Genomic DNA, 118,134 nt, shown 5'->3' with positions numbered 1-118,134 from the left:
ACCTGAATGGGACCCCGGAATATGTGGTAGGTTTCCCCCACCTCCTGGACCAGAAAAGTGTACTTTCCGCAACTTGAAATGATACAATTTAATACAATAATATAATAATGAGAATATAATTTGGACAAATTCCGACGTGAAAACTGACACTTGAATGCAATCATTCCAAAGTACGCTATTGTAGTTTTACTGGTACGCATGTATGTCACACCATGTTTTCTGTATAAAAACAGGACAGACGTTCGGCTTGTATAATTCACTTAGGTGCATTTAGCTAATATAGGCTACAAGCGGCTCAGTAGAAGTAGGCTGACGTCATTGTGGTCACCATTATCAGGAAGAGGATGCTGGGCCAGCCGTGCAGAGACCCTGCAGCTCCATGCAGGTCATGCCCACAGAATGCATGCTCCAAAAGTAGATGAGTCTCTGCACTGACACCTACCAGAAAGGGAGAAACAACTCTTCAGTGTCACATCAGGTACAGGTCTTGCCAAAAATGTCCTACAATGTCGCTTTAGGCCTCCTGGCAGGCAATTTTCTTCTCTTCTTCTTCTTCTCTCAGTTTTGGAGTGACGTCCAATTAATGTCACAGTTGTGCCATATCTTCTCCACTTGATGATGCATACTCCAGCTTTGCCGGGGAAACTACTATATTCCCTTCTTTGACTGCTATTTTTGAATGAAATGTTGAGATGCCATACACACCTTGTTGGGACCACTCGTCCCAAAGATGCTGCACGTCCTCGTTCTGATGTTCATGGTGCTCGTGATGTGTTGGATCTTTGAGCACCGAGAAAATGGATGCAAAATAAAAATCTAATAATAAACAGGGAACTTGAAGATTAAATTCAATTCAAGGCTATCATAAATGCATGATAACAGTAGAGGAGGATTAAAAACAGAGGACATAAACGGGAAATGAAAACTATGACAATATAAAATGTAGTGCTCTTGACCTTGTAGCTAGATAACAAACATTGAAAACAAGAGACTTTGATTACAAAATATTTTCAATTGAGCCCAAATCATACAAAAAAAACTGTGTACCATTTGAATGATGCCAGATCATGCGCCGAAGCTTCCTGAGAGCTTGAGTGAGGTTCTCCAGCTGGTCGTGAAGGTGGATATTCTCCTCTATAAGAGCGTGGATGGTGTCCTGCAGTTCGAAGCACAGACCCGGCACCGTGAGCACAAGCAGCAGGGTCAGCGGAAGCATGATCCCAGGCCTAAAAAGTGGCCTCATGGTGACCAGCACATCATCCTCACTGCGGCCCAAACACAGCCCGATTGATTTCTGCTGTGTTTTTATCAGCCTGAACACAAAGGGGGAGGAGACTTGTTTTTTTCCTCTTCGGCCCAATGGATGGAAAGCTGCCTGTGGGCTCTTCAAAAATCAATCAAATGTTTCTACATCAGCGAGTAGGGCGATGACTACACTTAAGCCGAACCCCCCCACAAATAATTTGGTGTTTATTAAAAAATATAATTGCGCCAACAAATTCAATACAAAGTAGCAAAAAATGACTTTATATTATAAAAAATTATGATATTTCACATGAACCTTGATTGTTCTGTACTTTTCCCAAAGAACAAGTATTAATTGGCAACACATTGTTGAAAATGGGTATGGGATTTTTCCATTCACTGGTCTAACTTGGGAATTAAGTCAGCAATCAATCCTAAGATTTGTTTTAAACTGTTTTTGTGTAATTTATTCCAGGAACTCTGATGAATTAAAATTATCAAGAATCCTGTGGAAAACTTGGGAGATTTAATGAGGGATCGGAATCATATTTTCCCAAACAAAAAGCCTTTATTTTTAATTATGCATATAAATTTATGCAGTCTTGGTAGCCCTGGTGCGCTTCTTTTTGACCACGACAGGCTTCTGGCTCTTCAGAATGGCACTGGCACGACGCAGGGCAGCCTGGGGAGTAAATGGGGAAACAAAAACAAATGCCCGTCAGCTAATGTTGGGCCAAAATGGAGTCTGACGCACATGAAAAGCCAAACTGACCATGCGCAGGTCCTTCCTGTACTTGTTCTTGCTAATGATGTGCCTCAGGCTGTTGAGAGTGGCACGGGAGTTCTTGTTGATGGTGATCTTCTCGTAGGAATTAGCAGGCTTGTGCTGACCTGTCAAAGGACAAACAGTCTTTTCAGCACATTTTCAGCTGGTGTCCATCTCAATAACGTTCACTATAGCCGATTCCAGAACTTATTTGCAACAGCGGCCAACGCCATAATTTACCTTTACGCTTCTTGAGGACGACAACCACGCCTTTGCCATCAGCGGCTGGCTGCACACCAACAGTCTTCTTGTGCACCAGCCCGTTGAAGCGGAAGGAATTCCTTGCCTTCAGGTTGTTGGGCTCCTGTCGTCAAAGATCTTTACTTTAACTTGCGTAAGTCCCCCCATATTTGATCTTGATATTTAAAATATATAGCGCACTATTCCTCATGTGATTTAATAAAAAATAATTTTACTACACACTAGTGAAAGAAACATTGGGAACATCCACTCTCCAATAAAAGGTGAATTAAACCTCCGCTACAAAAATCATGCTCAGTTTTGTGAAATTAGTATTACAGTTGTAGTAAACAGTGTCTGTTCACATGTTTATACAGTTTATACGCTGTATCGGATACTTCCAGACCACTTACAGTACTGTACGTCTGTCCATTCCTCTTGAGGAGGAAGCTGGAGCAGTTCCGGATAACCATCCACTGCAAATGGGACGACATGATGGACCTAAACAAAATTATATGTGTCAACGGACAATGCGATGACACATTAAATCATAAGAGGGAGAAACATTCAGCGTGGTAGCTCATCTGTGCTATTGTGCTAATGTTAGCTCGGGAAGACGAGGCCTAACCAACACGACGTATTGCTTCTACTATTCCTACTTAATATTTTATCTACATCGGGATATTTATTAGCACATGGGGTGGGAAACATTATACCGAACAATGGTATCCTACTCTACTCCCCCAATTTAACGCCAAACATAAAATATTTGAGTGGTTTAATAGCCGAGTGCTAGCAGCCGGAGCGACCACGTTACCTTTGAGCAGAGGAAAAGGACCAGAGAAGACGGAAACCGCTTTACCCTACTTCACATACAGATCACTCCGCGGCCGTTTCTTCATTTATTTCAACAGCATAGCAATATGTTCAATCCAAATGATGTATTAAAACATTACTTAAATAAAATTTGCATTTAAAAAATACTCGGTGTGTTTTAAATTAAAATTTCAGGTAAGCACTATTTTTTGTAAAAGAGGCGAATGAACACATCACACAACTGCACGCGTCATTTGACGATGCGTCATCATTATGCGACTCCTGTTTACGAATAGTCGCTTAATAGGCAAGTGTCAACATATTTCAGGCTACAGGAAGACTATTGAGAAACGAAATAAATGACTGAGTGTCAATTGAAAACAAAAAAACAATTGCCTTGTTTAAATATTAGTATTTTAGATCCAACTCAAAAGTTAAGGAAATGGGAAAAATCGTTATGAAGGTAGGCTCCTTTCGAAGACACACTCCAGTGAAATAACAGTTGCTTAAATGTGAGCTAACATGGACGAGGAGGAAGCACTTGGTGAGCAGCTGTACAGTCGCATTTACCCCAAACACAACGAGAATGCTGGGAAACTGACAGGTGGGTAAAATACCTTCCAAAACACTGTAATCTATATCAACAAATTCAGCCGACATTTGAAATTTAACATGCACCTGCGTGCATCTCCTTCAGGTATGTTGCTAGAACTTCCTGGTCACGTTTTGGGTCAGATCCTGCAGGATGAGGTCATGCTCACTGCAGCTGTAGACAAAGCAGTGAGAGCACTGCAGGTGGACCAGGAGGAGCCCAGGTACACGCAGTAGTGGATTTCAATTAAATGATGGCTTTACTTGACTCATAAACATGTTTTGTTGCAGCAAGATAACAAGTAAGGATGAAGATGACGCCTCTGTGTCTTCTGACTCTTTGGGCGAGCAGCTTTTTGACCTAGTAAATGTTTACAACACCGGCTACTCACAGAAGATCACAGGTTAGATTCATTTCCTATTGTTTTGCATCACGTGAATCACTGAACAACAGCACAGATCAAAAGTAGCTGTGATTGTGGCTTATGTGATTGCGCTTGACTCCACAAGGCATGTTACTGGAGCAGCACAAGGAGGCCGTCTTAAACCTCCTCTCAGATCCCAAGCAGCTGGAAGAGCAGGTGAACAAAGCTCTCAAGACTTTAAAAGAGTATGTGACTTCTATTTGTGCTTTATTCATCATTTCAACGTTTGCAGTGGAACTCCAGCACAGTGAAACCTCTCATGTTTGCAGGCAGCATGTGGAAGAGACCGACGTCAGTGACTCATCAGACACCGAAGATTCAGAGGGGTTGGGAGAGAAGCTCTTCTCACTGGTGGAGAAACTGGACCACTGTCATGCACATGAAATCACAGGTGAGCTGAGACTACAGTGGAACGTGTGCACTACAGCTGGTTTCCTCAGGGAGACAATAACCTGTGACACAGCTGCACCAAAAATTTGAATGATCACACATGAGCGTAGGGGTACGCATGATATGACAAAAAGGCTTAGTGTCTACACAAGACAAAAACGATTGGGAGATACTGTTGTAGGGTATGGAAAAAAGCCAACTATGTACGCCTGTTCATTCAATCTCAGCCATTTTTCAAAATGAATTAGTGGGGAGCTGCGTCATGGTCCCTTTTTGCTCCCCCCCCAAAACTGTAAAAGACATTTTTGTTGTTGGGATCGGGCGTATACGTCTTTGATATTGAATGAGTTGATGTCCAGTTCCCTCTTTGTGTAGGCATGCTGCTGGAGGTGGATGCAAGTGTTGTGCGTCAGCTGCTAAGCGAGCGAACCATGCTGGTCGCTGCTGTGCAGAAAGCACAAGCAGCACTGGACACTGGACACGTGTAAAAATACATCTTTGGTGATGTAGGGTTGGGGGTGGGGGGAAAGGACCTTGGAATGAAGACTACATGGGTGATTAAAAGTTTACACATTTTGACTAATAAGATGTGCAATGATTTATGAAATTCTTCAGGTATATTGTATCAAATCTGCACAAATGGTACACGTTGTTTGTTTGTTTGGTCTTTTTCAATGACTCCACATGGACACATTTCAAAGCACTACAGAATGCAAATATACCTTTATTCAGTATTTGCCTGTTGTGTTTTACATAAGTTGAAAACAACTTGCTTTCCTGAAACGGAAGGGGACCATTTCAAATATTACAAGTCTACAAAATAAAGTGAATGAAATACAAGGTGAGACGAGGGAGTTGTAATTCAATTAAAAATGTTAGTAAATTATTGTACTGAAAAGTACGTTTTTATTTCACAATGTAGATAGATTTATTTGGAGCATAGGCGGCCTATACAAACATGTATTTATGACATTTGCGGCAAATCAGATGCTTCAAAGCTAATCACACAAAAAAATGAGTTGTCCACACATGCACTCTCTCACACATACACACGTATATCTTTATGCCTCAAGCTCATAAATACAATCCATCTGATATACAAATATTTTGATTTATTTTATCGGGTTTTTTTGTTTTTTTTTTGCACTGTTCATGATTCCTGCTGGTTTGAAGACATCACTTGTTGGTCGGGAGATACTTGGGCCAAAGTGAGACCAAAGACTCTTCAAAGTTGAGTCACAAATTGACAGGAGAGCATTTCAATAAATATGTGGAAACATGCGGCATCTTCACATGGCAGAATGAATCCACCTCCAGTCTGTTTTCTTGTAGTCATTGACAAGAGGAGGGAAAGCACACAACACAGCAGACGACGCACTACAGACACTAGTCATTCTTCTTGCTCAAAGCATGCTGTCTCCAGTGAAACAGCATACGAGACCACAATATGAAATATAAAAAGGTGCTTCTTTCTTTCTATACATCTCACACTAAATCACTCAAACATTTACACTTTTAAGACAAGACTGAGAAGATATGGGATGCTGCTTGTGCTAACAGTTAAGTTGGACAGCAGATGGCGCTTTTTATTTGTGCACTGATGCCTTCTGCTCAAGAACAAACACCATGTTTGTTTAAAAATATATTTGTGGCCATTGTGGAATTAAAGAGGAACGGAGTGGTTAAGCTGTTTGACTGGCACGATGGTGAACACTCATCCATCGAGAAAGGTTCCTTCAGACAGACAGCGGCACGTCCTCATGCTTCATTGACTTCCAGGCAGTAGAACACCATCCCATCCGACAAGTGTTTACCGTTGAGATGTTCACTTCGTCAGCTCCTCCTGATATTACCTTTATGAGAAAAGTCAACAGTTGAATGGAAAGTTTGGGGGGGACAAAAGAGGAGGTAGTGATCTGTCAGTCTTCACCTATGCAGGGTTACAAAAAGGCGCCGCCTCCAACAGGTGCATTCCTCGGGCCGCGATGACTCTGTAGAGAGACGCAAGGTTTATGACAGTCTCCATGCTGCCTCTGTTGAGGTGTGAAGGCGTAACACAAAAAAGATGCAGTCCCAGTGCCGCCCTCATATTACAACACAAGCTAAGGAAATGATATTAATAGTAAAAAACCAGTGGGAGCAATATTTCACATTGTTTAGTAACCATGCAAATACTATGGAGGGTTAATGGAGCTGCATCACAACAAAAAAGGAGGACGTGTCTCCAGCATGCTTGAATTGTTGACCAATGACGTCACTCTTTGACCTACGACTCAACATATTTGACCCGCTGATCAATGACTACATAACATGTTTCACACTCTGACCATTGCTTATGCTTAGTTCACTGACCAATCATTCCCCAGGAAGTTTCACTCTCTGATCAATAACTACCCAGGATGCTTCACTCTCTGACCAATGACTATTTAACACGTTTCCCTCTTTGGCCAATGACAACCAAGCATGACTTTACTCTGACCCATGACGACCCAGCATGCTGTGCTCTTTATCTGATGACAGTGTGGCGTGCTTCACTTTCTCGCCTCACCGTTTTACCTGCGACTATGCAGCATTCTTCAACTTCCCCACCAATTATTGCTTGCAATGACAGCTAGGAATATGTATGGTTAAATAACCAGTACATAAAATAATGCATTATTTTAATCATTTCTATATTTGGGCCTCATGCTGCACTATAAATGTACTGCACGAGATGAGCACATATTGCAACTTTTCTATTTGGTAGCTGTCGGGTGAAGTCCTCTCTCAGAAGTTATAAATAAAGTTATAATAAATGCTGGAGACGGCAGGCAGGTAGTAAGCAGGCACACATCCCACATTAGATGGACGGCAAACAGGTGAAGCGTGCTACTACTGATGCAATGGACAAGGCGAGAGCAAGCAGCTCAGACGGCGGCGTATAGGGCATGTAGAGAGGGGGAAGACAGGTTGTGAACCACTTGCAAACCTCATTTTAAAAAAAGTACCTGGTTTAAATGCTGACTCACTTCGCGTGATAAAGAACTCATTGAGCTAGAACGTGAGAGCTGAGGACAGCAAGGGAAATAAACAAATGGACAAGAAAACAAACCACAAAGCCTTATTAATCATCTCCCATGCATCAGATTATGTCAGCTCGCGAGCTCAAATGTGGAAACGATGGTTCTTCTCAAGGGTGGGGAGGAAACAGACATGAAGACAATTACGATTTCAGCAGAGAATGACTTTTAACAAGGCTGAACACAAAGATTTCCAATGGACATGCTACCTTACATGGTGCCATGTGCTCACAGTGAAAACAATTAGAAAACAGCACACGCGTGGCCGTTAGGTGTCGAGCATCAAGGAGGTTTTAAACTGGCTAAAAGACAAAGCAGCAATTTATCTCACCTCTCCAGATTGCGAGCCATCAAGCACAGGAGGACCTTGTGGGACAGGCGGTAACAGCGTTGGATTGAACATCTGGTATAAAGACAAAGTCATTATTAGAATATCAAAAGTTTAGGGTTTGCACCTGGTTCAAAGCTCCCCAAAAAATAAAGGTCTCCCAATGATTTCAAACCAGATACCTGTGGAACAGAGCTGTTTGGTGTGGACTGTTCCTGATTCCCCCCTTCACTGCCCTCTCGAGGTTGTTGATCAGTGGGGGCTAGTACAGTAAAGACAAATGTAGTCGTCACTTCAACCCATAAAACATGACTGTCTGTGTCACACACCTGAACTAGGCACAAATAGGTTTGTGGGCATGGGCATTGGTGCGAGAGGGGCAAAGAGTTCCATAGGGGGAGCGGGGGCCAACCCAGCTGGTTTAGCAGCTCCACCTGGGTTCAGCACGTCCACATATCGGCTCTTGATGCCTGAGGAGGAAACCCCCAAACCTAGTTACTTACATCGTCTGGAGACATCTTTGACTAATCCTCGTCTTACCAGCTCTCCTGGAGAACATATTGACTGGAGGGCCGCTGCTTGGGGGTGCGGGAGGCCCAGCAGGAGCAGGCATGGGAGCCATTTTGGGGAACCCGGAAGGTGGTGGTGGAAGGGGTTTACTCTAATATAGGAAAAGACACTGAGTATTCTGTTCTTAGTAAAACTCCCTTAAATAACAATACAAACCTCCTCCTCAGGCTCGTTCAAGTCCACCCATTTCTGCTTCTTTTCGTCCCACACAATCTGACAAAGTGATTTCTTATCATGACTGGTCGCAGGTACAAAATGAAGTGTTTTGCAAAGATCGGTGGCTTACAGATTTGTTTTTGTCATCTGGTAAGTGAGCCTCATTTTTGCCCTTCCTGTAGAGCCACGTCAGCCAACCCACGCCACCGCCACCGCCACCCTGTGTTAGTAAGACAAATCCGTCGTCAACACCATTATGGTAAAACAATGGAGATCTGAATAAGTGAGTGCAAAAATGAACCTTTTTAGGGGAGTCCTTTTTGGCTTTCTTGGTCTCCTCTTTGCGGGGTTGTTCAGGAATAGAGGGCGGCGGAGGAGAAGCCTGCTTAACAGCCGAATTGCTCCTCTCACGTCCACCAGAGTGAGTTGAAGACTCAGAAGTAGTACGAGAGCGAAGCCCCGAGGCCTGTAAACAAGACAATCCTCAAGACTAAGCAAGACTCACTGGTCACATCTTTAGATAAAACTTGATGCTCCAGCAGATGCTTTTGCCACAAAGCACTTGCGACCAGGCTGTATGCATATCAAGGAAGAAACACTAACGCACCCGGTGCACAGAAGACTGTGATGTAGTCCTTGATCTCCTCCCAGGACCCTGCACAAAACACGGAGAGTTAAGTTTAGTCCACACAACGGCATCAATCAATCATTTCAATGTTTTGAAGAGTGTCTTGCTGTTATGTCACTAACCAGCTGTGCCATGTGGTCATAAAAATCCATCTGAGGTGTGAGGGAGCTTCTGTGTGGGGAGTTGGACATCGGTTGATCTGGTGGGCTGTGAGACGGGGGCTCGAGGGAGGGAATACCACCGGGTGAAGGTGGCATGTGTGCAGGTAGCTGAGGAGACATCTGATGGCTTATTTGCGCCGGGGGCATGAGTGGTGGCATCTGGCCTACTTGAGAAGGCGGGGGGCATGGCTGCTGATAAGATCCAGCATACATTTCCGACTGCTCAGGTGGGGGTTGGAAGTGGGGAGTAGCATATGCGGCATCCTGCGGAGGGTAGCCTGACATAGTAAGCTGTCCGGGAACTCCGCTGGGTGGAACTGGGTAGAATTGGGGCACGTCGCAATGGGGCTGAGGCGCAGCCATTCCATCTTGGAGGATGGAGGTGGGAGCTAGAAAAGTAACATGGCTCTCATTCAGGACGGATTGAACACAACACAAATAAATCATCACAAGAATCCACAAACCTGGAGGCATTAGCTGTACACCCTGGGGTGGAGGCCCGGGCACCAATGAGCTCATCAATGGGTTGTCAGGGGTGGGGCCATCCAGCTCCATCGAAGTGCTGTAAGGTTCAGGTATACTCGGCTGATCTAGATCTGAGCTGGGACTGCTGCTGGAAAACTGTGTTGGAGTCATTCTGTCAGGGTTGTAAGTGATTACCCCCGTCTAAGGAAGAATATCGGTCATGAGTTATTCCCCCCAAATTGGGTTTTCATTTCAGAATGCCTAAAATTGTCCTCCTGCTTACCCTGATCTGCCCATCCAGCTGTTTGAGCTGGATCAGCCAATCTGGCTCATTGAACAATTCCTGCTCCGGCTTCTCCTTCAGTTGGGGGTCGAAGAATCGCAACTTTTCAGACATCTGTCAACATTTAACATAAGATTGACATTTGTCTGTCTCCAGAAGTGAAAGGAAGTCAAAAGACAAGGGAGGCACTTACCTGGATAACTTGGCTAATGAAAACAGGGGAGTAGTAGGACGGCTGCATGAGGACAGTCCGAGAGATGACTTCACAGTAGTGGAAGGCCTGAGCACTTAGACCAGCTTCAGCCAAACGGCATGCATAGATCAACTTGAAGACCTTCGACGGCGCACAAGGTCAAAAAGGTTAGTTCCTCTTTTGATGACCATTTGTAAATATAAATATATTTAGAAAATACCTGGAAATTTGGCAGTGAGCAAGGCTGGGAGCCCAACGATTGAGCGTACTCGTAGGCTTCCGTCCTCTGGATTGCCTCGTTAGTTGCAAAATGGTAAAAGGACAAACTGAAAGTGGAGATATAAACATTCAACATGACATATGTGGGCTACTATGTCTGATTAAATATGCCCCCATCGGTGCACTACCTGTGGTTGGAGCCAATCAGAACCATCTTGGTGCTCTTTTTTGTGTACACACCAAGGCCAACCTGAGCCATCAAGTAGCAGAAGTGAGCTGCATCAATGAGCCCCTTGGACGCTGGCAAACACAAAAATGAAAAACAACACTATTGCGGTGCTTGAGACAACAAATGGTTAGGATTCGGGTGTCACCCTACCAAGAGTGTCTCCCATGGTGGTGATGGTGCGTGTATCAAGGTCCAAAGTGTGTGTCAGGTTAGACAGCACCATGGCCAGGTGAGGGCGCCAATCGCCCCACTTTTCCTCACCGCAGCACTATGAACGAGGGGAAATGTTGATAATACTTGCATAGGTGAAACGCTATTTGAATCAATCCAACAGACTTACAGTAGCTGACGCAGGCATCCTCCCCGACATGAGCTGGTACACTGTCTGGAGAGGGTCATTGATGGGCAAGCTGTTGGCAAACCTGGCATGGACAAAAATAGATGACAACTGTGCGCCATTTCAAAAGGCTGATCAAATTAAAAAGCAGAGGCAAGTTCATAGCTCACCTCGTCATAACACGTGCATGTGTCCTGTTGTCCATCTTGCTGGCCAGAAGGAGGGCGTGGCCCCAGAGACCTCCTTTCATGGCAGCTTCAAGTGCATCCTAGCGTGTAGAAAAATTAATAGCATGTTTTAATATTTTGCATCAAAGAAATACAGTCTATATTAGAGTACTTCCTACCTTCTTGCGGCCAAACAATAGCAACTCTCTGAAGCGTTCTGTTTCTTTACCAACATTTTCTGGGACCGTCATGAAAGTGTCAGACAGAAGGGACAGTGGCCCAGCGCCTGGCTCCTCCTCCGCTCTGGCCAGCGGTTCATTGTTGAAATCAATTAAGTTAGCTTCATTAGGACTCTTGCCTGGTAGCCACACGGAGCGATGCTCCTTCAACAATAGGTCAGCAATGTCGGTGCCAACCACGGTCTTGAATGAACACAGCGTAACGGTAAGAAATTTGTGTCCGCCATTAGAAAAGTGATTGATAGGAGTCTTTTGTGTCAAATTCAGTCAATCCTTACCCCATTCTGTCTACACAACAACACAATGAAGTCCCAAAGTAGGCGGGCAGAGTCTCTGTCTAAGAGGTTGTCGTCATGGGAACATTTGAGTGCTTTATTCTGGGAGAATTTTATGACGTCCACCTTGTGGGTCTCCTCCCTGATGGGTATGATATAACAATATGCACAAATTAATACAAATCTGAAAATGTTGTGAAGGACTTTTCAAAACACGTACTTAACAAGCGGTCCAGGAAATGCTCGTAGTTCTTCCTGATCCAAAGTGTTCTGCAACATAGTCTGAAATAGCAACATAAACCCAGCTAAATGTCTAAAATATACTACACGTGAAATAATTGTCTCACGACGCAACAATGTAACAATTAAAAATGTACCTCAAGGTTGTGAATATCAACAAGAGCCGGCTGTCCAGCTGAGGGAAGATTGGGCAGAACCTGAACCAGATGACCGCCGGGTCCAAAGCGAGCACAACGGTGAGGCATGGTGAACTTCTCTGGAGTTGCAGGACGCGGGGGTTCTACCGGGAGAACATTTGCAAAGTGAGTGATAGAAGGAATCGTTCTTTAACAAATGCCTTAAACGGGAATGAAACCCTACGCTGTTCAGTGGCAGCCCAGGTGCTGTCTGCTGTGTACTCAGAGGGATACAGGTACTGCCCATAATTCTGGGAGGCATCGGTCTGGTTTGGGTACTGTCCATAGGAATAATCCACAGCTAAAGTGGATGCTGTTGCATCATAGACTGCTGACACCAAGTCTGGCTGGCTCCTGTATGCCTGACTCTGTATGGGGCAAGGACACCAATTACTCTTGGGAGAGGTTAGTCGCTGGCATTTAAACCAGTGTCAGGAAGAACATACATGTTTTATACATTAGAATGCTTTAGAAAAGAGGTTATAAATACATAATTCAAGGGCTAAACATATGCATGTACCTGATGAGACCTTGAGCTGAAGCTGCTGCGCCTGCTGTGGTGGCTATGAGAGCTGTGCACACTGTGCGCAGACTGTTCGCTGTGTACGCTGCGTCGGTCAAAGTCATCATTGTACGCCTCTCCACGCCGGCGGTAATCATCATCGAAACTGCTATCGTAACCAGGGTAGTACCGCCACTGGTCCTCATAGCCATCTTTCCTGTAAGAAGAATGATAGCGTTTATCTTACCAAAAAAAAAAGGATGTGGACAAAACTATAACTGTCATAAAACTTTTGCAACTGCATACCTAGTAGGATACATTTGTTGATTGTAGTAGTTGTCTCTGCCTCTGTAGCTTTCATCATAAGTAGACCAGTAGGACTGATCATAGTATCCTCTGTATCGGGGGTCAAACTGTCCATAGTTGTATCCTTTAGGTAAATAGGCAAAAGTTCAAAACCAGTACCAATACAGAAGATTTTATACATGTTTGTGCACACATTTTGTAAAACTAGGAATATCTCATACCTGCATAATCATAGTGCTTGGCGTAATTTGCATAATATTCATCATAGGCACTTCGGTTCGCTCTGTTGTAGTCGTCAGGATAGCCTTGCCTTAAAAGGAGAAGGAAGCCAAGAGGAAGTGAAGGTCGAAGCTCAAATACAGGAAAAACAAAAGAAAACATAAATGAACCTACCTGGATGGGGGCCTGTCAGAGTACTGACTAGCCCTGGAGCTGGGTCGCTCCAACTGAGGCTCTCTATATTGATAGTTTGGGTCACGGTAGGCTGAGTTCTGGCCCTCGTACCTACCATACCATGGATCTCCTCTGCCTCTATAGGATCCATCCTGAGAGAAAAGAAATATTGACAGAATGAAAAAAAAGGTTTATTGAGGGTACTTTTAAGTACATATAACAAATATGCCATACGTGATAATACTGCAGAGCTCTAGGATCCCCAGGTGGGTAGGGCCCAGGAGGATACGGTGCTCGGCCATCTGGGTATTCACCATAGCTTCCATAATAGGCTCCGTACATCTGCCCCGGCCCAGGAGGAGGGGGACCATAACCCTGCTGACTGCCAGCAACAGAAGGCGGTCGAAGTGGCTCACCTGGAGCTTGTTGGGAAGACCCAGGAGGGAGTGGCCCGGAAGGTACAGGAGGACCAGGTGGACCTGTAGCAGGAGGAGCACCTGCGGGAACAGGACCGGGTGCCTGGTTTGGATACTGGCCAGGCAGTGGCTGCGGTGCCCTCACTGGAACAACAGCGTCACCTTGTCTCTGTACTGTGGCATTTGAATCTGCGGTCCTGGGAGGTTCGGATTGTGGCTGCTGAGTGCCAGCAGTTGTGGTTGGTGGGACCCCTGGGATTGTTGAAGAGGCCAGTGGCACCTGTGTGGTGGCTAATGAAGAAGCTGGGGGTGCCTGTACATTCTCTTCCACTCTTACCCCATGCTGTGCATCTTTGGTGACCTGCATGTAAAATCCATTACTCGACTGTGCAGACTCGTGTAAAGCTGAAGGATGGCCAGATGCTTGATTTTTGCTTTGTGATTGGTGCATAGAAAAATCAAGAAGTTCATAATTTGACGGCTGATTGTGATTGGGCACAGAAGCAGCTGTGAAAGAAGTCGGAGGATTAACTTGGTGATCAAACCGGGTGTCTCCACTCAATGATTGGCCCTGAGAAAAGGGCGGGCGGACTGGTTGAGGCTGTGATGAAGCGACTCCTGAAGTTGCCACTTCACCGTCTCGGGTCAGATTGAGAGGGGCGGGGTTTGAGGTAGAAGCAGGTGGGTAAAGTGGATTCTGATTGGAGGGCTGTACTGTTGTGTGGGATGTGTTTGCACCCTGTCCAATGGTTCTCATAGCTGAGGAACTCTGACTTGTCACTTGTGCAAGGGCACTGGGGGTAATTACATTGCAATTGGACACGGGCGGTGCAATCAGAACAGGCTGCTGGAGCGAATCAGACACCAGGAGAGACGCATAGCCCAGGTTTCCTTGGGAGTCTGTTGTGTCTAACTCACTCACCTTTGGTGGGTTCTCAAGATTCTCTAAATGTTGCTGTGATGTTGGTTGGATTCTCTGAGGAGGATGTAGGTCCAGTGGGCCATCCTCTGGAGGCTGAATGACATCAACACTAGGCTCCCTTAAAGGTGCAAGAACAGTCGGAGCAGCAGGGGCTAAAAGAATGTTAGCACCCAAGCTGGTAGGGTCGCCTTGGGCCCATAAAGTAGTGGCAGGGCTCTCACAGGGCCGACTGGCGCCATAAGCACGAGATGAGGGTCGGGAGTGAGACTGAACTGTCGGGTTTCCCAGATGAGGTACACCGACAGGGAGAGGGTGTCCTGGCCCATAAATATTTTCCATATTATCCGGTGGCTGCTCCAAGTTGCCAGGTGTAGTATCCGTGCCACCCTCTGCTACCATTTTTGCTCTGTCAACCTCAATTGGACGCACCCCAACCCCATGTGAGCGAACAGGCTCAAAAGAGCTGTTTGCACTGGCCTGAAAGTTTCCTGTTGGTTTTGGTGGGCTCGGTGTGGCAGACCACATCTGCTCTGAAGACTTTGGCTGCACGGCCACATCGCCAACTGGAGAAGAGTCGATCTGTTCAAAGTAGCCTCCGACAGCAGCAGGAGGCGGCGGGGTTACATCATCAGCGGGCCGTGGGCTTTCCTGCTGAATAAAGGTACCGACTACGCCCTGATGTCGACGGCTGGCAGTCCCACTTCCATGACTCATACAACTGTAGTTTGAGGATGCACTTGCAGACCTCATTGGTCTGGGAACAGAATCTGGAGTCTCTTGGTTAGGCCCAGGTTCAAATGTGTCAACTCCATGTGTAGTAGGCACCGAAGTACCACCTGGAGTTTCACTAGGCAGTACTTCTTGATTTGGGACGCACTCAAAATTCTCCACATGGTCATACTGTGAATCAGGGGGGGTTGCCTGTGGTGTGGCATTTCCATCACTCATATATGGTATGTGAGAATTGTCCTGCAAACAAGGTCCTTGGTTATCAAAGGGAACATCTGCACTAACATTGTGTGCAGGTGGAGCAGCTACTTGTGGATTACTCTGAGGCTGCGAAGACTCAGGGACACCGTTCATGACCTTATTTCTCTCTCCCGCCAAGGTTTCCTCATTTTCTACATCATTGTTATTGAAAAACATAGAGAGTGTGCCAGACTCCTGAGAGTATGGGACTGTTGCAGAGGTAGTGCCATGCTGGGGAGCTGTGTTTGGCGCTTGATAGGCTCCGTCATCAGACTGAGGTTGAAGATGAACAGGGGCAGTCCCCATTTGGTGGTAGGATGGGTCCTGTGGCGCCTGATTGAACCATGCGTCATGGGGGGCAGAACTCTGCATTAAGTAGCTCTGGTTTTGCAAATGTGAATTATTCTGTTGGGTTGCATTTGGTCCAGCCCATTGAGAGCTGGGGGGGTTTACAGGGTTCTGATGAGGAAGAGAAGCCTGCATTTGGTGGTGCCCAAATTGTGTTGGAGGGGTGGGCGTGCTTGAAGGATACATTTGGGGTTGCATATTAAAAGGCTGTTGTGGAGGGTCATTGGTAGGTTGAAAATAGTTCTGAACCGATGGAGGGCGACTTCCATGATCAGATGCCCTTTGAGAAGTGGTAGTAGCAGGAGGCACAGGTTGGAAGGGGACGAGCTGAGGGGGGGGCTGCCCGTGGAATTCCTGATTAAATGTTTGACTCTGTACTGGGATTGACGGCACAGACGGCGGTTCTGCGGCAATGGCTGACGGTTGTTCTCTCGAGTTAAAATAACCCTGTTCAGAATGTGAAGGTGCATATGCAGTACGACTTGGTGCTTGATAAGCTGCAGGTGTGGCTGCACTATGAGGGCTGAACATGGGCAGCCCTGGCAGAGAGGACGGCGGGGGGGCAGATGGAGCAGCTGGGACATTCTCCAACGTCTGCGGTTGAGGAGGCAGACCTGAGCCTGCTTCAGCATAGGTGTTGTTGGGTGGGGCTTGCGTTAGAAGAGGGTTGCTGTTGGGTACGGGGAGGCCCCCCGTACCCATAGGAAGAGGGGGAGCTTGGACAAAAGCAAAGGGATTTGTCATGGGTTGGGTAGAGGGTGGCATTAAGGGAGAAGCTGCTCCTGCTGTAGCCTTTACAGGCCTGGTCCTGCGGAACATATTGGGTCCAGAAGGAGGAGGGCCGGAGGCTCCCGGAAGTCCAGTCCGAGGAGGGGGCTGCATGGCAGCTGAGTTGCGACAGGCAAGTCAATCCAGAAGATCTCACTCGAGGGCTTGAAATCAGTCGTAGCTGGATGGACAAAACGCAGATGGTGAGTGCAAAACTGCACATGAACCTTACCACACCTATATTTGTATTACAGAAAGCCATTGAAACTTGACAACATCTATCCAACACTACATCTGATACACATCCAACTATGAAATATTTTAACCAACTAACTGTAATAATGTTTAAGATGTTTATCACATCACTCATTGCTGTTTTATTAATTATGCACAATCAAGTTATGTGATGTGACACATTGCAACCATCTATTGTCCTAAGTAAGGTAGAGGCATAGTAAATGTGCCATAAAAAAAACAACAACAAAATACCCAGCAAACTGAGCGCTGTGCTACCTTGAGATTACAGTCGTCGAGGCGACTGTGTAATAATGTTTGATTGGGGTACTATGAAGGCAAAACGTAGAAAATGCAGCTGTTATCTGAATAATTACTCCGGTTTGTGACAGTTGCAGCATCTACCAACAAGCACTGTAACACCCCAGAGAAAGCTGGATGGATGGATCTACTTTCACCAGTCATTCCAGGCGCACAACTGTCATTTCGTTGGTTACATCATCAAGTAGCAAACCTTAAAACTTCCTGTAAGTTCTTGTTGTTGGCTTGGCAGCTAACAGTGCAGCTCCACAGATTAAATCCATGTCCTTAACGCCACAACTAGCAAAACACTGCCGTCCAAAATCGACGGAATATGGCCATATTTGGGTGTCCCAAGTGTCCTCTGCGCAAACCTTCTTTTCTTGTGGATTCGGAGCCGATAAGACCTTCCAAGGAGCAGTTTCAGGTCGCTTGTCACTCGTCGAATACATTTAAACAAGTCCACTGCCTGATTGAGCTAATGTTAGCATTCGAGGTTGTTAGCCTAGCCGTTAACTAGCTAACAGAAGGGAAACAGTTCTAATTTCTGCGGCAAACGTCAGATTAAAACAAACATTAAAACGGTGTTTCTATTTGTATGTGTGTGCGCGCTCCTCGTTTAGTTCAAAATGTGCACAGAGTAGAAGGAATTCTTACAAATGCGCAGGATCGTGAGTATGACACACCGCTACCATCTCCATTAGCCACATCCTACTAGGCTACGTGTACAAGCGGCGTCAACCGTTGCGTCATCAATATGGGCGTGGCTTAACTACTTATTTGGAAAGTCCTTCTCAATTTACCCGAGTGCATTCAACTTATGCATGCTGTAAATGAAATTACCTAAATGACTGACTCGAAGTGCAGTATGTAGTCGCTAAAATGAAATTAGCTATGAAGGTAGCTAAATGTTGCACTCATAGAAGCACATATAAAACAAATCACCCCAATATTGACTTTATTTTGTTAATTATATTTCTTATGTGTACATTCAACACATTTTGAACAATACAATGCAACTGTTATTACAGGAAAAAGATGAATGTAGGTAGGGGTGTCATTGCAGTGCGGGTCATGAACCACTAGGGGGCCGAATGGTGTTGTCAATTAGTCAGGAGTGAGGGGTGCCCGTGAAGTAATTCTCGGCCCGCCATACACTTTTGATTATTATCTACCTAATAACTGACCTCACTTTTGTTTTTAGTTTTTATTTATTGTAGTTTTGCACAACTCCAACTTGAAATGTTATGGCTGATCGCTCAAATGCTGGAAAGCGCTCTGTCTCAATGACCTCATTTGTCTTCTTCTTCTTCTGCTTAGACTTGCCCACTGAAATCTACCCAACTCTCCTACATTAGACACTTAAGTCTGGGCAGGTTGGGACAAACCTTCAAGTGTAAACCCTCCGACTGGTGTTTACTTTTGGCACAGGGAGAGTTGAGTAATGTTTGTATCCTTGTTAGGACATCCTTGCAATAAAGCCTCCAATTGGTCTCCCTGACAAGGATCTCTCAATGAAAGCCAAGACATTGTTTACAGAACAGCTACACAAGTGTTTAATATTGCGCTATACGACAGTCATAACTCCTGAGAGGCCCCTGTGCTGTGTGACAATGGTGCAGACTCTCTGAACAATGATGGTTGAGTGAGTTCATCCTTGCTGAGGCACGCAGGGCAGGTGTGTGATGGCCGGGATAGAAGGCAGGAAGATGCGTCCTTTCAATGGTACATATCTCTTATGTTGAAGGGGTGATAAGACTCTCTACAGGTGTATTGGTGTGGGCTCTGAGTTTGCCATGCTAAGATAAAATACACTGTGTTGTCAGGGCCCAATGGTATGTGAGAATCACAAACAACGCTTCCCTACTAGTGTTGGGAACCGCCATCACACGTGTTGTTGAATGGAGGCGTTTGGCAGTGTTTTAGAATGTGCCACATTTTTAAATCTTGGAAGAATTTTGGTGGACTCTGACGCAACAGCAGGTCATGCAATATTTGAATGTAATTTGAAATCATGTAAAAATGTAGACATAATAATTGCCCACATTGTACTTGCTGTGGGATAGGCTCCAGCACCCCGCACGACCCCTGTGAGGAAAAGCGGTAGAAAATGAATGAATGTACTTGCTGTGCCCTAAAATGTGCTTATTGTCTAATTTATTTGGTTTGTCACTGAATTTGCATTTCTCATGAGGCAAACTTTCAAAATTCATTTTTCACTGGTTTGAAACCAATCTTGTAATATTCTAATTTGATTTCTCATACTGTCTTGGAATAATGCTCTGATGTGTACAGTACAGCACATACAGCATAATATGAAAATACGACCAGATGGGGGCGTTGTTGTGCAGGTAACTACTCAGGTGAACTTACAATACATAATAGAAGCAATTATTATTGTACTGTAATAATGTACTTGTATCACCTCTTTTTAGTCTATTCTGGTGGGTAATCTCTGTGTATCAGCAACATTGCTAAGTGGTACACGGTGGTGCAAATACTGTAGATTCTGGAGGTAGAAAGTCGTGTTTTTCCAAGTGGAAGATGGATTGTTTTACAAGCTACAGGAGGAGAGAAATGATGGTAGGAGATGGGCAGAGTCAAGGGGTGGGGCGGTGGAGTCTGGTGGGTGTAGACGTCACATCTGTTGCTGCCACTCCCTAGGGTCTTGGGAGCATGGGAACCTTCAACAGACCTACTGGTTGCAGGAGGCTCTCCAAAGTGCAGTTCATTTATCAGTTTAGGTAAATGGAGCTAAAATGTTAGTTTAATGTATTGCAGTTTGGCAGCCAAGGATGGTTTGGCTGGGGGAGTCACGCACAAGCCCATTAATTCTGCCTGCATAGTGCTGGGAAAGTAGAGGCATGATGCAATCAATATATAGCAAATATATCTTTCATGGAGGCCCTACATGGTGTATACACTCTACAGTATTATACGTGTATGTTTCTGCAGTGTTCTTGCCTCAGTGACATAATGAAAACGTTGACTTTAATGACTTTAATGCATACAGTACGTATGTCAGACCAGTAGGTAGCCATGCATCTCTGAAGCGTTATAAAAACAAACTCAGGCTTTGTCTGTGTGTCTCATAGTGCCGCCTCTGCGATTCTTCCTGAGGTGTGATATTAGATTAGAAGTATTGAATGAAGACGCCATATTCCCCCGTTGCACAGTCAGTGCTTAACATATTTCCATCCCCAGTCACTGGAAATTTACAATCCTAAGGCAAAACCTGGAGATAATTCCAGACCATGGATATACTGAGCTAGCAAGCTTTGTTTCTCTGTGGAGCACGGCACAGTTTGATGAGGTCTCACCTGCACGCCGATATCAATACCTCCAGGATAACTGATATCGGTTTTGGTGCGTTGTAGATAATTTTATGTTGTTTAAACACTGCAGTAGCTTGAACCGCGTGATCCAGGTAGGTTAGCTCGACGATAAGAAATTCAGTTAGGGACACTTGAGTCATCCTAAAGTGTTTACGTTTATCGTAAAAGTGGTACCACTCCAATACTGCAATCCCATTTTTCAAATGCCATGTAATGTAAACATTCTGACTGCAGCTGGAGGCCTGCAAGGCGCTGTTTACCGAGGAGGGTTTTGAGTTTCCTTCACTGTCTTGACCAGCATTGGCCCCCCTGGTATGGCGACCACCACACTTTAATAAGCCATTTCACAGGGGTCAATTCTCCTTTCTCCACGGCGTCAGCTGGGTCGCCCCATTCGCCCTTCTAACCCCTTCCTCACCCCGGCTCCCCCGTCGGCATGTGTCGGACCCGGTGTTGTTTACCGGGCAGAGCATTTAGAAGGGTTAGCGTTTCACCGAGGCAGCTGTTGGCACCATGTGCCTCGCTCATGGGCGGCGGGCCGACGGCACGCTAGGCTGCTGCTTCACACACTCTCCAGCATCCCCTTGAGGATGTTCCTCTCGTCTCCCTTGCTTGAAACCAGCAGTAGCCCTGCTCGGGTATCACTTTAATGGGAAGTCATAGTTCTGACTTTAATTGATGGCTCCCGCCCGGTGGTCAGTGGAGTAGCTCGAGCCTTGCTGTCAACAACGAGGTCCCACGTTCAAGCACAGATTTCATTCACTGGACAGCAGCGGTTTGTGTCATGTCAGTCATTGAACAGACTTTGGGCTTCCGTCCAAGTGTTTGCCACGTCGTCCCTTTCAGTCCATGGCTTGACAACTTCATCAAACACAGAAAAGTTCATAATACTACAACTGCCTTCGATGGTTCTTTGTTTGTGCCAAGGCATGTGCGAAATAATTATATCTGTCTTTATTTCCATAATAATACATTTTGACTTTATTCTCATAACATTATAACTTTTTCTGCAACCTCATTACAGATGAATTGTTTGCATTTAAATTTTGTGAGCGCTGCACGGCGGTCGAGTGGTTAGTGCGCAGACCTCACAGCTTGGAGACCTGGGTTCGATCCCACCCTTTGCCATCTCTGTGTGGAGTTTGCATGTTCTCCCCGTGGGTTTTCTCCGGGTACTCCGGTTTCCTCCCACATTCCAAAAACATGCTAGGTTAATTGGCCACTCCAAATTGTCCATAGGTATGAATGTGAGTGTGAATGGTTGTTTGTCTATATGTGCCCTGTGATTGGCTGGCCACCAGTCCAGGGTGTACCCCGCCTCTCGCCTGAAGATAGCTGGGATAGGCTCCAGCACCTCCGCAACCCTTGTGAGGATAAGCGGTAGAAAATAAATGAATGAATAAATTTTGTGAACAGATTTTGTTTTCATTACTGTGTGAAAAATAGCAAAGAATACAGTAACATTTTCTTCCTTCACAGTGCTATTTGTTAGCTCCGGGCTCACAAAAAATTAAGCAATTCTGTCCAAAGTTGTGATTCAACATTGGAAAATGATGGAGCGATGTGAGATACGTATATAAGGCTAAGCCTCACTTTTCTCCGTAGCGACTATTTTTGTCTAACAGAAGAGTTGAATGGAGGTAATGCTGCCCCCCCCCCCTCCTCCCGTAGTCCAGGGAGAGTTGGGAGAGTGGTTTAAGAGAGGCAAGGTCAGGGTGGCAGTTGTCAGGCCCTCATCCATACCATTTGGACGGAAAGTGATACGGCAGACAGCTGAGACTGCTTGGGTCTCTCAGGGTTAATTTGGAGCGTCTTAACATTCACTTTGCTCTGGCCGGATTTGTAATGAACGTGGAACTAGAGGGTGAGTGGAAATCTCAGCATCTGTGCCAGTTTACCACACACACACACACACACACACACACACACCTCCTTCTGCTATCTCACCCTCACATATGCACGCCAAATTACAGTCGTCACATCAGGAGGCCGCAGAACAGATTCCTGAGGTCGTTCTCCAGCCACAAAGTCATGCCCGGCCTGGAACTCTTCTAGTAATCATATTGGCCGGGGTAGCACCATTCCACACCGCCTGCACACACATTTCTGAGAGCCTCCTTCACCCCAGCCAGCCTGCATATTAGGTGGGCCCTAAAATAAACAGCAGTGAAACAAGATGAGGACATAAGATATTCTCCCAATGGAATCCACAGAGTTCCACGCACGCCGAGAGCACCTGCGTGCAGATAGAATGTGATACGCCTGGGGTGTGCACTTATGCGGAGGACGCCCCACACAGGATGATGTTTATCTTGGTCATGTGTCTTTATTATCACAGCTTTGATCTGTCCAACGTGATTTGTTATCATCCAACACCATCATTTCAGCTTGCTACCTTAAAACCTTGCCAAACTTTGTGACTTAGCGTGCAAATATATTGAGATATTTCACTGCGGAGTGAATGATACGCTGCAGCCCACCCTTGACATATTGTATGCCACCCAAAAACACCCCCAACGACACTGAATGTGATCAATAAAGCAAAAGGTGCATTAGCATGATGCATAAACAACATAGGAAATCTTACCGAGCATACACTGATGGCACTAAACTTCGTGGAGATATGATTTGCAAATCAAAACAATGCCTGTTCTAATTTTACAGAACATTCATTCATTCATTCATTTTCTACCGCTTTTCCTCACGAGGGTCCTGGGGGTGCTGGAGCTGTCCGAAGACCCAGCTGTCTTCGGGCGAGAGGCGGGGTACACCCTGGACTGGTGGCCAGCCAATCACAGGGCACATATAGACAAACAACCATTCACACTCACATTCATACCTATGGACAATTTGGAGTGGCTAATTAACCTAGCATGTTTTTGGAATGTGGGAGGAAACCGGAGTACCCGGAGAAAACCCACGCATGCACGGGGAGAACATGCAAACTCCACACAGAGATGGCCGAGGGTGGAATTGAACCCTGGTCTCCTAGCTGTGAGGTCTGCGCTTTACAGAATATATTTGGTGATAATGGTAGCTCAATATTAGTTTAATACTTTGTCCTCTCCATTGTGATCCTGTATAAGCATCATTTACATTTGCTGATGTAGTCCTGTTTGTTTCTGTTGTCCTGTTATTGTCATTGCAATTGTTGTTGCTGCTGGTGTTTTTGTCTCTCTTTGTATGTCCCCCCTCTGTTTTCTTTTTTCTTATTTTCCATCCCCTCCTGCTCCGGTCCGGTAGCTCAAAATCTGCATCACAAAAACCTCAAATAAGCCAAATAACACTCTATATAACATGTAAGGTGTAGCTTACACTTTTGTGTAATCAGTGCTGATGTTTTCGGACGATATTGGTGAATGAATCTTCTTCCACCAAACCTTTTCTTTCTTCATGTCTCTTGTTTAAATTCCACACCCCCCAAATCCCCGAAGCTGCTAACTAATCTCTTTGCAAAAATTCCCGTGCTGAACAAATATCTAATCTCACAGTGAATTTTCTCACACAAACACTCACATTTTTGTTTACACTACACAGGAGTTGTGTTTGTATTCATGGACATGGCTGGTTTCTCTTGGCTTAAATCAGTTAACTCAAGGTTTTTAATTGACAAATCCCAAAAGAGAGGAGACTCTTGCGTTTAAGTGAATTTCTACAGTTTCTTTCAGTGCAGGTTGTCACATGGTTGTGAATTAGAGCCTGTTTCCTGCACTTTCTCACCCTGAGCTTTAAAAGTGTGTGAGGGTGTGTGTGTGCACGGGGACAGACGGGGACAGCGTGGGGCCAGGCCTTCCTGTGCTTCATTGTCTTTCAGCACTCATACGGTAAACAAACACACAGGCACGTCTATTTTGCAGCCAAAATACTGCAAGGTGACGGAATGTAGTTAAAGGTCTATTGAATGCACACTCAATAGAATATTTTAGCATAATCTGTGACTGCAGTTTACAGACATCCTGATTAAAATGTGCATAAAATCACGCGTTGAAGTCACTCTTCTCTAAAGCTATTCATGCTTTGAGCAGCTTCAGAGGGAAGGTGATCTCCCCCACTATCTCACCTGCTTTCAGTAGCTAGACTTTCTAAATACAATCTTTACCAGTATTAGAGCCCTGTAGGCATGAAATAACACCCCTATAGTCACTTTTACATTCCTATTATTTAATTTGTTTACAACACATTGCTCAAGTGTACTGTGCAGGTTACGGGATCATGCAGGCACACAATAGACGACCATGGCATTAATCATGAACAAGCTAGCAAGCTAACTAGTTACCCTCCAATTTATTTACTGTATTGGAAACCTGAGAAAAGGTTTAAAACGGAGTGTGAAAGAAGGACAAAGAAACCAAAAAATACCACTTCCACACCGAATGGGAGGAGGACTTATTTTCACACTATCATGTCAGACATACCATGGCTGACTCTATCTAATGTGATGTCTCAGTAATGGATCATCACTGACACATAGTGGCCAGAACAGTTTGTCTTTCAATATTGTTTGACTAATAATACGCCATAAATAACCACAAAACAGCGATCATTAATTAATTCGTGATTTTTTGAAAAACAGCGATGGAGCCAGGGAGTGATAACCGAACCACAGTATTGCAAAGGATTTCTGTATATGCATTTCTAATTCTTTTCGACACTGTTCCATTGTATTTCCTGTTGGAAAAATTGCCTCAGTTTTAGCACTAGCCCATTTTGGTTTTCATCTGAATGGAACAAATGAATAATGAAAGCCGAGGTACCACTGTACTTGTCACACCCTGGTTATCTCATGTCCTGACCTGAATGAGTCACCATTTAACTGAGTGTGACTCCATCACGGTGTTCGGGCATGTTTCACATTAAAAAGGATTCTAACGTGAGAAGCTTTACATTTGAAGGACAATGGAGGAAGGTGATAATTGGCACACCTGAGGACCTCTGTCTCCTGGTTCAGAGGCGTTTGTGCTCCAGAGACAAAACAAACAGAGGTGGGGGGCTCAACTGTTCCTTTTGATAAAAGTAAAAAAGTGCTTTCCCACTCGCTTATCTGCATGTGAGCAAGCAACAGGCTGTTTTTCTACAAACAACTCCGGATTCGACCCTACTCTTCAGTAAATAACCAAATGATCAAACTGCCAGGGTGTGAAAAACTTTCAGATTAGGCACAAAAGACTTTATCAGTGAGGTGGTGGGGGCGTTCATTGTGTTTCCATTAACTATCAAATCTTTGTAGATGTGCATATTTTAAGAAGGTTACATTTACAAAAATGCACTGACATTTTTTTCTGCACCTCCAAAACAATAGTCAAGGTCCACACATGCGCATTGTCGCCGTGCTATTTTGGGACTTTGTTGTAAGCCCTTTACAAATGTCAGACATTGAGGTCAAATGACATCACACACGTCTCTGTCAAGGAGAGACACTTTCTATGTGAACCTCACACCGTGCTTCAATCCTACTTCATCCTTATCTGGGTTTGGACTCTTTAATAAGCTGGCCACAGTTTCATTTCTAAGCTTTGGGTCCTTCCTTCTGTGCACTCATGACAGGATGCATGCCCGTACACATTTCATATTTACATCTGCAGCACCTTCGCTCCACACTTTGTATTTGTGTTTGTCTTACGCAATAAGCAGACTGTTCCAACACGCTCCCTCTGACGTTCACTGAGTGTTTCCCACGCAGCGTGAACCTCAAGAGACCTCACCATTTCTTACGGTGTCGCTCCATTTGTATGTTGCACCATCAAGGATCAACTTGTGAGAAAGCCTAATGAAATAACTTTTGCCCCGGGGTGATGAAAGCGCACAGCAAATCCCTCGGGTTTAATGAGAAGGAAGATTAAAAAAAAAACAAAAAAAACAATCTGTGTCTTCTACTCAGCAGACATTGCACTGACGACAATCATGGAGTTCAAGTCATCAAGACCTTTTCATGGCCAAGTCTTACAGTCCAGTTCCTTCATGTGTTTTTAGCATTAGTGTTTCATTAGAAGTTTATAGTATTATTGTATATAGGTTTGGTCTTGTTTTTTATTGGACCTCTGCATATTCCTTATGAATGAAGTGTATTATTAATTATTACACCATTTTGCTTTGTACAAACACAAATTTTTACACAAATTTTCCCTCAGTTCTAGTACTACACTGGTTATCGTACAATAGTGTGCTGAACAAACTTGCATATTGAAATTTGAATACTTAGGTATCTTGGATCACACACCCTACATCAAAGTGGCAATATCTACTTTTATTTAGTTTAGTTTTATTTTATTACACAATACTACAGCATCAGTTGGCAAACTCCAATGAGAATGTTTTGCACCATTCGGTTGCAGACAGACTCTTCGGAATTAAATAATCATTTATTATTATTGAGGTTGTACTGTATTGACCGTACAGTCGTCCCTTGCTTGGTTCACCTTTGGCAGCTTTGCTATTTTGGTGACTTTGCTAATTATTTATTGATTTTTTGAACACACATTGTTCTCTAATTCCTGATTGGCTAAGGGACTGTAAACCATTACCAATCAAACTTGTCCGTGCAGTCCGTGCAGTGTATTCGCTCGCTATCAAACAGCTAGCTCTGAAGTGCTATATTTTTTTGTTTGCTTATTGTTTGCAAGTTTGCTCCCTGACAAAACCCATAATGTCGACGCAACGTTCTGCACCCAAAAGACAGAGGAAGATGCTAACCATTGCATAAAAAAATTGAACGTCTTGACATGCTGGAGGAAGGTATAAGTTACAAAACAAATGGTGCTTTGGCTCGTTACACAGAGGAGGCAGCAGTAAGTTTTAACAAGGATGCAAAAACGCTACAGTGGAACGGGATCAGAATGAAGAGGCAAGGTCAAGGAGCAGGCAAGGAGCTGTGATAAACGAGGGAACACTGCGTATTTATTTTGAATACAGAAAATGTATCAAAGTGGCCATCTGCTTCCTTCTATTTTTCTGTAAGCTGCATTTCCTGTATGGAAAAAGTCCAAACACCTCTTGTTTACATAGGATTATGGGAATAGACTAGACTTATAGTTATCCATATATAATATTTATTTCATGTAAGAAATGTTTACAAATTGTCTGTGGATGAACAGTGTAGCGTCCCCCCTCCCTCTTCACCAGCTGCATGAAAAGAAAAGGGGTAAGGTGGGGATGGGGGTGGGGGGTGCAGAGTGGGAGGACCTGAGAGCATCGAGCAGCTTCAACACTTCATTGAGAAGTCAGCAAGCACCAAGTGAACATCTACGATCTGACTCTTCCTGGTTTCTCTGTGGGGATTTACGCTTATTTTTTGAGGGAAAAAAAGAAATATCACCTGATTTATTTTCCTGTTCTTTTATTTATTTCATTTGTATTTTTCCCACCAACACCTGGAGTAAACCCAACTGTGGATCTATGCCAACCCTACGCGGGAGTCAACGACAAATTGTCAAGTAGAAGAGGAGGAATGTATCGTTTCTTTGTGAGACTAACATTGCTGACTTCTGCCATCGTCGCCTCACAAGGTAAAACTTCATTTTTGATGCTTGATATGACATTTGCATGCGGGGTGGAGATGCTAATTGAATTGCTACGATAACAGGATGTTTAATTGCCGTGTGAGTTCGAACCCAGCTGGGCCACCTGGAAGGAAAGACGTGGAAATGTGCAAGTAGAAAGAAGACTTGAATTGAGCTGCAAATCTGCACCTAAAAGCGCCTTTTAAAAAAGATTCCTTTACCTGCGCCAACGCAAATCAGAAGTTTAGGATTTTGTGTCAGTTTTCTCAACTTGAATAATAAGTGAATGTGTGTAACTAGAGATTGTTTTCATTTTAATCTTTCTGCGTGGAATTGTTCTACAAGTCGGTTTTAAATAACATGATGCATAATAGAAGTGAGTGCGTGTGTTAGGGCCGGGAGACGCACCAGGGGAGGGGCGGGGTGTGTGCACCCTTTGTGTGTGTGTGTGTGTGTGAGGAGGTAAACCCGCCAAACAATGCCCTAGGAGGGTTTTATGGCTCGTGCTGGACTCTGATTTCTTTTGTTCACTATTCGAGTCCAGCAGCTGCCGCGCTTTTTCGCCCCACCCCCTGCAAAGTGTGTGCCCCCCCCTATCAAAAAAAAAGAAAAAAAAGCCACGCACCATCAAGACGCGGGGCCCACCTGTGCCCAATGCACACACTTTTTTGTGTCAATCAATCAACAAATGAATGAAATCCACAACAACAAGTCTTATGTTGTTATTGTGTTTGTATTGAACAGGTCTAAAATGCTCCCTGCCCACTGAATCCTGCCTAAATGGGGGAAGATGTGAAGCCGCCCCAAATGGAAATGGAGAATGCAAGTAAGTAGCAAGCATCAAAACTTCTACTTTGGCTTGGAATTTTGCGCAGGCATTACTTCTAAAGGCTAAAGGCGCTTTTATGATTAAAGAAAGAATCCAGGAGAGGCATATTCCCCCCTTTTTCATTCCAGCCTTTGAGCAGTCCCCTGTGCCCGGCAACCAGAGGCCCGAGGGGACCCTCCTCTGGTCCGGTGTGTGTTTTAGTGTACCCCTGCTGCAGCCATTCCCTTCTAAAAAAGAAAAGAAAGGGCTCAACAGGCCTTGAGATGTGCGGAAGGGCTACTTGGACAAAAGCCCCCCCCCCGCACCATCACCACCCCTCCCCTGTCCACAGGCCCGTTAATGAATGCAAGTGAGAGGACGCGTCCAGCCCTAAATCTTGTTTTTCTGCTCTTTCACGGGGGCGACAGCTGGGGATCGCCCGCCGCCCGTCACCCATTGTTGTGTAGTGGGAATAATGCTGTGTGACTAATCGGAGTGGGCCTTCCCATCATGCCACAGCCACCCCAAACACCACACCGCTCCCTCAGCAAACCTCTGGCATTACCCCCCCCCCCCCCCCACCCCTCCAGATCCAAAAGGCTTGTCTCCTGCTTACTGAATGGTTAGCCCACCCTTCCTGACCCCCCCATTTGCATCACCCGTGTGTGATCTCCATTAGGAAGCCAGATGGCTGTGAAATCTAATTGGTTGGATGTCAGAAGAGTGAGATTGATTGGACCAAAGTGCTGAAATTTGAAGGCAAACAAGTGGGAGCTGAGGGAAAAAGAGACCACTTGTTTCGTTCTTGAGGGCAAAAGACCGAGCTGGACAGATGATTTCACTCATCTCTGTTGCTTGTAGTTGAGGAGTCAGTCGCAGCCTCTCCGGGGTGGCCCACGTCCCCCCTCGGGGCGGCCCACGTCCCCCCTCGGGGCATGTGGTTGTGGCGAGCGCTTCTTCTGGTCTGTGGGGACAAAAGGGGCGCATTGAGGAGGCTATGCAACTAGCTGGAGGCCATCATTTCACAGTATCTAATCTGCACACACTCCACCCCCCCCCCCCGACATACACTCAAACTCACACACACACACACACACACACACACACGCCATCCGCACGCGTACATATGCTTGCATCCACGTACCCTTCCTACCTTCCTATACAAAGAACTTACTGTGCTGCATCGCTGTCCAATTAAAAACAGACAGGATAGAAGTGACGCCACACCCGGCAACGCTCTTCCTCTTCCTCTTCCTGCCATCAATCATCTCAAACCCAAGCCAAACAATCAGCATTTTCTATTTTTATGTTGTGGGGCAACCGATTTGTCCAAAAAATGCAGATTTATGAGTTTTAGTTTTACATTGGATGTCTTTATATGTCCTACGGCAGCGTAACATATGGTGACACCGTTGCGAGAGGGGTAAGATGCAAATCCTCTTTTGGTTCCCACAATGCGTGAGAACAGGGAATAAAAGCCACACGCTTAGGCTGGGTGTAAACTGGGAATCACATGTCTTTTTTTAATGGGTTGACTGGGATTATCGCCGCGTGTTGAGACAATACCTCTGCATTAAAAGTCATGCGATGAACTAGCCTCATTTCTGATTTTGTGTGTGTGTGGAGGGGGGGGGGTGACTCGTGCTGCTTTGTGGAAATTGACTGTTTTGGTCTGAGGTGACCGCTAGTAATAAACATCCACGACTGACGCATGACCAAAATAGACTCCTTGGGAAGCCAAAACGTTGACAGTTGTCAACAGGTTGGTGTGTTTGGACGCCACTGACCTTCTTGCACTGAGATGTCCGGTTTTGCATATTGATGATAAAACGTCTCCCTCGTCAAAGACTGTCTGCAGTGGGCTCCCAAACAACACTAAAGAGATGTTCCACTCCCTCAAGGAATGCCGCTCTTCATTTGTCCTCTTAGAGGATTACTAGCTCAGCTCCATGCGGGCCTAAGCCCATCAGAAGCATACAAGAGAGCATCAGGGAGTCAACTTTATTTAAGATGTAAAGTCACTGCTCCCCACTGATCTGGCCCACCAATGGGACCTACCAACCTACCAGTGTGGATGCACAAAGTAGTCCAGATGGGCTCAACAACATTTTCATATTCTGTTTGGAAACACATTATGAGCAGGATCTTCTACATCTTTGCCAGCAGGGCCCAGAGATAAGGAGCTAATTTGGCTCTAGTGGGTGCTGAAACCTCTTATGCCCCACTTGAGGCTGTTAAATGTGGAAACTCCTCTACTGGGTCGGTGTAGCAGTGCAGGGCCAGAGGGCAAATGGTTCAGCGGGTACGTGTGCGTCCCCATCTGTGCTTTAATTATACGCACAGAAGAGGAATCCACCCAACAGGGGGACAATGTGGTGTTGGATTTCCACTGAAAACACACAAATAGACAAGAGTATTGCACCATAACGGGGGGGGGGGGTGTTCTTTTATGAACCTGAGTAAACAGAGATTACCAGTAGTGAGGCAGATGACAATCAGCAAAATTGGAGTGGGTGTTTATCTCTGAAGAAAAGACAACACCGTGGGTGAACCAAGTGTGTTGTGGACCAAATGAGGTGACGATAGCCATAAATCTTCCCACTTGGCTCCTTTCTAGAAGGTGAGACAGGAAATAGCCAATTGTGTACACTTTTTTTGATTTAAATGGGGTCAAATGGTATTTTTTTTGGCAAAAAAGACCCGAAAAATTGTATTGATTTAGTTATCGGCAACACACATCATTTATTCAACTATTTGTTAACTCAGTTGAGGAGGTAAATTCTTCATCGTAGCCACAGAGTCCAGCTGCCAGTCTTACTAACAGATGTGAACCACAGGGGTCAGGTCTTGGCAAGTGATGATCCAAGAGGACAACAAGCACAAAATGAACAGAATTAAAAAAGCAAACATCCCTTTGAGGGGGCAGCAAGAGACTGAAATACTCAAGGATTTATGAGTGAGCGGGACAAAAAGATGGCCATAATAGTTTCATAAAAACTATGAAAAGAAAAAGCAAGGGCGTCTAACTCTACTGTACACGGCTGACTTTTTCAGAGATTTTTCACAGCAGTGGCATTTCCACCCCACAGTCAGTCTGGTTTTGTGTTGTCAGGGGGGGATAAAGTCACCCCGAGTGTGGCAGATGGTAGGCTGGGCCCGGTGGGGTGGGGGGAAAGGGGAGAAGGCAAAGAGGCTGTCTCATACAAAAGTGTTTAGGGTCAGAGGTCGGGGGAGCATCTGCTCCAGGCCTGAGGGGGACATTGCATTGCCGGGAGAGACCTGTTGCCGTGGTGGGTCTGCATCAGCGGACTGGTTTCGGGACAAAGACCATCTTTGAATTGGACTTTACATGCAGTGGTTACTTTGTGGCTTTTTATGGTGAAGTTAAATGTGAACCTGGAATACTTGAAAGTCTCCACAAATGCCTTAACAGTCTCCTGCCAAGTGGAACTGTCTGGACTCCCCGCGGTGCTCACAACCCGTTAAGAGGTCTCACCTACCTAAAGTCAACAAGAGAGTTTTTGGCAGCCCGGTGTGACACAAGGGGAATGTTGTGAAAGGGAGTAGGCAGAAATGAGCAAAGTGGAATGTGAAAACAGGAGAGGAGTTAAGACCCAAAGTGTGTTGGCTGGAGTGCGATGAAAAGCCAGAAGTTGCAACAGCTGACTTCACATGAGTTCTTAATGTCCCTGGAGGAGAGGTTGGCTTGTCGGGAACCCCCCCATGGGGACAGGGAAGGTGGAGTGGAGGAAGAGAGAAAGGAGAAAGAGGAGGAGGAGGAGGAGGAGTCTTGTCCAACAGCTGCCCTCATTAACATGCACACCTGCTCCCTGTGGAGATCCAAACAGATGCCCCCCCTGACACATCAACTCTCACATAAACCCAAATTCAAACCATGCACATTTTTTTTGCTGAGCTAAAAGTCAGCACTGTCATTTATAAGAGCAAAAAACAATATTATTATTCGATTTTTTTGTTCTGCCACTGCAAGTTTGTGCAATGTATCATCATCTTCACTTTTGTGTCTGAATGGGAGCAAAGAATTTGGGGAGGCTTTAGGTCCTAAATGCAGTGCTTCATGGTGGCCGTGAACAGGGCGGCACGGCCCCCCTTGATCTCTGCGCTCATTCCGGATGAGTGTGGACAACGCGGGCGCAAAAGGTAGCTGGAATGGCGCGACACTCCGCGACAGGGTCCCTCGCTGGAGCACAATGTGTTTTCAAGGTTCAGAGAGAGTCTAATCCAGATTGACACACAAGAACAACACCCCTACCGGAGCGGGTGGGAAAGTATCGGGTCCCCCTTTTCCTCCTGAACTGCCATTATCACTTTGGCAAAGTGTAAACTGTGGAGACTATGATTTCATCTAGTTTGTTGGTAGTTAGCTGGATTAGCCCAAAACGACACAACTGGACAAAGCCAAGAGCGTGATCAACTAGATGGAGCAAAATATGACACTACAGTTCAAACACCATTAAGCCTTTCCCAGACGATTAATAGTATGAATTTTTGGTCCCTATCCCAGGTGCCCCAGTGACTATGTAGGCAACCGATGTCAGTTTCCCAGCCCGTGCAGCCCATCGCCGTGCCGCAACGGTGGAGAGTGTCGCGCCGTCTCCCACGGCAACACATTTGACTTCCGCTGCGTGTGCCGGCTGGGTTTCACCGACCGCCTCTGTCTGACACCGACCAACCATGCCTGCATGAGTTCCCCCTGTCGCAACGGAGGAACCTGTGACCTCATCAGCCTCACGGCCTACCGCTGCCGTTGCTCACCTGGGTGGTCAGGTAGGCCATTCAACCTTCAGTCAGTTTGTGTCTTTGTACCTGCTGACGTGACTCATCGGTTTTGTTGTCTCCTCAAGGCAAAACCTGCCAACACCCCAATCCGTGCGCGTCAAATCCATGCGCAAATGGCGGCCAGTGCTCGGCCTTCGATTCCAACTTCATGTGCGCCTGCCCGCCCACCTTCCACGGTCAAACCTGCAAGCAAGATGTCAACGAGTGCGCCCAGACCCCGGACCCCTGCCTCAATGGTGGCATATGTGTGAACGAGGTGGGCTCCTACCACTGCCGCTGCCTTCAGGACTACACCGGGATGCACTGCGAGACCCGCTACGTGCCGTGCAGCCCCTCACCGTGCCAGAATGGGGGCACGTGTGTCCAGAAGGGGGACACCACTTATGACTGTAGCTGCCTTGCAGGTAACAAACACATCTAATGGCATTTAAAGCACCTGGGAGATTTAGAGTGCACACCAAAGTGTTTTTTTTGTGCTAAAAGGCATCAACGTTATTCAGGCTTTAAAAAGCCGTCCTATTTCAGAAGAATACACGCCAATTGTGTGTTAAAGTTTAAGCCATGCTGTGAGACTCTCGTGGGTGTCCGTGCTGGAATGTGGGGGGGATCGTGAAGCTGTGCCGGCACCTACTGAGCCGCGGGGTCGATAGTTAATCATACTATTGTAGCTATAAAACGCCCACACATGCCTTCGGAGGAGACACGCTTCTTCGAGCCTAAAAGCAGTCCAGCCACGCTGATGGAGAAGGACTTCATCTTCACCTTAAGTGTACAGAGATTAGATGGGAAAACAAGGCAGGGCTCAAAGACTGATGTCTTTTTTTAACCTTGCTTAATCACATCCGTACTGTTTTATCAGGGTTCACGGGTCAGAACTGTGAGCACAACATTGATGATTGCCCAGGCCACAGCTGTCAGAATGGCGCCGTATGCGTTGATGGCGTCAACACCTACAACTGCCAGTGTCCACCTCACTATACGGGTAATCAACCGGGTCATAGAATGAACAAGTGCTGTTAGTTTGACTGATATTTGACTATATATTTTTTTGTTTTTTCTCTTAGGACAATACTGCACCGAAAATGTGGATGAGTGCGAGTTAATGCCCAACGCGTGTCAGAACGGAGGCACCTGCCACGACACACATGGCAGCTACCACTGTGTGTGCGTCAACGGGTGGACGGGCGACGACTGCAGCGAGAACATTGACGACTGTGCCAGCGCCGCTTGCTACCACGGCGCCACCTGCCACGACCGCGTGGCTTCCTTCTTTTGCGAGTGTCCGCACGGGCGCACAGGTACTTCGAGGTCTTCGTCAAGGGCTTGAGTGCGATGGCGCCAATGTCAATGATGTCAACTGATCTTTCTGGTGCTGTTCAGGTTTGCTCTGCCACCTGGATGACGCGTGCATCAGCAACCCGTGTCAGAAGGGCTCCAACTGTGACACCAACCCAGTCAATGGCAAGGCCATCTGCACGTGCCCGCCAGGTTACACCGGGTCGGCCTGCAATCTAGACATTGATGAGTGTTCCCTCGGTATGTCCCCGAATTTCATTCTTCAGGGTGCATAAATTTCCACAAATGCGTGACATAGTTTGTGTTTTTAGGCGCCAACCCCTGTGAACACGGCGGTCGCTGCCTGAACACCAAAGGCTCCTTCCAGTGTAAGTGTCTTCAAGGGTATGAGGGCCCTCGTTGCGAGATGGACGTCAACGAGTGCATGTCGAATCCATGCCATAATGACGCCACCTGCCTGGACCAAATTGGGGGATTCCACTGCATCTGCATGCCAGGTAAGAACATTCACGCATATTAAAATGACTAAATAAAGAAAGCGAAATCACAGTTCAACTAACTCTGGTTTTATGTCATCTCTTTAGGGTATGAGGGTGTATTCTGTCACATCAACACAGATGAGTGCGTTAGCCAACCTTGTCTCAACAACGGCAAATGCATCGACAAGATCAATTCCTTCCACTGCGACTGTCCTCAAGGTGAGCTTTCAGACCAGTAAGATGAGACCAGTAACCTTTATGTCACATGACATGGCTCACAGAATAAAGGGAAATGTTTTACTACCACACTGACGGAAAGCATTAGCATATTTGGCGGGCATGGAAAGTTGTGCTACGGCTTAGCGCCAAAACCCGGGGCAGGGATTGGTTTATGGCTCGCCAGTCAGAGCCCATTGTGATGTCTGAAAGAAACGTTTTGTGCACAGTAAGGCCCGGGGAAAGGGAGGGGCTTTGAAAAGCTTTCTTTTTCATTGGTACCTTCAATGTCCTGAGGATCTATTTGGAGAAAATAATGTCTACCAGTCTCTACGCACAGCCATGCTAGAATGAAAGTTCAACTAAAGAGCATAGATTTTATTTTGTTTGCTTGCAGGATTTTCAGGGCATCTGTGCCAGGTGGATATTGATGAGTGTGCCAGCACCCCTTGTAAAAACGGAGCAAAGTGTACGGATGGTCCCAACAAATACACCTGTGAATGTGCTGAAGGTACAAAATCTGTTTTTTTTTTTTTTCTGAATCATTTTGTCTCCGAGTTGGTCTAAGAGCGTATTTATCTGTGGCTGTACAGGTTACACGGGGCAGCACTGTGAGACTGACATCAACGAGTGCTACTCCGACCCCTGTCACTATGGCACTTGTAAGGACGGCCTGGCCTCCTTCACTTGCTACTGCCGCCCCGGCTACACGGGCCGCTTGTGCGAGACCAACATCAATGAGTGTCTCAGCCAGCCCTGCAAAAACGGCGGCACTTGTCAGGATAGAGAAAACACGTACATGTGTTCCTGCCCCAAAGGCACCACAGGTGAGACTTCATCCAGCTTCTTCTCGTGCGGCCGCATTTGTAGATTTGAGTCTGAGATGCTTCATGTGCTTCCAACGGTGCAGGTTTCAACTGCGAGATCAACCTGGATGACTGCAAGAGCCACCCCTGCGACTACGGGAGGTGTATTGACAAGATCAACGGCTACGAGTGTGCGTGTGAGCCGGGCTACACAGGTGAGCGCTGGGTGGAGTTTCCAGGTGCAAGGGGGGTGGTCTCCTGAGCATAAGGAAGGGTGAATGGGACAGGTGGCTGGCGGGTCCACTCTGACGGAACAATGGTGTCAGGTTGCCTGTGTGGAGTTTGTGTGAGGGCTATCCTGAAAAGAACTCTGTCCCCAACCTGATACACCTAAAACACCTAAAAGACGTGACGTATCAATGGCTTTGAAAGTTGACAATACAAACAGAAACTGGAGTTGAATGACATGAATTTGTTGCGTGATTGCACAAAAAAACAGCATAAACTTATCCGACCAATTTGGCCACACTTGTCTGCCCCTTCTTGGCCCAAACAGAACCGGTTCTGACCGGTAGTGGCTGTGCTAAACGAGGGCAGCCAGGAGCAAGTGAGTGTGTGTGTGCAGGCTGCTGTGCGTCCCTCCTCCTCTTCCTCCCCTCCGTCTTTTTGTGGCGACATGGGGAGTGTGGAGGGCACGGCGGGACGGAGACGCAAAGGGACAGAGGACTATTGTAACTGATGATGAGGCGGTTGGGCCCCTCCCCTGCTGATTGATGAAGAGCAAGAGAGGAGGGTAGGAGATAGGGGGGTGGGGGGGGTTTAATTGTTACTCGGCCGTGTGTGAAATGGGTCTGGCCTTCTGTCCCTGTAAACAACCCTTGTGAGGTTAGGTGTCCCTCCATGGGGGGGGGGGGGGGGGGTGGTACAATTTTGAATAGGGAGAGTATGTACACCCCCACCCCAGCTCCCCATCCTTCCTGGCAGCACCTCCCCCCCTCTCAGAGACGAAACGCTCCTTCTGCCTATTCAACAGGCTGCCATTCAATCAATGCCGGCAAGGCAAAAAAGGGCCCCCAGGGGCCACCAGGCTAGGCACACACTGGAGCTGCTCCCGCTTCTTTCAATTGAATGCTCAGGGAGGCTTTAGTGTTGGCTCTCCATTGTCCAAAAGCCACGCAGTTCACCTCAATGGGGGGGCGGGGGCCTGGGGGGCGAGTGTCCAGCTGTGCTTTGTCAATGTGCAGAAATGTACAATGCTCAGGCATTTACTCCAAAATAATTTTCCATCATCTTCTTAGGGACAATGTGCAACATCAACATCGACGACTGCGCCATCAACCCGTGTCACAACGGCGGCAAGTGCGTCGACGGCATCAACAGCTTCACCTGCCTCTGCCCAGAAGGCTACAATGACGCCACCTGCTTGTCTCAGGTGGACGAATGCAGCAGCAACCCTTGTATTCACGGGCGATGCCAGGACCTCATCAATGGGTGAGGAGCAGCAGATCTAAGCTGATCTCACAGGCTGAACAACAAATCACTGACATTGAATTTCTATATGAAGCTATAAATGCACGTGCGACTCCGGATGGAGTGGCCCAAATTGTGACATCAACAACAATGAGTGCGAGTCCAACCCTTGTATGAATGGAGGAACCTGCAAGGACATGACCAGCGGGTACCACTGCACATGCAGAGCGGGCTTCACAGGTCAGCTATGGGAACTTATCAGTCCTGTGTTAATGTTTGTTGTGTTATCCTTTCTGGCATTTAACCATCACATCGAATCCTGTCATCGTAGGACCTAACTGCCAAACTAATATCAACGAGTGTGCCTCCAACCCCTGCCTCAACCAGGGAACCTGCATGGATGATGTGGCAGGATACAAGTGCAACTGCCAGCTCCCTTACACTGGTACAACTCTTATCTTATTGTAGATGACTCGGTTGTTTGTATAGGTCACAGAAAGCTTATTGTGTCATCCAGTAGCTACTAGCAGGGTGCATGTTTTTGTCTTCTCCTTGTAGAAATATCTGCCTGTCTGCATTGGAGGCATAACAGTGTGTGTTTTGGGGACCAGAATAAATGTGCCTTAGTTGCTAATATAACCTGGAGAACTTGGGCTGCACCGACCTCCCCATTCCCATTTCCGCTACGTCCTGTTTCCTGTCTGTGATCACACAATAACAGGAAACAGGAAAGACCTTCCTATTTGGCTAAGTCGTCATGGAAATTGATAAGGAAGAGGGGTGGAAAACTGGGTAGCGCTTTTTGTACCATTCCCACTTACCCGTGTCAATGCTTTTTTTGTTCTCAGGTGAAAACTGTGAGACCTTGCTGGCGCCCTGCAACACAAGACCCTGCAAAAATGGTGGACTATGTAAAGAGTCTGAAGACTACCAGAGCTTTTCCTGCAGTTGTCCTGGTGGATGGCAAGGTGTCTATTTCTGTCTAGTGTCTGCAGGGTATTTCATATAATACGATTAACCAGACATATCTTATATCAAGGTCAAACGTGTGAGATTGACATCAACGAATGCGTGAAAAGTCCATGCCGCAATGGTGCCCTTTGTCACAACACCATGGGAAACTACCAGTGCAAGTGCCTGCCAGGCTACACGGGGCAGAAGTGTGAAACCGACATAGATGACTGCAAACCAAGTAAGGGTCACTCACGTCGGCATCATCAAATCAACATTGTGTCTTCAAAAAAAAAAAAAAAAACGCATCTCAAACATTCTCATTTTTGTGTTTCAGATCCGTGCAGCAACGGTGGTCTGTGCCGCGACGGCATCAACACTTTTACGTGTACGTGCCTGCCAGGGTTTCGCGGCGGCAGGTGTGAGCAGGACATCAACGAGTGCGAGAGCAACCCCTGCAGGAATGGCGCCAACTGCACTGACTGTGTCAACAGTTACACGTGCACCTGCCCGCCGGGCTTCAGCGGCATCAATTGCGAGATCAACACGAATGACTGCACAGACAGGTAGCTCGCCCGCCCATATTGGCAGTACCCTCAAAATGTCTGCAAAATATTGACTCTGTTGTATTTGTAGCTCTTGTTTCAACGGCGGCACCTGTGCTGATGGCATCAACACCTTCACCTGCTTGTGTCTACCTGGATTTACTGGAAGCTACTGTCAATATGACATCAACGAGTGTGACTCCAGGCCGTGTCTCAACGGAGGGACATGTCTAGACGGTTTCGGAACATACAAGTGCACCTGCCCTCCTGGCTACACAGGAGTCAACTGTCAGGTATAGAAATGTTTATCTGTGGAGCCCTCAACGTCACTTTGATTTATGTTTCACTTACCATTCCCTACTTTGTTGTTAGAACCTTGTACGGTGGTGCGATTCATCCCCCTGTAAAAATGGGGGCACATGCTGGCAGAAGGGCGCCTCCTACACCTGCCAGTGTCAGACCGGCTGGACCGGCCTCTACTGTGACATCCCAAGCGTGTCTTGTGAAGTAGCAGCCAAACAGCAAGGTACTACACCAAACCATCCACAAATTGTTCATTTGAGTTCAAACTATGCCTAATTAACCATCGTTTTGTTGCTCTTAGGTGTAGAAGTGGCTCACCTGTGCAGAAACTCAGGGCAGTGTCTCGATGCTGGAAGCACACATTACTGTCGCTGCCAGGCAGGCTACACTGGTAGTTACTGCCAGGACCAAGTAGATGAATGCTCTCCTAATCCTTGCCAGAATGGTGCCAGCTGCACAGATTATCTAGGAGGCTACAGCTGTGAGGTACGCAATTCATGTAAAGATCAAACATGAAGGTCAACATACTTTTTACAGGACAAATACACATAATCGTGTCTGTATCTCTAGTGTCTCCCTGGTTACCACGGTGTGAACTGCTCAAAAGAGATCAATGAATGTCAATCTCAGCCGTGCCAGAATGGAGGAACCTGCATTGATCTCATCAACACATACAAGTGCTCCTGTCCCAGAGGAACACAAGGTACATAATTGCTAATTGCTCCAAAACTAACAAAGATGTAACACTATTCCCCTCACCAAACACTTCTATCTCCTTCAGGTGTCCACTGTGAAATCAACTTGGATGACTGCAACCCATTCAACGACCCCCTGACCAATGAACCCAAATGCTTCAACAACGGAAAATGCGTGGACCGCATTGGAGGCTACCAGTGTGTGTGCCCAGCAGGCTATGTGGGCGAGCGCTGCGAGGGTGATGTCAACGAGTGCCTGTCAGACCCATGCGACCCGAGGGGATCATACAACTGCATCCAGCTCACCAACAGTTATCGCTGCGAATGCCGCACTGGATATACAGGTGCGGATGTGCTTCCGTTTACATGTGACACGACCACAACGGGGATCTGCGTGTAAAATGTCATCATGAATTTTGTCTCTTTTAACCAGGCCAGCGTTGCGATAAAGTGTTCGATGGCTGCAAAGGTAGGCCGTGTAGAAATGGAGGCACATGTGCGGTTGCCAGCAACACTCCTCACGGCTTCATCTGCAAGTGCCCACCGGTGAGTGCAACTTTCATTCAACCTTCATTATCTCCAAAGATTGAAATAATGTGTGACTTTTGTGTATTTCTGTCTAATCAGGGCTTCACTGGCTCCTCGTGTGAGTACGATTCTCGCTCCTGCGGGAATCTAAATTGCCGGAACGGAGGGACATGTGTGTCAGGCCACCTCGGCCCACGCTGCCTGTGTCCTCCAGCTTTCACTGGACTCGAGTGCTTGACCCCGACTGACAGCCTGTGTGTCTCCAACCCGTGCTACAATGGCGGCACGTGCCAAATCACCCCTGACGCGCCGTACTTCCAGTGCAGCTGTCCCAGTAATTTCAACGGCCTGCTGTGCCACATCCTGGACTATTCCTTCGTCGGGGGCTTCGGCCGAGACATCACCCCACCTCCAGAAGTGGAAGTGAGCTGTGAGAATCCACAGTGCGACGAGTGGGCTGGCAACCACATCTGTGACTCATTGTGCAACAACCACGCGTGCGGCTGGGACGGAGGAGACTGCTCCCTGAACTTTGATGATCCCTGGCAAAACTGCTCGGCAGCTCTGCAGTGTTGGCGCTACTTCAATGATGGGAAGTGTGACGGCCAGTGTAACAGCCCTGGGTGTCTCTACGACGGCTTCGACTGTCAAGGACAGGAAGGACAATGCAAGTAAGTGTGGACATTGTGACCTCGAGATCATTTTGCAAAATCTCCAAATAATGAACTCGGTTTCTTTCTATCCTGTAGCCCACTTTATGACCAGTACTGCAAAGACCACTACGCTGATGGTCACTGTGATCAGGGTTGCAACAATGCCGAGTGTGAATGGGATGGCCTGGACTGTGCCAACAACATGCCGGAAAAACTAGCAGATGGCCATTTAGTTCTCGTGGTTCACATCCCTCCTGAGCAACTTAAAAATCATTCTTCGGCCTTCCTCAGAGACCTTAGCAGTGTTCTTCACACTAACGTGGTGTTCCGCCGCGACGCTAAAGGAGAGCCCATGATCTTCCCGTATTATGGCAACGAACAGGACCTGGTGAAGCACAACGTTCTCAAACGTTCTGCAGATGGTTGGCCCGAGTGGGCCGCAATGCCTGCAAATGTTTTGGGTCAAATGAAAGACAGTGTGTCTGCTATGGTCAGTCCACGCAAACGCAGGGAGCTGGATTCTGTGCAAGTGAAAGGGTAAGTACCACGAAATGGATCAGGATTTTTCACAATGCATTTTTTTTCCAAGTAGCACCTTAACAACCTTCTTCCTACCACATGTAGGTCTGTGGTCTACCTGGAGATTGACAACCGCCAGTGCTACCAGCAGTCCAGTGAATGCTTCCAAAGCGCTACAGATGTCGCTGCCTTCCTCGGAGCTTTGGCCTCCAGCGGGAATCTCAACGTTCCCTACATTGAAGCTGTGACCAGTAAGTAACCTAATCTTTTGTCTACACTATAAAGTCACAAAAAACTGCAACAGTCCCTGATTTTCCTAGGTGTGAGACCAACTCATGCCGGTTCAGAGCTCTATCCCATGTATGTCGTCTTTCTGGGATTGGCGGCTTTGGGTTTCGTCTGCCTTGGCGTTTTAGTGTCACGAAAGCGAAGGCGAGAGCATGGTCAGCTTTGGTTCCCAGAGGGGTTCAAGGTGTCCGAGCCCAGTAAAAAGAAACGCAGAGAGCCAGTTGGGGAAGATTCTGTTGGACTGAGGTAGGGACTTGTAAGAATGCACTCTGGAATATCGAGGAAACTGAAATCTAAGCCTCTCATCTTGTTCTAAAAGGCCTATGAAAATATCAGACATAAATCTCATGGATGACAACCAAAATGATTGGGGCGATGAGGATCCGGACTGCAGGCGCTTCAGGGTAAGTTTAAGAATTCCAATTGTATTTTGTACTGAGCTAGCACTTTTATATGAATTAATCATGGCTGGTGTCTGATAGTTTGAGGAGCAGGCCATGCTGGATTTGAGTGACCATCCCGACCAGAGAAAATGGACTCAGCAGCATTTGGATGCAGCTGACCTGCGTATTCAGTCCATAGCCCCTACACCTCCTCAAGGCGAGATAGAGAACGACTGCATGGATGTCAACGTCAGAGGACCAGGTTTGTTTGGTTTTGTTGCTAATCAGGTTGTCAAGTGACTGGGAAATCATCGTCTCATTATTATTATCTCCGACCTTCTCTTTCCAGATGGCTTCACTCCTCTGATGATTGCCTCCTGCAGTGGTGGAGGACTTGAGACCGGCAACAGCGAGGAGGAAGAGGATCCTTCCGCAGAGATCATCACAGACTTTATTTACCAGGGGGCTAACCTTCACAACCAGACGGACCGCACTGGCGAGACTGCCCTTCACCTGGCCGCCCGCTATGCCCGCTCCGATGCTGCCAAACGCCTCCTGGAGTCTAGCGCCGATGCTAATGTGCAGGACAACATGGGTCGCACTCCTCTTCACGCTGCTGTGGCTGCAGATGCACAGGGGGTGTTTCAGGTAAATGCGCCATTGGATGAGGAGTATCATCTTACAAGGTCTTGCTTTCCGTGTCCAAACAGCCGACAATATGACGACAAAACTCAATTAAATGCGTGTGCTTGCAGATTTTAATCCGAAACCGTGCAACCGATCTTGATGCACGCATGCATGATGGAACAACGCCGCTGATTCTGGCTGCCAGGTTGGCAGTTGAGGGCATGGTGGAAGAGCTTATCAACTGCCACGCCGATGCTAACGCCACTGATGATTCAGGTAGCGAATGCTTTATTCACCTATCATCTCCACAGCTTATAAAGTACACGAGCATCTTAGGATAACACACCTTCTATTTTTTCCACTCTTTGCAGGAAAATCTGCGCTTCACTGGGCTTCAGCTGTAAACAATGTGCAGGCTGCCGTTGTGCTGCTGAAAAATGGTGCCAACAAAGACATGCAAGATAACAAGGTGTGTGAAATAATGGCTCTGATAAGCATCGATGGCCTACAGCCCAATAGTGCACACCATGTATTAAACGCTACGTTTTTTTTTTTCTTTAGGAAGAGACGCCTCTCTTCCTTGCAGCACGCGAGGGAAGCTACGAGACAGCCAAGGTTCTACTGGAGCACTTTGCCAACCGAGAGATCACCGATCATCTGGACCAGCTTCCCAGAGATATCGCCCAGGAGCGCATGCACCACGACATCGTGCGTCTACTGGACGAGTACAACGTCGTCCGAAGCCCTGGCCTTCACGTGGCCCCGTTGAACACCTCCAGCCTTTCCCCGCCTCTCTGCTCTCCCAACGACTACCTTAGCAACCTCAAACCAAGTCTCTCTGTTAAGAAGGTGCGTAAGGGAGGAAAAGATGGCGGCAAAGATAATAGAGTGAAGAAGAAGAAGTCACCTGAGGGGAAGGGCAACTTGCTGGACACGTTAGCCGTGCTCTCCCCCGTGGATTCCCTGGAGTCCCCCCATGGCTACCTGTCTGATGCAGCCTCTCCTCCCATGACGTCACCATTCCAGCAGTCGCCACCCACATCTCTCAGTCACCTTCAAGGGAAGGGAGATTCCCACATGGGTCAGATGAGCATGGGTAAGGACATGGCCCGCATGTCTTTTGATCACAACCCACCCCGGCTCTCCCATTTACCCGTGTCCAGCCCAAGTAGTCAGGGTACAACCTCTATAGGCAGCGGCAGGGTAAGCCAGTGTGACTGGGTGTCGAGGATGCACCAAGCCCAGCAAGGGAGCTTCCCACAAGCTTCACCCATATCCCACAACATGATGGGAGGCCTTAACGGTGTTAGCACCGCCACCCTTTCACAGATAATGGGCTACCAGAATATGCAGACCAGCCATTTGGCCTCACCCGCACACATGATGCAGCAGGCTCACTCACGGCAGCTCCAGCACCAGAACTCCGGCTCCACCACAGCAGGGCAGCCAATGACGCAGAGCTTCCCCAGCATTGAGCTGAACGGCACCGACATGCAGCAAAACAACGCTTCAGGCCGCTCCATGTCCATCCATACCGTGATGCCTCAGGAGACGCAGATCCTCGGCACCCAGTTTCCCACCCCTCCCTCCCAGCACAGCTATTCTGGACCCATGGACAACACACCTAATCACCAGCTGCAGGTGCCCGACCACCCATTTTTAACCCCCTCCCCGGGCTCGCCTGACCAGTGGTCCAGTTCGTCTCCACATTCCATGTCCGACTGGTCGGAAGGTATCTCAAGTCCGCCAACAAGCATCCATTCACAGATGAATCTGATCCCAGAGCAGTTTAAGTAGACTCTTACACACTTTAGCTGGAAAATTTGGATTAAAGGTGGTCCTTTTTGTTATCGGTTTTTAACCTTAAGAACCATTTTTTTAAAGTAAGTTTTTATTTATTTATGTACTTTTTTGACCTGAAGATATACAGAAGATGCTTTTATATTTATGCTTTTTTTAAAGTTATTTTTTGTTCTGTAATTATGAGAAGGAATAGACAACTTTAAAAGGAGTTTTTATCAGAAAAAAAGACTCCTAAATGTGTACACTGGCTATTTATTTGTCTTTTGTTGCAACATTCACTGGATTTAATTTTTATATTTTTGTTTTTTTTCAAAGTTTAATTGGGTTTTGTTGCATTATGTAAATATGGACATTTTTTTGTTTAAATATTTTCAGTATTAACTTTATGTTTCACGTTACTGAATTGTATGTTAAGTCTTATCTCTAAGTCCATGTTAGATGATGATGATGATGAAACATTTATCCAATGGCACCTGTCACAATGTGGATTGGAGATTTGGGACCTTTAAGCACAGCACAAATATATGTTACCAGTTGACAGATACACTGGAAGAATTGGGAAAAACAATGCATCAAAATCAACCTGAGCCTACTTTTTATATTGACTATTGATCTAGAATGCTACTGAGCAACTGATTTGTGGTATTTATGAAAGTGGAATGGATTCTTTATTTCATACTGTCGCAAATCAATGTTTATGGTTACCGTGTTTAACCTGTGAAATGTGAACTTGCAGCCCCTTTGTAGAAAATGTTTCCTTCACTACAGTCTAAATTAGTGCCAGTGCGACATTTGTTTTTCTGTAGAAAAGCAATGTATTTGTGGGATTTCTTGCACAATGTCTTCAAGGTGGAAAACATTGTTTGTGAAAGAAATAGGGACCTTAACGACATTGCTTGGGCTTTGTGTAGCAGAAGGTGTCGGAATGTCATGTTTTATAAACTTATTCAGAGGTAAAGATGTTTTAAATGAAGGTGTAATTTGGAAAGAAAAAAAATCAACCTTGATGCAATGTTGTAATTTGCAAATTACTTCCTGATGAAAATGTTTTGTAAAAATGGACTTGATTCAATAAAAGTTGTTAAAACTATTGCGGTAGGATACAATTTTTTCAAATGACTGTATGTTCTCAATGAAGAGACATTTTGTATTTTGTATATAAAAAATATTTTTTTTATGTAAAAAAATTGCAGATGCATCCAATTAATCATAATAGTACTAATTATAAATTAAAAAATGACATTAGTGCAGCACTTTATGTACTATACTTCATGCAGAACCGATGGTGCAATGTCAATAGTTAATAATCAGTTGTACAATTATTACATAATGAATTATTACAGCAGAAGGTGCTGTTATTTATACGTTTACACGTGCCTACATTGCCGCCTGCTGGCGAAAACGTATAGTGCAGCCGTGCTCGCCCATTGATTCCCGTCCCCATAGAGACAAGCTCCTACAACCGCTAATCCCCCACCCTCAGCAGCAGCGATGCCAGCGAATATCAATTAGCCAGGCGTTTGGACATTAGTTGTATTCCTCGAAAACCGCCCTCCCAGTGGTTGCCAAACAGATTCTGTTTCATTTACTACTATCGGATTAACCACCATCGCTGGCAAGCCGCGGCTTTATCCAGAGAGGCCGGAGATTTGTGTGGCGGGGCGGGGAGGAGTCCTCGTCATCTCGCCGCTAGCGAGTATGCTCTAGTAACAACACAAGAAAGCAGCAGAGCGGATACAGAGCCGATGTATTCGTAAAGGTGAGCTTTTTTGTATATTTTTAAAACCACCAACGTCGATGTTTTGTCGTAGTTTAGCTAGCTACATCTAAAGAGTGCTTCCATCCAGCCGTCAACCTGTCAAGCTTCTAGGCGGCTAACTGACACCAGCATGCTAACTGCGCTTCATTTGGGTGACAGCTAATAAAAGCACCTTATTTTAAAGTATTAATGAATTAAATGAACTGTCAACATCTGCACACAACCTTAAAAAGCATGCCAGTTAAATGAAGAGTGCGATTTTACATCATGTCGATGCATACAAGAATGTTTTTGTGTGTGATACAGAGACAACAGCTTGCGATGACGTCACACTCTCACCTGCAAGCAATGGTAACAATGCAGTATTATTTTTTTTTATGTCTTTGTATAGGATGGATGTGGAGGTGAGTGCTGGGCAGGGGGGCAGCACCAGGAGAAAAGCGGAGGAGGATGGTGATGGAGGAGGAGGCATGGAGGTTTTGGTGGTACCACTGGACCTGTACGACTCTGCAAGAGCCAAAATAGAAGCAAATCTCCGCTGGCTGTTGGCCAAAGCTTATGGCATTGGTAAGATGTCCTCTCTGCTTTTACTGACTCAGACTCGGCGTGCTTTTTACACAGTACAGTACCGAATAAATAGCCGACATTTTTTTTTCCATTTAGCCCAAACATTAAATATTTAGGCTTATTATCCGAAAGACAAAACATAATACGGTCAAATGTGTCCAGTTAACAGCGTGTGAATGCAGGAAAAATGACACAAATTCAGGCTAAATACCAAGTAGTAGGGGGCAATGTGGGAGACAGTCATCATAAAGGCAACTATAACCATTTACCGTATTTTCCGGACTATAAGTCGCACTTTCATAGGTTGTCTGTTCCTGTGACTTATACTCCAGAGCGACTTATAAATGAAAAAACTGTTTATGTTACATAAACACTGGACACCTTTTCTGTTCATGTTTATTATTTGTGTAGCTGAATAACCATTGTGTTAGCATATCTTACACCTATTCAGCCTGTTCTCTATTCTTTTATTAATGTTAGAACTTGCCTTCTAAGAGGACATAATGTCTGTTTTGGTCAAGTAGTTTGTATAATAAATTACTTGGAAAAAAATGCGACTTGACAGTGCGACTTATGTATGTTTTTTTTCTACCTAATTATGCAGTTTTGGTATTGTGAGACTCCGGAGCGACTTATAGTGCAAATAATATGGTACTTTATTTGAGTTGTGGTGGTGCTTTGGGCATGACGCACCTCGTAGTTTGGCCTATCTGTCGATCAGAGCAGAGGAAATACAGTATGATTGCTGTGCTTGTATTATGTAGTGGCTTCAGGTAATAATCTTTACTTTATCTTTAGCTTTGTAATAAAGTTCAATCGTGCCTTGATGTTAGTGTAAGAGTAACAGAAAAAAACAAAAAACACAATTCAGTCTCTATGCTGTGGGCAGACATTCATGCTAGCCCCTTTTATACACAGGTCACTAGCCTTGCCAGCTCTTGACGAGCGCCACTAAAGCTGCTCTACATGGAGAGGCTGTGAGCTAATGTGTGGAAACTACCCCTTCGAAGTGGGTTTTTGTGTCACTCCCTGCCTGCTCTCTGGAGATGAGTGTGAGCTCCGGGTCAGGCATTCAGTCATCAGTCATAACAATTAGGCATTTTTAAGAAATGAAAAACTCATATGCTGAATGACCTTCAATGCTCCTTAGCACGGTCCTGTTGGTCATCCTGCAGCTTACTTTGTTGTAAATATTGTCCACGGTCACTTTGTGGTTGAAGGTTGACTTCTATGTGCCAGGGCACAGATCAGATGCCCATAATAAACACCAACCTCGGTGGAGCTTCGGCTAATCTGATTGGCTCCTCCTGACGTCAGCTGTGTCGGCAGCACAGAGGCTTCATCACACCCCCGTTTTCTTTCACAGAATCGACTGTGATATAAATAGTTTACATGCCTTGACTTTTCTTTTTCTCTGTAGATGTTAACTTAAGAGTTTAATTGTTATGTTATATGATATTGTGCATTTTCAATTCTATGCATCCAAACAGATTTCCCGCACGACCAACGTAATGTGGTATCATTACATTGTGTTCCTAGCTACATCTAGTGTCTAGTGTCATACATTCTCATTAGATTAAGCAGCAAAAATACAGTGCACGGTGTTGCCCATCTGTCCCGCAGAGAAAGTCACATGTTTAAGGGTTTAATGGGATTGAAGCTGAAGATAGAAGTCTGCTCGTTTAGTTGAACAGTAAACTGTATGCTTGTAGTTTGATTATATTGATGTTTTGCCTCCTTATGGGAGTGCAAAAAAAAAAGAAAAGGTTAAGTAGTAGAGACTTAAAGCCGCCTCAGCAATCAGGACCTAATAGTTGCACGGGCTTGGTGCCATGTTTCCTACCATACGTTTCGTAGAGAGGATAGTTTTGTTTGCCCCTGCAGAAATGCGAAGCTGACAGCTCTTCCCTGAATGTCATCAGGATCTCCTGACCTGACAGTAATCTTCTCCGCACCCCTCCCCTATGCCCATGTTGATGTTAAATAGCTACGATATATTAGGATTAAGCAGGTTCTTGCATCTCTTTACTGGGGGTTGGCATCCCCCATCATCATCTCCACAGCAACCAGACAGGATGAGGAGCTGAGGCTCTAAAGACGAAACAAACACATGTCTTCCTGAAATAGTGGGTTCTGCTATACTACCCCACGTGCCTTAATTAATCATCAGTTTTATTTTATTATATTTACAAATGCGGAATTTTAGACACACGACTGCGTCCAAAACGTCTGAATGTCCTCCTCACAACCTCAACCTAGTAACTCTGGATTAGCGTCTCCAGGGTGTACTAAGATAGTCACCCCGTGTATTCGTCACCCAGCAGGGAAACACCAGGCCTGGCTGGGACAACAACATCAGCTTTTTAATCACCGCTAAGTCCTGTTAGCTCATCGGTTCTAAGCCTCTGCTGCACGGTCTCACAAGCCGCTAGCCTGTCTTGGTGGTTTACTCGACTCACCGATAGACTAATCTAATTTCGTCATAGTCAGCATCCTCAGTGTTATGTCTGTTATGTAACATGTATTACTGGACTGCATGGATTCCGAATGTCTGATGTGAGTCCCACTGGTGGTACGTGGGCTTCATCTAGTGGTACGTTTTTTTTTTTTTTTGAGAACCGTTAGCTATTTTAATTGTGGATACAAAGATGGTAATTTCATGTTGCCCCCCCCCCCCCCCCCCCCCCCCCCCAGATCATATTCCTGAGGACCTGCGGGACCCCTTCTATACTGACCAGTATGAGCAGGAGCACATCAAGCCCCCCGTCATACATCTGCTGCTATCCGGGGAGATCTACTGCCGGGTGTGCAGACTCATCTTGCGTGCCGAGCAATCCGACTCTCTCCAAAGCCCCAAGTCCGTGCTCCAGGCTCTCTCTTCAAGGGGCATCCACGTGCTGGAATCCGAGGACACACACGTCTCTGCTCTGGACCTAAGCGCCATTCCCGTCAAGATGGTACGTCCCCTTTGTTGTCTGTTACTCGGTTTGGAAATGCACATTTTTTATCCACGATGTGTCGTCTTTTCTGTAGAGCTCCCACATGCACTTGATCGATGCCCTCATGATGGCCTACACGATGGAGATGATCAGCGTGGAGAAGGTGGTGTCCAGTGTCAAGCGTTTCTCCAACTTCAGTGCCTCCAAGGAGCGACCGTTTGACGTGGAAGATGCCATGGTCTTTTGGATCAACAAGGTGAGAAAGTCAGCCACGGTATTTGCTTCCATGCGTGCTGATTTGTCCTTGTCCCTGAAGGTGACCACAAAGATGAGGGCGATTTCAGAAAAGGAGCTGAAGATGAAGCAGCACCTGCTGGACTCGCCGAGCCACCAGAAGGTAAATAATGTAGTGCAGTTATCGCTTTTTTCATTTAGTAACCGTTTTTGATGCTTTGACGGTGCAAATAGCACAACATCATAGCAGTGTCACACCGTCTTAGAAGAGGAAAACAACGTGCTACAATGTAATGTGCTTACAATACTGTAGTACAGTGATTCCCAAAGTGTGGGCCGTGGTGGTACTACAGGTGGGTCATGAGAGGTCATTAAAAATATGATTCATTTTTACAAATATTATTTAAAAAATATTTTTTATTGTAAAATATTTATTGCACGATTAAAAACAAATATTTATAGGCCTAAGTAACAACTTATTGAGTGTTATTGACCTGTCACAATATTTTAGGAACCTTATACAGTTTATGATTGGAACATAGCTCTCTGGTCATCATGCCAGTCTTGAATGCAGTTATGAAAAGTATGAGAATTAATTAGATTAAAAGTTTGGGCTTCCTTTATCCATCTGCTTTTATTTCAATCCTGAATCTTTATATTATTATTATTATTATTATTATTATTATTATTATTATTATTATTATTATTATTATTATTATTATTATTATTATTATTATTATTATTATTATTAGTGCTCCGAGTACGCAGCATTTCGTTTATGTACTGTTTATTGGACAAAGGTGAACCGCAGACATTTTTTAGATTTTCAAGTACACAGTTGTTTCTTTTGTGACTCCACGATAACCAAGGAGCCTATGAATCCATTACTATCTGAACCTTGTCTGCCTGTTTGTGTCTCCCCCACCAAATATCCTCCCATTGTGCCACTTGGATGCTAGTCTCCCTCTAAATGGTACTGGAAGCTGGTACCTGTAAGTGTGATTAATAAAGCAGCTTCCTGCTGTATATGTATATATATGTGTATGTGTATATGTGTATGTGTATGTCTTTGTGGTGTGTATGTGTGTCTCTCAAAACACCAGTATAAATAACACAACAAACGAGCAGTTCTCTTAAAAAAAGTCTTTGAAGATGTCTACAGAAACTGCAGCAAAGACGACATCACTTTTTTTTATTTTTCCCGTCCATCATCAGTTTAACCCAATACAAAATATTTCTGCATGCAAACTCAACTTAGTTCTGAAGCACAGGACCCGGCCTGGAGTTACTCCTCCGTTTATGGTTTGCATCCGTTGTGTGCATGAGCCTCATTCCAGTCATTTTTCTCCTCTTTCCCCACCAGCCTGATATATTGCATGCTCTGGCCCATTGTCTGTTGGAACCTGTGGAGTTCTCTCGCGTGGTAATGTACCCAGCTCTTTTTTTCCATCCCATCCTGACTCCCCTGTTCATGATAATGACACATAGGTAGGTCGGTAGACGGACAATGTGTTGTGAGGAAATATCTTGCTGATGAGACATGCTGATGAACGTTACACCTTTTCAGGTGCGCTATCGCAGGGATCACCTGTCAGGACGGACACTTCAGCACTTCCCCCTGGTTGATGAGCTGTGTAAAGATGTATGTGATGGCGCAGCTCTTCTGGCCTTGATCCACTTCTATTGCCCTGACGTTATTAGACTCGAAGGTATGCTTGGAGCCATTATTCCACTACTTAGTTGTCACACGCTTATATTATGAGGTATGATCTTCTGCTCTCCTTGCATCCTGTTGGCAGATATCTGCTTGAAGGATGTCCTCTCAATAGCAGACAGCATGTACAACATCCAGCTGCTGAGGGAGTTTTCCAATAAATACTTGAACAAGTGCTTCTATCTGAAGTCAGAGGACTTGCTGTATTGTCCTCCAGTGCTGAGGGTGAGCCATTGACAAAATATTGCGACAATGATGTAAGAATCCGGTGGAATTATCTCATGAGGAAAATTATTTCCACACACTGGAAGGTTTGTTAAATTGTATATTGGGGGAAAACATGCTAGGTTAATTGGCGACTCCAAATTGTCCATAGGTATGAATGTGAGTGTGAATGGTTGTTTGTCTATATGTGCCCTGTGATTGGCTGGCAACCAGTCCAGGGTATACCCCGCCTCTCGCCCAAAGACAGCTGGGATAGGCTCCAGGACCCCACGCAACCTTCGTGAGGATAAGCGGTAGAAAATGAATGAATGAAAAGTGAGAATCTGCATTGAACCGGGACCAACTTTGGTGTTGTCCTCTAGAGGGCAGTAGAACACATATATCAGTCCAGCAATAACATTTTTCATTACAGTAAATGTACATGAAGGATACAAGACAGTTGCGGAAAGAAGACACAAGCAAAACGGGGACTTGTTTACAGGCTTTTTTTTGACAATACAATACTTGTCCTCCCTCCTTTTTCAGAATAATGTGATGGTGTTCATCGCAGAGCTCTTCTGGTGGTTTGAAATTGTGAAGCCAGACTTTGTACAACCCAGGGACCTTAAGGAAACCAGAGACGGTAAACACAATGACTGCGATTTTAATTCTCATTTTGTTTTGCTTTGCTTGTTAGTGTTCCTTTTTAAACCTGTGCTCTTGTGCACTTCATGACATCTTTACAGCGAGATTACTGCTGCAGCCTAAGTGTTCTCGCGCCCATGCGTCCATCTCCAGTGTCACGAAACGCAGTTTCCCGACTACAGTAAATGCTGCTGACATCCTGACCTCACCTCCAAGCCCGGACCTCAGGTGCAGTTAATTCTAATCTGCTCTTATCCCAGATGGATGTGGCATTAGCCACACATTGTTGTTGGAGGTTATCAGAAGATCCTTTAAAAAAATGTACCTTTTCTTCTAGCACTGTAAAAAGCTCTTTAGTGCCACTAAGACAGAGACATCCATGGGGAGTTGAGGATGATGGCTCAGGTAATATGATGTATATTCAGACTTTACATAAACATAATGATGGGCTAGCAAGCATATTCATGTTTTTTTCAATACCGCAGCAAAAAAATACTGCAACTCTCTGACGCGTACAGATGAGAAGTGTCAGGGTTCATCACAAGCGCGGCCAGAGAGGAGGCAGAGGTGAGCATTTACATTTGTTCTGAAGACGATGCATTTAGAAGAAAACTGCAATCTGTGATAAAAAAAATCCCTAACAAAAATAGATATATTTCTTTAATACTGACGCTACGTTTCTGCCCAGGCCTTTGTCCCAGCCAGCACCCTATGCCTTGCATTTCTCCTCTCCAGAGGATCATGCAGACAGTGTCAGCCTCGCTCGCTCGATAAGCAAAGACAGCTTGGCTTCCAACATCATGACACCAAAGCACACGCCGGGTTCAGGTCGTCAGCTGCATCAGCACCGACTCAGCGGACAAAGCCTCCTCAGTCACATTCGCATCGAGGATGAGGAGGAAATATTAGAGGAGGAGGAGCTGGTTGCCGTGATTCATCCTTCGGCTTTTCCCAGACGTCCACACAGGAGCGACATGGAGCAGGATGAATTAGAAATCCCCAATACAACCTCACCAAGGAGGATCTCCAACACTAATTGCTCTCCCTGTCTCGCCATGGGTGTCTTAACCCCCGACTTGCAAGCGGACAGCTACTACCTGGAGCCCCTGTTTCCCGCCATCCCAAAGCCAGCCAAAGAGAAAAGCGTCGTCATGAACAAGGAGGAGGAGAGCGGGGAGAGTCGCTTCAGATCAACGCAACCTGTCATGAAAGCAACCACTGATGTCCTTCATAAATCACAACGGAAATCTCCGGTGTCTGAAGGTGGTAAATTTAACTTTAAACCCACGCCTGTCCCCGACACTTGTCTCCCGCCAGCCAGAGAAGCGTCGACACGTAATTCTATGTCGGTGAAGAAACAGCCCCAAGGCTTCTTCCTTCACTTGTCTGGAGAGCCAGACTGCCACAGTCATCTTTCGTCTGATCCCGAGGTAGGGCTGGACTCTGACTCAGACATAGCAGATTTTGAGGAAGATGACGAGGATGGCGAATTGATGGACCACAGAGGAAAGGGAAATGCTTTAGTGCGAGGACAGATGTGTGAATTTTCAGAGGTTGAGTCAGTCAAGCTACGAGAAGACCTGAAATTGAGTGAGCGAGACGATAAGGACGACGGAAGTGGACGCTCCAGCCCGTGCCTTAGTACTGTGTCCTGTGCAAGCAGCTGCAGCGCTTCGGGCAGCGCCAGCGTCAGAATGACCAGCTTTGCAGAAAGAAAGCTGCTCAAGCTCAGCCTCCGTGAAGGTTTCTCCAGCACCAGCAGCTCGCAGAAGACCACGCCCGATCACTCTGAGATTACACCTTGTCCTCCCTGGCAGCTGAAAAGTGAGGGTAGCCCCGGATGGCACGTTAAAGACCCTGGTTCTGTGGTGAAGAAGACTATAATGGCAAGTCCTCCAGTTGTGCCTTCAGAGCTGCTGCAGCTTCACATGCAACTAGAAGAGCAGAGGCGTGCAATCGAGTACCAGAAGAAGAGAATGGAGACCCTGTCGGCACGACAGCGACTGAAACTGGGTAAAGCTGCATTCTTGAATATCGTAAAAAAGGGTGAAGGCAAGAGCGATACCCTTCCCTTGCCTCTGAGACACTCGCCTTCTGCAGAACTGTCAGGTGCTGAGAAAGTGAAGACACCCTACTGCAAGGATGACTCCTGTCTGGAAGCACTAAAGGTTCAGGCAAAGGCAGAAGGAAGACAGATGAATATCGATAACAGGTTGAAAACCGTGGCTCAGGTTGGGGCTTCTGAATCTGACGCGAATGATTGCTCCCATTCCATCGATCTCCTCAATGAGGCAATCAGTGCTATCCAGCAGCAGATGCAGCAGCTCTCATTGCAGCAAGACCTGCTTATGAAGAAGAGTGCAGCCTCACCTCCAGAACCTACAGAGCCAGACCAGAAAGCAGCTCCTAACACGATGCACTCTCCCACGCTAGAGTCCAAAGCTTTCGCCGTCCACTTTGTTGACTTCAGTGACAGCAATTCCACTCCCACTCGTCGTCCTCCCAAGCTGAGCTCCAGCCAGCGAAGCAAAACCTGCGATCCCAAGCAGGGTCCAAAGAATGGCAAGATGTCTGATACTGAAGGTGCAACATCCCCAAGAGGGAGTACAGGTGGAGGTCAGGATGCTGGAGTTGCCGCCGAGAGTTCCAGGCAAGAGAGAAATTTTCGAAGACGCACAACCTTCCGAATCCATAATAACCAAGGCAGCACCAGAGAGGAACCCTGTCTATCCCCCGTCAAAGCTCAGTCACAGGACACCATCGTCTCCAACATGGCTCCATCACACTCGAGTACAGAACAAGACGAGAACAAGGCTGACCTCTCAGGGACGGAATCTGTGGGTGGAGAAGAGAGCACCAGGATCAAAGGTCATCTGATTGAGGTTGACCTATCCGAGGTGAAGGAGCCAGCAGAGGATGCGAGTGCTGACATGACGGATGGCACAACCGAGGGCGAACAGATTAACGTGCTGGGCTTTTTCTTTAAGGTAGACTTCAACACGAGTGTCATGCGGCGTGGTGCATCAGGAACCTGATCCTTCACTGTCTGCTTTCGTCTCTTTGCTAGGATGAAGAGAAGGCCGAGGATGAGATGGCCAAACGCCGCGCTGCCTTCCTCCTCAAACAGCAGCGCAAAGCAGAGGAGGCCAGATTACGCAAACAGCAGCAGGGAGCAGAAAGCGAACTTAAGCGTGACGAAGCCAGGTACGCCGGTCCATAATGTTTACAAGTTGCATGCGTGTCTGCAGGGGGTGTTGACTCACTTCTTCTTGCAGGCGTAAGGCGGAAGAAGATCGAGTTCGTAAAGAGGAGGAGAAGGCCAGACGGGAACTCATCAAGCAGGAATACCTGCGTAGGAAACAGCAGGCGCTGATGGAAGAGCAGGGTCAGGTTAAGCCAAGGCCTAGGATTAAATCCCGCAAGAACAGACCTAAATCCCTGCACCGCGGAGACTTTAACAGCCCCTGTAAAGGATCCACCACACGTAAGAACCACACGGACCTTATCCTGGAGTAGCACGTTTGATGAAACAATTGCAATATAAAATAACAGGTACTATGTGGTACTTTATGTGGTACTTTTAGCTGATCTAAGCGGCAGTCATCGAGGGTCCACGTTGTCTTTGGCCACAGAGGCGGACAGCGTCATCTCTGGAGACGCTGAATCTCAGAGGTGAAACCTCCTTCACACGTTAGGAGTCACAGAGCACAAATGCTGTCATTCTTGCTGGCGTGTTTATTCATGCAAATCGCAAAGACGATGTGGCGTGATTGCCGAAATTTGAAAACGTATTGTAACACTCTGGGCTGCACGGCAGAATAGTGGTTAGCATGCAGACCTCACAGCAAGGAGACCCGAGTTCAATCCCAACCTCAGTGTGGAGTTTGCATGTTCTCCCCGTGCATGCGTGGGTTTTCTCCGGGTACTCCGGTTTCCTCCCCCATTCCAAAAACATGCTAGGTTAATTGGCCACTCCAAATTGTCCATAGGTATGAATGTGAGTGTGAATGGTTGTTTGTCTATATGTGCCCTGGGATTGGCTGGCCACCAGTCCAGGGTGTACCCCGCTTCTCGCTTGAAGACAGCTGGGATAGGCTCCAGCACCCCCACGACCCTCGTGAGGATAAGCGGTAGAAAATGAATGAATAAATGAATTTTAACATTCTATACAGTAAAACAATCTAATCTTTTCTACTTCCAAAGCAGCTACTGCCATCTTGTGTCTTTAATAAAAACTACGTCAGGGGCCACAGCTGTTAATGCCGCAGGGCTCTAACTAGACACTCCACTGAGCCATTAATTGGATCATTTATTCTACATACAGTCCATTGGTGCAGTGACAACATTCACGAGCAGAGTATATCTTGCAGGGCGGAGTCAGTGTGCTCGATGGATTCATTCCCCGTGCTGAGTCGTGCCTCCAGCAGGAACATGGAGCGGGACTGGGAGAGCGGTTCCATTGCTTCCTCCATCACTTCCACTGAGTACAATGGTGAGTGGAAACACTTGGGAAATATCTCTAAGTATAATTTGTACATAAAACCATGCCTAATGGAAACTAGGGAGACGGCCGAAGGCCCCAGTTTCTCCAGCAGGTCATTTCATTGACGAGCTCCTTCCCTCAAACCAAAGGAGGGTTAATCATTAAAATCACCTGCTTTAGTGACCAGCTGGAAAGAAAACCTGTACTGTCTGGGGCCTCCTTGGCATGGGTTTTACACCCCTGTTCTAGCTGATGCCTTCTGATACTCTTCCCTATGAGTCCAACTAAGACCCAAGATGATGAATAAGATTATAGCCATAACTTTTCTTTGTTTTGTGTCCATCAAAGGGCCCAAACTTTTCAAGGAGCCGAGCTCCAAATCCAACAAACCCATCATCATCAACGCCATCGCACACTGCTGCCTGGCTGGAAAGGTGAACGAGGCCCAGAAGAATGTAATCCTGGAGGTCAGTGAGAGCAACTCTCAATCTTTTTTTTCTTTTATTGTGCTTGAGACTGTCCTGTTTCACAGGAGCTGGAAAAGTGTGAGTCAAATCATCTCATCATCCTCTTCCGAGACGGCGGCTGCCAGTTCCGCGCCGTTTATTCCTACACACCGGACACCGAGGAGATTGTCAAATTTACCGGCATGGGGCCGCGCATCATCAGCCACAAGATGATCGACCGGCTCTACAAATACAGCTCGGACCGCAAGCAGTTCAATGTCATCCCGGCCAAGTCGGTGTCGGCCAGCGTGGACGCCCTGACCATCCACAACCACCTGTGGCAGGTCAAGAGGCCAGGAAGCGCCAGGAAGAAGTGAGAAAAGGAAGTGAACACTCGCTACTTTCTTAAACTGTTGGGCCGGACCCAATAACTCTATGAAGTGTTCAGACCAAGCAGTGATTTATTTTTTAACTTTAAGATTAAGTATTAAGCATTAAGCATAATTCATAATATACTAAGTAAAATGGAAATATCTTGCTCACCAGTTGAACATTGAACTCAAGATTATTACGAAATTTGTCAACTTTCAGTGCGAAAAATGCACGTTCTGAACACATCACAGATACGATAACGAGTCCGAGTGGCAATGTCTGAGAGTTCAATGCACTATTTTATTGTTTTGTTTTTATTATTTTTTTGCATGCCACACTTTTGTTTTAGCCCGTAGGTACCGTACATCGTTTGGCACTCGCTGATGGACTGATTGTCACGTTGCACAGAATTTGGACCTTCAAGAGGAATGCTGCTATACTTTGGCCCTATCGATACAAAAGTGCAACTTCAATTATGACTTTTGATCCCCCCCCCTCCCTCAAAAAAAAAGGTTAGTTGTTTTTATCTATAATGAGGATCAAGGCTCCTGGATTGATCCTCAGTACTACTGATTACTACTACTTTTATGAGGGGAGACGTTCCTATTTTTAATGGCGGATGTTTGCTATGGTACCGTGTGGTATGTCTTGTTTGCTATTTAGCCTTTTTGAGGAAGTAAGGAAAGCTACCTTTTTAGAATGTTTGAACTTTATTTTCATTTTTAAAAGGAAGGTCAAAGGCAGCACAAACCTGTTCACTGTTTTCTCCGTGGAAGGAAAAATTTTCTTATTGTTGGGAAACTTTTAATCCTCACCGGATTCACTGGACAACAATGTTTTAAATGTAGCTTTAGATGCTCAACAAGCTGACTGGAGGCTTCCTTTTATGACGGTGAGTGGAATATGACGGCACCCCCCCCCCCCCCCCTCGCAAAGTACTTGATATTTTTTGCTGCATTTTGTACATTTTAGAGTAGGATATTTTGTACCAGTTATGTTTACTAAAATAACAAAACGGGCACTATTATGAGTTTATTCCGTTACAGTCCCATTTCATTGTATCCTAATGTATGTTAATTTATTTTGAAAGTCTGTAATAAAATGAAATGTGACTGTTGACCACAAAGTTGATGGTGTCACACAGGACGTACTGCAACAGATTATTTAGGGGCGAATGGCAGGGAGAAAAGCTCAAACTCTGGTTTGCTTGTATAAATATCTAAACCCTAATTATAACAGTTTTTTTACTTAACAGGTACATCTTCATGAATTAAAGTGACTTTATTGCAGTAGTTCAGTTGAAAAAGTGCAACTTTGTATTCCATGCATTGACGCCACACAGAGTGAAATATTTCAATAATTTATTTCTTCATTTCTTAACAATTTTAATATAGTTTACAGCTAATGAAAAAAACCCAATTCAGTATGTCATAGAATTTTTTTTTTCCAAAAGTTCAATATTGCCAACTACCGAGTTATGCTTTGAACGGCAAAACCTTCCTGAGCTTTTAATTGGTCTCTTACTTCGGTTAACTCCTAGTTATTTTAAATTGATGAATTTATTAAGATACACCTGCGTGTTTTATATAAGGTCAATAAGTAAACATACATACTTTATGTCAAGTAAAAACATTCTGAACATCAAAATATACAGCATTTCCCAACAGAGTATAAAGATAATAATTAACCAATAAAATCAAGTACATCAGTCCCCTGTTTAAAGTCAGCTGAGTAGAGTACAAACATCAATACATAACGATCATTGTTACTCCTACAAATGAAAACCTCAACACTAGAGTATAACTACTGCTAATGCCCAGCTACAAAAATACTAACTTGTTTTTAAACTTGTAGTTGCAAAGGTTTTTGTAATAAATAGTCAAGCTTAAATTGAAGTATAGTTTACAGAGCATACAGTCAGTCCAGCTTTAATCAACTAAAGATGGATAGAAACCTGCGATAAATGCACAAGAGTTGTCCCTCACCACGTCATGCTTCGACTTTCACGATCGCGTTTTTCCAAATACCGTATTTTCTGGACTGTAAGTCGCACAAGGCCAAAAATGCACAATTAGGTAGAAAAAAAAAACATACATAAGTCGCACTGGAGTTAGTCGCATTTTTTGCAGGTAATTTATTTTCCAAACTACGTGACTAAAACAGACATTACGTCCTCTTGGAAGGCAAGTTCTAACAATAAAAGAATAGAGAACAGGCTGAATAGGTGTAAGATATGCTAACACAATGCTTATTCAGCTACACAAAAAATAACCATAAACAGAAAAGGTGTCCAGTGTTTATGTAACAAAAACATTTTTTTCATTTATAAGTCGCTCTGGAGTATAAGTCGCAGGAACAGCCAACCTATGAAAAAAGTGCGACTTATAGTCCGGAAAATATGGTATATTTATTAAAGGTCTTTTCTCTTATGTCTACTATATTGGGTAATACAAGTGTAAAGGTGACTGTAGGGGTGCTATTTCATCTCTTGAAGGCTCTAATGGTGTATTTAGAAGGATTTCCATGCTCTACGAAAAGAATATATTTATAAAAAGGGAGTCCCGCTTTGCCAAAATTCACTTATCACATCGAGTCTGGAACCTGTTGACCGTGATAAACGAGGGAAAATAATTTCGACACATTTCTTCATCAAGTAAGAAACTCGACCCCTTATTTGTCCTTGACTCTTAATTCCTGACCTTATCAAGACCTTTTGGGATCGTTGTATGTTTCCAAGTTTGTGGAAACGCAGGAGGGACCAGCTTTATTTTCTTTCTTTTCCGCGTCCTGAGTGCAGCATTCACGTGGATGAAATACTTCCGTCTTTCAGTTGGGTTTGTACTTCACCTGAGGGCTCTCTAAGTTGTAACAAAACCGATCATTCAACCCGAAAGCCGCCGTCTGGTTCGTCGTGATGCTGTCAAAGGCCACCTGCCAAAAAAGGAGCTACTCGAGAGATGACCGTAGAAGACTGCGGTGCTGGTCCCGTAGTGGTTTAAACCTCCAGGTAAGGCCAAGGGATCAGAGTTGTGTGTCTTCCCTGGTCTCAAAGCTGGACTCGTGCCTCTCTTTCAGACTACTGCTGTGGATCGGGGGCTCTTCGGGGACATGAGCCAGAGGATCAGAGCGTATCAAGTACCTGAGGTAGAGGGTGAGATTTTTGTCTTGCTGTTCAGTCTTGACAGAATATTCTTCTGACAGTTGCACTTGTGTATAAAAATAATGCTTACACAACATCATTGATCTCTAGACGGGTGTCAGGTGACGGGTTGATCAGGACATAGGACAGCGTGTTTTGGTGGTCGTTCTGTTCATCTGAAATCAACCTCAGTCAGAAACCCACATCTAACCGAATCGGAAAGCAGACTACAAACGAAGGAACACTACCTTGGAGGTATCCCAGATTGACTCTGTTCATGACATCACAGGCTGTCAGATTGTTCAAGTCCTCTACAAGAAACAACCAAACCTTGGAGATGAAGTTGTGTGATTTTTCCAACGGATAGGACTCTATCAGAGCGTTCCCATGAGTTCTCACCGTATCCTGAGGTAGGAAGTCCCAGATGCCTCATGCGGTTGCGCACCAGCTCAGAAAGCTCCTCCCGTTCAGAGCGTCGGTAGAGATTCAGACGCTGCTGGGCGATGCGCTGGGCGTGGTCCTTGGTGGAGTCCCGGCTTGTCCCCTGCCACCGCGTGCTTCTTTTACTCAGACGACGCGCCCACTGCATGCTCTTCTTTCTAAGCAGGGGGCGGTCCGACTGATCATTGGGGCGCTGGGGCTCTTGACCTCTGTCCCTTGTGTCCTCGCACTCATCCACGGATGCCTGAGACTGAGGAATATGTTGTTTAAAAGTCAAAACTATAACTAATAACTTTTAGTTTAACTCCCTATAGTCACTTCCTGTCACACATGAGCATACATCTTTATGTCTTAAATGGCGAAAAACGAGGAATTACTGTTCCTGATGTAGATGTTCCTCTTGCCTCAGAAGTGGAGAAAATGTGTGACTCGGTCCGGTAGATCCCAATTGGAATTTCGGCACTGGATGAGCAGAGCTTCTGGAAGAGTCTTCCATAGGTACCAATCCACAGGTCTCCCTCAGTGACCTTCATCTGAGGACCAAGACGGAGGAGATCACCCTTTGCTTTGAGAAGCATGGCTATGGTTTACCACTACGTTTTATGTTTTCCTTCAACTCACAGCACAGAGGTATCCTGATCCAGGAGTGGTGTCCAGTCCCAGCAGCAACCTCGCTATGAGGATCATGTAGTCCTTCACAAAAGACTGAGGTGGAATTGCATAGAGAATGTAACTTTTGGGAATAATAACAACGAAACAGAAGAAAGATCCCCAGGTTTAAGACAAGGGGGGGATTTTTACTCATTTTTTTCCTCCACTGGGTCAAAGTCAAAGTGCTCGGCTGTGGGTGTGCGCCAACCTGGTAGAGCAGCGTGTCGAGCATGCTGATGCTGAACACTCGGCCTGCGGCGAAGGGGAGGCGGAACATGAAGGCCAAGTTGGAGCCTTTGTCACGCTCTTTCTGCGGGGGATCAGGAGATGCTCAACCAAGTGGAAATATACGTATATCTATATACAAAATGACCTTCATGATAATTCCTATTTCTAACGTGTTCTACCGTGTCTCACCTTTTCCAGCTTGGAGAGAGCCAGAGAGTAGCAGTCCTTTGCCCTGAACTGCATGAACCTCATGTTGGACGGATGTGTGAGCTCCGTGATGATGCTTAGGCTGGGAAACAACCTGGAACAAAAGGCAAGGCTTTTAATCAAACAAAAATGACACTAAACAGCACAACATATCAAAAATAAATTCAAGGTTGTGATGATAAAATGCGACGGATTACCGAAACATTGTCTGCACGTTGACAATAGTTTTGGCGTCGGCCATGTAGTCCTCCTCTGCGCTCATTGTGCTCTCTTTGTCCACGACGACCAAGTTGTCGGCGTATATAATGCCGCACTGAAGCAGGCTGTCAAGACTGAAACACACACCGTTGTGATCATAACACAAATACAAAGCATATTTCCTGGAGGGTACTTTGTCGCTTCTGTGAAACCAACAATAAATGCCAACGATAGACGGTCTTACTTGTCAATGGCCCCCGCCATGTAGTAGACCATGGGGAAGCAACAGATGGCTTCTAGAAAGTGATTGTCTGGCCTACGGATCACAGAGACGGTAATGTACATCGAGAAGTGAACAACATTTCATTTTTCCGATGATGAAAGCTGACAAGGTGGAATAACGGCAAGAACAACCGGGAAGGACGAGCAACGTCACTGATTAGGCGAAGGAGAATGGTCGGCGAAGATTTTTGTTTTCGGATGGTGGGCAGCTTATCAGCTGATACAGAAGGAGCAGGGTAGGTGGTCTACGAGGGTAGGTGAGGATTTGTCCGGATAAAATGACGACGCAGACGTGGAGCCGGTTGGATGAAACAGATGGGTAGGCAACGAACCAATTTGCTGACAGAAGGGCAGACAATATTGCATTATTTTTCCTGTCATTATTATTACTAATACCTGTCCCCAAGCGACCCCCACCCCCCTGCCAACATTAGGCATCTACCCAGTACCACTGCGTCGAGACCCCAGGCTGTCGTAAGTGTTGCAATTACGTATCCAAGTGTGTGGGTGCAGCATTAAAAGGATGGGAGGGAGCGCCGCAGGAAGGGAGTGTTGATCGTTGATGTGTTGTTAAGTTCAGAGCAAGTTGCTATGGTTACCATCTGCCGCATTTTTATTATTCTCACCAAAAAAAAAAAAAAAAGCCGATGAAAAGCAGCAGCAGCAGCACCCTTGGCCTGCTACTGGTGAGAGGATGCATTGCTGGGATTCGTGCAGAAAATATGTGTTGCGAAGGAGAACTCACAGGTTGTCCAGCAGTAACACGATGGGGTTCAGTTCTTTCCTGGGTCTGTAATACGCTCTGAGAGGCACTATGAAGTTATAGAGACCATTCCCTGCTGTCTCAGCGGACACGATGATCAGCTTGTTTTTGAAACCGTACGCCTTGGCGTCTTCTGAACTGTTGTGCCTGCAACCCTGGAAAGTACAGTGAGAAGAAAAGTGTGTTTCACAGAGAAATAGACGAGGGGGGTGTTGGGTAGAGGAGAAGGAATGGCGGTAAGAAAGATGGATGACTAAGGTGACAGAACAAAACAGGACTGCCCACCTGGTCCAGACGTAGGCAGCAAAATGAGGCTTTCTCAGCCAGCAGATGGCACAAGGTGGGCGAGCTTCCGATGTAAGGAGAGTTAGGGGGGTAACCTTTCACATACCTGGCAACAAATCCAAAAATAGTATCAATTGTTCAGAAGCAAGCTCACACGGACTACCGGGACACTAAGAGGGCGAAAGTATTGAGATACAAAAGATATACTGGCTTCCGCTCTTCGGGAAAGACTTTCTACGGGATTTTGGAGCGGGAATTTGAGTGCGTGTGTGATGTGACATCGAAGCCAATGGGCCGTGGATAGATCTTTGGATCGTCCTACTGCCCCGAAACCTTCAGTCTTTAAGATGAGTGGAACAATATCCCTCCCGCAACCCTGCAACTCTGGCGACCGACTACATCCTGTCTCTAAAATGTCTGGAAACATGACGGACTCATTCCTTCATCCGTCATCCATGGTACGATCAAAACCAACAATCATCTTACTCGGTGGACGAATGCTCTCTCTCATCACTGAAGACAGAGTCATCCTCTGATTGGTCGCCAAGAAGGTCACATGGCAGGATCGCCGAAGAGTCTGCGATTTCCTGAACCGGAGCGATGCTCGGGCGACGACTGCCCATTCCGTTGAGCGCGGGCGGTACCAGCTTAGCGCCCGGTATGTGAGGCGGACTGGAGTTCTGAAGATCCATCGCCACGGTGCCTGTAAGCAGACCGCAGGTTAGCATTTCTCCCTCGCAACGATGGCGTGTTCACACGCTGGTTGCTCCCACCCATGCTGGCAATGATGCTGTGCACGGGAAGCTGCGAGGGTCCGTCATAGAGTCCCACACCAGCGCGTCCCTTCCGTTCCTCCTGGTTGAAGATGAAGGCTGAGTTTTCCTCCTTTGTGATGTTGATGTAGTAGCAGGTGTCTGTGGCAGCCATGATGTGGTGAGGGCCGGGGTTTAAAAGGATGCTCTTGTTCTCCTCCCTCCTGATGCCAATCAAACACACTCCATATCTGGACGAGACAGCAAAACCTGATCAAGAGAAGCCGGGTTAACTTTCACTCAGGTTTAAGTGACCCGACTCACTTTTTGTGAGCGTGGAAAGAAGCGTAGGTGAAGCTTTTGCCGCTGTATGCCCCGAAAAACTTGCTGTCGCTCAGCCTGATGTGGTAGACCTCGTTGCCGGAGCAACACCCGTACATTCTCTGCCACTGCTCCGGAGACTGTTGTCCTTCCCTGCATGAGGAACACAATGCCACTTTCAAGATCTTTTGACATTTGGAGTTTACACCTCCGCTCTCCATGAAACACCCTTGTGAAAGTGTCAATCAAGGGATCATTTATGATACACTTCCTGTATTCTATTTCATTAGATGTGCATAATGGAGCGTCAATAATTTGAGACCATTATTATAGACTGACTATTGAATGAAGTACCGTACATAACACGGCCTTGCACAAACTCTACGCCAGCTCAGCCGGTGACTAATAGAGAGCTTCACTTTTGTGTTTCTTCTATTGATTGAGCTAATGGTAACCCTTCAGCTGCTGACGTCAAGAGTAGGGAAAGGGATCTTTTTGCATGCTAGGCGAAGGAAAAAAAAATCATCAGAAAGCTTTTCATATGGAGAACAGAGCTGCTTGCTTTTTGTCTATCAAACCCAAAGATTTTGAAAGGTCCCGTTTTATTTTGGAACAATTCTAAGTTCCTGAGGTTTGACAACATTGGATTCAAAGTTTTACCAAAAGTGTAAGAAGTGCTTTTAGTAAGATCGTCTGGGAACAGCATCCTTGCCGTCATGCCAGGCTTGAACCGACGACATGTCCACACTGATTGAGAGTTAAGTCGGGCAGCGCTAGTGCAACCTCGAACATGGATCTGCAGAATGAGAGTTAAAAGCCGAGACTCTCGAGGTGCCAGGAAGTCAGGTCTTACATTCACACCACGAAATCTCACTCTCATCCAGGTCCAGCCAACTCTACCTTCCACCCGGGCTTGAACATGGAATCGAGAGCGCTAGCCATCGAGGTACAAGCCTGGATTCTCAACTTGATGTCCAGCCACGACCCTTAAGGCATCAGGGAGGTTTACACAACACGACTACACCTCACTCTCATCAATATGACAGTGGTCATCCGTACAGTAAGGGCGAATAAAAACATATGTAGTAGCTGCCTGATGGATAGTACAACTGACAACTTTATTTTAAAACCTGTAGCTAAGCCTGAACCAGAAGCGGTGGGCATTTATTTACACAGGGTGGACTCATCTAGTCAAAGGTGGTATAACGTCCATGACGTCGCCAACTCACAGAAATTCAAAAGATGATGCATTTTTATCCCGTTTGGGGGGGTCATAAAGTACATACTACTTACTATAAGTTTTGCCACCTGTAAATAACCTTCATAGAAGCAAATGACTGACCGTCCACTGGAGGTGTGCACAAGAAGCGTGACCAAGGTGGAGGTGGCAGGACACACACAGTTAAGAGCCAACATGGCGTACTTGAACTCCTCCTCACACACGACGTGGTCTAAAAAATAAAATGAAATCAGAAATGTCATTTTTAGTGGACGGAAACTTAGCATAAAAAAGAAATACAATGAAAAAAAATCTAATGAATGAAGTATCTGCATCAATAGCGTAGCGTAACTTGTGGCCACTGACTTTACGGCCACTGGGGGGCAGCGCACACAGGCAAACACAAATCAGATGTGTAAATATGACCAAAATATTGACAAAATAATAATCAGGGAATGTAAAAACAAAAACATGCCTTTAACTGTCGTGCAAGTCTAACCTGCAAATTTGACATGGAACTTGTTTTCAGGTTTGAGGATCTGAACATAAAGTGGACAGTTTGGAGCAAAGTCCTTGACGGCCCAGGCTCTCAGGATGGTCTGATGGTCCTGTAGGACAACACACGGGAGGATTATGTGCTCTGCTTTGAGGTGTGATCTTCATCTTCATGTGAAACGGAAGCCATTTTGAGCTGATGGATTAGTCCTACCGCCGCCATGCGATCCACCTCGTTACGACTGCTCAGGATGAAACAGGCCTCAGCGTCGTCCATCCTGCAGACGAAAAGGTGTGTGTGAAACACTGGCATATTTATATTAAAAATGATGTGATATTTACGTTTAGCTCAGCGACAGATCAACACAATTCCTTGGGGTGGGGTCACCTAGTTTGGAGCACTGTGACAAAATGCCAGTCATGCAATCAAATAGATTAATTTAGCAATCTATTTTATCATTAAAATATGCACAATATTGTATTATTCAATAATAATTATTATTATAAAATTCAATTATTTAACAATAAGATTATTACATACGATAATGTATTTTTCTTATGATTATTATTATATAAAATACATATTGGAAATTCAGTCACCACTGCATGAAGTATATTAAAAAAATTGCCCACCAGCAGTGAGTCAGCCTGTCACACCTCCAGTGACATTTAACCGGTCATCTGTCGATTCACAGTCTTCCAATACGAAACCTTGAATGCCCCCCCCCCCTCACTGAGCAGCGTGCAGTGACTGTTTTTTGCATGTCATTAACGGTGCCGTGAGAGGGCAGGTTCCAATGTAAAACGTGCGTGGGAGGACTTGAAATGCTGTCATTCACAGGACACACCAGCTTGTACCCAGACTTCTATTTGTATTGGCTCAAAAAAAATGCACAAAATGTAGATTTACTGTCTGTACTCAATTTCGATCTGTCACAAAAATTATGCTTAAGAATACGTGGATATCACCCCAGTATTCGGTCTCCGCATGTTCGTCTATCACACCACTTCATAGTGAGTACACGATTGATTGTTTTTAATGTGCATAATAAATACTGCAATATGTAACAGAAGTGATATTGACATAGTATAAGTCAAAAACAAATTGTGACAAAATGAAGCATTTTCAAGCATAAAGATGGCTAAATGACCTAAAATACAAATATAAAGCATTCAAAAGAGACGTTGAGGATATGTAGTATTCTACACTGGTCACTAGGTAACATACACAAACATAAGTGTTATGTCTTAATGGCTTATTTAATCTTATTATGTCTACTATATTGGCTAATATGAGTGTAAAGGTGGCTATAGGTGTGCTACTTTATGCCTAGAGGGCTTTAATAATGTTAAAAGCCGTATTTAGAAGTTTTTGTTTGTTTGTTTGTTTTCTATGATCTATGGAAATACTTGATTTAAAGATAATGAATCCTACTTCATGGGAATTCATTTAATGGTTGGGACTGGAACCAAATTACAGTGAGAAACGGAGAATTAGCGAGGCAGTAGCGGTTTCTCATTAGTAGCCAACACTACTATTTAGTGTACAGTACTCGTAAGGTGAAAGGATTTCTGTCTGATGATGGACCAGGGTTTCCTTCTCTCAACATTTGTGCGTCCACTCACTTGGCTCGGAGCAGGTCCTGGTCTTTGAGAACCGATCCCTGCAGATAGATGACTCTCTGCGACCACAGAGGGATCTGAAGTACCCTCCGCACCTGCAGGTCCATTTCGCTCGGACACAGTATCACCACGTAGTAATCCTTTAGGGTGTCATATCCATCGTGTCAGCATGTATAATATAAAGCAAACACTCCAAAAAATGAACCCGAATAATTGACATTATAATGTACTATTATTCATTGTCTCCTCTATTCTTGACTCTAAGTCTAAGCAAGTCTTATTATTAGAGACTGATGAATAAAGTATATTTATATGTGAAGTATATACTCATAACTAGCCTCTTCTCGGCCTTTGTTTGTTGACAGACGAACAACCGGAAAGAGGAGGCGGCGACTGGTACCTGCAGTCTGGGGTGGGCGTAGAACTCATTGAGGAAGTCCATGAGCAGGTCGATTTTAAGCGCGCTGACACACAATACCACGTGTTTCTCTGTCTGCGCGCGGTGGCGGCTGTAATTCCCCCCAGACTTCTGGCTCTCCATCCACAGGTACATCAGCTCCTCAAACTGACCCACCAACAAGCGGTGAGTCTACAAAACCTACACATGGGGGCGGGGGGGGGGGGGGACACCAATTTCCTAACATCTACCTACTTGCAGCGGCAGCACCACAAGGGCCACGCAGATCATAATGACCACCAGGAGCTGCGACGGCCAAATTCGGGGGGTGACGTCACCGAAGCCTACTGTGGAGAAGGTGACGATGCAGAAGTAGAAGGAGTTGAACAGGGAGAGGTTTTTCCCTGCTCGCTCCAGGTGCTGGATTCCACACGTTCTAGAATCGACATGAGTGAGTCTGCTTCAATAGATGCAGTGGCACAATTAATCCACTTAATAAAGAAATAAATGGCACTCCTCATATGGAGGGAAAGATGCTGCAACACAGGGCTAAAATAAATTAATTCATCACACAACAACTGAACATGAATTTTATAATAATAATTTGCTAATAAATGTGTATAAATGATCGCACTTATTCGATATTCAAGTGATTTGAGTGATTTGCAGAGCAGACTCACCCAGTGAAGACCAAGCATAGCAGAGTGCAGATGAGGATGAGGACCTGGTTGAACATGGCTGAGTTGGTTCTCTGGATTGCTCTGTGGACATCATTCTGCAAACAAAACCAATTTTAAGCAAAGCAAGAAAGAAAACACGACCAAAAACTCATTTCTCATGCTTCCAAAATTCCTGAGCGCAACTTCCGATGTGTACTTCGGTGTCTAAAATGTCTCACATCATCGGGCTGGATGCTTTGTGCAAAGAAGCGATGATAATAGATGTTCCCTGCAGCCGCGCTACAACTCGGCAACAACAGATACGCATTGTGATGAAATTTGTAAAAGGATTGCCAACAAAAAAAAAACAAAAACCATGAGCAATTCTCTGAGATGCTTTTGCAGCTGAGACTTGCACAAATTAGAATTCTTAATTACTTGAAATTAAAACCGCTGGCAGTGTGGGTCGTTAAAATGTAAATGACTCCAGCTCGTTAACACAGACCATCAAGTTAATGATCTTACTCACGATCATGTTTTCCAGAGCGCATTTGGCAAGCCAGCAATTGAGGAAGACGGGGATGAAGATGTTCCTTATGGATGGCCAGAAGATCTGATAAAATGGTTATTTTCTTGAATCACATGGGTGAGTCATGCTCTGTTATATCTGTAAATTGAGTCACCATTTACCGTGATGATGAAAGGAACCGTGTTGATCATCTCCAGAAGAAAGGAAACTTGGAATATCTGCTCCCAAATGTTCCCCTGGGAAATAAAGAGTCATTTGAAACTCCGCATGGGTCAATATCCTCACCGCTTCAGCCTGAACGAGATTCTCTAATGAGATCTCACCTTGTAGCTCAAATACATCAGCAGCATCGTCTCCAGGAAGCTGATGATGGCCACTGTAACCTGCCGTGATGGAAGCAATTTAACACAACAAAGGAAAACTAAACTCAAGAAATGGGAATTTGGGGAACCGTTGCGACGCCATAGTTCAGCAGGCTTTACAAGTATACTCACTTGAATGGCCCAGACAGGAACCTTCCTGTCCACCCAAAAGATCAACTCCCTTACAGAAAGAATGACACAATTATCAGTCATTATTTCATTCTTGCACCAAAACAGCCCTGATGTCACGATAAATATCGGAATATGTTTATCGAGGTAATGTACTATTGGTCAGGTAACCAGTTGGACACCACTGCAAACTCCAACCGTAATAGTAAACGCAATGTTAAAAATGATACCTCTCACAGTGTCCTTCAGCATTTTGTCAAGGTGTCTCACTATTACCTCGGACTTACCAGTTAATGTCTCGGTCTTGGACTGATCCATTCCAGGGGCAGTCCATGCTGTGTACAAATACAAACATAATGTGTTTTCTTTACTTCATTAGGATTTAGGCCAACAGGGCCAAGCAAATATATTTGTCACAGTTCGCCAACCGCCTCTCATCTCATTAAACCATGCATCTTGTTGCTAGGCAACGGGGTGACAGACCTTCATATAGGATTTAGGGGCGCTCGTATATTAGCATAACTAATTGTTGCCGCTTCCTGTTGTGTTCTACACTCAACAAAAATCTGTCTTGGTGAGAACTTCTCCTTGACCGAGATAATCCGCCCATCTCACAGATGTGGCATGTCAAGATGCTGTGAGACGGCACTGATGTGCCTTAGGCTGGTTACAATAAAAGGCTTTGTTGACAGAGCGTTTGCCGGTGATTTGAATGTTCATTTCTCTATCATAAACTGTCCCCAATGACAGTCAAAACTGTCATAAACCGTCTTCATGTTGGGGGTCCGTCTTGATTAAGGCCTCGATCTGAGTGCAGTTTGTTGTCGTAACAGACGTCATTTTATGTGAGGGCAAACGCTCACATAAAATGACGTCTGACACTTTGGAAGAATCCCGCACGTCACTGGCAGACAGTATGTATAGCGTCATTGTGGATGGAGTGGCCCATGCTGCCAACATCCAATATCGAAAGCTTTAAGTCTCGTCTTAAAACCCACTTTTATTCTCTGGCTTTTAACTCAGAGTGAGTCGTATGGTCCTGTGTCTTTTAGTTCTTTGTTTTTATTGTAATTGGTTCTATTTTTTATACTTTTATTGCTTTGTGTCTTGTTTTTAATATTTTAATATCTATTTTATTATTTTATTTCTTAAATGCTCTTTTAGTTTTGGATTATTACTTTTTATTTTTACTCGTCTGTGCAGCACTTTGGAAACTCTGTTTATAAAATGTGCTATATAAATAAAGTGGATTGGATTGGATTGAACATCCAGCAACTTTGCACTGCCATTGAAGAGTGGATCATCATTCTACAGGCCACACTCAGTACTCATTCAGTACCCATTCAGTAATATTGCAGATTTTGGAGTGGCCTTCTATTGTGGCCACTCTACGGCACAACTGTGCAATCATCTCGACAAAGGAGAAGTGCTCACTAACACACATTTAGGCAGATTTGTCAACAATATTTCAGAGAAATTGTCCTTTTGTGTAAATAGAAAGTACTTTCATGAAAACTGCGAGCATATCAGATGTTACACAACTGTACGTACCACTTGGTGTTGCCGCCGGCGGTGTTCGGTTGGCTCGGGCTGTGAGTAGCGCTCGCGCTCTGACCTGGGTTGTCCGTCACCACTCGGATGATGTAGAGCAGGCAGGTGAGCAGCTTCAAGGAGAAGTTGAACACGCGGATTCTGAGGCCTGAAGGCAAAGGAGGACATCTTGTGACATATGTATATTCATGTAGCTTTTAATGTTAGGAGGGTAGACACATTTGCACTTTGTAGATAACATACTTGAGCGTTGATTTTTGATGAAGAACAGCTTCAGACGCTCCTTGAAGGTGTTCTCGTTCACGTAAAACTCAACTTGCACCCTGGCAGTGGGAGCACAAACACGATAAACAGTTTTGATTGAAATTGTGTACTGTGTGATTATTTATGATGATGCTCTTGATACGATGAGGTAGTTATCTGAGGTTGGATCCGATGTCTGATAATCTGTCTGCATGAGACAATGAAGAGCATTGTGTGTAAATATATACTCGGTACAGCTACACTGAAATCACATTACAAAAATAATAATGCTCGCTTTTGACTGATGCTCTCAAATGTTAATTTTGTGGTTGCGATTAGCCTCATGCAGGCAAAACTGAGCATTATTACCTTTGCAAAGACATCACGTCTTGTGCAGATGCACCTAATGATTGTTATATTGCAGGTTTTCAGCTTGTGACTGTAAGTTCCCCAGTGGGGAAACGGCGGCGGCGTGGGTTGATGGCGGCCCAGACGTCAAGTAGCAGCAACTATTTTTGGTCCCGGTGCACCAGAGAGCAGAGAGAACCCTTCAGAGATGCAAGAGATGCTCCACAAACAGTTGTCACATAAGCAGATGAGGTATGAGCACTCCTATACATCAGAGGGCCACTTGTATGACCCCCATCCACCCACACACCATAAGCCGGTTATGTTATGACCCTTAATTGGCCACTGTCCATCACACAATTAGTCTCTCAAAAGGTCTGCTGTGCAATAAGATGCAAATATCTCACAGCTGTGTGATGCTAAATGACATTCTTCTCAGTGCTGTATCTCTGAGATGGTCATGACACTGGGAGGGGCGAGGAACAGGATTATTGGGAGGAGGAAGTAATGAGACCTCCATGCCTCTTAGTTATCACTGTCCATTTCAGAGAAGATCCTTTAACATGTTGGAGGATACAATCTTGGACTTGGACCGGGACGCTTGCGGACGCTACATATTCACTGGTCTCATAGTCAGATATGTTTACTTTCACAGATCGATGGTGAGGTCTGACTTTTTCGGTTTTGTGACGAAAATACTCTTTTGAATGCATATTGTTTTAAGTAGTAAAATGCTTTATATAAGTGACTCCGCCAACAAGTCGGAACTATTTTCTCGACACTGAAAACCGACCATAACTCGGCTTATGGGGAAAAGTGGAGGAAAAGCCATACAGTTTCATGAAAAAAAATCAAAACTGTCCCTTTAATTCATTTAAAAGCTCAGACAAAAAAAAAAATAAAAGTTCAGGAAAAAATAGATTTTTTTTTTCATAGGAAATGATGTAAATCCAATTATTTTGTTCCAGACACACAAATAAATTAACAAAAATATATATTTTATTAAAAAATAAAATAAAATAAAATAAATAAATTTTAGAGAGAATCATGATTATATATATTTAACTCAATATTGCGGCCCCATGCTGGGTTATTTAGCACACAATTAAAAAATGCATGGACAATGAGTCACCAACACATATGCACACTCGATTCCTCTGTGTACTTGATGATGCAAAGCAGGACGAATGGACACGTTTGCTCCACGGAACACTGAACGCAAAATTTGGACACATTTTTTGCCCAAAACAGGTTTAACTGTATTGTAGAATAAAACCTCTAAAATCAAACAAATCGTAGGTCAACTAATGTCCCATAAAAGATGAGCTCAATCCACAAATTTGTCTAATAGGAAAATGTCCAACAAAGCCACCATCTGACTAAAACAACAAAGACAAAACTGCTTGCATGCATTTATTTCACTGATATCATGGACATCAATCATCCCACACGTGGCTCGATACTGTACCTCTGCCCTGCATCACTACTCCAAGGATCCGACCTCCAAGTGCCTACAGTCGGGCTGATCCAGGTTGGAATGATGATCTTGGGATCCATGGTGAAGAACACCTATGGCTATGCAGTACGTTCCCTCCTTTACCCCCTTTTAGAATGATCTTATGCCACTTATTCAGTGAAAAATCCAAACATGCTCATAAAGGAACTTGGCCATGAGAAGCAAAGCAAGAACACGACAAGTCATTGTTTGGGGAGGAAAAACAAGCTTATTGGAATATTTTTAGAAATGTAGACTATCTCTCTCTCTCCTCCGTCCATCTCTCAAGCTGTTGCCACAGCAACATTGCTACAGACTGTACACGAATGGAAAGCGGCGACGCTGCAACACTGGAGCTCCACGCAGAGCTGCAAAGTGTGCTTTTGTAACGACGCTACAATGTCGCACAATTGCTCTTTGACATTTCCTAATATGAAAATGGAACACGAGCATTTTGCTGTGATGAAAAAGCACATTTAGATTAGAAGTAAAGAAGTAAACATCCAAAAATGTTCATTCATCACATTTCAGGAAGCATTTTTAACATAGTATATCTTCTCAAGGCACCGAAATGAGTAGTCCGTGTACAGATTTATACTTCAGCCTACTACTACAGCCTTATAATTCACTGATAAAGCTGGAAACACATGCCGTGCCTACAGTAAAGCATGGTGGTGGCGGAGTAACGGCCTGGGGCTGCATGAGTGCTGCCGGTACTGTGGGAGCTGTGGTTTAATGAGGGACCTATGGTGTACTCCATTGTGGTGCCAGCAATTTAGGCAAATGTGACTTTGTGTTAAGTCATTTTTATACTGACTACTTGAAGTTATATCCATGTTTACTTACTTTCTACAGAAGATATCATAAAATAGTTGTTCTTTCCCGTCTAATACAGTGGTGACCAACCCCCCGCTGTCCTTCAGGAATCAGCACCCACATCATGTTAGTCATGTAAACATTGCACATCCTAGCTATATCCAACGTGAGACGTTTATATTTATAGCCACCATGCTTGGGCAGATGAAGCCATTTAACTGAACCCTCGTGTGCCAACCATTCGCCTGCTTTTATGATGAACTAGAACATCTCCAACCCCTCAGGTGTCTACTGTGTCGTACCGGTCGTTCTGGAAGCTCTGGTCCCCGAGCAGGAGGTCTCGGAAGCGAAAGCGGGGTGGCAACGGCGGCACCTCGCTCTCCAGCTGCTCCATCTTCAACCTGGAGATGTCCAAGATCACCCCGCTGGTGCTGCTGATGGTGTGGCGTGGTCCCTTGCAAGAGCTGGAGGAAGAACCCCATAAAAAAAACAATTGGGTTCAAGAGAGGCGTCAAGACCAGCTGGAAGGATGACTGAGGAGCGGAATGGACAGATACAGCTGGAGTAGCAGGTGACGACCATAAGTGCAAGTTGGGGAGGGGTTGGGTGTGTTGCTCAAGGGTACATCAGCAATGCTCATGAAGAAAAAAAATCTCCTGTCCCAGTTTCTGCTCATAATGCCACAATTTTACAGTTCAAAGTACAAAATCCAATAGAAAGAACTCATTCAGCTCCTTGATTAACCTCTGGTCTTCAACTAAGAGCTGCTTAATCAGCCTCTTAAGCAATCAAGGGAAAAAAATGCAGAGTGGGACATATGCTTAAGCAGATAATCTGTATAATAAATGTGTACACATGTTAGCAAGAATTCAAGCTAATTATACGAACGTCTAAAGGAATGCCAACTCTTTCAGGACTAGAAGGGATGCACAGTTTAATATGTTTTCAAGGATTTGGGTGGCAGAGTGAATGATTCCATTTCCATTTAGACTGTCAAACTAAACTAACAAACTAAAATCATACATTTCTGTAGTCGGTTTGTCAGCAGCACTCACATGGAGTTGATGGTGCAAAAAAAAAAAAAAAACTCGTGAAAAGTAAGCCGCTCTCATCTTCTTCGCGGTTTTTAATTTAAAGACATAGAAATGCTGTATTTTATTTACCGTGTCTTGCGGTCGTTCACGCTGCCGTCGTCATTGATAAACGTTTGATTCTCGTAGCACTCGCCGCACATTTTGCCCGAAGACCTGCGAGATGTCGGCGGCGCTGAGTCCCCCCTGACAGAGTCCTCTTCCCGGGTCAGTTGCATCGGAGGAACCTGGAGGAACCTGGAGGACAAGCGCAGAGAAGATCTCCTTCACCTCCTCAGGTGCATGAGGTGTGTTTTATGTAACACTTTTGAAAATGAAAAGTACAAAAAATGCCCATGATGTGAATTTTAGTGGGAGTTAAATTGGTCTTCATGATCCGAGGAAGGGTGCAGAATGATAGACAAGAATGTGACAGACCTCTCATGTAATAAAAAAAAATCTAATCATGACCAGTCTTAAAGCTTGACGGGGAGTCTTCTAGCACCATCTACGGGAGAGTCGGTGGGACTGCAGCCATTCAGACTTGCATGGAAAAATGTGGGAAAAACAACATGTGGCAGTTTCTGACATTTTTGGGGCGGGGCTCCTTCTCGCTTTAACTGTACTGGTCTGGTCCGGGGATCCCGGCAGGTCCCACAAATGCCCCCTTTACCGACTGGGTCGAGTGCCAAATTGGCCTTTTCTTTCAGGTCTGCAACTGTTGATTTTTTTTATCAGGACCCAAAATGGCAGCAAATGCCACTATTCCCTTTTTTATTAACTGTAGTACAACTATATACACAAATGCATTTTCTCCATTCCAATTTATTTATTTTTGTTACATAAAAACTCAGGATTTCAAATATGCACATACAGTTCATAAATTATGCATACCGACTCAATCCCATGAGGACTTGAAATGTATGATTTTTGAGCAGCGAGATGGCAGGAAGCTGTCATGTTGTCGTCATGATATTATGATTCATTTTTCAAAGAAAAAAAAAACCCCTGACACTTCACACATTTCATTCCTCCTTCTGTTGATCGCTCAACATGACTGGTTGGTCCCTGTTGTGGATATATTCTTAACTCCTTGTCACGCTCTACAAAAAGATATTACAGTTAAAATGTCATAATAGAGGCTTTTGCTTCACTTTGGACATGTCAAGCACTGTAAAATATCATTTTAACACAGTCCAAATGAAATTTCAACTTGGAAAAACAAAATAGTGGCCCATTTGCAGCGTGTTCAGTTCCAGTTCCTTTGTGTGCCATCCACTGGGAGAGTCTGCTTTGTAAGAGTTTGGCGCCAGCATTGGGAAGCATTTGAGCCCTCATGTCTCAGTCGGTGATCTGTGGAGGTCATCAGTCACCGGCCGAGGCAACGTAGGAGGTTCTTGAGGCGTTGGGATTGCGGTAACAGAAGTTTCAGATACCGGTGACGGTTCTGTGGTAGCGAGAGCAGCAGCTGCTGAGGCTTCTGTCGCCATGTTCGCAGCAGCTTTGCTCTCCATCTCCTCCATTCGCCGCTGCACTAGCCGAGGCATCAGCTGCACGTAGGTGGCCATCAGGCGGTGGTTGGAGTGGATCAGTTTCCCTGCACAGTTGTCCACACAGCGCTCCTAAAGATGAGAGGTCACGGTCATAAAGATAAATCTAAAAGCCGAGACTGCAATGCACTACGATGTGCAGACGAAAGAGGGCGCAATGAGGGAATGTAGAACCAGTGTACAGTACTTGCCTCGTCCATGGTGAGGTTCCTGTAGTTGAAGTTGCTGGTGCATCGCTGGAAGCACATCTCAGTCATACGGTTGTAAACCAGAAGAAAATCACGCAGCTAAAAAAAATAAATACAGGATGCAAAGTCAACTTACATTATATTTTACAACAATCACCATTACTTACGTTTCGCAGCTGCTGCTCCGGATCCATCGTCTAACGTAGCTACCGTGTTAGCTAAAATAACATTGCCGGCGTACGCGTTTCGCTAACTTCACAAGCTATGTCCTTTAAACACAACCTTCTCGGGCGTTATTTCCATCTCATTCTGAATAAGACAAGAGTTTGTCAAAGGCCATGACATTCATGTGGAGTCGCGTTTCACGGGACTGCAAGAGCTTCCGGCTTTTTCTTCTTCTACCGAGGTTTTTACAAACTGTGCACAATAGAGCGCCGTGCTCCCTCTACAGGCTAGAAAACGCAACTACTATCTGTGGCAAGGCGTTGATACAGAATGACAGTGAGGGTATTATTGTACTGAATATAAACTTGTAAAATCCGTTTTCACTTCTCTTATAGCCATTTTGGAGGTTAAAGGGGCTAAAACAGCAACTGAAAATGCTCTCAGAACAAATTCAACACAAATATGACACACATTTTGAATAACAATGGGGAAAAAGCAATTCTGTTAAGTAAGCAAGCATCTTCTCTTTAATCAGTGCCTCAAACATTTGCAGAACTGGGTGTGTTATCTTTCTGACCAATGTTACTTGTTTAATCAGTTTGTTTGTGGATGAGTTGACTTTCGATTGGAAATAAGTTGTATGACTTTGTCATGTATCATTAAAGCGATTTGGTCTATTACAACATGGCACAATGTGCGAACCCACTTGTATGTAAACATCCTTGCATAAATGAAGCCAAGTCAGTCTCAGTCTACTCCCTCTGTGCCCACTGCGGCCACTGCTGACACGTAGTAAGGTCCCTCTTTCAGGTAAGCCTTAAGGGAGATGTAATTTTGTGTGCCCAGTATCTCTGCCGCGGTCGAAGAAGTCACAAGGGACCCCACAAGTTCAAACTTTGCATCTTTGGCCTCTTTGCTTTGACCCGTGGAACGATCCAAAACAAATTCCATGAAACCGGGTGTGGCCACCATTAACCTCTGACCCCACGGTTGAGTGGCAATGGCCTGGGGGGGAAGAGAGGAAAAAAAAGTTGTGTGTAAAGACATGATGAGAATAAGTTTAGTGGAAAAGCGGCGGAGGCACTCACGGTGAAGACCCGCAGGGCACCGCAGTGCAGCTCTGGGAATGGCTGAGTGCTGATGTTGCGAATCATCTCAATGGGCTGTTTGGACAAAAGGCGGAACCACGACTCTGTGAGAGCCAGCAGGTCTTCCGTCTGCTGCTCCGGCTGAATGTGAACATCAGCAAAAAACTTTGACAATACAAACTATCAAACTATAGCATTCTTATGTAGAGACAGACACACCTGCAGAGTGAGGAGTTGCGATATGGCCTCCAAGCTGCGTACTCTGAGCTCTGTAGCAGCGGAGGTGGCAAGCTGGCTTATGCTTAGCAATACTGACTTAAATTTGTCTCCTGCAATTAGAGAATAAAGTTCATTTTTGTCGATGCTGAATTGTAATGCATTTGTGTGTCAGACAAGATAGGGAAATGCAACCTCGTACTTCATTTTTCATTGCCAGTTAGTAATGGTGAAATGCTACTTTAAAACTGTATTTGCCTGCACAGTCAATAATAAAGGCAGGATTTTCACCTTGAAACACGTTATTACGATTACGACTGCCATTATTTCTTATCTACCTGTTTTTTGTAGGACCTGCTTCCCTTCCACGGTAGAACCGAGCAATCCCAAAGTGTCCACGGCAACCCCGACCATCACGGGGTCGTCGTCCAACGCCATCTCAAACACTTTGTTCTGGAACACTGGGTAGGTTTCACAAACCTGTTGGGGACTATCCATGATGGCCAAATTGCCAAAGAACTTCACCAAACCTGGAGGTAAATATGGAGTAAACAACTAAGAACTGCAATGGCAATAATTCACAATAATTGGCTGCTGACCTGGAAGATACAAGGAGAAGAAGGGATCAGTTTCTGCTCCTTTGATCATGTTGGAAATCTTGTCCATGATACCCTGCTGGGCCAAGTACTGTCGGCCATGTTGACTGTGGGCAATGGATGTTACCATCTCAATTGCTGTGGCCCTTCAAAAAAAGGTAACAACATTAGTTTGGCATTTATTTCACTAATTTTGTTTTGGATTATTAAATTTTCCTCCTGAGAATTCACCATTTAAAAAGCAACTTTTTTTTTTTTTTTAACTGAGGCAACATTTTTGACCATTTTATGCGACTGCATTTAATGCAGAAGTGAGCTAACCACATTAGCCAGCATATTTGGGAGCATTGCTCGCATAACATTTATTATCACCTCATACTTCGGTATGCGACAAAAAAAAAGGAAAGCAGGAAGTGAACAAATGTAACATCTACTGATTGTAAAAGTACCAGATGGAGGGGTAGGATTTAATAAGTTTTGCTTCTTCCTACTCCTTTTGGACATGTTGAACTGGGAACTGATTATGGGATGCACTCAATTGTAATCTGATGTATGTTCAAATGAAATAAAACCATTACCATTATGTGGATTATTACAGACAGATTTCAGGAATTGAGGGACCTCATATTGGTTATTTTTACTCTGTATTTATAATACAACAGACTTTATTACCTGATCAAAACATCGTCTCCTGTCAGTTCCCCGAGCAACTGAGACATTATCCCACTGTTGGCGCAGTAACCAAGAGAAATTGGAGACATGGAAGAAATTCCTACAACCAGCTGACAAAATAAAGAAACGTGATAAATAATACAAGTGATAGTTACTCTAAAAGGCAATCTTACCTCATATATTCTGTATCTGATTATGTCGCTCCTGGCCATCACATCCTTTAGAACGTCCAGTAAGTCGCTCTGGAACAGTTTGTCCAAACCAGGTTTGGAGTGACTCAGCTTAGACAGGGACTGGATGGCCTGCAAAACAACACAATCACTGTAAAGAATGTACACATTACAAATGACAAGGCTTGTTTACCTGTTTGGCTACTGTCATGTTCTCTTCTGCAATGCAGTGGATCACCGATGGAAGAATGTGCTGGCTGTTCAGGATTTGGGTGACAGCGTCAGGGTGCTCCACCATTCTACCAACCTGGTAGAAAAGCATAGGTTAGAGTGCTGGTTTTATCGGTGTATGCACAGCCTGTCAGCAGGTTACCTGGGTCAGAGCCAGTATCTTTACAGTACTGCTGGGATGTGTCAGACCCGCCTGCAGCTCCGCCATGTAGTTCTGGGCGACATAAAAAGGGCTGCAGGCCATTAAGATGCGTTCCAGGATGTCCACACAAAGCTCAACCTGATCCCTGTCAATACAGATGCTGTCAGTGAACTCTATACTACTGAGCAAAGTACTATTTTATAGACAACTATTAACGAGAAGTATATAATATCGCCCACACAGGTGTAATGGTCGCACACAAACAAGTCAACACATAATTTTAGAATCTGATTATAATAGCAATTGCTTTGTGTCAGAATATACTGAATGGAAAGCGTGACTCAGCAGATATCATTACAGGAGAAAAAAAAGCGGCAAACCAACCTTTCATTGGAGTTCAACAAAGAGAAGATCACATCGAAACGATGCCCGCTAATAAACTCCGTCAGAGAGCTGACGGGTATCGATAAAAGTGCAGTTTTCAGACACTGCAGCTCTTCAATCGGGTCTTCAACGCCGGAGATTTCCTCCAGCAAACTCTCGATGGAGGCAGCCATCATTGGCACTGTTTACATGAGAACCTACATTAGCTAGCAGCCAATAGTATAGCTTAGCTTCCTACAAACCGGAGCTATTCTTCTTCATTACCATTTGACGGTTGCATGACAGACACCCCAGTAAGTTATTGCCACCTGCTGGTCAATTCTTTGCATTGCATCTAAACTGGTTCTCTCCTTAATGAATGAATGAATGAATGAATGAATGAATGAATGAATGAATGAATGAATGAATGAATGAATGAATGAATGAATGAATGAATATTTTGAACAATTGTAAGTGAGTTACAGTATCCTTTAACTTTTTATTTATACCACCGCATCAGATTTTGTAGTCTCATTCATATTTTATGTGTAAAACCTCATGTGACATGCTGCTAAGGTTTCAAAGAAGAAAGTGGAGACACTGTCTGTCAACTTGTATTCTTCGAGGTTCTAAGTTGCTGCTGCGCCTTGAGAAAGAAGAACATTATTCAAGACATGCAGGTAAAGTGCTAACTGTTAAAAATATCGACCTCCAGTGATTGTAACCTGCTTTTATTTATGTTCCAGTGCTTTCTGTTCAAGCTAACTACGCACCAGTGGTGCTTCCTTCTCTTCAATGTGCTGCTTTTTCATGCGCTGCTATTTGGCGCCGACTTTGTGGAAGAGTATCTTCTTCAGTCTACACCTGGACTCTACATCGAAGGCCAGGTTCTGGATGTAAGGGAGAAAGCGAGGAAGTTGGATCTTGGCAACATCAGGGAGAATGTATCCCAAGCCTACCCAATCTCCAACTGTGATGCCTGCACAGCATCTGACATCTTCCTGCTTGCTGTGATCTTCAGCTCGCCTCTGTTGTAGAAGAAATTCTCCTCAACCTAATTGAGGCCTCCAAGACCACTTGTTTAAGTAAATTTCATCTACCCAAGCGTATTCGTTAATCTCCACTTATGAGAAGGAATAAAACTCACACACTAGTACAAGTTAACACTATGTATTGTATAACAAGATCAGACAGAATAATTTCACAAAAACACAGGATCCTGGGCTGAGTTTTGTTGGAATTTGACCACCTGTTCTTAGGTCAGTGATTCCTGTGGGTGTCGTGTCGTCGGCAAGAGATGACAACAAACTTGTCAGTTATATGGTTTACTCTCAGACCAGTCAGATTACACGGAGCTCCGGGCTCATAGTCTTCCCCTAACACCTGCAGAGACGTAGGCTTTACTTACAGGTCAGAACAAATGAGTACAGCTAACTGTCCCTGCCCGGCTTTTATTATGCTAAGAAATGTCGGTAGATCTCTGGCGCATTACAGGTGGCCCCCCTCCTTTCCTCGGCCGATGTCTTCTCACCAACTCAAGGCGGGCGGGGTGGAGCGGTGGAGCCAGCTGTTATCGACAGGCCATGGCTGCCGACGTCATGCTCCCCCGTTATCTGTTGTTAGTCAAAATTGTGGATGTGTAGTAGAGCTCCGGAATTGTATGTGCCTGAAAGCGATTATGTGTCCTGTGATTTGCTCAAGGCTACTTGGTTGTACTTGATTAAATGTAGTGCATAGTTATATGAGGGAGACACAAGAAATAGGAGACAAACATACATGAAATCCTTCAGTTTCTCTTCCAAAGTCCGCCTGCAACCTCCCGACGATAAGAAGGAAAGTCAGCCCCGATTCTTGCATCCCAGGGCTTTTTGTAGATCTCCTCAGATGGGGTGGAGTTGGGGGGATGTGTGGGGGATGGACCAGGATCCCGTTCCTGGACCAGATACTTCCTCCTTCACCCCGTTATCTTTATTGCCTCCTGGGTAAATGATCGTAAATACCTAAGACCCTCCTGGCCTTTTGGTTCTCCCCCAATGACCTCTGCAAAGACAACAAGAACCACAACACATCTGTTAACTGACACTTTACTGGTACAGGTCACAGCTTGACCTGATACTAATCTACCCTAGCTCAAAGACAATTATTTAAAAAACTAAATTTGGCTACACCTCTTAATACTTCCCAAAGAGATGCGATCAGGAGGACGTGGGCCAATCAAACACGAGTGCAAGGTGTTTCATTGCGGGTTCTTTTCTTCATAAGCTCAGCTGACACTTCTTTGCGTGATACTCTTATAGTAGAGTCTAACATCCACAAGGACATGATCCAAGTCCAGGCAGTGACTGACTCACCCATGCATGACCCAATAGAAAGAACCGTGCTGGCGCTCGGAAGGTCATCACCACAGAAGGTGATGACCCACTTCTGTCCCAGGGCACGCTTTGTTCTCCTGACGCACGACAATGTGTTTGTGAACCTCCCTGCCATTGGGGGTTACCTGCTAGGTTTACACAGGCACCCTGAAGACCTCTATCTGGGACGTGTGATCCAGGGTGAGTTCCCCAACAGGAACCCGTCCAGCCCTGGCTACATTCCTCCAGGGCTCTACCCCGGCAAGTACTTGCCTAACTACTGCGATGGGACATCCTACGTTCTGTCCCAAGACGTGGTCTGAAAAGTGTACGTCGCATCTGCATCGGTCCATGTCTTTCTCGGTTTTTGTGCTCAGAAAGCTGGCGTAGTGCCGACCCACAGCGCTTGCTTCTCAGGATAGAAACACATCCACTATAATGTTTGCTGTTATCGTTACATGTTCAGCTCAGCAGAGATGACGAAGCAGGAGCTAGAGAGGGTGTGGTCGGACCTGGGGCGGAAGGCTGATGGGAAGTGCTCCATTTTCCAGACCTACTATGGCCTTGTGACCTGCAAGGCACTCACATACCTGGATACGTTATCTCATATCCTCAACTCCTAAGTGCAATACAACACAATGCAAAATAGACACATTTACTTTACTTGGTGCTTCCTTGAATGTTATATGCATTGTATGGCCTGAAGCATGGGTTCCTATTAAAATGCAAGTTTCAAGTTTGGTTGTCACTTTTGTTGTCATGGTAACAAAGCCTGTTACCAAATTAAATACGACTCTTCCCTCCACATCGGGACCTATCCGGTGATATAACACTTGTTGGGGTTCTTTGCAAGGTAAGGGCTGAAGGGGGTTTTGAAATCCAGTGTCCTGTTTTCAACAATCATGTAGCCTTGGTTACACAAAATGTAAAAAATATAAATAATACATTACGTTTGATGATCTACTGCATACTATGGATACAGGAATATTTGTAGCAGTTGTGCTGCTGTTTTTAATCATACATACCTGCTATTTGATTCGAGCTGTAGCATAACCACACACCATTGATCCACTTAGGGTAAAGGATACCACCCAGAATAGAATAACAGAATAGGCACTTCCTGGTTTGAAAATTCCTCTTCCTTTTCAAAAAGCTCAAAACTTTTAAAAACAGTAAAATACCTGATAAAGTGTGAAGGAGGCCTTGCCACACAAGTGTAAAAAGAAGCGATACAGCTTTTGTTGTAATTTATTATTTTATTTATCTACTTACCTGCGCTATAATACATCACAAAAATACATCAACAATAGTCAACATATTAAATAAACATCTCCCTGTGGGTCAATCAAAACTACAACTAAGTACTAATATATTTTTACATACAATATAAAATTATGAGGTGGCTGGTGAATGTATAGGTTAACTGACATTGATATAGTCACTGTGGAATTAATTTGACAGTTTAAATTACTACTCTTATTACAATTTATGAAATGTGTCATTATAGTAGAACAATGGCAAGTAGAGACAAAAGCGTAGCAATACACATGTGATAAAGGTTAAAACGCAAGGGAAGTAGCAAAATGGAGGGAAAGCAGTCTGTCGGGGGAGGAGTCCAGCCTGCATTGACGTCATATGTCCTCTTTCAGGTCCGCTGTATTGTAATAAGAAAGGCTACTCATGACATGGGTTTTTAACTGACTGTCATTAACTCGTTCGTTAAGTAACGTTGGAACCATGTCTGGAAGAGGAAAGGGAGGCAAAGGATTGGGGAAAGGAGGCGCCAAGCGTCACCGCAAAGTTCTCCGTGATAACATCCAGGGCATCACCAAGCCTGCTATCCGCCGTCTGGCTCGCCGTGGTGGTGTCAAGCGTATCTCCGGTTTAATCTATGAGGAGACTCGCGGTGTTCTTAAGGTGTTTCTGGAGAACGTCATCCGTGATGCCGTCACCTACACTGAGCATGCCAAGAGGAAGACCGTGACCGCCATGGATGTGGTGTACGCCCTTAAGAGACAAGGACGTACTCTGTACGGTTTCGGAGGCTAAATACTTACATTGTACAACGAAAAACAAAGGTCCTTTTCAGGACCACACACGTTTTCTACTGAAAGCTTGCATTCCGGTGTGTGTGTCTATAACGTAACCACAATACATTATATTAAGTACAGCGACTCCCATTGCGGATAAAAATAGTAATTTTTAAACATAATGAAGAGTGGAACGATGATACAAACCAGAACGAACCATGGCTGACTATAAGCACCATTACGAGATTTTATGTGTCCAACTGTAGGCAAGTTGTCCTTCAAGGTACATTAACTAATCTCAAAATGAAAAGCTTAAACAATTGCTTGTTCGAGTCCTGCGAATCATTAATTCACATGCTGCAGCACGTTCCAACAAATGTCTTGTCACGTGACGCTGAGCGCTGCAGTAGCGCGCTTTTAGAGCCCCTCCCATCAACAACAGTGTCAGCCAATCCAAATAAAGCGTCAGCGCATTAAAATTTGCATGAGGCTAATATAAAAACAGTGCCTCGCTTTGAAACGGCTCATTCGTCTGTGTTAACGTCGAAATCTCAAGAATGCCTGAACCAGCGAAGTCTGCGCCCAAGAAGGGCTCAAAGAAAGCCGTCACCAAGGCTGCCGGTAAGGGCAACAAAAAGAGGAAGAGCCGCAGGAAAGAGAGCTATGCCATCTACGTGTACAAGGTGCTCAAGCAGGTGCACCCTGATACCGGCATCTCTTCCAAGGCCATGAGCATCATGAACTCCTTCGTCAACGACATCTTCGAGCGTATCGCTTCTGAAGCATCTCGTCTGGCTCACTACAACAAACGCTCCACCATCACATCCAGGGAGATCCAGACTGCCGTCCGCCTTCTGCTTCCCGGTGAGCTGGCTAAGCACGCCGTGTCTGAGGGCACCAAGGCTGTCACCAAGTATACCAGCTCCAAGTAAATTGCTATTGTAGCAACCCCCAACGGCTCTTTTAAGAGCCACACCAATTTACCTTAAAGACCATTTTCCTTACAAATCACGTGGAATGAAAAGTATTATGACTCAACGCAAGACAGTCACCTGGAAATAAGTTGTAGTATGACTAATTTGCATATGTGTTTTATAACACATATGCTCACCATTAAATACCTTGTCTTCTAAACAAATTTCTACAACCGTCTGAATATATATACTGCCCTTTGTAAGGTCCCTTCTTTCTACTGCTTTACAGTAGATGGCTAATATACAAATATGAATATCATGACTTAGTTCAATAAAAAGTGCACACATTTAAGGTCTATTGATGTTATGCAACTATTGCATACACAGTATAATTAAGCATCACAAGTGAGTGAGTGTGTTTGTTGTACATGTGAAAACGGCCTGTTATACAGGCACAGACCACCTAAATGTAACGGACATTAACGAAACATTTGATTAATACGGGAATACGTCATAATGTCTATCGAGACGGCATTTTCTGTGTTTTTTATTGTCAAATGTTCACAAGCAAATGGCTTATGATGCTCTTTACTGATTGGTCAACGACGTCCCCGCTTCAGCGAGCCAATCAATGAGCAGCTAGCAAACTATTAATTCGCCGCTCACATCCAATTGTGTCAAAGACCCTCATTAGCAGCAAAAATGTCTGGACGCGGTAAAACCGGTGGCAAGGCAAGAGCCAAGGCTAAGACCCGTTCTTCCCGTGCCGGGCTCCAGTTCCCAGTGGGTCGTGTCCACCGTCTGCTTCGTAAAGGTAACTATGCTGAGCGTGTAGGTGCCGGCGCCCCAGTGTACCTGGCCGCCGTGCTGGAGTACCTCACTGCTGAGATCCTGGAGTTGGCTGGAAACGCTGCCCGCGACAACAAGAAGACCAGGATCATCCCACGGCATCTGCAGTTGGCCGTCCGCAATGACGAGGAGCTCAACAAACTCCTTGGTGGTGTGACCATCGCTCAGGGTGGTGTCCTGCCCAACATCCAGGCTGTTCTTCTGCCTAAGAAGACTGAGAAACCCGCCAAGAAGTAAATCCACTTCTGTGAACAGTCTGCTCCCCAAAGGCTCTTTTAAGAGCCACACACTTGTCTAGTAAAGAGATACATTTCTGACTTCGCCCACTACAACTTTCCTCTGAGTCAGTATATGCTGGTTTAAGTTCCTATCTAGCTACGTGTAAGTTAATGAGGCGGAACTGTCGGTAAAAATATTTGTTTCCGCGCTTACATGTTTAATCGTTACACCCATGGAAAATAAGCTCCGCTGTTTGCCACAGTATTGTGAGCTCAGAAGCTAATCGGTGCTAAAAGACATCTATAATTCCCTCCTAAGGCATGTATGCAGCCATGAAGGTGCAGTATATGTGTTTTGTATTATTTTCGTTTGTCTTGGTGTTAGTTGACAGTTTGCTGTACCAGCTAAGGCTAATCATTCATTGTGTTGCACATGTGATGGTTGTTTTATGGAAATGTTTCTATGTAACGTGACAAGTTTATTTGCACTACTGTAAAGAAAAAGGCTTGATGATAAAAACGAATTTGGCGACATATGTTTTTGTATGTTTGTGTATTATGTGACCAGTCATTTATTGTATTTTGTAACTGCTTGTACCCCTTTCAGTTCTCATGTTGGTTTTTGGAATAAATCCATCAGTAAACTCAAGAACGAGTTGCTGTCTGTCGTTGCACATCCGAGGGAGTTACACCCACCAAATTGCTCATTACATATTTTCATAGATTAAAAAAAACACGATTGCGACTTCTACCCTTACTAGAGCACTGTAGACATTAAGTAATAGATAGATAGACTCCCTTTATTGTCATTGCACAAAAACACAGTAGTGAAATTGCCAACGAAATGTCGTTGCCTGGCTCCCATATAATAACAGACACAAAAGAAGATAAGTAATAATAAATAATAATAATAATGTGGAGAATAAATAGAATAGACACCAAATATGAACAACATAATGTAAAGTGCAGCGTGAACAGTAAATTGCCCAAATAATTTAAATAATTTAAATAATAATAATGTAAGTAAAGGTAGAGGGGCTTATTCGGCATTCAGCAGTCTGATGGCCAGGGGGAAGTAGCTGTCTCTGAACCTGGTCGTCCTACAGCGGATGCTGCAGAGCCTTCTCCCTGATGCCAGGCGAGAGAACAGTCCATGCTGGGGGTGTTTGGGGTCAGAGCAGATCCGATGGGCTCTAGATACACACCGGCTGTTTGCTATGTCCTTAATGGGGGGGAGCTGGGTTCCGATGATCTTCTCCGCTGTCCTCACCACTCTCTGCAGTAACGTCCAGTCCGAGGCCTTGCAGCTCCCAGACCAGACGGAGATGCAGTTGGTCAGCAGGCTCTCGATGGTCCCTCTGTAGAAGGTGGTAAGGATAGGAGGGGAGAGGGAGGCTCTTCTCATCCGCCGCAGGAAGTGCAGTCGCTGCTGTGCCTTCTTCGCCAGAGCGGAGGTGTGGGGTGACCAGCCGAGGTTGTCCGTGATATGCACCCCCAAGTACTTGGTTGTGTTCACAACTTCTACGGCTGTGTCGTTGATGCTGAGTGGAGTGTGGCTGGGTCTGGATCTCCTGAAGTCGACGATGATCTCCTTTGTTTTGTCAACATTCAGGATCAGGTTGTTCGCCTTGTACCAATCCACAAGGTGTCGCACTTCCTCCCTGTAAGCCAGTTTGTTGTTGTCCTGAATGAGGCCCACAACTGTTGTGTCGTCTGCGTACTTCAGTATATGGTTGCTGCTGTACTTGGGGCGACAGTCATGGGTCATTAGGGTAAACAACAGGGGGCTCAGAACACATCCCTGGGGTGAGCCGGTGTTCAGGGAGATGACACTGGATGTGTTGTTGCCCACTCTGACATACTGGGTTCTATCTGTGAGGAAGTCAAGCAGCCAGTTGCACAGGGAGGTCTTGAGGCCCAGTGGCTCCAACTTGCGTACCAGGTCCTGGGGGATGATCGTGTTGAATGCTGAGCTGAAGTCTAGGAACAGCATCCGTACATGGATACACCCATTCTTTGTTTACACCCAATTAATGTGCAGGGCTGGAGCTGGATATAGTGCTCATCTGCCTCAGTTGCTGCCTCTTGTGTCAGGAAGTTGTTGAGCCAAGTGGAAGTGTATGGGCTATAGCGTTAAACGCAGAACTAAAGTTTACAAACATGGCATGCAAGCAAACTAGTCAGCATCCAATTTATTTATTTGAAACTTAAGGGTTTTGAATGGAGTTCGGAAGACAAAAATAAGATGCCAAACAATACTTTTCACCGTACCACCTGAGACATAAATGGCTAAGGCAATGTCTCATCGATGTTTTGTGTTTTATATATGTCTTGGTAGTGGTTAGAATATAACATATGACTTATATTGTATTTTTATGGACTAATGATGGGCCATAGTTAAACACAAACAGCAACCATTCATTCGATAAACATTTTAATAAAAGAAACTTGGCCGTGTCAGGAATCAAATTGCATGCATCCACCAACCATTCATCATTTCAATCCAAGGGTCACTTTCAGTGAAGGACCGCCCAGTCTATGTCTTCTCTTAGGTCCGCAAATATGCAATAACCACGCCGCTCAGGCCGTCTAGGTGACATTCAAAATCTTGCTATCGATTGGTGACGATGTCTGGCAGAGGAAAGGGAGGCAAAGGATTGGGGAAAGGAGGCGCCAAGCGTCACCGCAAAGTTCTCCGTGATAACATCCAGGGTATCACCAAGCCAGCTATTCGTCGTCTGGCTCGCCGCGGCGGTGTGAAGCGTATCTCCGGTTTGATCTACGAGGAGACTCGTGGTGTGCTTAAGGTGTTCCTGGAGAACGTCATCCGTGATGCTGTCACCTACACTGAGCATGCCAAGAGGAAGACTGTGACCGCAATGGATGTGGTGTACGCCCTTAAGAGACAAGGTCGTACTCTGTACGGTTTCGGAGGCTAAATGCATACAATGAACGAAAACAAAGGTCCTTTTCAGGACCACACACCTTTTCTACTGAAGGCTTATTCCATTCTGTATAATATTGTTCCCATACCGTTATACCAGGCATATTAGTTGTCCCCAATGAGAACGTTTTGATATATTCCTCGCAATAGTGTGAAAATGAAGTTCGAAGACGTGCTCCATTACAGTTCATGGCGAGTCGTGACAACAACCCACTGATCTATCTACAGTTCAACCATGACTGCGACAGTGTAATTGCAGTTGAGCTCAGAAGACTAATTGAGAACCATTCCCGCTAAATGTTTCCAACAATAAAGATTTGATGAGTTGGATACAATTAGTATAAGTACCTCACTGCACACATGTCACAGGTGCACACATGTAAGTTATCGTCACACAGTTAAGACACGAGCTGAATCGTGTGCGCATTAGTGTTTTGTGACTTAAAATGGTTACTTTGGGGACATTTTTTCATAGTTTCCTTTTATAAATTCATCATAGTTTAGTCAATGTCATTATTAGCATGCTTTCAAAACTGCAGCACATTTCGACTGCAACTGTCACGTGGTGCAATTCCATGCCTAGTTACTTGAGTGCTTCACTAGACAAGGATGGTTTCAACCAATCAGAGAAGGGCGTAGGCACAGCGTAATTTGCATGAAGCTTGTATAAGAGCACAGTCTGCCCGTAGACGCAGTCACGTCTGTCAGAACACAGAGGTATAAGCAAGGATGCCTGAACCAGCGAAGTCTGCGCCCAAGAAGGGCTCCAAGAAAGCCGTCACCAAGGCCGCCGGCAAGGGGACCAAGAAGAGGAGGAGCCGCAGGAAGGAGAGCTATGCCATCTACGTGTACAAGGTGCTCAAACAGGTGCACCCTGACACTGGAATTTCTTCCAAGGCTATGAGCATCATGAACTCCTTCGTCAACGACATCTTCGAGCGTATCGCTTCCGAGGCATCTCGTCTGGCTCACTACAACAAACGCTCCACCATCACATCCAGGGAGATCCAGACCGCCGTTCGTCTTCTGCTTCCCGGTGAGCTGGCCAAGCACGCCGTGTCTGAGGGCACCAAGGCTGTCACCAAGTACACCAGCTCCAAGTAAATGAAACATAAAAAAACTGTAGCAACCCCCCCCAACGGCTCTTTTAAGAGCCACACAACTCTTCTCAAGAGCATGATTCATAATAGAATCATAAATGCATTTCAACTGACATCAAAATATCATTGGTGTATAATACATACAGTGACAAGTTTTAGTCCTGTGCTTAGTGGTGAGATCAAATGTGCTCATTACAGGTTTGTCTTTAGCGCCACGCACTGGACGAAGTGGCAAAGTTATCTATACATAATTTACCATGCCTTTAAATTCATCCCATTGGATGTCACAAAGTACACCAGCTCCAAGTAAATTGCTACTGTAGCTACCCCAAACGGCTCTTTTAAGAGCCGCACTTTTTTTTTTTTACCTGAAAGACAATCATCCTTAAAAATAATCTCCATAAACAGTGAGTGACTTGGTCCCAACACAGGTCCTTTACCTGAAAATACACAGCAATCCTTTCAAATAATCTACTCCAAAACCAAATGTAACAGTGACATGACTTGACACAAGACTGTCACCTTTTTAAAGGAAATACACATCTTTACAATGGTCTGAATAAATGTGCAGATGTTCCTTCTTTTGGAGAGACAATCTTAGTGTAGATGGTAGAAACTAGACTTGAATGTCGTGTTTCATTTAATGCCGGACCATGACAAATGTATGCAATGTATGTCTGATTCAGGTACATCTGAAGCATCGCTATATTTACTGCTGTTTGCAAAATGCTTTATTCAAAACTGGCTCCTTGAACGTGAAGGTTAAGGCAAAAGTGCCTTTGAAGCAACCCTGGAACCCAAGAAGGGAAAAAGGTGGTCAAGTTAAAGCATTACTGTGTCCAAGTCTTAAAATACATACATAAGATACTTTTATTTTATTCATGTAAACCAATTGTCCTCAAAAGACAGCAAGTGCATCACATCCAGAACACCAAAGCTTAGACTGAACGGTGTACATTATTTAGGTAATGTTTGGTGCACCAAATGAAAATCTTAGGTGGGCCTGGTGTGACTAGAGGACTGTCTATTGAGGACCACTGTAACATATATCCGTAAAAAATCACTTTTTATAAAACTATACCATCAGGCTTGGGAAAAGTGTTGAATACCCCTGGGCCATATATTTATAGGTAACATTAGTAGCTTAACGTGACATCATTCGTGTACAGGATGAGGAAGGATACACTGAGGAGGGTCAAATGGGACAGACAATAAAAAAAAAACATTGAGTTCATATAATGATAGCAAATTTCCATCTTTTTGTGTTGAGGGCGTAAATATTTTGCACACTATTTGGTGGTAAGACAAAGAACATAATTATTTTTAAAGAATTGTCAGTGCAATACATCGCACAATATAGTGCATACAAGAAACAAAGAAAGAAGGTCTTTGCTGATTGGTCAACTTGTTTTCCGCTTCAGCTAGCCAATCATTGAGCGGCAAGCGTGTGTATAAAGTCATTGCTGCAGTTCGACTTGGTCATCGTGTTTGATAATCTCGACTCTTACAAAGTAAACATGTCTGGACGTGGCAAAACCGGCGGCAAAGCAAGAGCTAAGGCTAAGACACGCTCTTCCCGTGCCGGGCTCCAGTTCCCAGTGGGTCGTGTCCACCGTCTGCTTCGTAAAGGTAACTATGCTGAGCGTGTAGGTGCCGGCGCCCCAGTGTACTTGGCCGCCGTGCTGGAGTACCTCACTGCTGAGATCCTGGAGTTGGCTGGAAACGCTGCCCGCGACAACAAGAAGACCAGGATCATCCCACGTCATCTGCAGTTGGCCGTCCGCAATGACGAGGAGCTCAACAAACTCCTTGGTGGAGTGACCATTGCTCAGGGTGGTGTCCTGCCCAACATCCAGGCTGTTCTTCTACCCAAGAAGACTGAGAAACCTGCCAAGAAGTAATCAGTCTTCCCGGACGCAGAACCCACAAAGGCTCTTTTAAGAGCCACACACTTTTCTGAAAGGGCTTGTTTTTCTTCTCAATGTGCTGCATCTTCAAATATTATACCAATGTAAAAACAACAATTTTGAGCCATGCAGTATCAATAGTACTGTGTTTTACAGTGATTACAATACCAGAATAAGATTTTGGATACAAATTCACAAAATAAAGCTCATCACTACCTCTTACACTTCTACATAACATTATAGACGTGACACATTGGCATTAATAAAGTTTCATGTGGTGCTGATCTAGCCTATTTATTACATTTTAGTTGACTGTTACTATATTGGATATCCAGTTGAACTTTTATGTGCCTCACTCCAACACTGCTACCTTTATTTAAATCACATTGTGCACTGTTTATGCACAGGCTATGGGATCTATGAAGTGACATGAGATGGCCACCGCTTTAACAATACTGTAGCAATCTACAAAGCTTACCAGTCGTCCTCCAATTTATTTGTTTTAAATAGGTTTGAAACTGAGTGATGAAAGACAAAGCAAGAAGCCGGAGATGTACCACTTCCACATTGAATGGGAGTCTAACTTTTGTTTCTCTGTCATATTCAACTGCAAGTTAAGTTAATGTAATCAAAGTGATGTTACTGATGCTTGGTGAACAGAATACAGCATATTAATTCTTTAATTTTTTTTACTAACAATAGGCCATAGTCAACCACAATACATTGACCATTTGTGTCTTATTTTTTAAATGTAGCAAGGTGTGACTGTATAGCCTATAGTAACAACAACATGACCGAATGTGTGTGTGCCCGCCCCATGGACATGTATGTGAATACAACCATGAACGCCAGTTATTTTATTTGGGATGATCAAAACTTTCCTTCATAATTATGACAAACAGATATATTTTTTGCGAAAACTGTTCTGTTAAACGCCCTTAAGAGACAAGGACGTACTCTGTATGGTTTCGGAGGCTAGACTACATAAATTGACAACAACGGTCCTTTTAAGGACCACACACTGGCAATTTACTGAGCATCTGTTCCGTTTTACCTCTAACGTCTATACGCATGCACTGAAAATGTTATAGAATGTAACAGACATTTGTAGTGCAGTTGAGTTGGCAAGGCATATATACATGCAACCTGTTTAGGGATCTGCAGTATACTGAAATAGTTATATGTACAAATGTCATAGCAATTTTACAGTACAGGCCTGCATCAAAGCATATAAAGGTTTTCTAGGTTTGACAATTGGCATTAGCTTCATAAAACTAAAAATCTAAATGTGGGGATATGACACTGCTATATTTGTAGTATGTTACCCACAAAACGGGATATGCACAATATTTACCTTAAAGAACAGCCTTACATGTAAAGGATTCAAATTAAGTCTACGGTAGTACATTTTAGGTTCCTCCTCACGTATCTCTAACTCCTTGTAGTAGTCGTATGCATGCTTAAATATAAAATGTAAATTGAAAGGGTAGCTTAATTCAAAATACTGTTACATGATGCTGAATGCTGTAATCGCGCGCCTTTTTTCTGCGCCTGTTGTGGTGTGTTAGCCAATGACAAGAAGGCGTTGGCGCAGTATAATTTGCATGAAGGTGCTATATAACCACTGGCTTCTCCCACAGTTGGGTCAGTTGTATCAAGCGATAACCATGCCTGAGCCAGCCAAGTCCGCGCCCAAGAAGGGCTCCAAGAAAGCCGTCACCAAAGCCGCCGGCAAGGGGACCAAGAAGAGGAGGAGCCGCAGGAAGGAGAGCTATGCCATCTACGTGTACAAGGTGCTCAAGCAGGTGCACCCTGACACCGGCATTTCTTCCAAGGCCATGAGCATCATGAACTCCTTCGTCAACGACATCTTCGAACGGATCGCTTCTGAAGCATCTCGTCTGGCTCACTACAACAAACGCTCTACCATCACATCCAGGGAGATCCAGACCGCTGTCCGTCTTCTGCTTCCCGGCGAGCTGGCCAAGCACGCAGTGTCTGAGGGCACCAAGGCTGTCACCAAGTATACCAGCTCCAAGTAAATTGCTACTGTAGCAACCCCCCAACGGCTCTTTTAAGAGCCACACAACTCCTCTCAAGAGCATGCTTACCTATGATGTAGATTCGTAATAGAATCACAAACAAATATATCTCAACTGTCATCAAAATATCATTGGTGTACAATATTACATACAGTGACAAGTTCCAGCCCTGTATTTAGTGGTGAGATCAAATGTGCTCATTACAGGTTTGTCTTGTACCGGACAAAGTGGCTAAATTATCAATATATAATTACTATGCCATTAAATGCATCCTGTTGGAACCACTCTTAATATATGAAAATTGTCTCACATTTCTCATAAATCTCACATTGATACATTTTATAGATGACCCAATGTAAATGTACTCGCACATGTGATGTTTCAACATTGCTATTAAATGTCTATCTTTAAGAGCATATAAAATGTTAACCATATGTATTTGATTCGATGTGTGACTCTTTAGTCACATTTAATGGAAAAAGCTAAACTATATTATGTGTATTCTTATTAAATGAGCCTCGTTGTATTAAAAATACGATATAGTTTAATTTCACTAAATGTATGGTGGTGTATAACTCTCAGCTCCCATATCGACAACAAAATGGTTGGTTGACGCGAGACAGTTCCTGTTAATGATTGGCTCAATTCAATTTCTCTTGTCCAATAGTTGTTTAGCTACAGCGCGGGTAGTTCCGAAATTGACCAATAAGTGATGGTGTTTGTAAATAAAAGCCGCTGAGCTCCGTCATGTCCCCCATTCACTTCGTTACAAGTCGCAATGGCAAGAACCAAGCAGACAGCCCGTAAATCCACTGGTGGCAAAGCGCCCAGGAAGCAGCTGGCCACCAAGGCAGCTCGCAAGAGCGCCCCTGCTACCGGTGGAGTTAAAAAGCCTCATCGTTATAGGCCTGGCACCGTGGCTCTGAGGGAAATTCGTCGCTACCAGAAGTCAACGGAGTTGCTCATTCGCAAACTCCCGTTTCAGCGCCTGGTGAGAGAAATTGCTCAAGATTTCAAGACTGATCTGCGCTTCCAGAGCTCAGCTGTAATGGCTCTACAGGAGGCTAGCGAGGCTTACCTGGTTGGCCTGTTTGAGGACACTAACCTCTGCGCTATCCATGCTAAGAGAGTTACCATCATGCCCAAAGACATCCAGTTGGCTCGCAGAATCCGGGGAGAGAGGGCTTAGGTTTTCTCAACCCAACCTTAAAGGCTCTTTTAAGAGCCACCACACTCTCCACTAAATGAGTCAGTCCTTTACTTACAACTAGTACAAGTATTGTTGTTGTACTGCATGTCTTTTCAGTTATTGAACACAATATTTTGTTCTCATTAAGTAGTTGTATTTGAAACCACGTGGGTGGGTTGTTTGGAATGCAATATACCATACAATTCAAAAGGGGGGAAGAACATTTAAATATAATTTCTCACATCATAATGATTACACTGTGTATATGGAGAGTGCTTCCACTTGATGAAACATTTACATGTTCCATTAATTATTTAGTAACTATCTTGACATGATTGGAAACGGCACTTAAAGCACACTCATGATGGGTTAATGTCGCCAAACTTTGCTTTTTGTATAGTGCTAATAATGAATATATAATGTAGCATCATGAAAACAAATAAAAAGTAAACGTTGCTAAAAATACTTTTGAATGTTCACACTATTATACTTGAATGTAAAGATTCGTTTTATTTTGGAACTTTAGCTTGTGAAATTGTGTGTTCAAGCGGCTCTTTTCTGATTGGACAACCGTTTCCCCGCTTCAGCTAGCCAATCAATGAGCAGCAAAAGTGTATGTATACACCTCTCCTCGGCTGTAACATCTCATTGGTTCTAAGTTCTGCAAAGACAAGGATCTCGATAAACATGTCTGGACGTGGCAAAACCGGCGGTAAGGCCAGAGCCAAGGCTAAGACTCGCTCTTCCCGTGCTGGGCTCCAGTTCCCAGTGGGTCGTGTCCACCGTCTGCTTCGTAAAGGTAACTATGCTGAGCGTGTAGGTGCCGGCGCCCCAGTGTACCTGGCCGCCGTGCTGGAGTACCTCACTGCTGAGATCCTGGAGTTGGCTGGAAACGCTGCCCGCGACAACAAGAAGACCAGGATCATCCCACGTCATCTGCAGTTGGCCGTCCGCAATGACGAGGAGCTCAACAAACTCCTTGGTGGAGTGACAATTGCTCAGGGTGGTGTCTTGCCTAACATTCAAGCTGTTCTTCTACCCAAGAAGACTGAGAAACCTGCCAAGAAGTAAACCAGTTTTCCTGAAGGCAGACTCCACAAAGGCTCTTTTAAGAGCCACACACTTCTCTCAAAAAGAGCATAATTTCGTTTACAAATGAAAAGTATTGGCAAATTTAGATGTGTGATTATATGGAAGCGAAGCAAGACAACTATGAAGTAATGGTTATGAAAACTGAAAATTGTAGCACTTCCAAGGGGTGGTTGTGAATATTTAATTTGAATAAAATGTTTTTTTATGAAAGTTTATGGAAATCTATTTTGTAAACAAACCTAATTGAACAATTTAACTATTCCTGATGGGAAGTTTGGGTCTTGCTCAACTCCCCTAAAACGGGTAGATGGATAAATTGTCCAAATGGACAAATTCATGTATTTGTATGCATTTTGCCACTTTTATGCTTTTGCACCGTGGCAAGCCTTGGTGCAAACTGTGAAGCTAGGTGTGATTTTTAACAATGGGTTGAATTTTCTATTCAACTTCCTTACAAGGTGAACAGCAGTAATCACAATGGAACCTTTCCCTCAGCTCCTGAATGTAAACGGTAGCTTAAGGTTATGTAAACATTACACTATTCAGACAAGCATCATCCAATTTTAAAAAGGATATTTTAAAAAATAATATTTCTTAACACCGGTAGGGAAGCTGCATGTGTCCATTTTATACTTATATCTCCATCTTATGTTATCCTGGATATTCTTACCCCACCAGTTGATGGTTAATTTCGACATAGTACGTATTAAAATGAGTGGAACAGAAGCTCTCAGATGAATGTGTGTGGCCCTGAAAAGGACCGTTTTGATTGTTGTACAAAGTAACTATCTAGCCGCCAAAACCATACAGAGTACGTCCTTGTCTCTTAAGGGCGTACACCACATCCATGGCGGTCACAGTCTTTCTCTTGGCGTGCTCAGTGTAGGTGACGGCATCACGGATGACGTTCTCCAGGAACACCTTAAGCACACCGCGAGTCTCCTCGTAGATCAAACCGGAAATACGCTTGACCCCACCGCGGCGAGCCAGACGGCGGATAGCAGGCTTGGTGATACCCTGGATGTTATCACGGAGAACTTTGCGGTGACGCTTGGCGCCTCCTTTCCCCAATCCTTTGCCTCCCTTGCCTCTTCCAGACATTTTAGATAGCTTTTTGTGCTGTAATACACTGGTCGGCTAATACAAAGTACAGAGAACTTATTGTGTGACTGCGGACGTAAGAGAGGACAGTTCATGTAATCTGGGCCGGGCGGTCCTTAAAGGCTTCCGGGACTCGTGAGAGAGATGCTAATATCACATTTGTGTTCTTTTTCCAGTTAATGGTAGGAAAAGCAAGAAAGACACGTAACAATGTTTACTAGTTGCAAATGCTGTCTGTAATGTGACTTTGACAAAGAATATCTACTCTTCAAAAGTCACGTCATTTGCTTTTTTTATTGGGCATTTTTTCTTTGCAGTTACTTCACAAACCTCTAGAGAGCAGCAGCGGTTTTCACTTCAGACAGCCTTGTGTCTACTAAAGTGGTGCACTTATTGTGTCATTATGTCGCGAAAGCATTTATTATGGATATAAGTAAGTAGAAAAGTAGCTATACCCCCTTTGATTTTTTATTGTCGTTTGTAGTCAACATTAAAGAGGCATTTGAGGCTGTTGTACTTTTATTCATATCCACACATACCCACCCCCTTCCACTATCACCTGCTCATCCTTCCATTCCATCCCTCACTTCCTTCCTGATGTCCCGAGGGGTCAAGTTTAAAATTCTTACCAGCTGTAAGCTCTCCATCACTCATCTGCCCACACACCACCACGGAAGAAGGGGACACAGGGAGAGACATCCATCTTTCGGCTGCCCTTTGTGAATATTTCATAAAAGCTCAGATTGCTAGTTAAAAACAGTCATTCCTGCTTTCACAGCAACTATCTCGCCAGGTAAAAATATATCTGATTTTAATTAGTCTATGATATACAGGAGAGAGATTTTGTCATCTGGCAAGTTTGATACGTCTCTTGAAAGTTTGACTAATTGTTTTGACACTGTGAGGCTTAATTGCCGCACCTCAGCATTAAAAGTGATTTTATGAGGCCTAGCAGCAGCCTTAAACCCTTACTTTGCATAGTTTAACGACTGTTTGCTTGCATAATGTATGCTACACATCCTCTAATGCAGGGGTGTCAAACTCATGCCACGGAGGGCCGAGACACTACAGGTTCTCTTTCCAGCCCGTCACTAAAGCAGGTGATTTTAATGATTAACCCCCCCTTTGGTTTGAAGGAAGGACCTCATCAATTAAATCACCTGCTGGAGAAACCACTTAGAAAGGAAACCTGCAGTGCTTCGGCCCTATGTCGACACATGTGATCTAATGCATGCATATCATTTTAAAGGCCCGCAGGGTGAAAATAACCTTTTGGGCTACCATTGACCCCACCCTGTCTGCTTTTCACCCTTTATGAGTGCAATATTTTGACCTTCTGGTGTAGTGAAAGCCAATCCATTCATTATATTGTTTCATTGAGGATTGTGTAAATTTACCAACATATAGTACAATGTATGTACCATAAGTAATAGACTTGCATATACTTCAATCTGTACAGTACAGAAAAATAAATACATATGATCAGTTTCTCAATAGTATTTCGAATCAGGGTGGGCGTGAAAACATTTCTCTAGCCCAGTGGGGGCGTGACATAAAATAATGCTTTACAGGAATACATTAATGATTCCAAAGCACTGCTGTATACGTCAATAATAATTTCTCAGCTGAATAATTGTCAGTAAAGGTTAATAGAACGGTTAATCGTACAATGACCTCTGGGTGTACTAGACAGCCACGGGTTGGTGGTAGTTCCAAGTGTTGATGCAAGGTGAAAAGCTCCTGTGTGTATGTGATAAGGTCCATATGGATTAATCATTTCCATGTGCGGGCTGCATGGCGGACGAGTGGTTAGCGCGCAGGCCTCACAGCTAGTTCAATCCCACCCTCGGCCATCTCTGTGTGGAGTTTGCATGTTTTCTCCGGGTACTCCGGTTTCCTCCCAATTTGGTGACTCCAAATTGTCCATAGGTATGAATGTGAGTGTGAATGGTTGTTTGTCTATATGTGCCCTGTGATTGGCTGGCCACCAGTCCAGGGTGTACCCCGCCTCTCGCCTGAAGACAGCTGGGATAGGCTCCATCACCCCCTGCAACCCTTGTGAGGAAAAGCAGTAGAAAATGAATGAATGAATGAATTTCCATGTGCAGCCAATGTTGGTTCATTTTTGCACCAACTCTTCTTGACCAAAATTGTAACTTTTTTTGTTGTATTACTTTTTATACTGCGGACCTTGTTTTGCTTTCGCCTGCTAATTTTCTTTCCCAGCTATATTCATCTTTGTTTTGAAGATGAATGGTGAAAGAACTGTGCAGATTCCGCATTTTTGGAAAAACAAGCACAGTTAAAAAAAATGAGAATGTACAATAGATAATAGACTCAAGGTGTGTTTTCACTATCGGGGCTTTTAAAGTTAAAATCTTTTCCCTGCAACCTTGATACAGTGCATCATTCAAAAATGGGCCAAATCATTGCATTCAGTTTGATAATCAACCATGAGAGGAAGTTAAATGCAGCTTCCAAGGGAAGCTAGAATTGATCAAATAATCAGTCAAATATGCATTGTTAAATGTGTAGACTCAAAACTGCAATATAAGTGTGCTGGAATGCTTAATTTTTAATGTTGTGTCCCTGAAACGATCTCTTTTTTCGGCAGCAGCATGGACGTTATCTCTACTGAAGCTCCAGCTTGGAGCTTGGAGCTTGGCGCACATGGAAGCTCACAGCCAGAAAGTAAGACCCTGATTGGATAAACCGGCAAAGAACGTCACTTCCAGGGAAGCTGAGCTTCACCGGAGGTCTATGGAGCAAGCCGCTTGTTGATTTTTGACTGACAGCAGCCAGAGGGGTGAGCAGAGTTTTTTTTTCCTCTTTTCACATGTGACTCAAATTGATTGTTTTCAAAAAGCAAGAGAAACATTAAGTTGCTGCAGGGACTTTCCTGACAATACTGCTCTGTATCAAACAACGCCCAAAATCATCTTTGACTGGGTAGGCATCCTCTAAAACAGGGGTCTCAAACTCAGTTTACTTGGGGGCCACTGGAGCTAGGGTCTGGGTGAGACTGGGCCGCATCAGGTTTTCCAAAAAACAAAAACAAAAACGCATTTATTAAAAACAGAAAAATGAATAAACTTTGCTTTGGTTCCAAGAAAAGCTCTGATAAAACATTCCACTGTTCTCATATATCTTACTTTTTATTTTTTTACACAAAATAAGATGAAAAATAAATAAACAAATCAAGAATAAAGAAAATCAATCAATCAGAAATAAATAAATAAATATAATAATAATAATAATAATAATGAAACGGCAAATAATAAAAACTAAAATAAAACTAAAATAATAAAAAATAATAAAAGAAACCACATATAGTTGGCGGGTAGACAAATGATTTTTTTCAGATTAAAATGAACAAAGCATTATTAGAGCCCTGTAGACATGACAAAACACGACTATAGTCACATTTATACTTTTTTTATTTACAACATGCTAACTCGCAAACTAGAGAGCTAGCGACCGAAACGGTAGCCTTCAAGTTATTTCCTTTAAACTTAAATAGCCAAAAACTTACCACTTCCACATGGATAGGGAGGAAACCTTTAACATGAACATGAATCAAACGTAATCATTTTTTCTGGGTACATGATACCATACAGCATCCATATCAAACTTGCGCGGGCCGCACTAACATTAAACTTTCATATCAAGGCGGGGGCCTCAAACTAGTGTCCTGTGGGCCACATTTGGCCCGCGGGCCGCGTGTTTGAGACCACTGCTCTAAAACAATCAGTAGAAATCTGATATCTTCCCCAAAACAACCGAAGCTCATACATATAAAAGCATAATGTCAAAAGCATAGCACTGCAAACAAATGATAACATAGACTATTATTATAGATTATATATGAGCATAAGTGGCATTTGGGGATCTCTAGAATGTGTCTCCAAGGCACAGTTCATACTGTATTTACTGCAGCCATGCAGCAGCGAGACAAAGAATGGTTTATTTACCAGTGATGAAGTCTGTGCTGGCTCCTGGCACCTTGTTATAAAATAGTCCCGAGTGCAGGTTGGAGGCTGGAGTTGGCACGCTTCCTCTCACATTAAAAGGGGCTGACTGAGGAAAGGAAACAAGGATGTGTCTGAGCAGCCCCACTAAGCACCTTTATGGTCAACTACAACTGCGATAGTGAGTCAACAGGCCCAACATCGATGACTTCTGATGTCACATTGCTCTACAGAAATGCTCCAGAATAGGAGTCGCATACTCCATGTTTCCTTCCATTTCTTTCCTTCACTTTTGCGAACAATAATTTGTTGATGTTGATCTATTGATGACAAAATTCAACATACTGTTGTGGCAAGGACGAGTGACCAGCAAAGGCTTATTTGTTTGGAGCCCTAGGAAACCGAACACGTTAGTACCTACTTTCCATACCAATGACATACCAATGTCAAAGCGTCACAATCGAGTAACGCCAAAGGTTCAGTAGGTGAGAGAAGTTACATCTTGATCTAATTGAAGATCTTCAATCAGAGTGCTTTTGTTTTTATGCCACTTTTTCATTATATATTCAGGCCCAAAGGTTCAACTCATTTTTTATTCTAACTTTCCTCAGAGTACCCCATTTCCTGTTTGTCTCACGCTCCGTCTTGAGTGTTATTTCCCCTACACTCCATTGCAGGAAGTACATGAGGGATTGTCATTGCTTTTTAGTCTCTAGCGAGCAGCATGCTCCTACCACCTCCATCAAGCTGACACGCAACCCTCCCCGTCTTCATTTCCTTCAATTTGATCCCAGATTGCAGACTTTTATCCTCTTCACAAACAAGTTCTCTGTCATAGTAAATGATCCTTATGTTGTATGTTCATAATTCAGATTCAACAGCTGCAATTAAAGAAGCAATGGTAGATTTCTTCCTCAGGTTCCTAAAAAGTCCAACATTTCCAGCAACTCTTCCTTTTATCAGCTGTCAGGTAGAACCTGTGATTATTTGGCAGGGTAGCATTCAGCCACAGGGGAGCTCCAGGTCTCCCTCATCACTGATCCGGGTCTCCTCCAGCCGCTCTTAAAGCTCCATGTGGCCTACTGACATTAGACTCCCCCGTTCCACCAGACCTGCTACTCAAGGGCAAAACACGATCCCGGTCATTTTAGGATAGTTCCGGCCATCCCCGGTTTTGAAAATTCACAGAGAAGATGAGGCCAAGATGGCGTTTATAGAACTAAATATATGGTTATTATGTATACTTAGTTTTAATATAAAGACAAGAAAGAGGAAAACATCCTCTCCAGATCTAACAGGTCATCTCACTTAACCAGCTGTGATGTGAGTGTCTTTTAAATTGTCCGTTCAGTGTTTCTAGATTGTCCGTGTTCCTGGTACTGGCTGGTACTATATAGACACATTCAATGTTTTCTCTGGAAATAGAATAAATAAACGAGACACAACATACCTCACGTCCGTTCGTTTGACCTACTCAGCAGAAAGAGGACATTTACTAAGACAAAAACATCTGAAAGGGAAACACACACCACACTAGGCAGTCAGGTCGCCAATTAACCTAGCATGTTTTTGGAATGTGGGAGGAAAACCGGAGTACCCGGAGAAAACCCACGCATGCACGGAGAGAACATGCAAACTCGAACTCAGGTCCTCCCGATTTCCTGACTGGGTGGCATATATGCCACCATGTGGCCATTTGGGAATATAATACAGAAAAATGCCATCAGAGGCACTTGCAGTACTTATCTTTTCCTGAAGGGGTGGTAGTTTGTGTCTTGTCACTGTTTTCCTTACATAAAGAAAAAAAGGCAGTTTTTTTTGTTTTTTTTAACAGTACAACACTAAGTAGAGAGTAACAGGAACATATATACCGTATTTCCCGGACTATAAGTCACACTTTTTTTCATAGGTTGGCTGTTCCTGTGACTTATACTCCAGAGTGACTTATAAATGAAAAAACTGTTTATGTTACATAAACACTGGACACCTTTTCTGTTTATTTTTTGTGTAGCTGAATAAACATTGTGTTAGCATATCTTACGCCTATTCAGCCTGTTCTCTATTCTTTTATTGTTAGAACTTGCCTTCCAAGAGGACGTAATGTCTGTTTTGGTCAAGTAGTTTGGAAAATAAATTACCCGCAAAAAATGCAACTTATACTCCAGTGCGACTTATGTGTTTTTTTCTGCCTAATTATGCATATGCGACTTATACTCTGGAGTGACTTATAGTCCAGAAAATATGGTGTAATTTTTTTTTTTTATACTAAGAATGAATGAATTTGACTGTCAAGATGGAGGCTCAAACTCACCAGAAGGTAATCAGGCTTTTACAACAAAGTAAAGGTCAGGACACAGTTCATAAAAATAATAAAAAAAAAATGATTGTGAACCCAAGTTATTATCCCAATGCGCAACCTGTAGTGTATTAATAAAGAAAATCTCCAGACGTCACCTAAAAATGTGCCTGTCACTGTCAGCGCAGAGGAATTGATGTTGCGCCAGCAGGGAGAACTGCGGTGTGGATGTGAGAGTCATCATGAGGGATGGACTCCATGCATTTAAATGGCAACTTAAGGCGTTTAAATGCTGATGCGGCTTGACACGAGTGCCACCATGCTTGGCGCCGCCTGCCAGTTACACCGCCTTCATAGATTACTGACATGTTTGATCCCATCTAACGTCTCCGTTGGCGTGTGTGCGTGCGTGCGTGTGCCTGCTTGCGTGTAGGGGGAGGAGTTATGGAAAGCACTCTCCCATAAGCAGGGACATAATTGGCAAATGATTCACTGGTTCTCATAGCGCAACATCCCGCCAACATTTGAGCGATTTCTCTGGGTATTTGACTCCATGAATAATGTATCTTGTTTCATGGAGCACAAAAACAAACTGATCCTTTGGGTAAAAGTGAAGGTAATCTAAAATCTGAACACACAGTGCAATCTGTTGGAAGTTTTCTTCTGGCTGCTTCCTGATGCACATAGAGTAGAGTAGAGTTGAAGAATTCTTATTAGAATGCTTCACTGTTCCGTTTTACATCTCTCGGCTGTAGCGATACAGTTTATAATGTAATCCATTGGTTTAGCAACATATACAAGAAAATAGACATGCAAAAGAGATCCGTACTGTACTCATTTATGGGAAAGTAGTTCAACGTAAATAAAAAGTAGTAGCCGTTATGAGCCAAAAAGTGTACCGAAGTTGATGCTTTTTGTAGCATTCAAAGCTATGCTCCTTTCACCTTCTTTGGATTCTGCCACTGAAACAGGTGCTGTTATTAATGTTTGATAAATATATGTTTTCAGTTTAACACACACGTCATTTTCAATGTGGAAATTTCACAGAATGGTCGACTGCTCTGAATGGAATCATCAACTTTTCCAAGACACCCCTGATCCAATTGGGTGTGCAGCACAGAAAACCACTATGCAGGGGCGTTAAATGTCCTAGAATTGAACTTGTGCCTTAGTCCTCACCATCCAAATGTGAGTAATTCCGGGGTATAGTCTTAGTAAGCCATTATGCACTGTGGAGAAAAAAAAAAAAATTAAGTGAAAAATGATGGCCACAACCATATACGTTTGACAATATCTGTTGTGTATATCAATATCAAGTGTTGATGAATTAAAAAGGAGAATAATTTCACCGTCACAGTCAATTTTTTTTTGGCATATTTACATTTACCCACAGTAAGCCATCAATCGTCTTCATATTTTTATGTTCAAGTGACATTTTTGGAAGCCTTGTCGAATAATTTCCAGGAGTGGCTGTTTTTCAAATGAGTCAGTCCACATGAATATATCCTTGGAAATATGCTGAAGCTTGAGTGAGTCGCTGTGGGTTCCCTGTGGAGCAATATCCAGCTCTTGGCTGAATCCTCGCTGTGAGAAAATTGGCTTGTTTTTGGAGACAAATGATGTGTGACTCCACACATTTTAACTTTGGATCACAACCATTTCATGTCCCCCCCCCTCCAAATCACTTTAGAGCGTATGGCTCAAAGGCCTGTGCTATGATCTGTTCCCGTAATCCATCAGGATTCCTGTGATGTAACAAGCAGACAGAAGGTTGATTGCTTCAAAAGCTCAGGTGGGTGTTGGACAGCACCCCCCCCCCCCAAACCCCCCTTCACGTTAGTCATCATAAGTATTGTCAGTGCGGCATCATGTGTATGAATCTGATTAGCTAACGTCTATTTCTCCTGAGGCCAACAGAAATGAATGCTAATTAATGCTAATTCTCAGTCTGCCCGCAGCCTGCGACTCATCTGTTTGTTGGTGGCTGACCTCATTAAGCGCAACATGATTGGTTAAACATGGCAAATACACTCGTCCCTCGCCACTTTGCGCTTTGAAAACCATTCCCTCAACCTATCACGGTTTTTCAATAATTGATTATGGTTGACAATAGACTATTATTTTTTTTTTAAAAAGTCATAGCTAGTATTCTGGTGACTCGGTGTCAATAATGTTACATTACTTTAGATTTCATTACCTTAACACTACATTGAGTCAGCATGGGATGTCCAAAATGTCAATGAAAACTGTTCTCCTCTACCACTGTGTGGTAGTGGTAAGTTTTTGACTTCTTATTTTGTCCTTTTTCTCCATATATATGCTCTATTCAAAGCGACGGCTATCTCTTGTTCTAAACAAAGATGAATAGGAGTGACGACTATATGTACACCAGGGGTCTCAAACACGCGGCCCGCAGGCCAAATGTGGCCCGCAGGACACTAGTTTGAGGCCCCCACCTTGATATGAAAGTTTAATGTTAGTGCGGCCCGCGCAAGTTTGATATGGACGCTGTATGGCAGGGGTGCTCATTAAGTCGATCGCGATCTACCGGTCGATCGCGGAGGTGGTACTGGTCGATCGCTGGTCGATCGCGGCGTGACATTAAAAAAATATCATCCCAGCATCAATGCCGTCACTTGATTGATATACAGGGCAGCCATTCAGATGACAACTGAATGTTGCCCTTCGGGTGACCAATCAAATCAAACAACGTCTCTAAGTGCAGCAGAACTTACGATGTCAGCCTATCAGCCATCCCCGTTACTTGATTGACATACAGGACAACCAGTCAGATGACAACTGAATTTTGACCTTTAGGTCACCGCTCATGCGTAAACAACGATGCAAAGTGCTAAGCTAGTCGGCGAATTGCGAGATTTTAAAGCCCTCGCTAAAGATTATGGTCACTAAAATGAGTGAAGGAGCTGGACCAAGTAAAAAGGCAAAAACTGGACCAAGTAAAAAGGCAAAAAACATATCACTTCCATACGGATATGGAATATTATACGGATATTGTGATACGGATATTATCCATGACTGATAAACATTTGGAAGTGTGCTTGAGGCTGGCTATCAGCAGCTACTGTCCGGACTATGCATCCCTGGCTGGTTCAATTCAGTGCAAGTCATCAAAGTAAACTCAGGTAATTACAAAAAATGTTAATTGTTAATTATGTGTGTTTTGCAATATTGGCTCATTTGGTTATGTAAGGTACATCAACATACATTGTACGTACAAATAATCCTCAATACATTTGAAAATAAATAGATGTTTTGCATTTTTGTAGTGGGTAGATCATTTTGACTCGGTCATTTTAAAAGTAGCTCGCATGCTGAAAAAGTGTGAGCACCCCTGCTGTATGGTATCATGTACCCAGAAAAAATTATTACGTTTGATTAATGTTCATGTTAAAGGTTAAATAACTGTTAATAGTTATCCTCCCTATCCGTGTGGAAGTGGTAAGTTTTTGGCTATTTAAGTTTAAAGGAAATAACTTGAAGGCTACCGTTTAGGTCGCTAGCTCTCTAGTTTGCGAGTTAGCATGTGTCTCAAGACCCTGCAGTTGCGCAATATGTTGTAAATAAAAAGAGTATAAATGTGACTATAGTCGTGTTTTGTCATGTCTACAGGGCTCTAATAATGCTTTGTTCATTTTAATCTGAAAAAAATCATTTGTCTACCCACCAACTATAGGTATGTGGTTTCTTAAGTTTTTATTATTTGCCGTTTTATTATTATTATTATATTTATTTATTCATTACTGATTGATTGATTTTCTTTATTCTTGATTTGTTTATTTATTTTTCATCTTATTTTGTGTAGAAAAATAAAAAGTAAGATATTTGAGAACAGTGGAATGTTTTATCAGAGCTTTTATTGTAGAAAATCGGAAACCAAAGCACTGAAAAAGTTTGTATATTTTTCTGTTTTTAATAAATGCGTTTTTTTTTTTTTTTTTTAACCTGATGCGGCCCAGCCTTGCCCAGACCCTAGCTCCAGTGGCCCCCAGGTAAACTTTTATACTACATTATTTTTATTTACAACATATTGCGCAACTGCAGGGTCTTGAGACACATGCTAACTCGCAAACTAGAGAGCTAGTGAAGGATTTCATATATGTTTGTCTCCTATTCTTTGAGTCTCATGTATGTTTGTCTCCTATTTCTTGTGTCTCACTCATATAACTATGCACTACATTTAATCAAGTACAACCAAGTAGCCTTGGGCAAATCACAGGACACATAATCGCTTTCAGGCACATACAGTTCCGGAGCTCTACTACACATCCACAATTTTGACTAACAACAGATAACGGGAGAGCATGACGTCGGCAGCCACGGCCTGTCGATAACGGCTGGCTCCACCACTCCACCCCGCCGCCTTGAGTTGGTGAGAAGACGTCGGCCGAGGAAAGGAGGGGGCCCACCAGTGATGCGCCAGAGATCTACCGACATTTCTTAGCATAATAAAAGCCGGGCAGGGACAGTTAGCTGTACTCATTTGTTCTGACCTGTAAGTAAAGCCTACGTCTCTGCAGGTGTTAGGGGAAGACTATGAGCCCGGAGCTCCGTGTAATCTGACTGGTCTGAGAGTAAACCATATAACTGACAAGTTCGTTGTCATCTCTTGCCTCCAACACGACACCCACAGGAATCACTGACCTAAGAACAGGTGGTCAAATTCCAACAATTGGCGCCCAACGTGGTTGGAGGGGGAGTTGTGTTGTGTGGTTGGGTCTTACTTTAGGCTGCAGTTCGATGCTCTGGGCTTCCACTACCGGCGCGCCTCTACAAATAATAAGGTAAGCAGAAACCTGTTTATTCAAATTCTGCTATTGGTCAATAACAAATTTGGTGGAAACCTGGTAGCATTGTGTCTGTGTGTCTGAGAATATTATTACGCTAGCAGGTGTGTTGACATAGTGTGTGTTTTGTGACATTATTGTGAAGTTTTGAGAAAACCGGTGTTTGTTCCAGTATACTGCGTGGTCCGGGACCACTAAGGGTCGGCGTACCCAACTGGGTGGAGGGCCGTAAATGTAACGCTCCATTCGGGTCCAGTGAAGGGCAGTACACCGAGCGCGGTGAGGGAAACGCTTCACTTGGATGCTTAACAATAGACAGGGTCTATTGCGCTAATTTTACTGGGTGGAGGGCCGTAAATGTAACGCTCCATTCCAGGTCCTGTGAAGGGCAGTACACCAGCAGGCGGTGAGGGGAACGCTTCACATGGATGCTTAAATAGACAGGGTCTATTTGATAACTTTCATTATTGCTCAACATTCTTGCAACTATCAGTTTTGTATTTGTTTTTTGTTTTAATTGTTGTGGGAATAGAATGGAAGGTGAGTTGGACCGAGAATGTGAGGAGTAGGAAAGGTGTGGGGGTCCCCCGAGGGTGTCAGAAAGTGAACAGAAAGAAAAAGAAAGTGAACAGAAAGAAAAAGAAAGTGAACAGAAAGAAAAAGAAAGTGAAGAGAAAGAAAAAACGTAATGTTTCACAGGAAGGAAGATAATGAATATTCAGGCCCTTACAACGTGTTGAGGCAACAATTGGAACAGCCAGTGGGAGCCTCAGCACCAAATGAAGAATTAGGAAGTGTGAATGTGTGAGTGTATGAATGAAAATACAATTACCACTAGGTAACTGTGTTTTATACCAAACCAACAAGAAACAAATGGTGAGCCTTTGTGGATGCTTGTAGGCAAGAAAATTCCACCTGAAAAGGTTGAAGAGAATTTTACCACCAAAGGTTGTTGATCACCATCTTGTTGAAAATAACCCCAGTGTTAGAACACGACAGGTGTTAAGAACCACTGGGTCCAAATTTAGTTCAAAATGGGGAAGGGACAAAGTAAAGAAAAACAAAAAGTCCTTGAAGAACTCCCGTGCAAAGAGGATAGTCTAGCAGTAGACCCCCTATATTATTGGATAAAATAGCACAAATTAAACGGAAAATTATCCACAGCATGTATTAGGGAGTTACAACAAAACATAGAAAAGAAATGTAAGCAAAACGAGAAGAGAATGAAAAACAAAGTGAGTTGTTTGGTCTTGTGGAAGGTCAGGTTATGAGTGGCTTGGTAAGTCAGGATAAGAATAAAGATGGACAGATGGTACGTAAAACATGGGAAGTGTGAGATGGACAGAGTTGGGATAATATTGTGAAGGTTCAGGGTAAGTTCAGACAGGAGGAGGAAAAGATTATGAAATAAATAAGACAGGTGGAGGAGAAAATTGAGCAGGCGTCATTCTGGCAGAAGTCAGAACTTAAGAAGACGCTGAAAAAATTTGAAGATTCCAGGCGAATAATTCATTCAATGGGGATGGCAAGCTTGGCTTTGGCCGCCCTGTACATGACGCGGGAAAAACAGTCGAAGGCGAGAAGGGCCCTAGTGGTCACGCCATCGGCACCCTCGCCCAATTCAAACCCTCCCAGTGGAATCTATCCTGCTCTAAGATTCCAGGGAGAAGTAGACCTTGATGGGGAGGAGTTAAATAGACACGTTCTGACCCTACAACAAGCAAGGCGCCATCCCCCAACAGACATAGGCAGCCCCGCGCCACAAGTTGGCGACCCGTCAGTGGAGACTGGCGGTGCGACTTCCTGCACGGGCGCAGCGCAAAATATGTCCCTTATAGATTCGGCCAGACACAGTAAAAGCATATCTAAGATTTTAAAACAAATTGACATGTCTAATGTGTTGCCAGAAGGCTGTACCAGGCGCCGATACACTGCTGAGACAGATTACGGCAGGCGCCAGCCGGCGACACCTACGGCGGAACGGGATACCCAATCGGAAGATGACATATCCCTAACGCCGTCTTCACCAACCCCTGTGAGACAGGACAACACAGGGGCTCAATCTAAAACAGTTATGCCTTTAAAAGTTGACGTGGCGAGCCAGCACACGGTATACACACCTTTTACCATAACAGACATTGACAGCATGTGTCGTAAGTTGCCTCCACTAGCCCGTGGAGCAGACCCATGGATCAACGAGGTATTGCTCCTCACAGCTGGCCTCAGTTTGGCCTGGGGAGACGTCCGCTGTCTGTGACCACACTGTTTCAGGCAGTGCTAGCTCGTCAGTGGCTAATAAATTAAAAGATGTTCCTAATCTGTCAGTCGAAACAGAAAAATCATACAAAGCGATCTTGTTACACCACATGCGCAGGCACCGTCAGGAGGAGGACGAAAAAGATAAAACACAAAAGGATTTAGCAGCACAACTGTTGAAATTCTAATTGGCTAAAGAACGAGAGTTCACCTCAGAAAAAAAGAGAAAAACATAATGTGGCAGGGGCGTGGTGGCATGTCTAACCGAGGTGGGAGAAGGGGTGGACCGTCTCAGGGCTACACTAGCTGTTTTGTGTGCGGAGCTCTTGACCACTGGGCACGTGATTGCCTCACCTGCACTGGACAGTGGCCACCATCAGGACCACCGCAGTCGCTCCCATAACAACAGCAGCAGCAACCATGGGCTCATCAACCGCAAGGCATGCAGTCACAAGGAGGCTCACATGGGCGGGGCGGCCCATTCCACCGACCTCAACAACAGCAAGCAGCTTCTCAACCTTCCCCTGCTGGTCAATACTACCAAGACCAGGACGGTGGTGCCAACTGGTTTGAACTTGATTGGTCGTGACATATTGACTGCTTCTAATGCTACTATTTTGTGCACAGACTCTGGTTTAACCCTGACGTTGCCAGATGGCACGACAGTGGACTGCAACAACCAAAGTACAGGAGGACAATACCTGCTCAAAGAACTGCCGGCAACCACAACAGCCGACATTTATTGGTTCCTTCTGACTCAGACCTCGTCACCGAGCAGTGTGGTGTCAGTCTATGAGACGTGGAAACCATGGATCCTGTCCAAGGCCACGTATATGCCTCCCACCACCCCGTTACATTGCACATTGTTTTACAACACACAACAGGATAGGACATATCAGGAAGAATTTGAAGGTATGGAGTGGTGGTTAAATTATTTCTCGTCTTTTTGCAGGTCCTGAGGGGGTGGCGGCCAGCGTCTATTTTGTTAACAAGTTGGAACAGGCCTGGTACAGAGGCACCCCTGATTCGGCGCCACACATCTCTTTGGCTGTGGCCCCAGGACATGAACAACAGTCCTCGGGTCCCATGGTGAAACGGTTGTTGGCAGCTAAAGACTGGACGCCGCTCCCTGAGGTACCGCAGGTACAACACTCTCCCTCGGAGTCAGCGTATCGTGTGGTGTGCCAATGCACAGACGTGTCCGTTGTTCAACATCGCTTGATTGACAGGTACGAGCTAAAAACACTGACAGATCACGAACACTCCGGACCCATGTTGGACACCATCCCGGAGGGGGTGTGGTCCAACGGTCCATTTGACGTAGGTTGTTGTGAGTTGAAAGTATTTTGCTTTCACCTATCATGGCCAATGGTTCCAGTACACCCGCATGCCCCAAGGTTTCAAGAACAGCCCTGGTTTGTTCAATCATCAGATGGATGGACGATCTCCTCCTCGCCACTGACTCTGCTGATTGTTGTTTGCAGGCCACGGAAGCCATGCTGCTGTGCCTGTACGAATTGGGTTTCAAAGTCTCACGCAAAAAGCTACAATGCTGGAGGAAAACTGTCTCCTTTCTGGGTCGTGTTCTCTCAGCTGCTGGCTACGCCATGTCGGACGCCCATCGTGCGTCCATCCTCAGGCATCCCAAGCCTTCCACGGTGGGTGAAATGCTGTCCTTTTTGGGACTGTGTGGTTACAGTTGACAGTACATCCCCTGCTACGTGGAACGCACTACACCCTTGCGCGCGTTAGTGCGTGCCAAGGGCTCTAAGCATGCCAACGCCAGGCTGGACTGGGACTCGGAGACTTCACAAGCCTTTGTGACCCTAGTTCAGTCGCTGGCATCTGCTTTAGCTCCGCAGACAACCGTTGTGTACTCGTTACACCGTGGGGGTCGCGACTCTCATCCAAAAGACCACCCTGCCCCGGAGGATGTCTCATCTCTTAGGTCGCCTCGGTCTGCATTGGATGCAGCCCATGAGGGGGGAGGTGGTGAAGATGTCGCTGCCCTTGGCGATATCCCGAGCCCTGGGGGCTCCTCCTCCCCAACCAACAACTGAGGCGATTTCTGGATTAACTAACGCACACACACACACACACACTGATAGTTCAGCCCCTGATTACACTGATACTGCACAACATACATGCAAGTGGCAAACTATATTACATGACACTTATGATAAGCTTCCTGGCTTTGTTTTGACATTTTTGTTATTAGCTATAGCCCTTTATCTCACTCTGTGTTCTTTTCGTCTGTAGGTGTGGTCGGAGGCCCAATAACTGCCACGGCGGTCCCAGACGGAATGGTGTCCACCAGTGCTTCTAAATGTTACAAGAGAGTTCCAGACAAATATAAACTAGTCAATCAGATTGCAGCAGGTTTTGAGTCAATTATCCCTTGGATCACCGTTAATAAAAATGTTGATTGCATCAATTATGTGCATTACAATCTACAGCGCCTCTCCAATCAGACCAAAGAAGGCTTCAAGGCGGTAAGTGAACAGTTGCGGGCCACGTCTTTGATGTCCTTTCAAAATCGTATCGCTCTTGATATGTTATTGGCAGAAAAACATGGTGTGTGTGCAATGATTGGTACGGAATGTTGCACTTTCATCCCAAACAATACGGCACTGGGTGGTCGTTTGTGTCGTGCAATTAAAGGTCTCACAGCTTTGAATAAAATCACATGAAATCATATGTCGGTGTGGACACCAGCCCGTGGGACTCGTCAATGAGCTATTTTGGTAAGGGGAAAGAGTTGGCCTCCGGCATTATTATTACAGTTTTAGTGTTTCTTGTTTTGGATGGTCTTTTCGTTTGTTCGTTGTCAGTTTGCTGTTGTTTCTCGTGTTCCAAGTGCCTTTTCCAGCTCATCCTGTCCAGGGTGATGGCGGCCGATGGGCGAGGTCAATACCAGTTGGCCCGCCTGCATCCACCGCCCCCACAGGGTGACCGGGTGCTTCTTCCCTAACTCTGATCCGGTATTTCACCTTGTGGCCTCTGTTGAGGCCATGAGGGGGATTGAAGGATTTCATATATGTTTGTCTCCTATTCTTTGAGTCTCATGTATGTTTGTCTCCTATTTCTTGTGTCTCACTCATATAACTATGCACTACATTTAATCAAGTACAACCAAGTAGCCTTGGGCAAATCACAGGACACATAATCGCTTTCAGGCACATACAGTTCCGGAGCTCTACTACACATCCACAATTTTGACTAACAACAGATAACGGGAGAGCATGACGTCGGCAGCCACGGCCTGTCGATAACGGCTGGCTCCACCACTCCACCCCGCCGCCTTGAGTTGGTGAGAAGACGTCGGCCGAGGAAAGGAGGGGGCCCACCAGTGATGCGCCAGAGATCTACCGACATTTCTTAGCATAATAAAAGCCGGGCAGGGACAGTTAGCTGTACTCATTTGTTCTGACCTGTAAGTAAAGCCTACGTCTCTGCAGGTGTTAGGGGAAGACTATGAGCCCGGAGCTCCGTGTAATCTGACTGGTCTGAGAGTAAACCATATAACTGACAAGTTCGTTGTCATCTCTTGCCTCCAACACGACACCCACAGGAATCACTGACCTAAGAACAGGTGGTCAAATTCCAACACTAGCAACCTAAACGGTAGCCTTCAAGTTATTTCCTTTAAACTTAAATAGTCAAAAACTTACCACTTCCGCACGGATAGGGAGGATAACTATTAACAGTTATTTAACCTTTAACATGAACATGAATCAAACGTAATAATTTTTTCTGGGTACATGATACCATACAGCATCCATATCAAACTTGCGCGGGCCGCACTAAAATTAAACTTTCATATCAAGGCGGGGGCCTCAAACTAGTGTCCTGCGGGCCACATTTGGCCCGCGGGCCACGTGTTTGAGACCCCTGGTATAGAGAGTGCATCTTGTTGTTGACGGAAAGACTCACAATGTCAGTGTTACACAAACTGTGTTTAGAGTTGACAGGTTTGCAGGCAAGGAGAGATGTCATGGAGTGATGGTGCGTACAAATTGTGTGCCCCTGAGCCAAGGCTGTGTGTGTGTGTGTGAAAAAAAAAAAAAAACATTCATATGATGTCGTATGTCAATTATAAAATCGGCAATATCTTTCTAATCAGTAAGCATTAAAATAAGTTATGACTTGAGGACGTCTAATTTCATTAGCTTTATGGTTAATGACCATTCATTTCAGGCCGTGTTCACATTAGTGCTGCATCCCGCATGATCCACCTCCAGCCAGCAACAACCCGCCTATGCCAAACCATGGCCCAGCCCACTTAGCCTTAGCATCCATAATCACAGCTCAGTTATGCAGGCTTACAGTCCAGATTGTTCCCTAGCTATACACCTTAGATCTGGGTGTTCCATCCCTGCCCCTTTGGCCTCCATGGGGTGGGGGGGGAGCCTTGCCTCCTCTGTCCCCAGGGGGGACTATACTGTGTCAGGTGGCCCGGGGCAGGGCGGGGCTCCGCTTCCTGGGGGTGGATGGTGACATGGGGTGCCTCCTCCATGGAGTCAGGGGTTGACGCCCGCGGAGTGATGTTGTGAGGGGCGACTGTATGTGACATAGAAAAGCACTCATTATTCTGAAGGCTTGATGGACGTGTTCATATTTGTTTACTTCTGTGTGAAGCAGACTCAAACGATCATGCTGCTGTCTGTGCTAGCTCTATTCTAAGAATGGTGCATTCAGGCGGAACTCTTTGCGTGGAAGTACAAGATGCTGCTGCATTTACATATGCTCGGAAATCACATAAAACCTG

The 118,134-nt window shown here is 44.7% G+C and overlaps 18 protein-coding genes across 26 annotated transcripts; 12 read left to right on the top strand and 6 right to left on the bottom strand.

Moving 5' to 3' along the window:
* Nucleotides 1–1,793: 1,793 nt before the first annotated feature.
* On the bottom strand, nucleotides 1,794–2,833 carry rpl28 (ribosomal protein L28). 2 transcript variants are annotated; one of them, XM_058048687.1, is made up of 4 exons: nucleotides 2,665–2,833; nucleotides 2,252–2,375; nucleotides 2,018–2,136; nucleotides 1,794–1,927 (listed from the first exon to the last, which is right to left on the bottom strand). In XM_058048687.1, the coding sequence occupies exons 1-4, from the start codon at nucleotides 2,743–2,745 to the stop codon at nucleotides 1,838–1,840; spliced, it is 414 nt and encodes a 137-aa protein (XP_057904670.1). In that variant the 5' UTR covers nucleotides 2,746–2,833; the 3' UTR covers nucleotides 1,794–1,837. The 2 variants fall into 2 exon arrangements, with proteins under 2 accessions (XP_057904670.1, XP_057904677.1); XM_058048694.1 differs by having other exon boundaries at nucleotides 1,794–1,907.
* Nucleotides 2,434–5,977, top strand: LOC131102952 (uncharacterized). Its single transcript, XM_058048673.1, has 6 exons — nucleotides 2,434–3,671; nucleotides 3,765–3,882; nucleotides 3,950–4,062; nucleotides 4,169–4,268; nucleotides 4,353–4,474; nucleotides 4,849–5,977. The coding sequence occupies exons 1-6, from the start codon at nucleotides 3,590–3,592 to the stop codon at nucleotides 4,959–4,961; spliced, it is 648 nt and encodes a 215-aa protein (XP_057904656.1). The 5' UTR covers nucleotides 2,434–3,589; the 3' UTR covers nucleotides 4,962–5,977.
* On the bottom strand, nucleotides 5,186–18,091 carry sec16a (SEC16 homolog A, endoplasmic reticulum export factor). 5 transcript variants are annotated; one of them, XM_058048613.1, is made up of 32 exons: nucleotides 17,731–18,007; nucleotides 14,738–17,003; nucleotides 13,634–14,176; nucleotides 13,400–13,551; nucleotides 13,228–13,316; nucleotides 13,007–13,130; nucleotides 12,719–12,917; nucleotides 12,383–12,566; nucleotides 12,160–12,302; nucleotides 12,003–12,064; nucleotides 11,786–11,924; nucleotides 11,448–11,690; nucleotides 11,272–11,369; nucleotides 11,105–11,186; nucleotides 10,915–11,032; nucleotides 10,724–10,835; nucleotides 10,537–10,642; nucleotides 10,317–10,457; nucleotides 10,124–10,237; nucleotides 9,840–10,041; nucleotides 9,337–9,764; nucleotides 9,194–9,241; nucleotides 8,888–9,052; nucleotides 8,717–8,806; nucleotides 8,587–8,643; nucleotides 8,401–8,521; nucleotides 8,190–8,330; nucleotides 8,043–8,122; nucleotides 7,864–7,935; nucleotides 7,461–7,520; nucleotides 6,404–6,464; nucleotides 5,186–6,326 (listed from the first exon to the last, which is right to left on the bottom strand). In XM_058048613.1, the coding sequence occupies exons 2-31, from the start codon at nucleotides 16,934–16,936 to the stop codon at nucleotides 6,414–6,416; spliced, it is 6,363 nt and encodes a 2,120-aa protein (XP_057904596.1). In that variant the 5' UTR covers nucleotides 16,937–17,003; nucleotides 17,731–18,007; the 3' UTR covers nucleotides 5,186–6,326; nucleotides 6,404–6,413. The 5 variants fall into 5 exon arrangements, with proteins under 5 accessions (XP_057904596.1, XP_057904570.1, XP_057904561.1 ...); XM_058048587.1 differs by lacking the exon at nucleotides 17,731–18,007 and adding an exon at nucleotides 18,014–18,091 and having other exon boundaries at nucleotides 5,187–6,326; nucleotides 13,634–17,003; XM_058048578.1 differs by having other exon boundaries at nucleotides 5,187–6,326; nucleotides 13,634–17,003.
* Nucleotides 18,092–27,895: 9,804 nt separating this feature from the next.
* On the top strand, nucleotides 27,896–46,447 carry notch1a (notch receptor 1a). The gene is made up of 34 exons (XM_058064201.1): nucleotides 27,896–28,193; nucleotides 28,932–29,013; nucleotides 33,521–33,783; nucleotides 33,861–34,199; nucleotides 34,655–34,777; nucleotides 34,860–35,093; nucleotides 35,176–35,331; nucleotides 35,403–35,588; nucleotides 35,676–35,789; nucleotides 36,184–36,297; nucleotides 36,380–36,613; nucleotides 36,697–36,807; nucleotides 37,891–38,083; nucleotides 38,157–38,302; nucleotides 38,394–38,507; nucleotides 38,911–39,030; nucleotides 39,102–39,254; nucleotides 39,351–39,579; nucleotides 39,650–39,851; nucleotides 39,931–40,084; nucleotides 40,163–40,347; nucleotides 40,432–40,564; nucleotides 40,643–40,900; nucleotides 40,990–41,102; nucleotides 41,184–41,755; nucleotides 41,834–42,274; nucleotides 42,362–42,507; nucleotides 42,577–42,790; nucleotides 42,864–42,948; nucleotides 43,027–43,189; nucleotides 43,277–43,575; nucleotides 43,683–43,830; nucleotides 43,926–44,023; nucleotides 44,116–46,447. The coding sequence occupies exons 1-34, from the start codon at nucleotides 28,136–28,138 to the stop codon at nucleotides 45,349–45,351; spliced, it is 7,416 nt and encodes a 2,471-aa protein (XP_057920184.1). The 5' UTR covers nucleotides 27,896–28,135; the 3' UTR covers nucleotides 45,352–46,447.
* Nucleotides 46,448–46,788: 341 nt separating this feature from the next.
* On the top strand, nucleotides 46,789–59,837 carry LOC131107657 (calmodulin-regulated spectrin-associated protein 1-B-like). Of its 2 annotated transcripts, XM_058057887.1 has the most exons (19): nucleotides 46,790–47,116; nucleotides 47,508–47,683; nucleotides 50,378–50,640; nucleotides 50,717–50,878; nucleotides 50,939–51,019; nucleotides 52,220–52,279; nucleotides 52,424–52,565; nucleotides 52,656–52,795; nucleotides 53,321–53,417; nucleotides 53,521–53,647; nucleotides 53,757–53,824; nucleotides 53,905–53,986; nucleotides 54,108–56,406; nucleotides 56,487–56,623; nucleotides 56,695–56,903; nucleotides 57,004–57,091; nucleotides 57,790–57,911; nucleotides 58,251–58,369; nucleotides 58,435–59,837. In XM_058057887.1, exons 2-19 carry the CDS (start codon nucleotides 47,509–47,511, stop codon nucleotides 58,723–58,725), a joined length of 4,662 nt encoding a protein of 1,553 aa, XP_057913870.1. In that variant the 5' UTR covers nucleotides 46,790–47,116; nucleotide 47,508; the 3' UTR covers nucleotides 58,726–59,837. The 2 variants fall into 2 exon arrangements, with proteins under 2 accessions (XP_057913878.1, XP_057913870.1); XM_058057895.1 differs by lacking the exon at nucleotides 52,220–52,279 and having other exon boundaries at nucleotides 46,789–47,116.
* A 584-nt stretch (nucleotides 59,838–60,421) lies between these two features.
* Nucleotides 60,422–77,327, bottom strand: kcnt1a (potassium sodium-activated channel subfamily T member 1a). Of its 3 annotated transcripts, none has more exons than XM_058057908.1 (31): nucleotides 77,017–77,327; nucleotides 76,156–76,317; nucleotides 73,195–73,274; nucleotides 72,952–73,099; nucleotides 71,688–71,735; nucleotides 71,404–71,452; nucleotides 71,233–71,292; nucleotides 71,071–71,145; nucleotides 70,910–70,993; nucleotides 70,402–70,496; nucleotides 69,977–70,157; nucleotides 69,725–69,889; nucleotides 69,328–69,464; nucleotides 67,916–67,979; nucleotides 67,706–67,814; nucleotides 67,330–67,438; nucleotides 65,991–66,140; nucleotides 65,688–65,917; nucleotides 65,401–65,617; nucleotides 64,915–65,020; nucleotides 64,612–64,784; nucleotides 63,829–63,900; nucleotides 63,584–63,718; nucleotides 63,369–63,480; nucleotides 63,160–63,261; nucleotides 62,922–63,005; nucleotides 62,678–62,833; nucleotides 62,259–62,550; nucleotides 62,108–62,170; nucleotides 61,951–62,035; nucleotides 60,422–61,859 (listed from the first exon to the last, which is right to left on the bottom strand). In XM_058057908.1, the coding sequence occupies exons 1-31, from the start codon at nucleotides 77,160–77,162 to the stop codon at nucleotides 61,742–61,744; spliced, it is 3,807 nt and encodes a 1,268-aa protein (XP_057913891.1). In that variant the 5' UTR covers nucleotides 77,163–77,327; the 3' UTR covers nucleotides 60,422–61,741. The 3 variants fall into 3 exon arrangements, with proteins under 3 accessions (XP_057913891.1, XP_057913901.1, XP_057913908.1); XM_058057918.1 differs by having other exon boundaries at nucleotides 62,705–62,833; XM_058057925.1 differs by lacking the exons at nucleotides 76,156–76,317; nucleotides 77,017–77,327 and adding an exon at nucleotides 75,011–75,343 and having other exon boundaries at nucleotides 62,705–62,833.
* A 408-nt stretch (nucleotides 77,328–77,735) lies between these two features.
* On the bottom strand, nucleotides 77,736–79,044 carry timm10b (translocase of inner mitochondrial membrane 10 homolog B (yeast)). Its single transcript, XM_058059584.1, has 3 exons — nucleotides 78,829–79,044; nucleotides 78,665–78,760; nucleotides 77,736–78,545 (listed from the first exon to the last, which is right to left on the bottom strand). The coding sequence occupies exons 1-3, from the start codon at nucleotides 78,853–78,855 to the stop codon at nucleotides 78,258–78,260; spliced, it is 411 nt and encodes a 136-aa protein (XP_057915567.1). The 5' UTR covers nucleotides 78,856–79,044; the 3' UTR covers nucleotides 77,736–78,257.
* Nucleotides 79,045–79,358: 314 nt separating this feature from the next.
* Nucleotides 79,359–82,582, bottom strand: psmd5 (proteasome 26S subunit, non-ATPase 5). Its single transcript, XM_058059573.1, has 10 exons — nucleotides 82,326–82,582; nucleotides 81,942–82,086; nucleotides 81,762–81,875; nucleotides 81,572–81,700; nucleotides 81,399–81,508; nucleotides 80,730–80,872; nucleotides 80,469–80,660; nucleotides 80,134–80,243; nucleotides 79,915–80,055; nucleotides 79,359–79,831 (listed from the first exon to the last, which is right to left on the bottom strand). The coding sequence occupies exons 1-10, from the start codon at nucleotides 82,499–82,501 to the stop codon at nucleotides 79,574–79,576; spliced, it is 1,518 nt and encodes a 505-aa protein (XP_057915556.1). The 5' UTR covers nucleotides 82,502–82,582; the 3' UTR covers nucleotides 79,359–79,573.
* LOC131104665 (beta-1,3-galactosyltransferase 9) lies at nucleotides 82,306–85,278 on the top strand. The gene is given in 4 exon segments (XM_058052110.1): nucleotides 82,306–82,618; nucleotides 82,881–82,984; nucleotides 83,051–83,327; nucleotides 84,470–85,278. Coding segments are annotated over 3 exon segments (1,092 nt in total). The 5' UTR covers nucleotides 82,306–82,618; nucleotides 82,881–82,978.
* A 1,086-nt stretch (nucleotides 85,279–86,364) lies between these two features.
* LOC131112457 (histone H4) lies at nucleotides 86,365–86,867 on the top strand. Its single transcript, XM_058064178.1, has one exon. The coding sequence runs from the start codon at nucleotides 86,393–86,395 to the stop codon at nucleotides 86,702–86,704; it is 312 nt and encodes a 103-aa protein (XP_057920161.1). The 5' UTR covers nucleotides 86,365–86,392; the 3' UTR covers nucleotides 86,705–86,867.
* A 358-nt stretch (nucleotides 86,868–87,225) lies between these two features.
* Nucleotides 87,226–87,836, top strand: LOC131112425 (histone H2B-like). Its single transcript, XM_058064176.1, has one exon. The coding sequence runs from the start codon at nucleotides 87,243–87,245 to the stop codon at nucleotides 87,615–87,617; it is 375 nt and encodes a 124-aa protein (XP_057920159.1). The 5' UTR covers nucleotides 87,226–87,242; the 3' UTR covers nucleotides 87,618–87,836.
* Nucleotides 87,837–88,286: 450 nt separating this feature from the next.
* Nucleotides 88,287–89,254, top strand: LOC131112393 (histone H2A). Its single transcript, XM_058064173.1, has one exon. It carries the CDS (start codon nucleotides 88,302–88,304, stop codon nucleotides 88,683–88,685), a length of 384 nt encoding a protein of 127 aa, XP_057920156.1. The 5' UTR covers nucleotides 88,287–88,301; the 3' UTR covers nucleotides 88,686–89,254.
* A 2,021-nt stretch (nucleotides 89,255–91,275) lies between these two features.
* On the top strand, nucleotides 91,276–92,014 carry LOC131112441 (histone H4). The gene has a single exon (XM_058064177.1). It carries the CDS (start codon nucleotides 91,294–91,296, stop codon nucleotides 91,603–91,605), a length of 312 nt encoding a protein of 103 aa, XP_057920160.1. The 5' UTR covers nucleotides 91,276–91,293; the 3' UTR covers nucleotides 91,606–92,014.
* Nucleotides 92,015–92,319: 305 nt separating this feature from the next.
* On the top strand, nucleotides 92,320–93,974 carry LOC131112409 (histone H2B-like). Its single transcript, XM_058064175.1, has one exon. The coding sequence runs from the start codon at nucleotides 92,340–92,342 to the stop codon at nucleotides 92,712–92,714; it is 375 nt and encodes a 124-aa protein (XP_057920158.1). The 5' UTR covers nucleotides 92,320–92,339; the 3' UTR covers nucleotides 92,715–93,974.
* Nucleotides 93,975–94,207: 233 nt separating this feature from the next.
* LOC131112489 (histone H2AX-like) lies at nucleotides 94,208–99,261 on the top strand. The gene is made up of 2 exons (XM_058064180.1): nucleotides 94,208–94,607; nucleotides 98,508–99,261. Exons 1-2 carry the CDS (start codon nucleotides 94,228–94,230, stop codon nucleotides 98,917–98,919), a joined length of 792 nt encoding a protein of 263 aa, XP_057920163.1. The 5' UTR covers nucleotides 94,208–94,227; the 3' UTR covers nucleotides 98,920–99,261.
* Nucleotides 95,760–97,131, top strand: LOC131112361 (histone H2B-like). Its single transcript, XM_058064171.1, has one exon. It carries the CDS (start codon nucleotides 96,189–96,191, stop codon nucleotides 96,657–96,659), a length of 471 nt encoding a protein of 156 aa, XP_057920154.1. The 5' UTR covers nucleotides 95,760–96,188; the 3' UTR covers nucleotides 96,660–97,131.
* On the top strand, nucleotides 97,288–98,203 carry LOC131112377 (histone H3). Its single transcript, XM_058064172.1, has one exon. The coding sequence runs from the start codon at nucleotides 97,438–97,440 to the stop codon at nucleotides 97,846–97,848; it is 411 nt and encodes a 136-aa protein (XP_057920155.1). The 5' UTR covers nucleotides 97,288–97,437; the 3' UTR covers nucleotides 97,849–98,203.
* LOC131112473 (histone H4) lies at nucleotides 99,220–100,083 on the bottom strand. The gene has a single exon (XM_058064179.1). The coding sequence runs from the start codon at nucleotides 100,039–100,041 to the stop codon at nucleotides 99,730–99,732; it is 312 nt and encodes a 103-aa protein (XP_057920162.1). The 5' UTR covers nucleotides 100,042–100,083; the 3' UTR covers nucleotides 99,220–99,729.
* Between the last annotated feature and the right edge of the window lie 18,051 nt (nucleotides 100,084–118,134).

This window comes from Doryrhamphus excisus, chromosome 2 (genome assembly GCF_030265055.1).
Source record: "Doryrhamphus excisus isolate RoL2022-K1 chromosome 2, RoL_Dexc_1.0, whole genome shotgun sequence".
Taxonomy (NCBI): Eukaryota; Metazoa; Chordata; class Actinopteri; order Syngnathiformes; family Syngnathidae; genus Doryrhamphus; species Doryrhamphus excisus.
This window is presented reverse-complemented; position numbering and strand designations above follow the sequence as displayed.

Excerpts from the sequence above, each read along its gene's own strand:
- rpl28 (XM_058048687.1), bottom strand. The coding sequence starts at position 2,745 with ATGTCGTCCCATTTGCAGTGGATGGTTATCCGGAACTGCTCCAGCTTC. Across the intron at positions 2,376-2,664 it reads ATGGACAGACGTACAGTACT|GAGCCCAACAACCTGAAGGC; the intron begins GTAAGTGGTCTG and ends CTTTGACGACAG. Across the intron at positions 2,137-2,251 it reads CGTCCTCAAGAAGCGTAAAG|GTCAGCACAAGCCTGCTAAT; the intron begins GTAAATTATGGC and ends GTCCTTTGACAG.
- LOC131102952 (XM_058048673.1), top strand. The coding sequence starts at position 3,590 with ATGGACGAGGAGGAAGCACTTGGTGAGCAGCTGTACAGTCGCATTTAC. Across the intron at positions 3,672-3,764 it reads GAATGCTGGGAAACTGACAG|GTATGTTGCTAGAACTTCCT; the intron begins GTGGGTAAAATA and ends CATCTCCTTCAG. Across the intron at positions 4,475-4,848 it reads TCATGCACATGAAATCACAG|GCATGCTGCTGGAGGTGGAT; the intron begins GTGAGCTGAGAC and ends CTCTTTGTGTAG.
- sec16a (XM_058048587.1), bottom strand. The coding sequence starts at position 16,936 with ATGCAGCCCCCTCCTCGGACTGGACTTCCGGGAGCCTCCGGCCCTCCT. Across the intron at positions 11,033-11,104 it reads GGATGCCTGCGTCAGCTACT|TGCTGCGGTGAGGAAAAGTG; the intron begins GTAAGTCTGTTG and ends CCTCGTTCATAG. Across the intron at positions 10,836-10,914 it reads CACCATGGGAGACACTCTTG|CGTCCAAGGGGCTCATTGAT; the intron begins GTAGGGTGACAC and ends TGTGTTTGCCAG.
- notch1a (XM_058064201.1), top strand. The coding sequence starts at position 28,136 with ATGTATCGTTTCTTTGTGAGACTAACATTGCTGACTTCTGCCATCGTC. Across the intron at positions 40,085-40,162 it reads AGTAGCAGCCAAACAGCAAG|GTGTAGAAGTGGCTCACCTG; the intron begins GTACTACACCAA and ends TGTTGCTCTTAG. Across the intron at positions 42,791-42,863 it reads GAAGATTCTGTTGGACTGAG|GCCTATGAAAATATCAGACA; the intron begins GTAGGGACTTGT and ends TTGTTCTAAAAG.
- LOC131107657 (XM_058057887.1), top strand. The coding sequence starts at position 47,509 with ATGGATGTGGAGGTGAGTGCTGGGCAGGGGGGCAGCACCAGGAGAAAA. Across the intron at positions 51,020-52,219 it reads ACTCGCCGAGCCACCAGAAG|CCTGATATATTGCATGCTCT; the intron begins GTAAATAATGTA and ends TTTCCCCACCAG. Across the intron at positions 58,370-58,434 it reads AGAAGAATGTAATCCTGGAG|GAGCTGGAAAAGTGTGAGTC; the intron begins GTCAGTGAGAGC and ends CCTGTTTCACAG.
- kcnt1a (XM_058057908.1), bottom strand. The coding sequence starts at position 77,162 with ATGCAACTGACCCGGGAAGAGGACTCTGTCAGGGGGGACTCAGCGCCG. Across the intron at positions 69,890-69,976 it reads TTGTGGTGCTGCCGCTGCAA|TTTGAGGAGCTGATGTACCT; the intron begins GTAGGTAGATGT and ends TTGGTGGGTCAG. Across the intron at positions 65,021-65,400 it reads AGAGAGCATTCGTCCACCGA|GTATGTGAAAGGTTACCCCC; the intron begins GTAAGATGATTG and ends ATTTGTTGCCAG.
- timm10b (XM_058059584.1), bottom strand. The coding sequence starts at position 78,855 with ATGGATCCGGAGCAGCAGCTGCGAAAC. Across the intron at positions 78,761-78,828 it reads CGGAGCAGCAGCTGCGAAAC|CTGCGTGATTTTCTTCTGGT; the intron begins GTAAGTAATGGT and ends TATTTTTTTTAG. Across the intron at positions 78,546-78,664 it reads GGAACCTCACCATGGACGAG|GAGCGCTGTGTGGACAACTG; the intron begins GCAAGTACTGTA and ends TCTCATCTTTAG.
- psmd5 (XM_058059573.1), bottom strand. The coding sequence starts at position 82,501 with ATGATGGCTGCCTCCATCGAGAGTTTGCTGGAGGAAATCTCCGGCGTT. Across the intron at positions 81,876-81,941 it reads AGATACTGGCTCTGACCCAG|GTTGGTAGAATGGTGGAGCA; the intron begins GTAACCTGCTGA and ends CTTTTCTACCAG. Across the intron at positions 79,832-79,914 it reads GTGCCCTGCGGGTCTTCACC|GCCATTGCCACTCAACCGTG; the intron begins GTGAGTGCCTCC and ends CTTCCCCCCCAG.
- LOC131112457 (XM_058064178.1), top strand. The coding sequence starts at position 86,393 with ATGTCTGGAAGAGGAAAGGGAGGCAAAGGATTGGGGAAAGGAGGCGCC.
- LOC131112425 (XM_058064176.1), top strand. The coding sequence starts at position 87,243 with ATGCCTGAACCAGCGAAGTCTGCGCCCAAGAAGGGCTCAAAGAAAGCC.
- LOC131112393 (XM_058064173.1), top strand. The coding sequence starts at position 88,302 with ATGTCTGGACGCGGTAAAACCGGTGGCAAGGCAAGAGCCAAGGCTAAG.
- LOC131112441 (XM_058064177.1), top strand. The coding sequence starts at position 91,294 with ATGTCTGGCAGAGGAAAGGGAGGCAAAGGATTGGGGAAAGGAGGCGCC.
- LOC131112409 (XM_058064175.1), top strand. The coding sequence starts at position 92,340 with ATGCCTGAACCAGCGAAGTCTGCGCCCAAGAAGGGCTCCAAGAAAGCC.
- LOC131112489 (XM_058064180.1), top strand. The coding sequence starts at position 94,228 with ATGTCTGGACGTGGCAAAACCGGCGGCAAAGCAAGAGCTAAGGCTAAG. Across the intron at positions 94,608-98,507 it reads ACTGAGAAACCTGCCAAGAA|TTCTGCAAAGACAAGGATCT; the intron begins GTAATCAGTCTT and ends ATTGGTTCTAAG.
- LOC131112361 (XM_058064171.1), top strand. The coding sequence starts at position 96,189 with ATGACAAGAAGGCGTTGGCGCAGTATAATTTGCATGAAGGTGCTATAT.
- LOC131112377 (XM_058064172.1), top strand. The coding sequence starts at position 97,438 with ATGGCAAGAACCAAGCAGACAGCCCGTAAATCCACTGGTGGCAAAGCG.
- LOC131112473 (XM_058064179.1), bottom strand. The coding sequence starts at position 100,041 with ATGTCTGGAAGAGGCAAGGGAGGCAAAGGATTGGGGAAAGGAGGCGCC.